The following is a 132,035-nucleotide window of genomic DNA, read 5'->3' as shown; positions in this document are numbered from 1 at the left end:
AATCATTAAGCACTAGTCAGCCTTTTCCCCCCACAGTGAGCACAAAACCTCATTGACATTCCCTGATGATACCTTTGATTTGTGGTGGTGGCAAAGCTGCTTGTCACAGTAACCTACAATTACTACATTTAAGTGATAAAACTCACACAAATCAACATCTCCACCAACAATGCAGCTTCACAATTTTAATGTTGCAGAACTACTTGCATTTTACTTTTGGCACAGGTTCTGATTTAATTCCCAGTTAAGTCAATGGGAGCTTCAAGAATCCTTCTCTTTGCTTCAGTGATAGGAAATAAGCCCTGCAGTCAAGGTTTATTCTCCAAATATTAGCAGAAATGCTCTGCTTATCAGGCAATTGATACTGTTAGCTCAAAGGCAATAAAATCTTTGCATCCAAACATAAGTTTTTGTTAGATCTTAGCTGGCAGAGGGATTTATAAGTTGATAATACAATCTTCAATTTCTTCTTAAACTTTGTCGAATTGAAGCATTTGTGAAGTATGAATCTTTCCAAAATGGCTCTTTGAGGAACAATACTGAAATTGTGATGCTGGTGAACTTTGACTTTCCAATCATTGTAAAGTGTCATTAAAAGACTATTATAAAACTGGAATCTAGTTTTATTTTTGTTTGGATAAAACAACTGATGACATGGACAAGGGCAGAGCTAACCAGATATGAAGTAGATCTCTACTAAACCTGCAAACTTAACTTTCTGCTCCCTCTAAGCTTTTTCCCCAGTAAAGACAACTTAGCAGTGGGCTCTATAAAAGATTCCATGGACTTTTATGTGCTGAGGGCAGATCCTCAAGCACTGTGAAATTCCTGGAAAGACTCTCATAGACTACAATGGACTTGTAATCAAGCTCTGAATGTGAGCATGAAGAAATTCCCCAATTTCAGTTTCTAGATATGCTAACAGTGGTGGAAGTGCCCAACTTTGTGAAATGTGTTATTTCATAGGACGCTGTTGTATATGGCTCAATAGTGGTCCCAAAGTGGCAGCTTGGGAACACTTCTAGAATAGTACAGGTTAATTCCTGATGAACAGTTTTTAGAAGTAGATTTTCTTTTAATGGATTAATGAGCAGCAGCTATTGGGGGAAATGCATTTCTCTTTATTTTAACAGTGCTTCATATGTAGAACAAACACACATGGTTTGTGTTAGTACAAGAATGATACGCTTCTAAATATATGGACAAAAGACATAGCCAAGATTGTTCTTTAGGCATTACAAAGCACTGCCAGGTAAACAGTAGCATAATCTTTAGTTTAAACAATTCAGTACACCTGGAAATAAATTTAAAGCCATAACATAAATGGGTTCTGAAACCCTACAGCGGCACATGGACAAACAGAAACGGCTTCTGCAAAGTTTATGTATTGCCCTCTACTTGCCAGAAATGTAGTCTAAGTCAGGAAAAGGTGTGAACCAAATTGTTCAAAGTGCAACTAATTGATTATTTACTATAGCTGCTAGCAGACAAGGAATGTAAAATGTCATTCCCGGTCTGTGTGCTCAGCATGTGATAGACCTATGATCTGGCAGAAACTGCCCAGGAGTCTTTTGGCTCAGGCTCCAGATGAACACAGATCTTGCCTGTGCAGACAAAATCCCGTGGGCGATGAAGGGCTTACACAAATGACTATTTCAAGGCTATGCCAATATGTTGCTGCTTTTCCAACCTGTATTGCTCCGAGAAGATGCTAGGAGCATTTTTTTCTATTGGCTGTAGAAAACTGGGGATTTGATTTCTATATTCTCCTGAGAGTTACATCCAAGAACTTCAGGGATGATGACTCCTGTAAGACTTAAAGAAGGTAATTTGCACAGCTTGTTCCATCCCATACTACATTTGCCAAGCCAATAATTGCACCTTTCCTGAAGCGCTGTCTTAGCTGAACAGTTTGGTGGACTGGAGAAACTTCCACATTCGTGTAGCAATACTGGGCAGTTGGATCTTGACACTACTTACTGTGCAGCTCTTCAACCACATGAAACGGCAATCTGCTCTTTCACCTTTCCCCATGGAGTTTTCTGACCCTCCTCTCATGTGTTCACTGATGTATCCACCAGGCCTGGAGACTTGAGGGACTGCAGCTGCCAAAAATTGTATATCCCACATATCATCACACACTGCCTATTTCATGCTCCTATAAATGGAGCATGAAAGTCACATATGGCTTTTATGGGCGAGGTGTTCTGGAGGCTATTTTTGAATGGCACTGAGTCCTGGTAACATTCAGCCCATTTGTTAAATGTTTACAAAGCACTCATGCTATAAGTAAAAAAAAAATAAAATTAAAAAAAAAAAATTCTGCAGTGACCTGAGCCATTAGACTCTGTGTCATCCTGTCATGGAGGACTGGGGATGAGAGGATGCTCCTACCTAGAGCTCCAAATCAGCAAAACTGAATTAAGGTATTTTAAGGTCCAGAAAAGGGCAATGAAGCTGGTGAAGGGTCTGCATCAAAAGTCCTATGAGGGATGGCTGAGGGAGGTGGGGTTGTTTAGCCTGGAGAAGATGAGGCTCAGAGGAAGCCTGTGATTCCCTGAAAGGAGGTTGTAGCTAGATGAGGGTTGGTCTCTTCTCCCAGACACTAGTGACAGTACAAGAGGACATAGTCTTAAACTGTGCCAGAGGAGGTTTAGGATGAACATTAGGAGGAATTTCTTCACAGAAGGGGTGATTAGACACTGGAATAGGCTGCCCAGGGAGGTTGGTAGAGTCACCATCCCTGGAGGTGTTTCAAGGAAAGACTGGATGTGGCACAGAGTGCCATGGGCTAGTTGACAAGGTGGCATTCGGTCATAGGCTGTGCTCAATGACCTCAGAGGTCTTTTCCAGCTTAGTTACTTCTGTGAAGGTAGCCTGTACACCTAGAGATGGATGCAGCCTGGCCACTCCCTACCCGTTCCTTTTGCTGGTGTCAGGGGTAGCCAGGTGCCATGGCACACTTTCACAGTTAGACCAACACCAAAGGCAGCCGTGCCTGGTGTCACTGCTCCCTCGCACCCAGCTCCCATCACACTCACACCTGAGCCCAGCTGTCCCTGCCAGCCTTTCAGCGCTGCGCTGCCCGACACACGGACATGCGACTGCCGACCTTCTCCCGCTCTGCAGGTCCGGCTAGGGATGCACGGCCTGAAGTGCGCCCCTGGCGCCCTGCCAATCCCACCCTCGGCCGCTGCTCCCGTCCCCAGCAGCAGCGGACGGGAGCTCCCCCAGCCGCGCCATCCCGAGCGGCAGAGGGGCTCGGCCAGGGACGGGCGGTGTGTTCCCCGCTCCAGCGGGGCAGGAGGCGGCAGGGAACCCCTCGGTGCTGCTCGGAGCAGCCCCCAGCCCGCTCCCGGTGCCCGGGCATGCGCGCAGAGCCCCGGGGCGCCGCCCGTGCCCCCCCGTTGGCGGGAGCGGCGGGAGCGGCGGGACTTTGCCCCGGGCGCGGCGGTGCCGTCACGCGGCGGCACCCAATGGCCCCGCGCGCCCGAAATAGCGCGCTATAAATGGCGCCGCCCGCCCGGCCCAGGTATGGCGCTGCCCGAGCGCGGGGGCCGCCGCCCCGGCCCCGCCGCCACCGCCCGGCCCTCTCCTGGTCGCGGCTCACCCACGCCCCGAGCGGCTGGCTGGGCGCGGTCCCGGTCCGCGGGAGAAGCCCCGGGGCAGGGTGTGACGCCCTCGGGGCCCTTGGTGCCTGGCTTAGTCACTTTGCCCTCCCTCAAGGACTCGCTGACTCTTCCTGCAGGTCTTGGTTCGTTCCTCCCTTCAAAGCGTGCGCTTCACCTGCCTCTGCAGCAAGCGAGGGGAGCCGGTGCCACGCCATCCTGAAAACCCCAAACCCGTCCTGGCAGCCGTGACCTGTGGGTGCTTTTAAAACAGCATCTGTTTGAGACCTGAGACTGCCTGTTCCCAGTGAAGGAAGCGGGCTGATAAAGCTTATCGCCTTGGCCCGTGCTGTTCCATCTCTCCTGCATTAGTCTGAGCCCTGGTGCCACGGGAGAAGGCTGCGGAGATAGCACAGGGCCAGGCCCTTTCTGGGCAGGATGCTGCGGGGAGGACACAGGCCTGCCCTGCCCTGCCGGCAGCTCACAGCTCGGGGCTCCCCAGCCGATACAAACACGCACCATGAATACATAAACCCAAACCCACCTATGGAAAATCTAAGGAGGGATTTTCTTTTTATCCCCTTTCCAGCTGGGAAAGATGGGGATGCACCACCAGGAGGTAAGGAGAGCAGAACTGTGAAAACTGAAGTGACTCAGAATGAAAGCAAGCAGTCTTCTAGTTGAAGATGTGTGCCTTTTTAAAAAACACATGATAAGGAAAATGTTAAAATTATACCAAGTTCCTGACTACACTCAAGACTGCAAGGGCTGTAAGTTCAGCAGACCCCTTCAAAGATGTGTCCCTACTTGCTTGAGCTGTGCTGGTTTTGTGGTCATGCTCCCAACACGTGTTCTCGGTCTGCACTGTGCAATTGCACCTGTTCTCACCCTACTGCTTGGACATAGTCCTTTGCTACTCTCAGATAAGGTATCTGCTGTAGGATCACCGGGTTCAGATTTGGGGTTGGGCTTTTTTTTTTTTTTCTATTGTGTGTTTGTTTGGTTTTGTGGTTTTTTGCTTGTTTGTTTTTGGGTAGTTTTTTGTGGCTTTTTTGCCTTTTTTTTTTTTTTTTTTTTTTTTTTTTTTTTGTGAGACCTTGGTAAAATAAAAAGAATATGCATTTTCTGTTGGGGTAGACTATCTTACATAATTTTTATGCACATATGATTTCATACAGCTGAATTCTCTAACTAGGAGTTCTCTTTTTCTTGTTGTCACTGGATTCAAGGAGAGGTATATACTGAAATGCTTAGCGTAACAGCTGGGGAAGAAGAGTGATCATCAAATGAAATTATGAGGCGGTAGGTTCAGAAGGAGGTACCTCTTCACACAAAACATCTTGGAAGTTACTGCTACAGGAGTCAGGAAGCAGCTTAAAGAGCAATTAAGCATGATCATGGAAGGAAAATCTGCGCAGGGATGTTCAGCACAAACACCTCTGATCCAGGAACTCTCTGAGGTGCAAATCCTCATCCTGCAGAAGCACTTTGGAGAGCAGCCTCCCCTGTGCTCACGCTGTCATTAGGCAATTCCTGTTGGCTCCTCTGGAGATAGTCCTGGACTGGACTTGAAACGCTGCTGTTCTGACCCAGCACAGTCATCCCTGCATTTAACTGTTGTTTCATTCAACATGGGGTTTTTTCCCCCAGTCTTTAGTAAGTCATAGACAGCAATTCTTGCAATAAATCTTTGTGACACAAAAATGCTCTTATGTTCTGTACCTCTCTTGTTCTTTCCTGCCTGTTACTTCGATTGAGGGATGGAAGGTTGCTTTGCTATATGTTTGTATAACTCCACATTATCAAGTTTTGCGCTGCTCCGTGCCTGTATTTCCTAGTTAATTATTTGATATAAATAAATAATAATAATCTGTATTTCTGAAGGTGGCCACAAGCCAAAAGGCTTGCTGCTTGTTTAAACACTTGAAGTAAGAAACTGTGGAGCTCCTCCAGTCCTTGTGTGCTGGCAGAATGAGACAGATGGGCCATTTGAGAAAGTGATTAAAATACCAGCAATACCTGCCTAAACAGTTACAAATTCCACACTCCACATCTGCAAGGGCTTGTATTTATTACCTAGGACACGGAGCAGGCCTTGTGAGCCTGCTGACACTGAAGGGTGAGAGCAAGGATGAGGTGCCAGTGGTGTGGGGAGCTGAATGATGCCAGCCCCCCGCCTCTGCCCTGAGCTGTCCAAGCCTGGCTGAGGGCTCAGGGGGAGCTCCTCTTCCAGCCTCGCTGCTGGAAGGAGGTGAATTGCCACCTACACTTTCTGTTGAGGAGTCAGTTTGGGCATATGAATGTTTGCAGGGTTTTTTTTCCAAAAACAAGACAAATTTTAGTGCTCAGGAGTGGAAGTGCCCCAGATCACATGGAGAAAAGGAGCATGATCATCCCATGGTATTGAACAATATTCAGGCATGGGTCTCCTGAAAAAGATTCCTTTCCTGTCAAGGCTGGAGAACCTCTATAGACTCCCATGTGCTTTTGTAAACATAGTGGAAATCCAGTGTGTCTGTCATAAGGCAGGGAGGAATTATCTGAGGGAAGGCCCTTTCCCTAAGGAGAAGTGAATAGAGGTCCTGTTTCTGCTGAGGAGTATCCTTGCCACATGGATTGGATTTTATAGCAGTGTTTGGCTCTTGGGTTGGAGGCACAACTTCCCTCATGTACAAGGATCCAGCTCAGGATGGATGTGGGCAAAAGCCAAGCGGTAGAGCTGTTGTTCTTCCTGTTTGTCTCACCTGTGTTCCCATTGCCCTGCTGATTGATGGTGAATCAGCAAGGAGCTGCATATGGAATGGGAGACAGCAGCTGCTCACAGAGATTGACCATGCAAGCCCATCCTGCTGAGAAGTCATGTTTCTTTTACATGACTGCCATCTCTGTTGCTGATAACCATGCAGATTGTGGCTTTAGCAGCCCCTCAGAGACAGCTGCTTCATGAGGATGAGGAGTTCCTCAAAAGTTGCTTAAACATGAAACTACCTTGGGCTTTGTACAGTGCTTTTCTCCAGAAGTGAGTTAGCATATACTGTAAATAAAGTAAATTTATTCTTTAGTTGGAGGACACAAGCCTGGAAGGGATGGAATAAGGAGCTCAGTCCCACAGAACCAGCAACAGGGATTGGGCTTCAGCCCAAAAAAAGGGCTTCAGAACAATTATTCCACCCGCCCAACACTCAACATACATTTATACCACATTGTCTGCACTTCCATAGCAACCGTCTGTACTTCCCAGTAACTTCTTAATGGACCTCAGACTGCTAGTAGGTGTCCAAAAGTCCCAAGTCTGAAGTCACACAGGAAGAATGGAGAGGTCAGGGGCATTGGCACTGCATCCCTGTGGTTGATGGGAAGAGCTCTACTGATTCCTGTGAGTTGCAGCTCCTGACTTAGATTCCCTTTTAGTTTTCCTTCAGCTCATCCAGTCCATTCCCACAGACACTGCTGCAGCCCTGTACTGTCTGCAAGGCTGGGCAGCTCCTGCAGCCCAGGCACGGGGTGTAGGTGTGTTCCCACGGAGCAGTTCATCAGCATTTCTATAGGGACTGCAAGTCACCTGTGACTGGGATGGCAGGAGATCTTGTGTCTTAATAGCATTTGGAGGGCAGCAATATTTTCTTGGAGTGGGGCAGTAGCTGAGAGTCTTTGGAAGAGGAAATCAAATTGCCTAAAGGTACAGAGGTGGTGCCACAGAGGCAGAAGGAAAGAAAAAGAAATTTTTTTTTTTTAAATTTTCCAGGAGAAAGGCTTATCTTTATTCACTGGTATGTCTCCAGACAGTGCTGGAGACATTTACAGGCACATATATAACATTTTCATTCAGTCTGTGTTTTCCACTAACCAGAACTAGACAGTGCCTATCATTTGGGCAGTTATATACATAAAAATACATGAATTTGGATTTGTAATTTTTACATTTTAGTAAATTATATTTTTGCTTCATTTGGTGTGTCAAATCTGCTGGGGACCTCAGGCACAAGCACTGTGCTGTAAGAAGAAGAATGTTGGCAGAGGTGGCTCCCCATGGGAGCCATGGGCCCGTGGGGATCAGGTAAACCCACGCTGGAGCTTTCTCTTCTTCCTTAACCTTTGGCCATATGAGGGTTTTGGCAGGCAGCTTGCAAGGTTGGTCACCCTGGAGTAACCTCACTTCTCCAGCCTCAGGACATTCACTGCCTCTGCTGCCCAGCAGAGAGCCCAGGGCCAGCTGTCACCTGTCAGGCACAACTCCTGTACCCTTCAGTGCCCCCCAGCTCCCTGCCCGTTTGTCAGCTTGTCCCTGCTGCACGAGGCTAACGCTGCTCTGTGCAAATGTTTTGGGGCAAGTGGAAGGAAATGCAGCAGAACCTGCCCAACAACTGATCTGTCTACTAGCAAGATGCCCTCTCTGGGTCAGTGCAGTGCAATTTTATTGGCATAGGAGCCTGTCTGGCTCCTAAGTAAATTCTGTTGCCACTGCTATCTTTAAGTTAGAGCAAACTTAAATAATTCCCACTCAGCCGAAGGAATGTGACTGCCAGGCTGACTGCAGAGTGCAGTCATGTCCTTTCACCAAGAGTCACTTGCAAAAGCTGTCTTGGGAATGGCCATTATAATATTTTTCTTTTAAACTTGGGTACACCTTATCCATGTAAAGAAATATTTTTCATCAAATAAGAATTCCTGGTGCCCATGCTGCTGTTATCATTAAACAAATATTTCATTTAGGGGGTCTGGAAACAGATTTATGAGGTTTTTTTATCAAACACAACCATTACCTGTTGACAAAAGAACACAGATTGCACCATATTTTAGGGTTAAGAGAATTGGCTCTCCTATTCTAATATACTCTGCAAATTTATTGCAAGGTAATTTTTACAGTGTAGTAATATTTTCATGCCACTTTTTCTTAAATACAGATTTTGAGGTGTGGGTATTATTTACAGGCTTGGATGTATTTGTAAATTCTAATGATGTAAAAATGGCAGTCATATAAATGATGCTAGAGGAAAAATATCTACATGTAAGTTTTCACAAAACTTTCCACAAGTGCCCTCCACCCATACTACAGCAGGTAGGGGGTGAAATCCCAAGCAACATTAGCTGAAACACCTTAGGCTAACCTTGTAATCTCTTGACAATTTCCACAACATAAAAATCCAAACAAGCTCTTCACATTCTACTTTAAAAAAAGAAAGTGATATGAAGTGAGGAGCCTATCTTTCTAGATATAACCAAACTTTGCTTTCTTTTCTATACTTGTGAGTTGTTCGTATCACTTCAGGTAGGTGAGGATAGGGATTCTTTGAACACCACTTTTAATGTTATGTGAAGATTAGCAGTGATGTACAAACTTTGGAATTTCTCTTCAGGGTGTTCTTGACCTTTCATGAACCAATATTACTGAATTATTGCAATTGGTATAAATAATTATTTTTTCTTACAACAATTTAAAAATAAAATTAACGTCACAGATAATCTAAATACTACAACCCAACACCCTCTAATTAAATTTTCCAGACAATAAAACCCAAGGTAGAAATGGCAGAAATGAAAATCTTCTAGTTGACAATTGTCCCTAGGATAATTCCTAAAATAAATATTAAAAGTGGCTTGAATCTTTTTGCAAATATCCACAGCAATCCTCCTAGTGATGCTAAGTCTCTTGTAAAGGTACAAGAGGACATCCAGTAATGAATAATCCCTAAAACTGATATTTAATATCCCACTAAAGAAGCTAACATAGTTATAGTTCTCACATGCCACACCTTAATGTCCTTTTTATTTATTTTAAATCAGATAAAATAAGCCATAATAAGACTGATTTATGTGAAGTCATGATAAGAGTGTCCATTCTCATGAAAACAAAACCATTGTAAAGCCCTGGTCCCATTGACTTCAACATCTAAACCAAATTTTCACTGCCAGCCTTTGACTCCCATCTTGTGTGCCACCAGAAGAAACAGAGCAATTGTTCTCAAATACTAGCAAGCAGATGGGGTGAGCATGGAAGGTTCTAGTTTCAGAGAGGTGACATCTATTTGGATACTTTTAGGAATTAATGATAAATGAAACATAGAGCACAGTATGTTGAATTACTGTGACATAAACCCCAGAGTTTACAGAGGAACACCTGTAGAACATGCTAGCCTAATTTTGACCTCACACCATCTGACTGTAGACACTCAGTTTAACACATTCCATTCAAACCTGTTGATCCTCAAACTGACAAGTGGATTTGTTGGTGGTTACATCTCATTTGGTGGTTACTTCTGATTTTTAGCCACCCACAGAGAGGGTGACACCTTCCATGGGAGCTTTTCCATCTAAGCAAGAGCTGCCCTGATTATCACTGAGGAATGCAGGGCCTGCCTTTGAGGTCACATATCTAGGTGGTCCAGTGAGGTCCAGTGGACCCTTTTGAGGGTATGGGGTGTGGATCAAGTCCTTGAATGGTGTCATTCCTGATACTCCACTCTCAGACTGGGATCTACCCTGCTAGGTCAGCACATGTGGCAGACAACATTCTGAAGATCTTTAGGAACAGTAGCCTTTGCTCCATTGCCTGCTGAGGTGCCTGTGTGAGACTGTCAGGGCTGAAGAGGCAGATGTGATGATAGCTTTAGAGATTGTCTCTCTAAAGATCATCCTAATCCTCTGTTGCCCATTTGAAACATTTAGGTCCAAGCCCAACAGTAGAATTTTATTACCATTTCAGTTTTCAGGTTTTTGATTTTTACCTTAAACTATGGAAAACTTTTTTTTTGGTACCTTGCCAGGTTGCATCAGTAAGCCTGACACTGGTCTCCTGGTCACTGCCACAGCTGTAGATTTAGGGAACATCTCTCCCTAAGCCTTGAGAGATCTGGAGAGAAATATTATACAACCCAAAGTGTGTGATAAGCAGGATGGATACGAGAAAGAGCTTTACACTGAATAACCTCTGCATGACAAATGCTGAAGTAATGTCTGCAACATCAACCACCCACGGCCATGGTGCAGACTGTGGGCAATAAATATGTGGGAGTGCAAGCCTGCCTTTGAGGGAAGGCTCTAATCACAGGTAAAGGTGCTTTGCTTAGTGTTATCAGTGACATCTGGTGGCGACAGACAGTAAAGTAATTTCAAATCTTTTTAAAGGTTGTGTAGGAGTTTGAATGGCTCATCCCAAACGAAATATTTTTGACAAAGATGTATTTCCCAAAACGTATTTCTTTCTGACAAAACCAGATGGTGACCATGCTCCATGCCAGGAGCAAACACCAAGCAGATCTGTATATAGCATGGGATCTTTTGGTGGTGGGAAACACTGGAACCAAGGAAGCCACCAAAATATTTAGTGTGCCTGAAAAGCAGTTGATAAATCCCTGTTCTTTGTTACGGATAGCTACATAGAGCCGTGTAAGTGTTCCAGATCTCACAGCCCTTCTGAATCAATGAACATGGCAGCAATTCAGCAGCTGTGGGTGGGGGACCAGTGTCAGCTAAGGCAGGGAGAATCGTGAGTGCTGCTGGGGGTTAAGTGGTGAGTGGGCTGGCCTGAGACACCACACAGCCTCCCACAGCCCCTAAGGGGACTGCCAGGGAGAAGCTGAGCACTTGCCTAAACCATATTTCTGTGTTCCTAGTCCCTTCTTGGGCTGGACACCTTTTGTAGAGGACAGCATTTCTCAGTGATGTGGTTCTGAGCTGAAAGCAGCAGAACCAGTGCACATGGAGACACATCTTCCTTAATTTTGCACTTAACCTCATGGTGTAAATTGAAGACTTTTTTGTTTCCATACCTTCTGTGAGGGGAAGTTCCTTTCTGATTTTGGCCCAGTTTTGCATCAGAAGCTTTGTTCATACAGGAGACTTGTTTTGACAGTGGCTGGGGAGCTGCACCTCTCCTTTTCCTATTTGCATGGCCACATGTACTCCTCTTTCCTCTTGGGTGAAAAATGGAGAGGGTTGTCTCTCCAGAAAAGTACCTTCTCACTCCCTGTGTGCACCTCACTTGCTGCTCTCCTGAATTCACCTCTAAAAAGCAAAACTGCAGGACTTTACTGTGATTTTTAAACTTGACAATTCAGTAAGGTAAGCATTATCCAATAAATGAACAGTGAAATGAAACAAAACCCAAAACTCAAAACACAACTAAAATCATATATGAGACATCTGTGCATGTTGTAATGTCACATTCTCTGTAATGTGTTCTGCTCTTCTGAAAATGGTTCTTGAGAGGACATTTCACACCACAGATTTCTGAAGCCAGCCATTGAAACTTTCAAGTTTCATCTCACCTTGAAGAACAAACAGTTCTTGAAGCAGTTAACTTTGATAAGGCAAGTGCAAAAAAGGACAAAGATAGGATATCAGCTATGCTGAAAATGTGTCTATCTTTTCATAGCCTGTTGCTCCTGAGAAGCAGTGACAAAGTAAAGACCTCTAGATCTGTTAGGTTGGGAGAATGATCCTCTCTTTCAAGCCTGCCGGAAAGGTTCTTGAAATCTCAGCACACCTGTAAAAAAATGTGCTTGAATCAGATGTTTAACATTGGGATTTAGGTCTGGTTTGTGAGTGTTGTAATTTTGAACTTCTGGAAGGCATTCCTGTAGAAAAACACTTCATTAACATATTGAACTCTCAGCAACTCTCTGTGTTTCCACAGATATATTCACATATCAAATTCAATAATGTGGCCCAGCAGCCCAAGTTGGTGACATCCCCAGTCCCTTCTCATACCTGTGGAGCTGTCTGTGTGCTCTGGTGACTCCTCAGCCAAGGCACAGGCAGGGAAGGCAATGTCCCCCTCAAATATTTCCAAGCAGTTGTTTATGAGGAACTCCACCAGCACTGTCACCTGCACACAGAAAACAGCCCATTTCAGTCAAGACAGATTGAAGATTCTTTCCTCACCCTGCCTGCTATCTTTGTAGAAAGGACAGCACAGAGCAGGTGGGCTTCTGCCAAAATCCTGGCTTAAAGCCCAAGGGTGAATCCACCATGGAGGATAAGGCCTGATGCTGCAGACAAATGGATCTGCCCCAATACAGACAAAACACCATCAGCCACAGCTTTGGCCTCGCTGCCCGAGGGCCCAGGGGTGACAATGGCCACAGGTGCCCCTTGCCCTCCGCATGCAAAGTCTGCAGGAGCTGTGCTGTGACTTTTGGGGCTGCAGGGCAGCTGCTGCTTTTGCTCAGCACCCCCAAGGCCCAGGGGTGCTGTTCTGCTCAGCTGCTGCAATGGCAGTGGGATGGATCCCTGTGGATGGCTCTCAATTGCCCCAAGGGAGCGGCCGCTCAGTGAGTTCAGCGCACCTTGTCATTCATCTCCTTCTGCACTTCCAGCGGGAGCGTGCTCTCCGTGCCTGGGCTCAGCATATTTGGGCCAATGCAGATGGCCAGGTTGCTGGAGTCCATCCTGTTGGTCTCAGCATTTTGGCTGATGTGGTGGAGCAGAGAGAGCAAGAGCTTGAGCAAGACGAGGTTTGGCCTCGGCAGCTTGTCAGCCACCCTGCGTGAGCACAAACAAAATGTCACATTAGCTGATGGTGCAGTGGCCTCTGCTTCTTGATTTGAGCAAGTCTCAATTAAACTTGAGCAACACCACTTCCTCCAGAAAGGGGCATGTGTGTGCTCTCTGTATCTTTCAGAAATCCCCATCTGCAGCTGAGTGTGGGGTTAATTATGAGACCTTGAATTACAAGGTCTTGACTGAAGGGCAGCATCGCAGAAGCCCATGTCCTGGAATGGACAGAATGATGCCAAGAGATGTCACCGGAGGCTTCCCTACACCCGTGCTTGTGCTGTGGGGCTTTCAAAGCACTCCCAGTCAGCCCCCACACCTACTGTTCCTGAAGAGCAAAACATGGTGGTTGTCTCCATGTGCCCAACCTCACCCCCAGCAGATGTAGAGGCTCTGTGTCAGTGCCTGTCCCACAGCACTGTGACTGTATTAGCTGAGGCACTGTAGCCTCTGCCCTGTTCCTCTGCAATTCTTTTTTATGGCAGCCACCAGCAGGGTCTGCCCTGGACAAAATGGAGGGCGAGGGTGTTTTCCCATCCTCACCAGTTAGAGGCTCCTGAGAGTGTTACAAAGTATTCAGAGACACATAGATCAAGCAGAACACTGTGAGCCAAAAATTCATGAAGCCAGGGGACAGGAACATGAGAGGGATAGGGATATCCTCTTCAGAAAGCCCATGTGCTGCCACCACTAAGTCCAAAATCAAAAAAGTCATTCAGACCTTCAAGAGGTTTTAGAAAAAGAGACTGTGATGATGTGATCCATCACCCCAGAGCTGAGGACACACAGAAATGCAGGTAGGTGGTTGGATGTAGGTCTTGGCTTACAGAGGGACTGCTGCTCCCCAGCACATGGGTCTGGCACACAGTCCTGACTGCATATGGGACTGCATAGCCAGGCACGGGTGCTGTAGGGTGCCTGGCTGCTGTAGAAATTGTCATCTGCAGGTTCTTTTGAGCATTGAGGAAAATTGCACTCCTGAATATGTCAGCCGGAAGGAAACAGTTTGGACTTTGTGTTTGATAAGAAGTCTGCCTCCTCTGTGGATTTGATAAGAAGCCTTTCACTTTCTCACAGGGCTTCTCCTCCAGTTTGGCTCTGCACTCATCATCGCACGGGGGAGGCCACGGGGGTTTCCAGTTCCTGTTCCGTGCTCGGAGCAGCAGCATCATCCCTTGGGTGAGAGAGCGTGTGCGCGGGGGAGCTGAGAGAGGCCAGAGGGATCGGGCGCTGCAGGCACTAGAGGGCAGGACAGCCCGCGGCAATGCGGATGGAGAAACGGGTGCGAAGACATTAAGGATGTCACCTATTGCGCACTGCACACCTGCACTGGTGACAGCCGTCTGAACTTCCCTCCTTTGCTGAACCCCAATGGTGTCGACCCTTTGGAAAATCTGATCATACGTGATCATACGTGAGGAACCAAAATGTAGGATCACCCTACACTGTCCACAGTATAAGCACAGACTCAGAACAGTTAGGGTTGAAGGGACCTTTAAAGATCATCTAGTCCTATGCCTCTGACAAGTCCACATGTCCTCTACTCAATCCCACAGTTGTGGGTTTCAGGGCTTTTTAACTGCAGCTGCCGAATGTTTCCACACCACGCCTCAGCTTTCAAAAAGTTCAGCAGGGCTGTTTCAGTCTGTCCTTTGAGATTGGAGGAAAAAACACATTATCCTGCATATATTCAAGCATCTTTTTGGATGTCCCAGTAAGTATCCCTTGTCACCTTCTTGCCAGAATTTGGTGGTTTAGCCTTCTGCCACCATTATAAGGTGACTCAGCTGAAGGTGGGAGGAATTGTGTGCCATAGCTCCAGCACACTTTGTGAGAGTGAAGCAGAGGCTTCAGTACACAGATTGGCAGGGTGCTGAATTTCTGGTTTTTTGTTTGTGGTTGTCACAGAAATCTTCCTGCAATACTCATGAAGAAAAAGGATGTGGCTAAATTAAACCACTGAAAACCAGAAGTTGTTCTCGGGAGCAAATCTTTCAAAAAGTTTGTATCCCACATGGTCTGCAAAATAAAATGGGGGAAATTTTCAGAAGAGCTCAAGCTCCTGGGAGCTTTGAAAAATGTGTCCAGGAACATTGTCCATGTGGAAATCTAATCCCTGAGTCCAGTGGAAATGACAGGACACCCCCTTCTTTCTACTGCTTAACTTCTGAAATCAAACACACAGACTCAAACCCCAATTACATCTAGAGCCCACTGTATAAAATCAAATTAAACACTCAACAGCCACCTGAAAAATGCATGCTGTACCTCAAAAAGCACAGATTATCAGGGGCTTGTTACCAAACCCTGTGCAGGGATCTTCCTTGTTCTGTTGGCACACTGCATTAAACTCATTTAGTCTGCAGTCCCAGAGCTGCCACTGGTGATTCATTTCCTCCAGTATCTCTGGCTGCTTTCCCAAGAGCAGAGCTCCCAGCACAGAGCCTTGACACTGCTCCTACCCCAGTCCCCAGCTAAGTAGCTGCCTGCATTAAACACCAACATTTTCTCCTCATGGCAACCTGGAGGGAGAGCTCAGCTAGCATTATGCAATGCACTTGTAGCAGTGTTTCCAGAAGGAATGCATTCCTGCTATCTCACTGCTCAGGATTCACCAGCAACTCCTCTGGTGCTCCTTGGCCTCAAGGGACAAATTCTGCCTCATCCCATGCTGCCTGATGCCAGATTCCTCCAGACCGTGAGACTGCTTTTGCAAGCAGCTCTTGCCAGTCAGGGCTGGAAATATGAAAAGGATGCAGATGTGCCTCTTTTCCAGTGCAGATGTGCCTCTTTTTCTTCAAGATACAGCTCCTGAGCAGTGTTGCAGGACATCCTGACTATATGCAGATCCAAATCATTTGCAGTGCCTGATCTATGTGCAGCAGTCCTGGGTATGATCCATGACACACCTCCACCTAGTTAGCTGACCTGAACAGGAAAGTCCATCTGGAGATGACATGGACTTGGACATAAACACCAGAAGAGTCCTTCAAGAGCAACTGGAGAGCTGAGCAAACCAAGCCAGGCACAGAGGTTGCCTCACCCACACTACAGGGTGCCAGCCACCAGCTCTGCAGGGAACATTTCCCCAGGGGTAAAGTGTTCATGTGGCCCCATGCAAGAGTCAGGTACTCTCCATGCTAAATCTGCTAAATCTCCTTCCAGCAGAGACCTTCTGGGCTGCAGATGTACACCCCTGCCCCAGCACACACATGAAGTAAGATACTCCTTCACTGCATGGTCCCTGCTAAGGGCTCAGCAGATCACACTTCCCAGTCCTCTGATCCAATCCACAGAGCAAACAGCACACAAAGCAGAGGCTGCACCTCTCTTTTAATAGAAGCTCAGGGAAAGCAGGATTATGGTGTTTGTCTTCCCAAGCTACCATTACACGAGCTGAGGCTCTCCTTCCCAGGGTGTAGTTGGACATCTGCCTGCTGATGGGAAGCAGGGAATTAATTCCTCTTTCTGCTTTGGTTGCATGCACAGATTTTGCTTCTTTTATTAAACTGTCTTTGACCCTTGAGGTGTTTTTAACCTTATTTTCTCCCCCTGTCCAGTTGAGGAGGGGGACTGGGAAAGCATCCAGGTGGATGTCTGGGAACCAGCCAAGATCAGCCCACCAGTCCTTTTCCTTGGGCACGAGATAAAGCCAGTTTTGATCCGGTTGTACTGTAGCTGCCGTAGCTGATAATTGGCAGGCTTCTGCATGGCTCGCAGGGCTCGCTTGACTTACAGTGTAACAGAGCCTCGGGCTCAGCAGTGGCTGCTTTCAGCTCCTCTTGCTGCAGTGCTTATCTCTGTGTTTCACCATGCCTGGAAGCATTCTGATAAATGCAGCAGCCCTGCATTGGCACGGGCACTGCTCCTGTGCCAGGAGGGCTGTCCTGTGGAGAGCTGAGGGATTGCACCTCTGTCTTCCCCTCCGGGACTGATGTGCCTGCCTTCCTCTCCAGAGCTCCTCACCACATTCTTATCTAAGCTGCTTGACTAATGTCATCTTCTTGTCATTTGCATAGAAACTACTTTTGGTCTGGTGTTATGGGGAACTAGTTTGCCAGTGAGGTGACAAGCTCTGATCCCTGGGTGCCTGCATGGTGTGTGGGAGAACTTGGTGAGTGCCTGGTGGGGTTATCACATAGCCTGTGATCTTGCACCTCTACAGGCATGTTGAACTGGCACTTGATGGAAGGGTGCCTTGCCTGCTCCAGTGAAATCCAGCAGATCTTGGCACTACACTGGGGCTTTCCTTGTGCTTCTTGAGCCTCCCTTCAGCACCATCAGAAGAACGTGGTCGAGACAGGGATCTAAACCACATGTGGCAACACTTAGCAGTCAAAAAGAATCACTACATGCAGAGGTCAATGGGTCCATACCAGCAATTAGTTCAGGAGCAGGAGGAGGAAGGATCTGATCAGGCAGCTGGTCCTTCAGCAAGAGAAAAAGAGGAGGAAGTGAGAGAAATGACCAGCCCCAAAACTTGGGCAGACTTCAAAATATGTTGAAACATTACAGCCACCAGTCTGGCAAGCAGATTGCTGCCAGTAGCACTGAAGAGGGCATCCAGTATGTGAGACTACTAGCAGTGCTGGAAAGTCCCTACGGTGACCTGGATGACAACCACGTCTCCAAAGATGCAGATGGCCACTGTACATGAGCAGGTGCAGAAGCGTTGTCTGAAATTCACCAGCATTATATACCATCTGCCTGGAGACAATGGACTGACCAAGTCTGAATATTTGAGCTGTGGAGAGAGCATCCCACTAACTCTGACTTTTGCAGGAAACCTGTCTTTCTCCCTGCCCCCACAGGTCAGGGCCTTGGCCATCAGGGGCACCCAGACACACGCTGTGTGCCACTCTGGTTCCTCCTGAACGACCTCACGAGGAAGTGGGATGGTGACCCTCCTCTGAGTTAGGAGCCCATGTACGCAGATTGGCTGGGAAGAGAGATGATAAGGAGGGCCATGCGCGGCTGCTGTCAGTTCAGCTGCTGTTGAGATGGTGGAAGGCAGCCAGCAGTCTCCCTGGTATAGAAGAGGATTAAGAGTGCCTCTCTTGATTTTGGTGAAGGGACTTTTGGTCTGACACTGCAAGGGACTCCAGCCTAGAATAGAGGGTCACTGCCTTTGATCAGAAGGAGAGGGGTGACCAGCTTTACTGGGCTGTGTGAATTTTATGGCTTGGCACACTGGATCCACAGAAGTCTAAAGTATTACTAGACACTGGTACACAGCATACCCTAACTCCATTTTGGCATGTCAGAGAAGAACCCATCTGGATCTCTCGATTGACAGGGAGATCCCAAAAGCTGTACTGGGGGCTGAGGTAAGCTTTACAGAAGACAAATGGCAAAAGTACACTGTTGTGACCAGCTCAGAAGCCCTGTGTATCCTTGGCATAGACTGTCTCAGAAGAGGGTACTTCAATGACCCAAAAAGGCAGTGATGGGCTTTTGATGCAGTTACTATCGATTCAGAGAAGCTGAAACATCTGCTTGCCTTGCCCAGCCTCCTGGAGGATCCTTGTGTCATGGGATTGCTGCATGTCAAAGAACAGCAGGCGGCCATGGCTGCCACGATGGCACACCCTTGGCAATATGCATCACCCAAGGCTCCCAGGCTGCCTTCCATGATTCACCAGCTCCAGAGCCAAGAACTGATCAGGAAGACTCACAAGGTTTTCTTTTAAATCTGCTTTTGTCCCCCTGCCCTGCTCAGGAGGGAAAATGAGAAAGCATCTGGGTGGGCATCTGGCAGCCAGCAAAAGTTAACCCACCACACTCCTGTGCACATACAGACTCACAGGCTGGCACATATGCTCATGTACCTGAACGTACATATGCTCTCCTCTGAGCTGATTCCCTTAGTGACAGCAGGCAGAGGTGACTCAGCTTCAGATGGTGCAAATAAGTGTGAAAGAAACTTCAGGTTGGAGAATTTGCATAAATTCTTTGAAATAATTAATATTGTTAATAAAACCACCACCAACAACAATAACAATAAGACCACTAACAACAATAATATTGCTGCTGTATTGCATAAAGCTTCCAGGAGGGAGAAAAAGCCGTCTTGAGCAAATGTCAGTGAATTGCCATCCCAATCCTAAGGAAAACCCTGGAGCTGGCACAGGTCCTGCACTGTTCAGGTGGTCGGAGCAGTGCTGTTGGGGACACCTGAGGGGAACTGTCAGCACAAGCGATGGCAGCAGAGCCTGGGTCTCAGTACATACAAGACGTGGCAGATGGAGTGCAAAAGCAAACGGGCTGGCGAGCAGCAGGCCCTTTAGTAATGAAGCGTCACAGGAGCTCGAAGACTCCTCTCTGATTTTACTGGGCTGCGTTCCAGAATGCATCTTCACCTTTTTTTTTTCCTAAAGTATTCGCAAATGAAAACCTGCTAAGCTCTTGGATAAGTGTCTCTTTAACTTCTTGGTCTCTTTTGAATTACAAATAGCAGTTTTTTGTTATCTTAATTGGTGAGTGCCTGTTTTAATTAGGCATCCCGGTTAATCTTGATCTGCTAAAACATATGAGGCTTTGTGCAGATCAAAATGGTTTCTTTTTTTAGCATAAGCATCAAAAGAAATATGAATTGTAAGAAATAAGATGACCATGTTTGCATTTCTGATTTCTACCACTGTAGTCTTCAGCTGTCACGTTTAAATTAGCCAATATTTTACATAAGGTCCTGCCCAAGATTTTGTGTGAGCTTAGAAAGATTTTCTTCCCTTTGCAGCAATACAGAAAACATTTCTGATCAAAACAGCAAAGCAATGGTCTTTCTCATTTCTCTGGAGGTCTCTTATTTGTCCAGTTTGAGCTAAAGTAAAATAACAAACATTTGTAAATGCAGAAATCAATCACTGCTGATCATGCTGTCCGGGAACATATTGCAACTTCCTGAAAATCTGGCCTGCATTCATGTCCTGGAGGGCTTAACTGAGCCTTCACAATAGTTGCAGTGATGATGCCAAATCTCATGTAACTTCCCTGTTGATTTTTTGCAGCCTGCCAGAGAATGTCACAGAGCGGACCCAGCAGCTTGAAATGAGGTTTTGTTAATATTTGGTACGAGTGATGTTCTCAGTAATAAAGCTGAAAAAATACAAGAGGAAAAAACCCAAACAAACCCTCCAGAAATCCCTGAATCACACAGAGCCAGGAAAGGGAGGAAAATGCTGGCAGAACTTGGTGGCTGATTGGCAGCAGCTGGCTGTACACAAGCAGAGGCAGAGCTGCTGTCATTCGAAGGAACTTAGTACAGGTATCTGTATCTACCTGTCCTATCAAGGGGTCTGAGTAGTTTTGAAAGGTGCTGTTTTTTTGCTGTTTTGTTTGGGGTTTTTTTCTTTCCTAAGGAGTGCCTTGTGGGCACTCAGGGACATGATAATTCATCCCTCCGCCTCCTCAAGGACAAACTGGAGCTCTTATTAACCAGCCCAGATTTGACAGGATATTTGTCCTACTCATGGGAAAGGGCAGTTCCTATGATTTTTTTTCCTAGTGAAAATACCATAATCCAGACTGCAGGAGCAAGTGTCCCATCTGGAGACAATTCATCATTACTTGAAACAAATCCTGCAAATTTAGCTGCCAAGCAGCACAACTCAGTGAGAACAGGTCACTTGTAAAATACGATGGTTAAGTACAGGCAAATCTGCAGAAGAAATAATCCACTTTGAAGTGATAAAGCTTCCCAGCACTTGGGTCACTTAGATTTCAAGAAGAATAAGGAGAACACTGGGTAGTAGAAAGCCAATCTCAGTTTCTTAAGAGCTTTGTGCCATTCGTCACAGAATTAAAAGGGTGATTCCCCAGACCTGTGACCAGGACAATGAGAATGTCCTAAGACCTAAGTGGACACTAGTACGGATGATGAGAGCATTCCAGAGTCTTTACATCCAAGTCAGTGGTGACACAGACCCCTGTACCTTATGCCACTTGGTCCCATCCCTCATTCCTTCATTCCTGATGGACGCAAATTTCGTCCGCAAGTTGCCCAGCCCTCGTGGTGCTCGCTACGTCTGACGCTCTTGCGGTGTTACATTCATACCTGCCACGCTGCCTAAGGAATAACCCAGGCAGGGAGGGCTTGGCTGTGAAAGGTTGGCTGTGAAGAACCCGTGAAGGGTTTTCTCTTTGTAAGTCACTTTTCACTTCATTTCTCCCTGCGCCCATTGACTTTTGCCTCCCCTTTTCCGGCAAGCCCTGCCCGCGGCCCGTTCGGCATCCCGGCGGACCCCCGGGGTTTGCCGCGGGAGGGAGCGGCTCCTCCCTCGGCGGGGAGGGCCGGGGGCGGCCGGCGCCGGGGTCTCCGCTCACTCGCTCCGGCTCCGCGCCCGAGGCGGACCCGGCCCCGGAGCCGGCGCTGCTCCGGCCGCCTCCCGGCGCGATGCCGGGGCCGCGGGCAGGCGGCGGCAGCGGGGTCCCCGCGCCCGAGGCGGTGAGTGCGGGGCGCGGCGCGGGGGGCGCGGAGCGGGCAGGGCCGGGGCAGCCGCGGGTGTGAGGGGATGCGGCTGCGCTTGTCGCGGGTGACCTGGGCATAGAGATAGCTAGAAATCTGAGCCTGGTCCTGAATCTGGTGACAAGCAAACCCCAAGACTTCCCGCGCACTGGAGATGGGCTCGCAGGGCACTGGGCCGGTGCCGGACTGCTGGGCTCAGAGGGGTTCGTGGTCCCTGCCCCGCAGGGCAGAGCTCTCCTCATCCCGAGAAAGGGGTCACGGGAGCCGGCTGGAGTCAGGGTCAGATGAGCGGAGGTCAGGTCGACGTGCAATTCCTCCCTTCTTGCCAGAAATGGAATTTAAAGAGAGTGCTTGACGATATCACTGCACTGTCAAACTGCTCTGGCACCGTGCTAGGGCAGTAGATTCTTGAAGAACGGAACAAACAAAATAAACATTCACTCAGCCACGAGTAAATGGACGTCGGTTAAAATAAAGCTGGCTGGTTTCTTGGCTATATCTATGTGAGGAGAAGAGTTTAAGATTTTTTTTTTCTGTTGTTGTTGTTGTTGTTTTTCTTCTTTTTCTGGAAAGGTTTAACATCGTTGTAAGAAACATGTTTCACTTTAGTTCATGCTGTGAACGCTGTCCCATAGCACCTGGTAGTGTGGTGTAAGTCCAGGACCAAAGCCTGGTCCCCGGGGGGGTCTCAGCTGCAGCGAACGCTGCTGTCAGCAGGGAGAGAGGCCCCGGCCACCAGCCCATCGATTGCGAGGCCAGAAGGGAACGTTGCATCATTTAGTCTGACCTCAGACAGGAGCGAGGTGCTGGCTGGAAAACAAAAAAGAATTTTGCCGAGGTCTGAATCTCCGCATTGAAAAGTGCCATTTTTTCATGACATTGTCAGCTCTGACATATAGACTTTTCTGCAAAAAATGAGGGGCTCTCTGCATGGTTTCCCTTACACAGAGATGTGTGGATCTTAAGTGGTAGCTTCAGTGCTTCCAAATATAAAAGTTTGTCATTTTACATGACAACTGATCTGGTTTTCCATTGTTCCTCCTGCTCTTCAGAATAAGGGCCGCTAGCAGAAATAGGCTTTTTGTCCAATAAGAAAGAGTTTATATTAAAAAAATAAAGCAAAACAAAAATGAGTGAAGAGGAAAAAAAAAAGAAACAAATAATAGTTACATTTTCTTCAAAGTTGTCTGTAGAAACATTTTAAAAAGAAGAAAGTTTCAGATATGCGTATTTTCCTCTCTCTTCTTCCCATTTCTCTCTTTTTGACCATTCTTTATTCTTCTGTTTCTGGTGAGACAGTAGACAAGAAATAAAAAGAAAAGAGTAGGTGATTGTTTAGCAGAGAATGTTGGGATGTTGGTGGCGCCAAGATCAATTTTTACTTAACTTTATTAAAAAGTAACCTTTCAATATACATTGTAAAACATTGCTATTTTCTTTGGACATAACACAGCCCCAATAATTGCACTTACAGCATGGGCACAGATCCATTTTGCTGCACTTTGACACTTCACTTTGGGTTTTTTGGATCTATTTTGCTTAAGCCTGATGGTGTTTCAGAATAACAGTGGGCTCTGAAAATGGAATAAGACAGTAGCAAAAAAGGCTCTTCACCTTACCTCCCACTTTTTTTGATATTAACAACATCCACAAATCCCTTGCAATGGCACAGGAATGGAGCATCACAAGGAGGGCCAGGCTGTGCTGGGACATGATCCCAAGGGGCAAGGAGGGTGACTCGCTTCCCCAGCCCTGTGCATCCATCAGCCTGGTGCACCATCTGCCACAGACCTGTGGGTCCTCCTGGGAGCTTGAGAAATGTGTATCTGCTGCCGATAGTCATGGATTGCATGCTGTGGCAGGAAAAGGGACGGCAGGGTTTGCGGTTAATGAGGTCCAGTGCAAAGCTGCTTCCCGCAGTAATTTATTATCTTGGAAGGCAGGGGTGTGATGCCAGACAAATAACTGGCCCCGTGGGAGGTCAGGACACCAGGAAGGCAGGATCAGGAGGGTGGGAAGATGAGGGGGAGGAACAAGGTCCCAGAACCACAGCCGCTGTCTCCAGCAGCAGTGCCCAGCAGAACTTGTGGGGGGGATTTGTCACAGCTGGGTCTTGGAGAGCCTTCAGCAAGGCCCCTGCGGAGACTCTAAATCACACTGATTGCACAGTCAATAAAGGAAATCTCATCAGCCCCCATAACCAGGCTGTCAGCTTTTAAACCTATTTAGACAAAAATCTGTTTATTGCTGTGTTGTTAGAAGCACAGAGTAACTGCACTGATTCGAGTGATGATAGTGGCACAAAGTAGCTTTGGAAAAGAGTTTTACTGTACACCAAATCAAGGCAAATTCCAGTCTGGTTTATTCTGTGTAAGACTGGACCCGCACATGGGATGGTTAGTTTAAATTGGGTGCTGCTGCTTATTTCAGAGGGACCACTCTGCCCACACTGATACAAAAAAGACCAGAAATCCTCCTCTTGCATGTGTTTGTAAGTTCCTTCCCAGCCAGCTTGACTGAGCCAAACAAATTCCTAAGGCCACATCCACAGGGAAGCTCTCATGGGTACTGCTGCGGGCAGTGAGGTGGCAGAGCATCCAACAGATCCCAGGGGTTACACAGGTGCCCTGGTCCATGAAGGACAAAGGAGCCAGAAAATGCCACCCCTCTGTGTGCCACTGGGAAATACTCACAGAGGGCTGCTCATTTGAAATGTCAGCTAGTGGGACTGGCTGCAGAAATGGCCAGTGCATGCACCATTCAGGGTTTGTCTTCACACAGATTAAGAAGCACATGAGAGTGCTGCCTGGCACTGCAGCATAATTATCTAAAATCTGTATAAATTATAATATCACACATAAACTATTAAAGCTAGCCCTGAATCCTCTTTGGCCCATGACAAATAGCACTGACATGCTCAACCCCTGCCCTCTTCAAGGCAGCAGCATCCAGGGATGTTCCCAGTGGGAGCAGAGCCCTGCCTAAAGATGAGCAGCACTGGCTCACACAAACACATCCTGAGCCTTGAAACCAGGAGCATCTGCAGGTGGTTTGGTTTGGCAGTGCAGCAAAACCAATGTCTTGAAGAGTGTTTGGATAGCATCCCCACACCTCTTGTCACCTCCTTGCTAGTGACCTCAGGTGAGAGACAAAATTGGGAAAAGGTCACGGAAAAAACTCATTTAAAGTACTTTTTGCCCTCAGGAGCCCTTTTTCCTCCCCTTTTTGGCAGCCTGATCTGCTGGGGTGGTCACAACTGCCCCTGCCTCAGCCTCCTCTGCATGTGCATGTATATGACATGACTGGGGAGAGTCCCTGGGAATTTCATTGTGTTCCCTGTTAAAACTTGGTCAAGGAAACACAGGTTTACCTGCCACCACACCTCCTGGAAATCATCTGGGCTGTCCTTTCTTCTGCTTTTGGTGTCTTGTGGGCTTTGGTTTAGGTGATCACTTCAAGTGAACTGGTGTTCATGTTCAATCTTCCTGCTATTGATGGATTCTTTCAGGAGAAGAAGGACAGGAGTTTGCTGTTTTCACAAGGACTCTCACCTATTGTGGTAGAAGAGGGTAAAGAGCCTTTTTGTTTTTCCTTAAGGACTGTAGAAGCATGTTAGTAGATGTCAGGGCATTTCTGAAAGTCATGAAGATAGAGTAATCCAAGGTTTTAGAAATGGCTTTGGTTTTCAGCTAGCACTGGCTGTTTCTTGCTGAAGAAGCTGGCCACCCAAAAATCTTTTCAGATGGCAAAATCATGTCCCATGTGTCATAAACACACTTTGAAAGGCTTTCTGAATGAGTGAAGACAAGCAATGCATTTGTGCCTATAAACCAGTAGGATGTGGTTAGCTTATCTAAGGAAGGATGACTGAACTCTGGATTTTCAGGGTTTTTGGTGGAGTGCTTTGAGATAATAAAGGAGATTTGATTTCTGTGTCAGTTGCAAAAAGGAAATAATTTGGTGCAAGGGTTGTTGAGCACCCTCAGTAATCTATATCCCACTACAATGTGCAGAGCACTGGGATACTTTTCAGACTTTCCCTGCTGTTTTTCTGGTTATGGTTGAGTCTTCAGGCAGATCTCCTTGTGGGTGTCTGGAATGAAGCCCTTGCCTGGGGTGAAGCCCTTGCATGGTGCGTGTAGGTAATTTTCTGGAGCAAATGGCTCTCAGTGAGTACTCCTGAAATTCTGCCACCTGCAGATGACATCCTTGCATTATTTACTATGTGCCTCAGAATGAGAACAGGTCACAGCCAGGAGTAAGAAGGGCTGGAGTTAAACTTGTGGCAGAAACTGTGATATCCTCTGTTAAGCAAAACAAGATTTCTGTTAAGTGGAGGAAAACCCCTGAAGAGAGAAAGTATGATGTAATTGATAATGAATACTGACATAACTGTATTCAAATTCTCCCAGATCTTGGAACACAGGGCAAAGTTAATTTGTCCTCTCTGCACCTGCTGCAGTGTTAAGTAAAAATATTGGATTTTCCCACCAAAGTAGCAGCAAAACTGGGGAATAAAGTTGTTCTTCATGACATGACATTACCTTGTTCAATAAATCAAATAATAAGTCCCTTGTATTTGGAATGAGAGGAGGAAATTAGGTGTGATATTTACACTTGTGTCAAAGAGTGCATGTGTATACATACATTACTTGAAATACACAGTTTATTTAATCTTGTCCATATGCATTTAGTAGATGAAAATTGTGGTAACTCTAGAATAGAGTTAACATAAGAATAGCAGTAACAGAAATAATTTGCTTTACACTGATTTGGGGAGAGGACAGTACAGAGCTTGTTCCTTGCTGTCCTGTGACACATCAATCCTGCACCCTGAGCATCCTGCTGCCCCCAGCTGTAACCCCCATGCCCACTCTGGGTGGGTGCCAGCAGGGTTGCCATTCCCTGTCTGCTCTACACAGACAGTGCCTTTTGGCTGGTCCTAGGTGGGCTCAGAAGAGAGTCCTGGCCGACCTCTCGGATGTTGCACCAGATTAAGAAACTGGTGTCTGCCCTCTCAAGGGCATCTTGTTTGGAGTCTGCACTGAGCAGTCCTTGTGGATTTAAGTGGAGGCAGGATGACAGACAGCACTGATGGTGTTATAAGCTGGTGTGGTCAGAGCTCAGGATACAAGGGAATAAGCTGGGGAGAAAATGGGCCTCTGCCTGAGTCAGGATTCATCCTCGCTTCCCCTGGAGGGTGCAGCTATTTCCACTGCTCTATCACTAGGCTGGTATTTTATCCTGATACTGCAAAACCTATGATGAATAGACCATGCCTTCCATGAACATGGTATTTCAACTGGAGCTAGAGGACTTCCCCCAGCCAGAGTCCCAGCGGGCTCAAACATGAAGACAACATGCTACAACATCTTAGGATGATCTTAGAAGGATAACCTTTCTCCAAAACACATTTTACTCCATGAGCTCAGCAGTGACTGCTGTGAGAGTAACACAGGCTTTGTCATGTACTGACCTTTTGTTGAGCAGCACCTGCAGAAGAACTTCTGGTAAGGATGAGTCAATACCTAGAAAAGACTTGCTGCTTTGAAAACAGACAAAATTAGCAATTTCAAAGTTCATTTCTTTGAGTTCAGATTGCATATATTTAGGTATTTGTCAAAGGTAGGCACCAACAAGGGCCATGATAGTACAGGCATGGGAACGAGCATTGCCTTCAGAAACCAGCTCCCCTGCAGGCATGAAGCAGTGTCACCTACTCCTATCACACAAGGTCTCACATACACTGGGATAAATATACCAGTGTCAAACTGGTATAAACCAGGAGAAAATATACAAATCTCTCCTGTCTTTCACTGTTGCCAGGAGGAAGTTGTTTTCTAGTATCCCAGTGCAGTGCTGCTGCAGCTTCATGGCCATGCATGCTGGCACTTTTCCCTGCAGCCAGAGCAAGGTGACTTCTCCTGCTGCTGCTTTACTTTTTTCTGCTGATGATAACAGGGAACATCACCCATCTCCTCTGGGAAACTGCAATTGCTTGGCTTACATAGGCCATGGCACTATGGGGTGGCCTCAGTTAGCTGGGCTCCCTGTCACCCTTCTCAGGGTCTCAGACACCTTCAGGGAGCACATGGTACCTCCAGCTCTGCTCCATGTGGTGCAGGTGCCTGCCCTTTGTGCTGGGCTGGTTTGCACTGAGACTTGGTGAGACTGTTGTAGAGGAGATCTGCAGACACCACCAGCAAGGCTTGTTTGCCATTTGTATACTGCATGGGGTGGTATGCTGCTAACATACTTTCAGGAGTAAAAATTGAGAGCTAGAGGTTAAACCTGGTGAAATTCTCATGAATTTGAAACAAAGTTCAATAAAAAGCAGATGGTGTTTTTAATCATTCCTTTTCCACTCAGTTAATAAGGCCAAATGTTCAGAAAGTTCTCTGTAAATATATCACCCTGCTTTCCAAGTATCTCAAAAAAATTCTGTAACTACAACTTTAATATGACAGGCATCCTCCCAAAAGGGCAGTAACCTGCTCTTTATTGGCCTCATGTCAACACTTGGCAGCAAGGAGCCATTTCTTGCCTCTGATGTTCCTCTGTTGTGTCACTTGTTCCTAAAATAGCCTCTTTCCTTAGCACTCATACTTGTGTTCAGATGGCAGGCAGCCACACAGAACCTGCTGTCCTGAAGCACAGATTTTAGATTTTCAAGAGGCCAGGAGCTTCCCTGTGGATTTGGAGGCGGCAGCTTACCCACCTCTAATTCAAACCAGCTTGGTTGCCTCTGCATGCTGGGCTCACCAAGTGCAGCCTCCTCTCACCCTGCATTACAGAGTGTGGAGGTCTCTATCCACCCCTTTTGGTCCAAGGGCCTTTTACAGTCAGGACAGAGAAGTGGGCACTTCTGGGAAAGGACATGGCTCCTGTTCTCCCAAACCTGCTGCAGAAGTGGGGAGGGAAGAACGGTGCCCTGCAAGTGTCCATGTCTCCCCACTCCCTGTAAAAGGAGCTCAGGTTAAGCAGCCCCTGTGCCGACACTGGTGCCGAGGTTGCCCCAAGTGGGGCAGACACCTGCTGGGGTGCCTCAGCTGGTGGCCCCAGGGCTTTGTCCCCAGTGCTGTGGCTGTGCACCAGCCTTGGCCAGTACCCCAGAGCTGAGCTGGCCCTGTGTGACAGCAGCTGTGGGGCTGGACCCTTCACACTCGAGGGGAAATTTGGCAACATCCAGGAGTTAAGAGCACAAACACATATTCTCCTCCCATACACACTTTGCAGCAATGACTCCTATAAATGCTCAAATCCCTCACCTTTGTGGGAGCTGTGCTGTAGGATGGACATTGATAACAAACTTATTTTTGTTTTCAGCCCCTCAAGACTGTCCCTTCCCGCCGGTGTTCAGCACCATCGCTCTTATTCAGCAAAGGTTTGAGCAAGCCATGGCTACCTTCAGCCAGGTACGTACAATGAGTGGCTGCACAGGTGTTTGATGCCCAGGAGCAAGGTGATACACCTTGGCTTGCCCATGCATGTGTCATGGGGCTCTGCTGTCAGTGTCCTGCACTAGAGGGCCCCCGGCGAGTGGCAGGTGTGGGAGCGTACCTGTGGTGCCTGGGTGGCTGAGCTGGCAGAGTTGTGGCTCCAGCAGTGAGGGCTGCTGGTGTAGATGGGATGGATGGGAGAGGTGCTGGGAACTGCACTTGCTGGCATTGCATCCAGCTGCTCTTCTTGACCTCCCACCAGGCCTGTGCAAGCCCAGCAGGAGATAAGCCTCTTCCCTCCATCTCTCCCACCCCATGCCAAGGGTTGCCAATGCTGGCTCCTTGTTCATATTGCTATCACTAGTTTCTGCTAGTGCTGTTGAGAAGTCCCCATTGGCAGTTTCTCATTGGTGCACACTGATTCTTTGTTTTCCTCGTTTTTCTTTCTTTTGGATAGCAAAGCCTTCAAAACAGGCAGAAGAGTTGGTTGTGATGGCATTTATTGCCTCATTTCACTACAGGTCACAACTTACCTCCACAAATCAATGAGTGATGGTAGTGGCAGTGCCTTCTTCCTTGGTTAAACTATTTCCAATGAGCAGAACACTGTTATTTGAACTGCAGCTATTTCACTTCAGTGCCCTGGTTTCCCCTCGAATAAACCCAGTGCAGTCAGTCAAACAACTCTGCTAACTGGGCATGGTGATGTTGCAAGTGGGCTCATTATGTGTTACAAAAAAATCTTCCAGGGGAAAGGCAGAAAGGGTGCCAATATCTTGGGGTTTCATTTTTCAAAAATTCAAGGCCTTGAGCATTCCTTGCATGGGGAAGGGACAAGGTGTGCTGTGTGAGCTCTTATTAATTATTTAGCAGTTATGTCACTCTTCAGAGAGAGCACATTTTTTTGCATTCATTTCTTGACATGAACATCAGGACCTGTCAGACTGTGAGAATGGCTGAGTTTAACACATTTTTCTTTTGCTGGAAACATTCCTGATTGAAGTCTGTGAAGTGGCTCTGTGTGACACCTCCTGGCTTGCCATATGGCTCCATCTCAGAGCCCATCCTACAGCCCAGGAGGACCGGAGGAACTCAAATACTGAACGAGTGCCTAGGACTCACTGCTCTGTTTTCGTTGATACCATAATTTGGTAGGAGTTATGAGAGAAAAATACTATCACACACCCCACCCTACCCTCCTCCCCACAACAGCTACAAACTCCAGACACCTGCAGGAAAAAGGGGCTGTTAAAGTCGCTGTAGGAAGGAGACAGCAGCATCCCTGTGTTAGCTGGGGATTGGGGTGATCAGCTGAAGGGGTAATTGTGCCTCTTGTCCAGCCCTGAGTTCCTCCATCCTTCAGCCTCTGGCTTTGGTTTTTGGACATCTGTCTATGAAAACAGAGTGTGCTGGGCAGGAAAGTTGTCCCAGTGCCTCATCCCCACTTCATGCTTAGTATGGGCCCTCCCTCTCATTTCTGCAGGAGGCAGCATTTACCAAGAGCTCCTGCAGAGCATTCTCAGTGGTCTAATCCACATTGTTGCTGGAGCCATCAGCTAATTTACAGCTCGTGCCAGCCCTTAATTTTGCTCCTCCAAGCGGTGGTTCAGCAGTAGCTGCCACCTCCCTCTGTCCTGAGCCTTGCTCTCCAGGCAGCGTGGGCAGGAGAGCTGTGATGGTTTTCACACTCTTTCCTCCTGTGGGTGGCTGCCTGCTTAGCCTATCCCTGTAGCTGTGCTAATCCTAGTAGCCTGGACAGAGCCCCAGTTTATTCATCAGCACCTGCCTCACAGCACTAATGGCTGTCAAGGCCTTGAATCAGCTCATCTTATAAAATGAAGTATCATTTCTACTGAATACAGAGTCAATGAACACACAAAACCTCTGAGGTGCAGAAGAAAGTTGTGAAAGTCAGGTCAGACCAAGCTTCCTTTGTGCTGCACACACAGTCCCTTCCTGAGACCTCACAGCCTCGTGACCAAGCCACTGGTGGCTTCACTGTGACGTGAAGCAATGGAAAAGGCTCACAAAGCCCTGTGGAAAGTGATGTTTTGAGTGTCTTTGATCAGCACAATCTAATCAGTCTTGGAACAAAAAATGTCAATTGTGTCTCAAAAAATGCTGCTATCTTGGACAACACTCCAGACTTGCTGTCTGCAGACATGGTCTAAAGCCCCAGTACCTATAGAAGCATAAAGAGAAAAGCCTCTATTACACTTCACAGCAGGAAGGTGGAATTGTTACAAGTAACCCACCTTCATGAAGCTGTCACCTTTCAGGATGGAGAGCAGTCACAGATGAAATATTCCTTGATTTTTTTTTCTGTAGGCAGGCAGTAAGCTATGCATATGCCATGGAGCACTTACTGGAACACTGTCCTGCACAGCCACTATAGAGTGAGGATGAATTTCACATGGCAGCAATAGCCTTTGTGAATTGGTTGCCAAACTGTGAACTGTCCAGTCCTGACTGTTCTCAGTCTAAATGTGATTTTTTTTCTTTCCCTTTCAGAATTTCACAACTAGACTGGGCTAATGCAGGTGATTGTTAGGACTGAACCATTAGTAATTTCCAGAAAATTGATACATTTATTAATCCTGGAGGTTCAATGGTTTGGAAGCTGGTATCATCCAGCCCTCAAACCAATTCCTTATTGCAATAGCATGCAGGTTATATTCTAATCAACCAGTGCAGACCCAGGCATTGCATGAAGAGTTGGCTCATGAGATAAAAGTCACTTAAGTGTCTGATTTCTGAACCTATTGAGAAATTATCAGTAGCATTATGAAAAGGTAACATAAGCATAATCCTGTGCTTACTTTCTGGTTATTAACCAACAGGCCTTTCATAAATCCTTTGGATTTATGTTGGAAAATTACCAATGACTAACTTCAGGCAGTAAGGCAAACCTTTTGCTTTAAAGGAAACAGCCTCCTTAACAAACTGAGACCCTAAAGAAACTTATTCTTTGTGATGTCTAGTGGATATTTTCTGAGAATTGATGTTTATTTTGTGTCAGACATCTTGTGTACTTCTGAGGCTGAGTTTGCCTATTGCTCATTTGCTGCTAACTTCATTGCCCACTCCTGACAGGGAAGACATTAATTAATGTGCATCCTCTTCAAATATTCATGGGGACAGGAATCCTACCCTACAGGGTTTTCACTGAGATTTCCACTGATGTCATGTTGGAGGTGTCAGTGGACCCAGACTAAACCTTGCCATGACTGCAGATGCAGTTGCAGGAGCTGAGAGGAGCAGTGTACTGAAGACAACACTCAACTGTCTTTCAGGAGACTGAAGCAAGTCTTATCTGCAGCCCTTAGTGTGACATTTGGGAAAGTAATTTAACTAATGACTCTCTTGATTTCCAGCCTGATAATTAAGCTAGCACTGCATTTCCTTGTGGAGAAAAATATCATTTTGGGGGGTTCTTCACACTGAAAGAAGTGGGGGAACTTGTGCTCTGTGTAGTCTTTTCTGTGTTACCCTTGCTCCTTTTCCTGCCCAGGCAGCCAGATCTAAAGCAGGAAGGCACAGCATGTGCTGAACTCCCCTACAGAGATTCTGGATTCCGTCCCAAAACTGAAGATCTGATATCTGTCATCATGCAACCCCATTTATTTGCCTTTTTATTTTTGCCATGACAAGCTGAGAAAGCTCAGGCAAATGGCTGCAGAGATGCAGAGGGGGTGAGTCATGCCGAGTCTGGGGGCTGACAGCAGAGACCCCAGTGTGGAAGGCTGTGGTTAAGGGAGGTAGGAAGGTTTCTGGCCGGCCACAGAACTGAAGTGGGCAGGTGTCAATGTGTCAAGTGAAGGTTCCTGCCAAACACAGTCTCTGAAGGTGAAATCAGTGAGGTTGCTGGTAACCCCACGGAGTTTTATTGGTCAGCTTGAAGCTTCAATTTCCTTTCCATACCCTCCCACGACTCCTTGGCAGCTATACTGCTCCTGCCCTTCACTTTTCCTCTTCATTCAGTTTTAGTAACTTTATTTTTCACCCTTTGTGCACTTATAGTAGCTAAATGTTTTAGCTCCCTTTTGTAACCAGCTGATAACATACTGTGAGTTTCCTTTCATAGACTGACCAATGGGAAATTAATGAACAAAAATGTAATACTATCACAGGACCAGCTGAATGGAAGCATAGCAATCAGGGTGCTGCTTTTAGGGGAAGAGTGGGCATCCACCCCCTGCTCTGGCTCAGACAACCTTCAGCATGACATTTCACCTCTGCACCACAAGTCCCCATCTATAACACAGGGTTAATAATGCCGCCTTGCCTCATAAGGATAACAATATTGTGAGGAATGGAGAGGTTAAGAACTCAACAGAGAGATGGGGATGATTAATTTGGAGGTAGGTATAAGACATTCAAGGACTTCAGAAACCTGGAGCAAACTCAAAAGATGAGGCTTTTTCAGGGTAAGATTTGTCTTATTATTAACCCTTAGCATAACAGGGCTCTGATCCATGCAGGATCCCACTCTTTTTATAATACAAGCAATATGTGAAAGTACTTCATATTTATTAAGAGCAATTTCCTTGAGAATGAGTTTTGTGAAAGCAGACCTATTAATAAACACAGAATAATGTGTCCAGCTTCTTGTGTGGGTTGGTTCAAAACAATTCATAGAAATTGTACTGCTGAGAAACTTGGAGGCTGGCTAACATTATTATAGAGCATGTCTGCTTTCTTTGGAAAAGTTACATTTGTGTTGAAAAAAAGTAATACTGAAAATATCATCCAGACTAAAAAGTTTCTCATTGGGAAAAATATGTCATTGTTGTTGGTAGAGATCTTTAAACTTTTATTCTATCTATGACCTAACTTAAATGTGAGCTTTAGAAACTTGGCTTGTGATTCTTCATTGTGCTTTTGATAAATTACAATTTCACGAAAGCTGCAACCCAAATGTATTCAATAAACTCCAAAAACATGGGAAGCAAATATGTTTTTAAACGACATTGCCCCAACAGTGGCTGATGTTGCCACAAACATAGTGACTCCAGGAGCAGTGCCAGTGGGTTCTGATCAGAAGAGTTCAGTGGGGTGAACTGGGAGCATGTCCCACCAGGGATCAGCCGGCAGCAGGATGGCCTGCAGAGCCCACATTGCCATGTGACCAGAGGTGTACCACTTGCAGTGGACCATAAAACCATCCATGCAGCTTTAAAAAGACTGGAGGTTCTTCAGGTGTTACTGCCCTGTTCCCACTTAACACCATTCCGTGTCTGGGGGTTATAAACAGCAGCAAAGGCTGCTGGGTGCTCTGGTACCAGTCCTGCTATTTCTGTATTACAGTGCTGCATGATGGGGCTTGAAATAAGCTGGAGACCTCCCACTGGAGATGAACTTGGGAGCACTTGCTCTGTTCCACTTGCAGACTGGGGGGAGCAGAGTGCTCATGAGGTGGCCAGTGACAAGCCACACCCAGCTTCTGGGCAGATGCTGACCTGAACAGCTGCTCCATGCAGGGCAGAATCTGTACTTCCACCAATACATCTTTTTAAAACAGTAAAACTTTCATTATGTGTCCAAGCCTCAGTCATAACCAGCTTATCTCTAAACAGCTAATAATTTCATTTTACTTCTAAATGAAACTCTGAGGTTTTCATGACCTTTCTGCACACACAGAGCTATTCCTATCTACATACCACAAGGAATGTGCAGCAGCATGTGCAATGTTGCCTAGGACTTAGCTGAGTCCATCAGCACTGCAGACCTCTGGAAAAACTCCATAAATGGCCAGTGGTACTCATGGGATGCTGGTAGAATACAGGGTTCTTCATCACTATTTTAAAAAATTGCACCTAGAGAAGACCTCAGAGGGATTGGGGCTTCAGTGCTGTGGACCCTCTTAAAACTGGGTATGAGAAGAGAGCCTCAAACCGAAAGACACACTGATGGAAATCGGGAGCATCGCGTTGCAGGCTAATTAACACCCATGACAGCTAACATCCTGTCTGCTGCTGGAAAGGAAACATGCTGTGGGCGTCCCCAGGCTGACACTCACACCTGCCATCTCCCCTATGCTGCTGCTGCAAGCTGGCCAGCACAGCCAGCAGTGTGCCGGACATGCAGACCACTGGCACCGTGGGCACTCCAGAGCCTCCCCTCCAGGACCCTCCCATCCTCTGCCGCATGAGGCAGCTCCAGAGGTCTCCTGGGGCTCACTGGGGCACCTGCTCTGCTAGCAAACACGTTGTTGTCAAGGCCTTTCCCCATCATTTAAACAGGATTGTCCTTCTCAGAAATTGCTCAGGGGTTGCCAGCACAGCTTCACCCAGGCCAGCCAGCCCTTGCCAGCAGCATCTTGACACCATCTGGAAACTGGCACAAGCTGGACCGCCCCAGCAGGCAGATTGGATAAGGTCTCCTTTGCTTGGCAGGGTGATAGCCTTGGATAGCAAAAATGTGGACTGCCCCATGCCAGGTCACCACAGAACCAGGCTCGTGCCAGTATTGCCATGGTCAGTGTTTAGCATCTCCCCGGTCATCAGGTGAGGACACTGTGAAGAAACACCCTCTGCCCTGAGCCCAGGGTGTGGGCAGGGCCCAGCTGTGCCAGCAGTGCAGCCCTGGTCTCTTTAGCTCCCTTCTCCACTTCCAGCAATGAAAGGACATTGCCAATCTGCATAGATTCACTCCAGTGCCCTGAGCTGACCTAGGTGGGATCCCAAGCTAAAACCAAAGCAAAGCCAGACTAAATGTTTCAGGCTTAGGAAAACTTGGAATTTTCCTTTTCCACATTACTTCCAGTCCCACATGATTTCCTGCATGCCCAGAGACAATTCACTTTGTTGTCCTCCTCAGCATCCTCCCAGGGCGGAATACTGAGAATAATGGGTGAATGAAAAGCAGATGAGAGCTGAATCCTGTTGTTACCCCACTGCAAAGGCACTTGGCACGTCCCTGTGCAGCCCACTTATGACAGTGGCAATGGGTACCTACCTTTGAGATCAGGAAAGACAATGGGCTGCAGGGCCATCTCACTGCTGTGAGAAGCCCCAGGGCTGAGTTGAGCCACATGACATTGATCCTTCCCTTGCTCAGGTGTGCCTGAAGCAGTGCCTGTTCCCTTTGGGAGTCTTTGGTGTTTGTTGAAGCTGGGAGGGCCAGGCAAGTCTCATCTCATCAGGGTGAGGTGTCTCCAAGTTTGTTTGGAGATCAACTTCGAATTGTGCCACGATGTCACCAGCAAGAGTGGAACCAGAGGGTTTCCTCCCACTCTCTGCCTGTGGTCTCACATTTGGCAGGGTTTTTAAGTTCAGTCACACAGTTATGCAATGCCTCTACTGCCAGGCAGTCTCCTGTTAACCAGCCCCAGGAATACTTAGCTCCCAGGTTTAGCCACACATGGGTGCCTGTAGCCTCACCTGGCTGAGGGACCCAGAAGGGCTCTGTCTGTAAGACAGCCAAGGTCAAAATGTGTAAACATGCTCAGACAGCTCTTACTGGATGACACTTGCTACTCCCACTCTTTCTCCTTTCTACACATCACCTCCCACAAACAGCATCTTTCCCTTCAGTCTCCACAAAATTGGTTAATAGTTAAATGTCAACCATAGCAGCAAAACCTTTGCAGTTCTTGGCAGTCCTGAGCTCCCTGCTAGCACTCAGCTGGCACAGCAAGCAAGGGCTGGGGAGGAAGCAGTGTGTATGTGGGTGTGCTCTTGTTGCACGAGAGAAGGGGATTAGTGGAGCATCATCTGTGTTTTTCATTCCACACGTCACCATGTCACCTGCCCTGCAGAGGAAGAGGGAGCTAGGCAGGCAACAGGCAGATGAAACAGCAGCTGGCTGCTGAAGGAGAACCTTCTTATGCCTTGGAGCTGTGCTTCACACAGTGTCTCACTCTGATTCTGCTCTCTTTGAGGTCCCTGAAGATTTGAGTGTTACCTGATATGGGAACCAGATGTCAATGAGAGAGAAAATACATTTGCCCTTCTTAACCCTGCATGAGAGAGGGCAGACTGAAAGGCAAAAGATCCTGAGTTGGTCTCAGCCCAGTTCACTTGAGGATTTGCAGCCATGGAGGGACCCTCAGCTTGCAGGGGTGAATGTCCTTTCGTCCATTCAGGGCAAGCACGGGTGTCTGTAGGGCACCCAAGCCAATGGAGGGCTCTAGTGTACTGTAGACAGGACCAGGTGTTTGGGTTTTATGTGGCAACACTCTGTTAGAGTCTCAAACCCCATCCTCTTCTCTTTCATCCCAGGCAGCAGTCACTTCCTACTGTCCCCTACTGGAAAACTAAGTGGCAGGCCCCCAGCCTACAATTAGACCTTTTGAAACCTAGGCACTGAAGGAACCAGGGCTGGGGTGCAGTCACAGGAGTTCCACTGCTCCACATATATTGGTGGATTCATAACAGAAGGGACATGGGCATGGAAATTAATTCATTCCATAAAAGTGTGGCCTGAGGAAATGCTGCTGGTTTTGGCACATGAAAAAAATAGCAGTTGCTTAGATTTCAAGCATCCAGTGAAAAGCCAAGGACTTGAGGAGCTCCCGGGGGAGGATAAAGTATGACTTGGTGCTTCCCGTGCAACACTTATGGGTGGATGGACTATTTAATTTTAAATCTGTCACAGCCATAAAAGCAACATTCCACTTACTAGAATGGCAAAATAGAGTCTTCCTGAGTTGCCCACCTCTGGCTAGGAGGAGGGATTTTTTGCCAAACCCATTGCATCTATTTCCTAGCAAACAATATAAACAGAATATATATATATATATATATATATATAGTCAACTATTGTATTTTTAAGTCTCTTGTACTGTCTGATTCCACAGAACTCATCCAGGAGAATGCCTTAATCCTGTCCTCACTGTGCACCCATTGTGTGCAAGCCCTTAAAAATGCTCTTAGTCAAAAGGACTTGTCTACTCTGTGAGTGAATCTCTACACTCTGTAGGTGTATACAGGAGTTTTATCAACATTATTCTGCTAGGGTGTGAATTTGGGTTTCCTTGAGACTGCAGGTGTAAAGTTTTTAGGGGTCCTGGCATTCCCAGAGTCATGGGAAAGCTGTCCCCACCTCTCCTGCAGCCAAAGGTCCACAGCATCCCTGGACAGACCTGTCCACCAGTGTCTGCATGGCCCATGGCACCTGGCCTCAGCTTTCCTAAGGAACAGCATAGCTCTTTTATTCCCTGGGTGTCCATGGTCCATATATTGCTTTAATTAAGGTGGGTGATGGAAACTGGAACAGGTAACTTGTTTTAAAGCATCTTTCAGGTATTTATTACTCAGACAACCACTTGTAAGGAAGCTTTTATTTACTCAAAGCTTGATGTGACCTTTGGGTATATACAAAGCAATTAGCAGACGTAAGAAGATTAATTTTAAATTAGAAAAGTGTTTGTAACAGTGGGGCTGAAGGATGTCTGACACATTGGTGTCTGAGTTTTTTAATGGATTTGAAAACTTGATGAAACTGTAGAAAGATCCCTTAAAAACTGTGGAAGAGTTTGAGAAAGCCCTGCAGAACAAATCTGAAGGATATCAGCCTGGGTAACATAGTAAAAGGAAGATCAGAAAATGACTTGGGTTATGTGTGGGTGTGTTATTGTAGGGGAAACAACTGCAAGATGGGGCTCTTGGAAGTAGGTGAAATTGGTATTAGGAGAAGAGGTAGCTGTGCAAACTGGGAAAAATAAAATGTGAAAATAATCATGCTGTCAATAAGCCATTGTGAAAGTTTGAATCACAGTAAATCACACATTGATGGCTGGGTAGGCTCCAAGACTAACCAGATGAAATTCAAGTGTGGACATGCAGCCAGACTAGATGGTTTAATGAACTATTTCCTGGCCTTGTGGATGAACCTATGTGTTCCTGTTACCTGTTTTCCTAAGGAAAAAAGAAGAATGTGTTTCTTCTGATAGATATTTCCTCATCCTACAGTCCTCATCTAAGCATAGTTTTCACCAACCTCTTCAAAGTGTTGTTCACACAGTTCTGTAAGACCTAGGCCAGATCTCACCCTTGGCCCTTCTTCCAGCTCAGAACATGACTCTGATGTGTCACTTCCAGAGCTTCATTGCAAAAATCAAGGCCTGGTTGCAGGATGGCAAAAGAATAAGCATCTAAAGGGACAAAACCCAAGATGCATCTAGAGAGAATTCCTCACTTTCTCGGGCAAGCAGGAATATTTAACTACAGCCAGTCAGCCAACCAGGTTTTCCACAATTGTAAGTTTTGACCCATGGTGACCTTGGATCACAGCTCCCCAGAAACCCAACAATGAGACACCATCTCCTCTTTGCTAATAGCAGTAACCCTACTGATTATGTCTCACAAATATCAAGTAAAATAGATTTTCTTACATCTTTTATATTTTCTTCTTTTCATATATCTAAAAATAATCCCTGAAACCCCCCGTTTAAAGTGTTTCTTGGGAAATAACAAAAAACCCCAAGATACCTTGTAGTCAGTTATAAACAGACAATGGGAAAATCCTAGACTTGACTAATTGTAGCACTGTGGCTGGGCTTTGTGTTTGGGGATTTCTCAAAGTTTACCTTCTGCACGAGTGAGCTCAAAGCCAAACTGAAAGTGAAAGTCAGCCTCTGCTTGGAGCCATGCTGAGCCAACCACCCGTGAGCTGGGTAAATCTGCAACTCCGCTTCTGACCCGCGCCAAGCCAATCAAACAAGTATTTTTGGAGCTGGCTTGAAGAAGAAACTTGAAAGGAGATTGATTTCTTAAGAACAGCTGCTCAAAATCTTATTTTTGGCAGGCTGCTGGGAACTTTGGTCCTGAAATTGGAAGAAGTGGAAGAAGTTGTCTCACATTTTGAATAGCTGCTGTTCAGCTGAAGAAATGCTATTTTTTTCAGTGAAAGAATTTTATGTTCAGTTAAACTTTTCATGATGCAGAAATCATTTTTAAAACAGTTTCAATCTTCCCTTCATTTTGTGAAGAGACAAACCTCACTTATTTTTCCTCAGCAAATGTACCACTTTGGCCCTGCTGGAGACTCACATATGGATAGGTGGCTGGGGGTAGCAGCACAGTCAAGTGGTTGCAGCTTTGTCCTCAGCACCTGGCTCATCAACCTGGACCTGCCAATGGGCATGTCACTGCCCCCAGGGGATCTGCCCACATCCTAACTTCAGAGAGCTTGCTTAGGACACAACTCTCCAGGCTGTTATGCTTAGGTTATAAAAACATTTCCCGGGGAACCAGTAGCAGGTTCTTCATTTGAAAAGCTGGGAACCTTCTCCTTGCACAGACCTTGGGTACCTGTTGTGCCAGGCAGAAACCTGGTCCCTGTGTCACCTGAGGTGCTCTGATTTGGCTGAGGCCAGGCCCTGTGCTATAATAAGCAAGGTCAATAATAATCATGCTGATGGTGAGATCAACAACAGCACAGTCAGTCAAGCGTGCCCACCCTCGGACCATGAACCCAGCCTTTCCATATATTCATAACATAGTGACACAGTAACTCTTCCTTATCAAAACAGTCAATTGACTCTTTGTAGAATCACAGAATCATTGAGGTTGGAAAATACCTCTAGATCATTGAGTCCAAGCCTTAACCTGATGCTGCCAAGCCCACCACAAAACCATGTTCCCAAGTCCCTCATCTACACATCTTTTAATTACCTCCAGGGATGGGGACTGCACCGCCTCGCTGGGCAGCCTGTTCGAGTGCTTGACAACTTTTCAGTGAACCTAGCACTTAAGCATTCATCAATGAGTTTCAAATCAGCCATCTGATGTTTCTACATGAAGGGCACAAGCTTTCACTTCAGAAGAGCAACTTGCATAAATTCTGTGCTCACCTTGAGGAAATCATTGATATCCACTGCTCTTCCCCACTGGAGTTCAGCCATGGGCAGCTTTCCTTTTTCTCTAGCTCTACTTTTCTGATTGGATTTCTCCACTTAGACCCTGGTAATACAGTCTCTGGTTCAGATGCTATCTGATGAGCAGATCCTTTGAAACAAATGGAAATGAGAGAGCCAGAATCTCTCTTTAATTTGAAGACATTTTGAAATATAATCATTCAGGAAGACACTGAAGGCAGAAAGGGAATTTCCCTGAACAGTCTTAGTGTGAGTGGGAAGCATAACTCCAGGGAAGTCCACAGCACAAAAAAGAATAAGTTCAACTTTAAATGCATTTCATCTGCTTCACATATCATAAATGTTTCTCTAGGTAAACATTTGCTGGGTAAAGTGCTAATTTCAGGGTCCCAGCTCTTCGTTTTTTGTAAGCTTCACAGGAAAGATGAAAATGGAGGAGGCCAGACACCTTGAGGGGAACAACGGATTTAAAGCATCCAGCTGGCACTGTAAACAGGTGCCAGCTGGATGCATTGCAATCTAGTGTGTAAATCAATCAGACTAGTGACTCTTAGCAAAGCTTTTGCCCAGTGGACCAGGACAGCTCCTTTGTAGTAACAGAAGGAAAAGTTTTCTGTACCCTTGCAGGCACAGAATAGGTTATGAAGTATGATATTCCTGGCACCTGCTGTTTGTTTTTTGGTCGGGTTTTGGGGCTATTTTGTTTTTCCTCTAACTGTTCTGCATGCATGCTTCTAAACTCTGTGTAGGTCATGCATGTAGTAAAAATGATGGCATCTTCCTACCCAGTTAATTGTGCTGCATATTTAGAAAAGCACCACTAAAAATCAGACTAATTTTCCTTTTCCTGTCAGTATTGGAGAAAGGGACCTTGATCATTCTCCAGCGCCCAAAGAATTTGGTTGGTTCTTAGAAAGATGCTTTCCTTGGCTAAAATTGTCAGCCTAAGCTCTAAATTCTTGGGGAAGAAAGTATACCAGCTTTTCTGAAAGACTTGCTGCCACAGTCTTAAACTGCAAAGACCCCTGAACACCCTTTCTCTTCTCACAGGCAGAACATCCAGCCCGTGCACAGGACAGTCAGGCCACTGCACTTCACTGACTTTTTACTTTCCTCCTACATTCTAACAAGTTGGTACTTCTTTGTAAAGCCCACACTTCTTAAATTAGTCAGAGGATGAATTAATTTATCAGTCTGAAGTGGTGGGAAATAGCAAAGGCTGCACCTACTGATTCAATCTCAATTGCAGTATTTGTCATACTAATGGACAAAGAGCATCTTCTGCTTCCCATCAGTGCTATTCATGTCTGCTGAGAAGTGACTTATCAGAGAGAGATGACTGAAAAAGAATAGAAAGACATAAATTCATTCTTATTAATTTATTCTTAAAGCCAGTTCAGATGTAGTTTTTCATTTCCATTGTTTAGAGTAATTAAAAAAGTTTCAGTTATTGTTCAGTTATTGTATTACTGTATCAGATGCACTTCCCATGAGAAATTTCCCTAGAAGGCACCCAAAGGCAGAATTCCTAAAATCAATTTGCAATGCCACTTTTGTGATACCATGGTATAGGTCTGTGGTTTGTTTTTTTTTTTTTTTTTTTTGGTTTGTTTTTTTTTTGTTTGGTTTTGGTTTTTTTTCTGAGAAGCATAAGAAAGAGCAGCAATCTTTCCTAGTTCTTTGGAGTTTGTTTGGTGGTGGGGTTTTTTTCCCATTTTTTTTTTTCCTGATAGGGCTACTGGAAATTGAAAATTGGAAATCTTGTCTTTATTTTTATTGGCTGCTTCTCATGTGGCTGAGGAAAGTGAATGGCAACCCAGCTGACACTCAAAGAAGAAAGGCTGTGCCTTTAATGGAAATGTTTTCATCTACCTTTGTTAGCAGACAGCACAAAAAAGTATTATTTAAAGGTGCCTTTGGGGGAGAAATAGAGTAATTAAACAAAGAATTTTGAGTGTAGGCTCATTCAAGCATTTTTCGTTTGCCTTTGTTGCATGAAAAGACTAATGCAATAAAAGAACACATTAATTCACTTAGTGAATGTCCCCATTCTTTAACATGACTGTGTGCTGCTTTACAGAGAACCGCCAAGGTAAGGATCTTTTTGGGTATGGCAGAGAGAACAGAGTGATGTGAAAAGTAGAGGCTCTGGCACAAAAAGGCTCTTCCCCTTCAAGGGCAGCAAGCTCACAGTTCAACTGCCAAGACATAATGCAAAAGGGCAGCATATGTGAGACAGATTGCATGGATTAGGCAAAAGTTTGTAAAGTGATTCTTCTTTGGAGGGTAGAAGGTGCCCAAAAGAATGCTCTGACTCCTTACCAGCAATCTTTCTTTTGAACTCTCTGCTCTTCTGCTCATAGGGACAGAAAGTGATGTACTGGTAAAACTGGAATTGTTACCAATGTACTATTATTCCAACTTTTTATAGGAAAACAGTCTTTAATAAACTAGTGACTTGGAAGAAAAACCTTCTTATAAAGGTATGAGATCTGCAACTGTTTCTGAAACAAGTAGCATCATTTGCCATTAGAGATAGAAATCTGAATTAGGTGGTTCAGGAGAATGATCTAACCTGCTAATTTCCTACATTCTCATGTTTTTATGTACACTAGTTTTCTCCAACAGAATGGCCCAAGCTGAAAACTCAACTGTGTTCAAGGCTTCTATGAGCTGCTGAGTACTTGGGTGTGGAGGTTTGCTGTGGTCATCAGTAGGGGCTTACCACCACCACACATCTTCACAGGTCTTGGTTTCAATCACAACTACAAGCAGAAGTTCCAAAATAGCCCAAGAAAGGAAGTTCCCCAAGTTGTTTTTAAAATCAGGAAGTAGAAGGATGCTACTAAAGTCTCCAGAGCTAATACAAATGCTAGTCTCATTCACAGGGTATGCCATTCTTACTGAATGCTTCTGTAACTCAGACTTTTTGGGCTTCCCCATCCTTCAGTATATTTTAAAGACAATGTAAGGAGACTGTGTTTAGCTGTTCAGAAAACCACAGCAAAGAGGATCAGACTGCAATGAAGAAACTTCAGATTAGGCATTGCCTGGGGATTTGCTCTGCAGACACCTCAACACAGTCAGCACAGAGAAAGGGCAGGGTAGTCCCCTTAAATGGACACTGTATGGCTCAGAACTATTATTGATAGTGAATTATAAACATAGTCTGCAAATCTGCCCAGGATTTCCCTATTTTTTCCCCCTAGTAGAAATGATAGAATCATGTAAGCACACTAACGCTGCCTACCTGTGTGTATGGATGTCTGCATTTGTTGGGATTGATCCTGTTAGTTTTTTCCTTACACAGTGCACTTTTATCAGGAAATAAAGGTAATAATACTCAGAGAGACTCTGGCCAGCCTCCTCAAAATGCAGGTTTTCTTGGTCATTTTGGGATAATTTAGAGTAGCATCAGCTCAGAGCAGTGGCCAGGATGTTGTCTGTTACAGTTGCTGTGCATCCAGTGTTGTCTGATAGCCATGGAAAACCTTCCTAAGGCTGGGAGCACTGTCTGTAGTTCCCAGCACAGAGTACACAGGCTGATGACAGCTGGTATCTTGAGAACCAGTTAGAGCTCCCTGACCTTCCTCCTTGCCCTGGGGTTGGGGGTCTGGCTTCACCATCTTCCAGGTTAGAAAATATTTGCAAAAGGTTAAGTTTTTGACTCTGAAAAGATTTGTTTGTTTTATCACTTTTGCTCTGCCTCTGAATATGCCTCATACTGCAAAGAAAAGAAGACTCATGGAGAGGTCTGTTAACTGGCTGGCAGGGGTCCTGGGGACGAGCCAGGATCTGGGGAGATCTGGAGAAGAATGAAGGTACCTCGGGTCATGTTTTTCTCACCTTGCCTTGCAAAACCCATATTCTCCATCTGTCTTTTGTCCTGGAAGTGGGGAGGATGGCAGAGGTGCTGCTGCTCTAACATTGCAATCAAATGGGGCTCTCATCTGATGGGACACTCAGGAACATGGCTAGACACAGAATGTGCCCCAGTGACTTGGACAGATAAATGACATTCAGCATCTTTAAAGTACAACCTAGATAACTGTCAGTGCTGTGTCACAGAAGAGTTGTTTGTATTTATGCTGATGGATACAGGTGTTTTTGTGTGTGTGTGTGTGTGTGTGTGTGTGTGTGTGTGTGTGTGTTTGTGTATGAGTTTCTGAGGGTCTACAAAGGAAGTCATCTGTGAGAGGTTGAAATCCCCCAAGAGAAAAAAAAAATAAATCTTGAAGTCACCCACAGGTGGTATTGACAAATAACTGTTTCCCAGGGGTCCAAGTGAATTTTTGCCTTGTTTTGGGCTGACTGAAGGCTAGTTAGTGAGGCATGATTGTGACAATCATTCTTCTCTGTGTTACCAAATAATCTGAAACCTTTCTGTGACTTTTTCAAGTGTATTGTGGTTTGTAATCACAAACCTAAGTCAGCCAGCTGCTGTGAGGCTGATAAAAGCAATGATCATCTCAGAACTGGGGGAAGACCCAGTGAGGCAATAATGACCAGCATGTCCCGGAAAACAGAGAATTCTGGTCATGAGAATGATCAGCAAATTTCTCAAACAACAAAATGCACACAGTTGCTTTCAAGAGAAGAACACAAATCAGGCTATGTCACTTAACTGGCAACAAAGTCAACAGCTCATTAAAAAGAAGCTGAGTGTATCTGAGTTGTAGAAAACTTTCATACTTGCACAACAAGCCACTAGGTGATGAGGCAAGAGACGGACCAGCTGTCACAGATCTTATGATGCTGTCCATCATGTGAACCAGGTTTGCAGAGAAAATCCCTCTGATGTGCCTTTGAGACAGTTACTCAGCAGATCAGCTGCCATGGCCCTGGTGGAAGGCTTTCTCTGGCCCTCACTTTGTACCATTCCGAATGCTTAAACCTTTGCTCTCAGGAGTCCCTAGCAGCCTTAATGAGACAAATGGGCAAAACCCCCAGTCTCAGCAAGGCGAACCTGGGCAAACTCTTACCTTTCTGTACTCTCTTGTAGATTCTTGCAAGCCTCAAAATTATTATAACTGGTCAGATTAAAGGGACTCTTTTGTTCCTGCTTCCTTTTTAGTTCATTGCATGGAAGCAGACCCCACTTGTGGTTTTATCAGCCTCCCACACACAAACCTCTCAGAACCTGCCAGTTCCTCTCTGAGGAGGAGGATGATGTGAAGAAATGTCACCAGTGATTACTTTTTGAGGGCACAGTGGGCTGGAACATCCTCTCACTGGCACCTGCTATTATGTAGTCTTCACAGGAGGCCCTTGCTGACATGTGCAGTCCCATCTGCTGATCTGCCTCTGCTCTCACTCCTTTTTTGCCTGCTTTCTGCTTGGTCTGGAGGCATAAACCCAGCTCCTGTCCTGGGAGTGTTTTGCACCCTGTGCCCTGGGCAAAGCTGAGGATCTGGACCCAGCTTAGGGCATCTCCAATGGCATGGCAGGCTAAAGCAACTATTACAAAACCATCAGGAGAAAGGAGACATGGGAATCCCAGGCTTCTTTTGTCATAAGAGAGGCATGAGAGTGGTATGGATTCATGCTGCTGAAGGGAACCTAGGCAGGTAAATGAGATGCACTTCAGGGCATAAAAGAGTGAGTGAGAGCTTCTGCTGGGAAGAGGAGTTTAAGAGCATACTGTGAGCAGTATGGGTGGAAGGAAAATGGTGGCATTATTTCCTAATTGTCTTTGAAAATAATGCAAGGGTATTTGTATCATGGTCTTCAGGCTCCTTCTACAGAGAGCTGCAGACAGCAGGTACCTCAAAGTTTTGTTACTAGCTGCTCTTCAATTGAAGTGTAACCATTCCTGGAGATGTTGAGAGAAGTGTGAGCATACATGGACTCTCCCATAGGATAGCTGGTTAGCAAGATTCAGGTTAGCCAGCATTAATGGGGTGAGGCTCAGTGACAGCTGGGGAGTCTGTAGTACAAATCAGCCATGATGTGTGCACGTGCCACTACACATAATCAGACTATGCACTAGGATGGGTTCTTGGTTTTCTCTACCCTTCTGTTATTGTTGTGTATTACATGGGAAGATCCCAACACCTCCTGAATTCCTGCAAGATCTTAATGGGGTTTGTACTTTACACTTTGCAGTTTAACACTGTTCATGAAAGAAAATTATACCTTCCTCATTTTCCTGGGGTCATGTGAATCCTTTTTTTAATGCAAGGTTTGTGGAGAAGGAATGGTTCCTGCCTGTGCACAAGATTATTAGCATGGCAAAATCCTGTTAAAGGCTTATACTCATGGTACCATGGGGAGAATGTGCCAAAGGATATCAGTGATTCAGTGCCCACTTACAGTAAAGGATATTGCACTAAAGGAACCTCTCACTGTGGCCCCATAAGTTAGTCCAAGGCAGAGTTCATTCAGAATAGCTCCTCTAGGGACACAATGAAATCTCTTCATTCATAAGATTTTGGCTGGAACTAGATCTTTGAATCATACTCATTTTTTTGAAGACAAGTCATTGACTGAAAGCATTATTTAGAGCAATTCATCTCTGAATCCCAGCTTTGCGATGTTTTTGTGCCATATTTCTGTGACAACTCAAATCAAAACCTAGATGCTGAGCCACATCCCTTTTCTCTCTGTGTCCCCAGACCTAGAATTCCAGGCAAGCACCCTGATATTAAATCCACCCTCTGTATTATCTGATGCAGTCTAGGTCATGGTTATGTGTTTTTACCATCTATTTTCTATACAGGTGATTTGGGGGCTGCATCAGATAGACTCCCTGTACCTTTCACTGGTACTGAAAATAAAAAGGATCAAATGTGAAGCACTGCCTAAATGCAGGTCAGTTTTATCTCAGCCATGCTTAGTGCATAGTAGTCATGAAGAAGAGTAAACTGCAAGGAGTAATTCCTCATACTGCTGAAGCCTGCCTGACCTCCCCCTCATTCAAAATTTGCCAAGGCAGTTGGATTCTCAGCTCCCGTTTTAATTCAGGGTGAGTGGGTGATTAAAAAGGTAATAGGTCCCTAAGTGTCTTTGAGGATCTGGTCTTTGGCTCCACTTCCTCACCAGAACCCCCAGTGGTAACTTCCCAGCACAAGGATTCCCACAGCCACCAAGGCCAGCCCCAGCCTGCTCCCACTGACATGGTGCAGAAGCTGTTGCAAAGGAGATAAAATCCCACCAGGGGGCATGTGCTGTTTCGATACCCCCTTCTCTTCCAAGGAACAGGGACTAGGATGATACCCATACCATACAAAGCAGAGCACTCAGACATGTGTATCATTGTGAAACCCCCATTCCGTGGTTCCTAATGGAAATTCCCCATTTTGAGAACAGAAGTTTTAGGAAAAATAATAGACTATTTCATGACAGCAGGCTTTTATAAGTGCTCTCTGATACAGTCACAATCCAAAAACAGAGGCCTGGAATTTTTCCCCATTTTCTTTGGAAACTTATCCCTGTTTAATTTTGAACATCACCTACACATAATGGTGGTATTTTATACCTGGGATGCCTGGAGAGCCAGGCTGTAGGATTGGGGCCCTATTTCGTTATTCCTACATGAGAAACAGCCATACAAACCACTGTGACAGAAGGCAATTTTGGCGGGAAAATTCATTCTGCAAGACTGGTGGCATCTTGTACATTGAGAAAAAGAGAACAAACAAAAACTGAATTTTGAGGAACTAAAACTTGGATCTGCTAAACAATTGTAAAGAATAAAAAAGAGAAGGAAGAGAGGAGAACAACCAGTGTCTGACTGTAATTTCCTTTTAATGAATTATCTCTGTATAAGAAATTAGGCAACTACTTTCAAGCTGGTGAAACTTTTTGATTTTTTTTTTCAGTAAGTACAATATCATCCAGCATTTAGAAACTAAACTGGAAAATACAGGCATGGGGTTTTTTTTCTTACTTTCATTAAAATCACCTTATCTACCCAGAACACTGGTCAAACCACATCCAAATTTCTATAAGGTAAGCTAAGAAAAAGGCACTGGTTGACCAAAGAGATGATATTGTTCCTATTTGTTATTGGATTCTTCCCCTGCTCTTAAAAATCAGCAATTTGTTGGGTATAAAATGGGCCTTGTCTCTCGACCAGGTACTGCAGTGTACTGAAAATGAAAGAGCAGAATTTCAAGCTCTGAAGCGATGTATTAGCCCAAATGCAATGATTTTCATTGGTTCATGATATGAGTTGAGGAAAGGGACAAACCGACTAATTATAAGACTAAAGCAGTGATTTCTGCCTTGGTACCAATAAGTATTTGATTCTTCCTCCAGCCCAGCATGTTCAGCTAAGCACTTGTCTGTGCACTTTTCAGCAAAGTGATGAACTGAATCAAATCCTCTGGCATACTGAATGTCTCAACATTCACACAGGTGGTGTCACAGTGGTGGAAAAGAGTGTTCACTGGCTTGTCATTGGGATACAGAGCAAGTAGTCAATCTCCATACATATATCCATCCAGTCACCATCCCAGTGACTTTTTGAAGATTAAATATGAAGTTTATGGAATTTGCAGCTTACCTTCAGCACTTCTTCTATCCTGAATATATAAGGCAAGGACCTTCTTAGGAGGTTGAAGATACAAAGTAGTTGCAATTACTTCAGTGCCATGCAGCTCTTCCCAAGCTCATACTGAAGGAAGCAATTCCTCATAGGGCAGGTAGACATCAGGTGACACCATTTCCACTATCAGCCTGATGATGAAAGCATAGCCTCTGCTATGATCATGCTGGAGTCCCCATGTCAGATACCTTGCCAGAGGCCAGGCACAGGGAGGGGAGTTCATGCTCAGAAATGTTTCTAATTACACAAACTAGATTAAATGGCCAGTTCAGTAGTCACCATATTAAATGTTTATTTCATTGGCACACGTTGTCACATTTTCATATATTATCCCGACGATGAGCTTCATGCTTAAAATAAATGTGTATGTGACATGGCCAGAAGGTGACTGCTGCATTCTGATGTGGCAAGCAGAACTGAAAAGACCTTGGAGGGACAAGCTCTTGTCCCAACAAATAATGCCCAGAAAAAAAAGTATTTTTCTCACGGGTGAGGCACTTCAAAACATGCTTTCATTTGTCAAAGGTTTGCCAGGAGGGCTAAAATTAAAGTCTTCTCTTTGCTGTGTAGCGCACAGGAGGCAGGAGAGGCAATAGCTGCTGAACTATTTACAGGGTTCTCCTGTATGTACCAGTTTTCACCAAAAGATAGCAAAGAACCTTGTGCAGTGCAGTGACCTTTTATTTTCAGCACATTATTAATAAGAAACTGAGGCAGCAAGAAGGCAGGCTACCTTTCAGATGTTGCCTGGAAAATCAAAGGGCAAACTGAAGCATCTCCCAGAGTTCACCCATAAAATCTCAACACGAAGATTCAATTACAGTCTTTGGTTAGTCTGAAAATTCCCTAATAGGGGGATTACTGTGTTGTAGCTTGTTTACATTTACGGGTTGATTACTGAGCGCTGAGTAAGCATGTTCCATTGTTAAAGGAATGACTTTTTCCATGCTTGTGACGTTCATTAGAACTGTTCCTTTAAGGCCAGAATGAAAATATTATCTGCATTGTTTATTCATGTCAGTCTCACAGTTATGACAGGTTTATGTTGCAGCACACACTCAACCAAAGAAAACTATGGGAATATTTGGTTCTGGAAGCAAATAGAACCAGGGAGGAGGGAGGAGGAACAACCACTGGGACATAAGAAAGGCCTTGCAAACTCCTCTTCCAGCAATCCAGCTCTCCTAAACCAGCCCAGACAGGTGTCAATTACTATGCAATGTTGTAACTTCAAACATTGTTTTGCTGGGCAAAGCACTGGAGGTGGTAATGTAATGATTCCAAGAGGTTAAATTTGAAAGATAAACTCTGGAGATTTTTGTATAATGCAATGATTGCCACTTTGCCCTGCCACATACTAAATGGAAGAACTCCCTGACACACGTACCATCCTCTTCAGTTTAGCATAACTTACAGGATAATGAGTGTTCATGTTTATTGCTTGAATACCACATTTAATTAAGTTACACAAGGAAAATATCAGTTCACAGTGTTGCACAAGCAGAACTAAGATTCTGTAGCAAATATGGTCTCTGGCTTACACAAATGTTACAACAGTTGCTGAACTGTACATCTTTTGGCTTAGCATTTTGAGATCTTATGTTGCCTAAAGGAAAGAGGATTCAATCTCTCTCTGAAGGATCCTTCTTGAGGTAATTCTGGGGTATCTGATCTTTTCTTAACAAGTAACTGATCAATGGATCTGGTAAAATTCAGAGCATTTCTTCTCAACTTGTCCTGAGAGTGAAGACAGACATTTCTTTTCAGACCTGAGGAATGGTTTTGTAGCTGTATCATTTGGCCTGGTTAAAGATCTATCCTCCTCTCACAGAATTTCTTGCCATTTCTCAGTAAAGCATTTTGTGACTGTAAGAACACACACAGGTATTGCTTTCAGAGAAAAAAAATCCCAAAGAAACATCCTCTGCTAAGTGGGAGAAAAAGTAAAGCTCAAACAAAGCACAAACCTTTAAAAGGAAATGGAAATGGAGAACAAAGTCTTCCTTTCAAGCCTCCATCATCACTGAACAGGGAAACGGACATTGTGGCATGCAGGGTACCTTCTCTACATAGTCCTTACTGTCATCCCTGTGCAGAGACTGCAGGACTGAAAGCAAATGCAGGGTCCAGAGCATGCACACACAGGCAGAATGAGTAAAGGCAGTGTAACAGCACCTGGTTTGCATGTCAGCAGCATAAATTAATGGCTGACTTTGTAGGAACGCAGGCCTGAAGGGAACAGCCTGACCTTCAAGCTGGGCCCTCTCCAGCAATGGGTCAAATAGCTGAACTCAGAAGTCTTTTGTCTTCCTCTGACCCACTCTCCCAAGGGGGAGATCACAGCTCCTTCTTGCCCTGCAGTGTGGGAATTTCTCCCTTTTTCCTGTCCTGGAAATGTCACTGTGCTTTTGCAAATGTGAAGGTGAGGACCTGGCTGCCCTGGCTCTGGGTGTGGCAGCCCTCAGTGCCCTCCAGTTGTGCTGGTGGAGCTGGTGCCAGAGGCCAGCCTGGCCTGCCCTGTGAGCACCTCCACTCCCTGCACGTCCCTTCCTCCCAGAGACCTCGTGATGCTCTGCAGCAGGAGGCAGAACCCGTGCCATGAGAAGCATTTGCTCTCAGAAATCCTCATAAGGTAGTCATGCTTAAAAATGGGATAGCAGTACAGAAGTGGAGTGTTTATTTAAAACACTAACGGGGCAGCTGTTGCTAGTAGCAACAATATGGCAATCACCAGCTAATATGGAGATGTTTGTTTCAAATTTATCATCTTGATTTTGATGGGTGGCCAAAACTTCACAGAACATTTTATTTTGCAGTGTGTGGATGTGCAAGGACACGGACAGCACATGACAACAAATAATCCTTTCGAAGCATGGGTCAAATGTGCTCAGGGGAGTTCAGCTGTAGTTAGCAGAGTTGTCCCTGGAAAGATTTGCTTTGCCTAACACTGCTTTTGCCTGGAGTATGGAAACTAGATGTGCGCTCATAAAAGTTCTTATTCTTGGTGAATTTAGTGGTGTTGAGGACCTGGTTACCGGCAGTTGTACTTATTACTTAGGAAGCAGGTGACAACACAGGAATGACAAACTCACAAGGGCAAAAAAATGATGAAGACTTTGGGGATGTTCCCATCAAACCCCTGGGGCTCAGAGCAAGCCAGCTGGAGAGAAATGATGGGCAAAATCCAACTACTTCTGGTTGTTTCTCCTGGGCACCTATGGTGACAGCTCTGTTCGTGGCACTTGCAATGCCTGGAGCCAGGGCAGTGGTAAGGTCTTGCATTGCTGAGCCTGCCTTTCTTTTCTAGTTTTTGTATCAATGGGACACATGTACAATGAAACCCCAAATTACACTTCAGCCAGGTTTTCTTGGTCTTATTCCAGACTGATTCCCAGGCCAGTGCCAGTCTACAGATTGTATTTAATGTGAAAGTGAGATGACTTATGCCTGAAAAATCACATGCAAGTTAGAATTCAATGTCAAATCCAGGTTCTTTTTTGTTTCCCTTAATTCACATTTTGAGATCTGAGATAATTTTGATGCTGAAATTCAATGCAAAAAAAAGAAGGTGCAGGAACAAGAGATATACAAGCCTGCATTAAAAAAAAAAAAATCTAAAAGAAAACATTCGTGTTAACCCTGAAAAGCAAAATCAAGATTCCACTGTATTCAGTAGGAAGCATAATCAGTCCCTGACAGCAAATGAGCTTGGCAAAAATTCCTATCTCATTTTCTGATTTGAAAATGAAGAACATAAAGAAGCAAATTAAGTGAAAAACCTGGTGGAGTAACAAAAAGAAGTAAGCATATCACTTTTCAGTATTGTTTGAGTACCTTCAACCAGAAATTTTGAAAAGAACAGATTTCAGACTGAATTACACATGTTCTCTACTATTTTTGTGTTAGTAAGCAAAAGTTTAGATCTGCATCTTCTCAGTCAGAAACAACAGGCAACTACAATTCTCTGATTCCTTTGGGCTAGTCACCTCAGGGAACCAAAGAAATGAGTAATTCCCAAGGGCCACAGAGATACAATAGCAAGCTGAATGCAGACACAGCCAAACAGCAGCACAGACCCTTTGGAAAAATGGCCCATACGCACCTGCCCTCCACAACTGAAAAAGCATCCACTGGACCCAGTCACCTGAGGATGAGTAAAAATCTTTAGATCTGCCAACTTAGTCTGGGGGGAAGCACCCATGAAAGAATAAACAAACCATACTGAAAAGCAAATGCAACCGAAATGGTGTCATGGGAAGGACATAGAATACACCCTGTGCTGTATTTATAGAGTTATTTTTGATTTGTAACTTTTTCCCATGCAATAGTAGCACAGTGTGTAGAAGGGTGGTGCAATCTAACCCACACTGCAATCTAACCTTGATATCTAATTTAGGATAGAAATCAGCTGAACAGAGCTGGGAAAAACTGACAGTGTGTTTCACTTTCCAAAGGCAGGTTTAGCATGAGTCCAGACTCTACCTAACAAAACCTGTAGGAGTTCAGGACCGGCTGGGTTGATGGTTCTTGTTCTGAATTGTTACAGGTAGGAAGCAGAGACTGATCTGATCAAAGGTCTGTCTGACCTCTTTTCTGTGATCAAACCCTGAACTATGTCTATGCATCCCACAACAGACTCTGGAGAGTGGTAGGAAATCAGAGCTGCCTTCAGAAGGCATCTATAAATGTGGCCTGTTTCCAAGAACCCACTTGCCACCTTGTTCTTTGAGTTCATGGACAACTTGTACAGAGCTTTCCCTTCCAAAAAACAACCAACCCAACAGCATTCTGAGTTTGGCACAACTGCCTTCCTTATTTTGGTAAATGTTCTATTGTTCCCTGGGGAGACTGCAGCTGTGGCAGTGAAGACAAAACTGGAATGCAATCCCTTTTCCACATGGAGAGGCACTGATAAAGGCTCTTTCTGCTCTATATGGGCTTGAAAGGATCCCTGCTCCAGGCTCATTCCACCGTACCCTTCTCACAGCTATGCTCCTGTTGCCTCCTGGCTGGTATGATAACAGGGCAAAGGCAGGTTTCAGGATTCGTTCACACACTCTCTCCTTCCTAAAAGCCACGCTGTCAAACATTTGCAAAAGTAAGAGAAATAAACAAAAGTGAGCTGTGGCTGGGGTTTTCCCATTTGTGGTTTGATAAGGAGAGAAGGAAACAGTCTCCAGTCACAGCAGATTTATTCTTTCTTTTTTTCACTGTAAACTCCTGACTTCTTTCTCATGCCAATCGATGTTGCTCTTTCATTGCTATGGTCTAAAGTCCCTCACATAGCCACAGTGTAAGTGTAAGAGAAGAAAAGAGGAGAAAATGCCTAGCTTGACTGGAGCTCACACAGAAAGGAAAATCACCAAAAATCACCATCGGTCCATGTTTGCAGCAAGTGCTATATAAGCCCTCCCTCCAAACACTGGTTGGGTAGAGGGCTTAAGAGTGGACCACAAAAGCAGTCATGGTGTGTGGGGAGAAAGGGGCTGGCTGGAATCAGGGGAAGCAGAGGCATCAAACTGATGTCCTGGCTTCTATAAGGAAAATGCTTCACATCTCAAGGGGCAAATACAGTCCTTAAGAAAGCAGGATCCACCCAGGCTTGTCTGCTCTGCAGGACCTCCCTGCTCCTGCTTTATTTCCAGTAAATGTAAAACACTTCAGCAGAATTGAGGGAAGCACCCTGGTGCACAGCAGGGGAAGAGCTTCTACACTGACTAGTCCTACAAAACCCTTGCAAATCCACTGCCTCTCCCAAGCCCTGATCTTTGTGTAAACATCCAGTGGTTTTGAAGGACAGTGCACACACTTAGTCAGGGATTGATTGGGAAAAACACATTGACTGCAAACAACTCCAGGTGTACCCCAGCCACCTGCCATCTGTTCTCCTTGCCCCAGGGCAGTGGCTCTGGTACAACAAACATATTGCTCTGATGCACCTTGGTGTAAGATGTGTACCAAACTGAGGGAGGAGTGGACCACAGCAAAAGTTTCAAGTCTGCAAAGCAGAACTGGGAGGTAGAGATGGAATCAGCCTCCTCAGGCTGATTCCATCTCTAGAGAAGTTGTTCATATAAGGGAACTTAACTTGTAAACATCTCATATGACAGGCCTTTTCTGTTAATATTCAGCCAGGAGACTGGCTTTGGGGCCTACACCTGTGTTACATTTTCCATGCTGATGGGGAAGCTGTGAAGCTGCTCTGGCAAGTAGGTGTGAGAGCAACTCTTCTGACCCTGGAAGTCTGCACACAGCTCCGCGGGGTTTGGCAGGAATCAGCATGTGCTTGCTTACTGCTTTTCACAAAAACAGCCAAATGTGTTGCCATACAATTACTCTGCCAAACCATAGCATTTTAGGATCCCTTCTTATTTGTAATAAAATAGGCTGCTTTAAAGTAATTTTGGCATTTAAGTGTTTGTGATGCACACCATAAGAGCTGTTAAATAAAGAATGATATCAGGAGGGTAAAAAAATCAAATTGTTTTTCATATGGGCAGGCAGACCTATACACACACCTTCCACATACAACAGCCATTATATCCCCACAACTGTTAATGGATAAGAACTAATTGGATAGAGATTCAGCAGTGTGTGCCAGTGGACAGTCTGGTGATGTGCTATCAATGCATCATCCATTACCATATCATCCCCTGGGAAACTCAAAGCCCCGTGCTCTGTGTACAGCCAGTGCCAGAACTGTAATCTGAGCTTCTGGCCTGGCTAAGCACCACCCATTAAACTCACATTTTCTTCACAAGTCATACATTTTCCATATCAACCCCATGTCTTAGTCATGAAACAAACTGAGCTCAGAAATACACCTGTGCAGAGTGCTGAAAATGAGGGGAAGGCAGAATTGAACTGCATAGGTCCCCTCTGAGATGTTTAACAGACAGGTATGTTTGGATATACATTTAACAGATGTAATGAAAGATAGATCTTTCTTGTTGAGGAACCCCACTGAAACTATCAGCAGTGGTGCTGCAGCTGCCAAGGATCCTCAAAAGAAATTCTCAGGAGACAGTGATGTAAAATGACAATATTTCTGCAAGCATGTGCAGCAGCCCATGGAATTTAGTTGGGAAATTACAAATGTAATGGGACTGATAACTACCAAAAAATCAGCTAGAGCAGTGAGTAAAAAATCAGTGCTAAATGCACAGGGCTGCAGACTAATTGATTGAGATTGCTGTAAGTTTCAGCCTGAAACAAGTCACCAGGCCAGTGCCACTACAATAGAATGGAAATGATGGGCCTCAGGAGGACTTAAAAGGTGACCTACAGCAACTCCTCCCACAAAAACAGAGCAAGTCTCCATTTGCTCTTCTGGACACCTCTATTGAACCAAAAGTGAATTTTGTGCTTTGGATTTCTGTGAGAGGCACGGAGATCACCTTTCTGTTCCTTTTCCTTGCTGCATGAAACAGGGTCAGTACTACACTGGCCGGGTCTGACGTGGTTACACAAAGAACGCCTTTGAGGGTGAATTCAGCAGCAGATGTAGCCATTACATGCATCTGCAAAGAGCTGTGCTAAGACAGCCCCATCCTGTGCACATGTGAAACAGAGCATCCACAGGGGAAGCAGCAGAAAGGCCACCGTTTCACAAGTGTGCTATCCACCTAAGAATAGGTGGATAGCACACTGAAGAATTCCCAACCCTGACTCTCAGCCTTAACTCCTCCTTTTCACAAGATCAGTAGACTGGCACCCAGAACAGGGTTGTAATTTGCCCCAGTCAATAAATCAATAGAAATAATATAATATATTTAACATCAAATCTTAATGAATTTTCATAATGGCCTGGTAGAGTGAGTGCTGTATTCCTGATATGCCCAAGTTGGGGTGCAGTCAGCAACAGAATGATACAGGTCAAGCAGAGGTAGATTTTTCCTAGATTTTTTTTATCTCTTCAATTGAATCAAGTTTTAATATGTGCACACAAACATATCTTATTGAGATTTATTTTTAACAAGACTTTTTAATTACATATTGTCATACATTACTAAATTACTTCATAACACCACTTTGTCTATAGATGTCCAGTACGTAGATTCTCAAGAACTACTTAGTACTGACAAAATGTGTGTCTACATCTGCTTGTAGACAGTAAACTGTTGCAATTAGCTTTTAAAAAATTATAAAGAAACATTTCTCTGAATCTTGTCTATTGCACTGCCCTGCTGTTTTCACTGTTCTTAGTGTAGCTTGATCTGGCAGTGCGTTTCTAAACTGCCAAATCTAATGTCTCTGAGCAAAGGACAGACTGTACCCACTGCCCTTTAATGGTAAAGAGAAGCTGCCCACACTGCAGCCCCCTCTGCACATCTCACCTCATACTGGTGATGATAGCTGGAACCTTTACCTGGCAAGTGTCTCATCTTTTCCATCCATAACAGCTACCAGAGTTTATTTTTTTTTCTTTAAGAGGGGGAAAACCCAGAAAAGCATCTCCTCTAAAAGGAAAGAGGAAGCCAGAAATTTGGTAGTGTCTCGGTCCTGCCCCATGATGCTTCTTCCTGCCTGTGAATTTCCACCTGCCCCTTCTGCATATATAAGGCAGCACACGTGGTATGCACTGTTTAGTCGCCTGCCTCTGTCCAAAGGATTAGTAGCAGTGGGGAGTGATGCTGTTTCTCCTTTCCTCTGCAGTTCACGGGAGGTGAAGGAGCTCTGGCTGGATTCACTTCTTGGGTAAGTACTGCCTTTGAAAAAATCTGTGGCATCATGGTTGAAATCAGTGGAGAGCTTCAGATGCAGCTGCACAAAGATGTACAAAAAAGTACATGGGGGAGAGGTGTACCCACTAAGCATAGCTCATGGGCAGAGCTGACGGAGTTGCTCAGCCTCGGGTGCGCAGATTAATGACCATACATAGCTGTCACCACTTGCTCACTTTTTACATGGATTAAAAATGGAAAGATGTTTTTATTTTGTTTGAATCAGGAGGCAGATAGGGCAGCAGGGCTGCATGCCCTTCTGGAGAAGGGCTTTATAGTTTCCTTGTGTGGGAGATCTTGATGGTTCAGGATCATACATGCTAGATTGGCTTGCAGAGGAGAAAGCCAAGAAGGGTGCAGTTTTACAAGACTCTTTGTCCATTCCCTGTTCAACAAACAGGCAAACAAAAGGACTGAAGGAAACCAGATTGTCCAGAGCTCCTCCAATCAAACTCCTAATGAAAGTGTTAAGCAGCTGTAATACTGTGAGTATCTAAATTATTTCAGCTCTGTCAACATAGTGACTTTGAAAAGCTCTGATTTCCAAACAGTAGGATTCAGTTACTCACACGGTGTCTTTTTTTTCTTGCCTAGTCAAAGACATTAAATGCTGGGAACATGGAGAGTCTGATTGAGTGCCAGACAGAGGTAAGCAGCCCTTACATTTTCCTGGATCCTTCTTGTGTACTGGTGTGAGATATATTAGGAAAGTGGGGTGACTCCTCCAGTAGCTGCTGGCTGCCTACCCTCACCCAGGAGTGGGCAGAGCTCTTCAAAGGCAGCTCTGTGCCACACTGAGTAGAGGGAGCAGGGCATTTCTGTGGGCAGTCTGTGCATTCTCCTGGCTCACCAGGAGCTTTGCTCAGGGATCCTGCAGGCTTCAAAGCCATCAAGGCTCACCAGAGGAGTTTGGGAGGAAATTTCCAGTGCCGGGGAGGACACAAAAAAGGAGGCTGTGTCCAGCTATGGCTTCTCTGGATCAAAAGTGCAGCTTGAAAGAGCTCAGGGTTGTGACCTGCCGGCAAGACTGAGGTGTCTGGCTGCAGTTTAACCCAAACCCCACTACCAGGCAGTGAGGCAGTGTCAGTCCTGGGCTGAGGCACCTCTTTAGCCGGTGTTGGGCTTGTCTGGTTATTCCCCAGATCCTCCCCAGATTTCTGAGGAGCTGCACCAACTTGCTGGTGGCTCTCACTACTGTGGCAGCTCTGTAACCTAGCATACTTTTTGCAGGCTGATGCCAAGAAATGTCCTCTGTCAGTCCCAGCAGATACTGAAGACAGACTCTGCCTTTCCAACGGTGAGTTTCAAAAACAAATTGAGGAGCTGCCTTCTTATATAATGCTTGCAAGCTGGCACTTGTGCAAAACCACCCGAAACTGCCTGCTCCCCCTCCTGGAGAGCAAGCCACAGTTCCCATCCAGGAGAGGGCTTAAGCCCTGGAGCGTCACTCATTTGCAAATTACTTCTTTCCTATATGCTCAGTGGCAGAGTGCTGAGTGCCAGAGGTCTTGTATTCCCATTCCCTGGTCCTCAGAGCCAGGATTCATTGTGTTCCCTGGTAGCAATGGGAAGTAAATGTGTTTCTTTCTCACTTAAGCATCGCCTTTGAGGTGTGGCACTGCAAGTGAGTACTGAGTAGTGTACCAGATGTTGCACACCAGAGCAAATAAACCTCTTGGCAGCAGCACCAGCACTTGTTTTTTCTCACCATGCAAAACCTCAGCAGCTGTAAACAACCCAGAGCAGACCATTAACAGGGCAGGGTCAGATTTGGAGCAGACAATCATATCAGACCAGTTTTCAGGAGTATCAGAAGCTAATATTTTAAATTACACTACAATGTTAGGTGACTTTCTCAAATTTTTTTAACCCCTACCTACCAAGAGCTTCTGCTAAATTACAAAGAGAGGTCGTGAGAATTTCTCATCTGGGTAAGACAACTTCATTTTGGAGTAGAAGGCATGACATTTATTGCAAATTTGCATAAGGCAAATCCTTTAGAAATCTTTTTCACAAAAGGTTCCTTCTCTCACTGTTCATGAAAGGGGAAAAAAGGCACACCCCGCCCCAATACAACTATCCTCTTAAAATTCCTGGCCCTCCTCTTTATGAAGCAGATGCAAAACCCATGCTAAGAGATTTCTAATCGTGAAGCCAGTGAGCACTTACTCTGATGCTCCCATCCTCTGGAGCAAGTATCATGTTCCACTGGCTGGGGGGCAACCACTAGCTCTAGGAGCATTGTCATTAGAGCTGGCTGCAGAGCTGGCAGAGCTGGAGCCACATGTTTTCCTTTCAGGCTGTGAAAGAGGTCAAAAACTAGGAACCCCTACTTCTACTTTTGCCCTAAGGCAGGGGCACAACCAGACCATGTAGTGAAAATTGTTGTCATTGCCAGCTGCTGAAGCGGTATATCTGCCTCAGAGTTATCAGAGAAACTACTGCAATATCAAAAATCTCTATAAATGTTCTGTGCCTTGTATGTTCTCACTCTCTAAGAAGAAACAGTGACTAGAATGTAAAAAACACCCAACCCAAAACAGGAAAGGTGGTGGCCTTAGGGGTATGGCCACAGTTTTACAGTTTAGGCCGTTGTTTCCCTAGTAACCACTTAGTTGTCTTTCAGTTTCCCCCAGTTTGGTTTGTTTCAACATACATCTCCGCACTGCACACAGATGAAAGACCACATAGTGCTCTGTTTTTTGGTTTTTTAATTTTAAATTGACCTTTTTTTTTTCCTTTTACTTACAGCAGATGGAACAAAGAAAAGAAAGAAGGTAATATCGCAGTCATTTACTCTGAGACAAAGCCTTACCAAAAGAAATTCCTCAGGACAGCTAGACTTGGGTGCCAAAATCACTCTGTTTGGCCATCCTCTGGCACTTATCTGTGGGGAAGATGACGCACTGCCCCAGCCAGTCCAGGTAAGGAGGTACCATTATAGTGGAACTGTTTACAAAGGCCTGAAGTGTCAGGACAAGGGGGAAATGGCTTCAAACTGACAGAGAGCAGGGTTAGATTGGACATTGGGAAGAAATTCTTGGCTGTGAGGGTAATGAGGTCACCCAGAGAAGCTGTGGCTGCCCCATTCCTAGAAGTGTTCCAGGCAAGGTTGGATGGGACTTGGAGCAAGTGGGTCTCGTGAAAGGTGTCCCTGCCTATGGCAGGGGGTTGGAAGGAGATGGTCTTTAAGGTCCCTTTCAGCCCAAACCATTCTATGATTCTGTGATAGCTCTGACTTAAGTGTGAGGCAAGATACCCAGTACTTCTCCTGCATCATCCAGGAGATGATTCTGGTGTTTCCCAACACACACCCCCTGATAAGCTTAGGACCCATCCCAGATGTAGAAAGAATCAGGTCTGATGGTTTTGTCCAACTCACCCAGCTTTCACTGGAAGTAACTTGGAGTGTAGAGAGCCCAGGACTAGGAATAAAAGATCTGCTTCTTAATATAATAATCTGTGATTTTAAATAAGTAATTTAAATAAATCTTTCAGCAGCATAAACTTCCAAGGATTTCAGTATTTCCATGAAAAACAAGTGCTCAGCTATGGACTGTCACAAAAAAATACCTAAACAATAACTTCTGAATAAAAATGGTCTTGTAATAGTTCTTCCACTGAATTGGCTTTCCCAATAGACATGTATTTGTCTCTACTAAGTAATCTTTGCCTGGCTTGTGAGAGAGGGGATGTGAACTAAGATTTAAGCCATCCCTTGCTTCCTTCTAAAAAAGTAAGCAAGGATGACTCCACTGAAGTCAGTAGAATTTGTCAGATCAAAACAAAGGTGGATTAAAGGAAAATCAAGACCACTTCCCATGTAATGTACTTGGAGCAAGAACTAGATACTGACTAATCAGAGTACAGTGTACCTCCAGACAATTTTTCTTCCATTTCTAAAGAAATGTTCACCTGCTAACTTCCTTCATCCACGTAACCGTTCTTCCATTCCTGTCTGATTTTTCCCTGCAGGATCTCCTAACCATATTGTATATGAAAGGACCTTCTACTGAAGGGATATTCAGAAAAACTGCCAATGAGAAAGCACGAAAGGAGTTGAAGGAGGACCTAAACAAAGGCGGGAATGTTGATCTGAAAAGCAAATCTGTGCACCTGCTGGCAGTGGTTTTGAAGGTGAGTAATTCTGAGCTAAACTGGAGGGAGTACATTGCTAATATGCACAGGCCCAATCCAGTGCTCCAAGCTGATCTAGGTGGGACTCTTGGCTAAAGCCAGAACTAAGCCAGACTGAATTCTTCAAGTTTAGGACAGTCACTTTTCTATCTGATTGTCAGTCCTACTTGTTGGGCTGCTGATTTCCTGAGGAAACTCACTTTGTCCTCTTGCTCATCATCCTCCCAGGGAGCAATAGTGAGAATTGTGAGTGAAGGAAAAGCAACTGAAAGCTGGATCCTGTTACTACACAAGTGCAAGTGCACTTGTGCATTGTACTGCTCTTTCAGTGCTGATGGTCAGGTAGCTCAAGTCATCCTGCTAGAGCCCAGGTGACAGTAATACTCTCTCTGTGCTCAGGGATAGTGTCAAAACTTCATCTAAATCTCTTGGCCTTGCAGGACTTTCTCCGAAATATTCCCTCCAAACTTCTATCAGCTGATCTCTATGAGAAATGGATGCAAGCTCTAGAGAAGCCAAGCAAGCAAGAAAAAATTGAAGAATTGAAAGAGTAAGTTTTTCAACTAGGAAATTTTGCAACCATTGCCAATGTAATGGAGCAGCTGGTAGAGGCCAATAGTGTCTTTTGAAATCGAAAGTCACACTTAAAAGCCTGTCATTTGTATCAGCTTGCTATTGCTCCATGGGGCTTGGTTTAGAAGGCTCCAGCAGCAGCAGCACTTCCTGAAGTTACTTCAGATTGCTCTATGAAACCACCAATGCAGGAACAGGGCAGAGGCTGCAGTGCCTCAGATAATACAGTCACAGTGCTGTGGGACAGGCACTGACACAGAGCCTCTACATCTGCTGGGGGTGAGGTTGGGCACATGGAGACAACCACCATGTTTTGCTCTTCAGGAACAGTAGGTGTGGGGGCTGACTGGGAGTGCTTTGAAAGCCCCACAGCACAAGCACGGGTGTAGGGAAGCCTCCGGTGACATCTCTTGGCATCATTCTGTCCATTCCAGGACATGGGCTTCTGCGATGCTGCCCTTCAGTCAAGACCTTGTAATTCAAGGTCTCATAATTAACCCCACACTCAGCTGCAGATGGGGATTTCTGAAAGATACAGAGAGCACACACATGCCCCTTTCTGGAGGAACTGGTGTTGCTCAAGTTTAATTGAGACTTGCTCAAATCAAGAAGCAGAGGCCACTGCACCATCAGCTAACGTGACATTTTGTTTGTGCTCACGCAGGGTGGCTGACAAGCTGCCGAGGCCAAACCTCGTCTTGCTCAAGCTCTTGCTCTCTCTGCTCCACCACATCAGCCAAAATGCTGAGACCAACAGGATGGACTCCAGCAACCTGGCCATCTGCATTGGCCCAAATATGCTGAGCCCAGGCACGGAGAGCACGCTCCCGCTGGAAGTGCAGAAGGAGATGAATGACAAGGTGCGCTGAACTCACTGAGCGGCTGCTCCCTTGGGGCAGTTGAGAGCCATCCACAGGGATCCATCCCACTGCCATTGCAGCAGCTGAGCAGAACAGCACCCCTGGGCCTTAGTGGTGGTGAGCAAAAGCAGCAGCTGCCCTGCAGCCCCAAAAGTCACAGCACAGCTCCTGCAGACTTTGCATGCGGAGGGCAAGGGGCACCTGTGGCCATTGTCACCCCTGGGCCCTCGGGCAGCGAGGCCAAAGCTGTGGCTGATGGTGTTTTGTCTGTATTGGGGCAGATCCATTTGTCTGCAGCATCAGGCCTTATCCTCCATGGTGGATTCACCCTTGGGCTTTAAGCCAGGATTTTGGCAGAAGCCCACCTGCTCTGTGCTGTCCTTCCTACAAAGATAGCAGGCAGGGTGAGGAAAGAATCTTCAATCTGTCTTGACTGAAATGGGCTGTTTTCTGTGTGCAGGTGACAGTGCTGGTGGAGTTCCTCATAAACAACTGCTTGGAAATATTTGAGGGGGACATTGCCTTCCCTGCCTGTGCCTTGGCTGAGGAGTCACCAGAGCACACAGACAGCTCCACAGGTATGAGAAGGGACTGGGGATGTCACCAACTTGGGCTGCTGGGCCACATTATTGAATTTGATATGTGAATATATCTGTGGAAACACAGAGAGTTCAAGATTGTTGAAGCTCTCTTCTGAACTCTCTCTGTGTTGTTTTCTTTCATCCTCAGCTGGTCAGTGAAAACTAATGTCTTCTTTCTCCCACAGAACAACTTTGTGCAGCTCATCAGAATGACTCTGCCTATGACAGCCCAGATCCTGAAGCAGAAGGCAGCCCCTGTACCCCTGAAATGGAGCAGGCCAAAGGGAGGAGTGCTGCTGTGAGCAGAAAATGTCCAACAAACATCTCTGTCCCTTCCCTGACTAATTTCAAAAATGACATCAGCACAATGGACAGGAGGTACTCAGAGTCAGACCTGTCCTTCCAGAACTGCCTTGATGACACAATAAGGAAACAAAGGCTAAACAAAAGTGAGGACAATTTTCCAGTTCAGCAGAAACTGCTATGGATGGAGGCACTGGAGGAACGTCTTGCAGGCTTACCTTCACAATTATCAACCGATTCTCTCCCCAAAACATCCTCCAGTTGCTCCCTGGAGAGCTCTGATGGCTCAGTTTTCACCAGCTCCCCTGTAGTTTCCCCCTCTAGTCCCAAAAAAACCTTTTTAAATAGGCCTCAGTCCTTTTCCACCAAGGCCACCGAAGACGGCAGTACACCTAGCAGAGAGATCAAAAAACATTCCATGTCATTCTCTTTTGCAAACCGCAGGAAAACATTAATAAAAACCCAGAGCTGGGGGCCTGGAAAACCCATGTTTTTTCAGAGGGACAGTTTCACAAAGAAAGAAGATCAGTTCTCCTGTAGAATTGTCCAGGAGGGCAGCTGTAATGATGACAAACAATTGCCTGTGGAGTATCAGCAAAGGCCCCGTCTCAGGTCTGTTGATGAAGTGTTCAGAGAGGTAGACCAGAAAAACCCTAGAAGACCACCCTCTTATGAAGAGGCTGTTAAAAACTGCCTGGCCGCTAAAGCTCCCTCCCAAAATCTCACGGTTCAGACTCTGAGATTAGCGGCATCAAACCAGGATGTTTTGCTGCCTTATCCATGCAGCCACAGTGCACAGGACACGGCATATATGGATCTGAGGGATCCACGCCGTGCCAGAGTTTCTGCAACAAAGGATTCTGACATGGAAACTGAAACCTTCAGCATTACTGTAGGAGTAAACTCCCGTGTGAATTTACCCGTGACCCCAGGAGTCTACCGGATGAGAGCCATGTCTGAGTCCTGTCAAAAGAACAAACTCGAATATGTGGCTCGGAGGTGCAGCCAGCCGGTTTTTGAGGTGGAGCAGATCCAGTATGCTAAGGAGTCCTATGTTTAAAAAGCCTGTCCTTCCTCTTTGCACTGTATAAAGTAAATATTGTAAAAATAGATATCTTGCTAATCATTTGTAGGATTTCACTTTTAAGGGACAAAGAATAAGCTAGCTCTGTATGAACTTTTTTTTCAGAAGTGTCAGTCAGCTTGACATGTCACATCCTTTCACCAAAAGAGTTGTTGCTGGTGAAGACCTGTGTATCATTATGTAAATATGTAAGATAGTATGCTGTACATAACATGTTGTGTGGGAAGAGTAGTTAGCAGATGATAAACAGTGTTATATTTGTTTTCCTCAAATGACAATTACAAGGTTGGCAGGTCCAAAACCTGTCTCACCTTCTACTTGTTTTCTGTATGGTCACAGACCCTGTACCAGTTTTCCTGTGTGTATGTGTGCCAGGCTAATGCAGTGCTTTGCTGATTTTTTGCATTAAATGTGAGCTGGCAGTCACCTTGATGGGGGAAGAAGTATTTTGTAATCTAGGTCACTTCAGCACTCTTCCATTAACCCCCTGTACCTGCTGCCATTCCATCTTCCTGCTTGCTGGTGATAACAATGATCTGACCACTATGCAGCATAGTGTTGTACACTGAGCCTGGGGTTAGAGCCATATGAGGTCATTATGGGAAAGTATGAAGCAACCCTCATGTGTCCTGAGGTGCTTTTAGACTAAATAAACTGGACAGGCAAAGAAAGGAAAAGAAAGGAAAAGAAAGGAAAAGAAAGAAAGCAAGAAAGAAAAAAGAAAAAAACAAACAAAAACTCCTACAAGGAAATATTCTGGATTCCAGCTTTAAATAGTTATAGTTAATTGGAAAAAAAAAGGATAAAAAAGAAAATAGTAGGTGGTGTCCTTATAAACTTGTAAAAATGACTGGAAGTGCAATGTGCTTTTATGGGTCAGCATAGCCTTAAACCAGAAGCAGGGAGATATTTTTCTCCTGTGTAACTTCACTACAATAAAACATTTTTCTGGGTGAATGTTTAAGTGTCCATTGTTTGATTTTAAAATATCCAGGCCCTACTTGTACTGTACCTACTTTTCTACAGGTACTGCAGGTCTGCTTGAATGATGCAGCATAGCTTAGTAGCAGGAAACAAAGTAAATGACCAGCAGTATCACTGCTATTGTTGTAAGAGGCTGCAGGCTACAAATCCCTCTCTGACAGGAAAACAACTTATACTACCATGTAACAGCAGCTAAGCTGTAAAGAGGTGATACTGCTCCAAAAGTGAAACACATTAAAAATAGCACACCATCTTCTCAGGAATTATGTTTTCCAGGTGTAGGTGCTCCCAGGACACAGAGAAGAGGGGAGGTGGCTGCCTGACCTGATAAAAGAAATGATGAGAAGGACCATATTGGTAGGCTGCAACTAGAGAAAACATCACTTCTCTCAGCCACCTGAACAGTGGCACTCTGCTTCCAAGCAAGCTGAATGAGAGGGCTCTGATGCTAAAGGTGTTTACCTTTTTCTAGAATCTGCATCTCCTGGGTCACAGAATCAGTGAGGCTTGAGATCCTCCTGTCCAATCCTACTGCCCAAGCAGGGTCAGATAAAACAGGTTGCACAGGATTGTGTCTTGACAACTTTTGAATATTTCCACAGATGGAGGCTCTGCAATATCTCTGGGCAATCTATTCCTGTGTTTGACCAGACTCAGAGAGAAAAAGTGTCTCCTTGAATTCAGATGGAATTTGATTGTATTTCAATTTTTGCCTATTGCCTCTTCTTCTGTGTAAAGTGGAATTATGTTTTTCTTGTGTAAAAAACACAGGTATCTTACCCATGTGGCACAACAATTATGAAGAGATAGTCCATGTGCAGTGAAAAGGCTCAGAAGCCACAGAAACACAAACCTTGAAATGTAATCAAAGCCCAATACAGATCCTTCTTTCTTAAGTGACTCATTCTTTTTTCACTGTGAGAAGACTAAGTCTCCCAAGAAGATTCCTGCTCTGTAACCATACCAGAAAACCCAGGGTGAATAAGCACAGTCACTTCACCAGAGATGAGGAAAGTCTCTCTTTAGGTCTAAGATGTCCTAAGGCATTTATGACAATCCCACTCAGAAAGTTTACCTGGGCTTAAATATTCAGTATAGAAAAGTCTAAATCTTCCATCTCCTGGATAAGAAGGACCGTTTGGAAAAGATCACCTTCAATTGGTGGAAGAAAAAGAAGAGAGAGAAGCTCTACAAATTGTAAACAAAAAAGGGCTAAGGTGAAGGAGTTGTATAGAGTGGCCCAGTCCTCCTCATCCTGCTCTTGCAGTCCAGGGAACACCATGATTAAAGAAAATCTGAATGCAAACAGACCCCAAAAGATACTTCCCTCCTCACTGACAGATAACTTTTGACTTCCTTCATCCCTTCAGATTTGACTGTTTAGTCAGCATTATTTTCATGTCATGTCTCTCCACAGAAGTGATTTTTCTTCTCTACAGGCAGATAATAGACCTCAAAAGACAAGAATGACACAGGAAGTAGAGAACTTTGCTTTAGCACTTACTTATCTGCCTTTGATGCAGAAAACCATTTCATCATGTTACCAGTCCACCCTACCACATCCTAGGATCCAGGCCGACTATCTGGGACTCAAAGAGTAAGGTCTATATCCAACAAGTGGATTATCTGTTTTACAAGTGCTGTGCCAAAGCTGCCTTTGACTCCTCAGCCAGAAGGATCAAACACCCATTTACAACTGGGTCAACTGGAGATGGATTTTGGTAGAAGAGCTGAATGATGACAACCAGCCTCCCACTCTTCACAAGTTTCTCCATCATCAGTATTGTGTGGAGAGCTAGTTACACAACAAAGGCCATGTAGACATGCTCTGGATAGCTGAGAATTGGAAAAGTACCGGACCCAGCTAATCTGAGTCCCTGCACCTGCGAGGACGCTGTGGCCTTGAGTATAGCTGTAGTATGATAACAAGATGCTGTAGCTGAGAGACAGGCATGAGAAAAAGGAGATGTAAGTTATAAGGCATGAAGAAGTAAGAATAACCAATAGACTGCTTAGCTTACAGAATATGCATGAGCTTATTACTTGTTGTGCTTAAATGTCTGATGCTCTAATCAATAAATGAAGCTTGCTGAACTCTCACATTGAGCGTCCCAACTTCCCTCACTGCAACAGTATTGCACCACTTGCTTCACACACAGAATTTTCTAATTAAATTTCATGAAGACACTCCAAATGTGAATTTGGAGGTAGGACTGGAAGAGGGAAAAAAACAATATTAAAGCAGGAAATCCAAACCATTGCCTTGTAAGGCAATGCTGGAATTAAGCCTGGTTATGCAGCTTGAATTCAGTCCCTTATGTTCGCATCCTGCTGTTGTCTTCAAACACATGGTGCACTCTGTTCTTCCCCATAGGAACCTGCACTGGGTAAGGAAAAAAGGTTGTCCAGCAAAGGAGAAAATTTTATTTTGACATTCCCCAGAACAGTTTGCCTAGCAGACATCCAGGTTTTGGACATATAGCTATGTCTCACTTGTTAGGATTTGAAATAACAAACAGAAGACCAAAGCAGTTCCTCATGGAGTACCTCTTTCCATGTTGTGCACCAGGAATTTGCAAATTCGTTCCCTGCCACTTGAATTAGGATGGCAACTTAACAGAAAAGGGATGATAGTATTAACTCCATGTCCAAACACTAGTGAAGATTGAGAGAAACATCATGCCTGCAGGTTTCACAAACATTCAGACTGCAGGAATTCAAATACTCAGGTGCAGATTGCAAATGTAGACACATACATTTATTTATCTGTTTGCAAGGCTTATATTTATATAAGCTTGTGATTTATCTTCTGCACAGTCTGCAGAAAATGAGGCATAGGCTCTCTGTGTCCCATTTCTTTGGATTCTTGGAACTGAATTGAGTGCAGATAGAACAGAGTTGTCTGAAATAAGGTGTCCCTTCAAGTCATTGGATATCTTAGGACCATAGGAATTTCCTAAGGCATCAAAAGTGGTTACAATTCCTGATACTTAGGTTGTAAAATGCTTTCCTAAAGTCTTCTCTGTCTGTGATGTAAGCTTAGACTCTGACCTCACACATACATTATACATTTAGATACCTTGAATGTAGTTCTCTATAATCTAGGGCTGACATTTTTACTGCCACCAGAGATATAGTAACATTTGGGATTTTAGGCACCATTCTAAGCCTTCAAAAGAAGTCTTCTTGAACTTAGGCTCTCATACTTACCCCCCTCCCCAGAGTTTGGTGCTTTCGGCTCCATGCCATCATTGAAAACTCTGACTCAGACCTTTATCTTTTCCATCCCTACCCCTTATCTCTGCCTCTTTTTCATTCTCTCTCCATTCCCAGCCTCCATTCCTGACTTCATCCAGCTATTTCTCTTTTAATTGAACAAACCCCAACCTTTGACTTGCTCTCAAAGTCCCTGTTTCATTTCCTCTCCATCCCTCGACCCACTCTACTCAGTCAGCCAGTTTCTGTTTATCCCTTCCAATACTCCCACATTTTCCTGTCTTACGTGCACTGGTTGTTATTGCAATAAGTCCCATCAAAACTCATCTAGACTTAGTCCCACCCACATGCTCCGCCTTGTTTTAGTCTCTGTAAATACAGAGAATCAGAATGAGAGAAGGAAATTCCCAGGAAGCTACAAGAAAAAAAGTACAAAATTCACGAAGTCTGGTGATGACCTCAGTCCACAGCTGTAACCATGGAAAGCCTCAGGATGAATGTTCCATGGCCAGAGGTCCTTGAATTTTTGGGATTTCAGCAAGCAGTCTGCACATCTCTTGTTGAATGGAAATACGGGCTGTCAGCTATGGTGGAAGGACATCTGGAACTAGGTTAAGATGAAATAATGAGTCAAAAGAAGCCATTGCCCCTGTGCTTCATGGAAGCAATGCACCAACTATAATGTAAGGGATATTTTCAGTAATTTGTTCATATTCTCTGAGAAGAGGCATTGTCAGTAATTTTTTTTCTGCCTCTGCAAGCAAGGTCTTGGGGGAGAAGCCTTCTCAGCTGTCTGACCTCTTCTCAGAGCTATTATCTGAAGGGCACTTATTTCTGGGAACTGTGAAAACTAAAGAGATAATGAATTCGCACCTGAGGAAGAACAACTTCTAGCTACTTAGCAATGTTGCACAAGATAATTGTTACTGCCATGGTCATTTTCTGTGATAGCTGCCTAAACATAACCAAAGAACCAGTGGTTCTGCTCTGGACACAGTCACAGAACACAACCACTGCTCTACGTAAGATCTTTCTTCTGTCTCTTCCTCCCATGATTACCACCTGTGTACTCCAGGCACAAAATGCCACACTGATGTAATGTTTGCTGGTAAAAACCCATGGCAAAAATATTAGTGGATGGAATTACACCAACCTTGTTGCCCTTGTTTGTATTTCATATTTACTTCTTTACAACATGGACAGCTGGCTTTTCCTTTTGGGTGTGCGCATTTGGCTCTTCAGAATTTCTTCTACTGTATCCAGTTGGAAGAAATGGGATTTGAAATATTCTTCTTTGGGCATCATGTAACGGATGGACAAAACTGTATACCCTGCATTGACAGGTAGCATTAGGGAATGTAGAGCATCCTGTTGATCACCTAGAACTCTGTTGCTTTTGAAACTGAACCACTCCGTAGGATGTGACTGTGGTCCACAATTCTGACACTTATAATAAAGCCAAGAACTTTGAGATCTGGTTTTTTCTTTTTTTGTAATGGGATTGTATCTCTTCAGTCTTTTGCTTAGAACTAGATCTCTAATTTCTTCTAACACTAAAGCCAAAATGGATAGTTTAGGGATTCTGCTTGGGGTATACTTTAATGTTGAAAAGCTAATACTGATGTTAAAAGCTAATAATAAAATTACTGCTTCATAGCTCAGTTCCATATTGTAGGGAGTTCCACACAGTTTTTATGTATGGTTCCTCTTGTAATATTACTATGAAATGTCTCCAATTACAGCTTGAAGAAGTATCACAGCTGATAAAACCCCCATCTGTGTTGTTTTTTATCTGGGAATAGGAGTTCTTATTTCTGTACTGACTATTCAGGCTTTGGTGCTGATCCATCACAGGAGACCAGGTGGTTTGCTGCTGCACCCCTCCAGGTTATTCCATAAACTGCAAGTGACAATTTCAGCTTCCCATTGTACCCAGGCAGGTCTCTTAACCTGAGAAGAGAATATTACTTTTTATTACAGTGAGGCCACTTGGCTGTCACAGGGGTGAACTCTGAACAAACAAGAACATGATGCTACTCTGGTAGCAATGTGGCAGACCACAGTTAGTGTGGCTATCGTGTATTTCCAGGAGGACAATTTCTGACTACAGGAAGAGGAAACCCACCTTTGGTAGGCTTTCTGGTTACATTTTTCTCTGAATTTTGTTAGCAGTCAGTCCTTATCACATGTGTCATCAGAACAGAGTGAAAACTTCAGAGGATCTTCTGAAAGCTAAAAATTCAGAAGAGGGAACAATTTTTAAATAAAAAAATCTGACAATGATAGAGAAAAAGATCTATGGGAAAAGGGCAACCACTGTTGGAGAAGTGATGGAATCCTCATATGGACAGCTGAGATGCTAGGTAAAAAATTGCTTTCTCTGCCTCTCTGTTATTCAGAAATGCTAATTATCTTATAATATTTTTTCTATAAATACATTGCTTTTATTGTTTTAATCAGTCTTTACCATTCACTGTGATAATAGATCAATTTAAATCTCACTTCTGAGTGAAACCCATTCCAAGTTCTACATATTCTTCTACAAAGGGACAGAAAAACAGATTATTTTCTGTTTCTAACCTGAGGTGGCAGCACAAAAGTCTGAACAAATGGCTCACAAATTCTAAACATGGCAGACTGTTAAACTCTGCTTCCTCTGCTAGGTAATAATATGAAAAGGTTTCTATGAAGGGTTTCACACTTTCTAAACAAAACATGCTCTTCAGCCAGCAAGTCTATTTACAGAACTGATCCAACGGCTGCTCAATACTCTTCCTTCCTACAACCCACAAACCTCCCACCAACTTCCTTAACAAATGCAACAGTTCATGCTCAAGCCCTGCACCTTCCGTATCCCACAGGTTATGCTATAAACTATAAAACTGTATTTAAAAAAAAAAAATTAGAGCCAAATCCAAGCAGTTTCCAAGTCAGGTGATCAAAGAAGATACTTTTACAACACAGATTAGGGATTTTTCATGCTTGCTGCACGGTCTTGGGCCATGCAAGTCTCTCCACCATGAAGATTTAGCAAGTGTACCTGTGCAGCTGTGCCTGTGATTCCCCTACCATATTTCTTAAGCACAACTGGTGACCAGGTGAGAAAGCAACCACAGTATCATTCAACAACTTTGCAGGGCTGCATTCTGAGGCATACACAATGTTACATGATACAATACAGAGATGCAGATGCACACCCATCTTGTGAGCTACAGAAACCATGGCATATGAGAAGTCCTTGGGTGTGAGAAAGAGCAGAGCAGCCACTATTTCTCCACAGGTCATCAGGAGGATGATTTTGAGATAAAGACCAGAGACTTGTAGTCAGGAAGTTCAACATCTGGATCTGCTTTTTCCAAAAGGCCTCCTACCCAATGCAATTTTCAGACTGTGCAGTTCATCTCAAATTAAGCATGGGCAGATACTGATCAGCCTCCCAAAGATGTTATAAAGGGCAACTTATATCAAGATGAAAAAACACCAAGACTACAGTGAAGGAGCAACAGAAGCAGATCTGTCTTGTTTCTTACTCTGCACGTTTAGTGCAGTTGCATTGCTCTCAATACAGGAAGATGCAAAATAAGGAGGCAGAGCTTCCTGAGGTGAAAACATGGAGCGAGAGAGCACTGTTCAAGGCAGGAAGAAGTAAGAAGGAACTGGAGCAGGATAGCAGCACACAGTCTATTTGAGCTTAAATAGGAAGGTCACCAACAATTGATTTTCCATTTGATAATCTAATGAATGATAGTTTAAAATTCAGTGTACTCCTCTCTCTAAGGTACTTTATGGCCCTTTCATAATTTTTTCTAGTCACTCTCTCTGAAAGCACATGGTGGCAAAAGGCAAGAATGCAGCCCCAAGAACAGGCACACTGAAAAACAAATCTTGTGTGGAACATGGAGGAAAGGCAACCTAGGGAAAATGGTGCTGAGAGTCAGAGGGTGAAGTAAATTTTAGCTGGAAACCATGATTAATAAGTTCTGGTTTTTCACTAGTGTTGGAGAAATTAGGGTCTTGAGAACCGAAACTTTCCAGTCCTGCCCAACCCCACAAACTCAGAACTGGAGTCAAGAGGAAGCTGTTGCTACACAGAAAAGGAAGCTTAATAATTTGGGTTGAAGATATGAGTGACAGGATCTCCTTTCTTTTCTATTAATGTTTATGTATCATTATTAACTACCCTTATTAAAAAAATATTGATGTCACCATCAGAACTCAAGTTTAGCTCCTGTATTTATTTTTCCTTCTGTGTCTCTCATCTGTCAAACTCCCAGGTTGGCACATTATAATTTTTTAAAGCTGAGTATTTCCCTGTTGGGACCAGGCCTATTTATTTCTGGTGCACTGAGCCCAGCACCCTTGAAGAGCAGCAGAGACACCATCAGCAGGATGGCAGACAAAGTGATACAATACTGACACAGTATTTGCTAATTCTCTCTGATCACATCACTGCAGCAAGTTGAAACAGGTCTCAGGGAACTTCTATTAATTGTTCTCTCGCAGCATCAGGACAAATAGTACATATACACTTGGGCTCTGTGATTTTTTCATCTTTTCAGTCACACTGATGGGTCTCCATGTCTGTGCTCTGTGTATTTCCAGCAGATATCTCAGGACATTAATTAGCAGTGGCATGATGATTTCTGGGATTTTCAAGGCTATTTCAAGCATCTCCATCCCTGGAGATTTTCAAAAGCTGGCAGGAGAAGGCCCTGACCAATCTAATCTATCTTTGAATTTGTCCTGGCTTAGGCAAGAGGGTTACACTAGAGACCTCCAGAGTCCTTTTCAGTCTAGATTGCTCTGTGATTTTTGATGTCTACTTGAAAGCAATGGCATTTTGGCCTCAATTAGAGTTGCTTCCAAGACTGGGAGATCCACGCCTCTAACTGCAGGCTCAAGGGGGTAAGACTCACAGATTAAAGTTCCACTTCAGGACCATGGAGAACCAAATCTAACCCTAATTTCATATAATTACATAGTTTTACACCAGGGAAGCATTCCTGTGATTTTATAAGCAGCCATGGTCCTCCTCCAGACAGAAGACAATGCTCTAGCAAGGCATTATGCCCCTCCCTGTCCTTTTTGACAATTAAGCATTATGCCTATATCCATAAACTTCCTTCCTTTCTTAATTATAAAATGCTGCAGAAAGTTAAGGTGGTGGAAACTGGACTCAGCTAGTCTGCTCAACATTGTATTGTGTAAAGAATTGTGGAAGAAGGTCTCCCAGTCTAGCAACATCCAAGCAAGGGTTCCAAGAAGAGCCAGGCTCAGCACTGCAGATCCCTCATATTGTATTTCAAGGTGTCATTCACTAGTTGCAGATGCATCCCAAGCGCTGCAGGAAATAGTGGGTGTATATCTTCTGTTACTACACACTGACACCTTCACATTTGCTTTGCTGTGAATAAACTTGTTTCACATCCAAAAAAAGAAAGCCAAGGGCATGCCATAAGGCATGGTAGAATGCCAGGAAATTCTTATGAAAACAAACAAAAAACCAAGTATGTTCAAGGCCTTTTAACAGACCCACAGCAAACCTGGAAGGAGACAAAGCCCTCGTTCTGCAGCTTTCAAGTCAGGTGAAGGCACTTCAAAAGACCTTTCTTAGCTGCCATATGGGAGATGGGCTGATTCATTCCTTGCTAGCTAGGCCCATTTCCCAGGCAGTACCTCTGGCACTGTGATTGTGCAGGTCCAAGAAAATCCTCCAAAGAATATGTGAAAAAGCCATTGCTACTGTAAGATCCAAAAAGCAACAAATGGCAGGAATCTGCTTACAATCAATGTGCTTTTGGATCCTGCTCCACTCAGTCTTGTGATGACACAAAGTGTTCTCGAACTCACCAGGTATTTTTAGGAAAAAAAAATAAAAACAACCCAAAAACCCAACCAAAACAAAACAAAACCCCAAAACCCTCCAAAAGCCACACCAAAAAACCAAACCAAACAAAACAAAAACCCCCAAACAAACCCCCCAAAAAAAAACAAAACAAAAAAAAAAAAAAAACAACCCACCAAGCCAAAAAAAAACCCAAAACCAAAAAACCAGCATAAAAGAGGGCAAGGGAGAAAAGGTGCCTTTTTTTATTCTGGGATGGCTTTGTCACTTATAAGCCTGCAGAGACGTTTGCACTCAACTGGTAAGGTAGCAGTGTTTCACAGACATAGAGTTGCTGCCATTCAACCAGTGAACATATCAAGTGAATGAGAAATTCTCCCAAAAAGTGAGACACCAGCTGGGACCAGCTTAACAAAATGAACTTGTGATACAACACCTTAATCTTCACAAGATTTGTGGTCAATAAGGAGCAGGCAACTCCTCAGGAATCCTTGCTCCAGTGGTTACAGGCTGTTTTCTTGTTGTCTTCCTAGCCAGTTCATTCCAGCCAAATTTCTAGGCTTATTCAGCAAGCACGCTCTGGACAGCTTTAGACTGACATTTTTCAGGCTATACTGCAGCTGTTTTTCACATGAAGAGAAACACCAGATCTGTAACAATCTTGGAAAGGTCTACCAAGATTTCAAGTCCCCAGTCTAAAAGCAGTATAGCCAACTCTATAGCCAAACTTAAATTTTCAGAAAATACGAGTCAGGTCTCCAAAATCAAAGGATTATATTGGCTCAGGTCAAATTTAAGAACCATAGTGCTCCGACTTGGCTGGACTGAGAACCCATTCATTAACTTTGCTTGCCCAGACACAAGCAAATCTTGAAGGACTGCCTCAATAGGGTTTTGTTTGTTTGTTGTTCTTGAGGGGTTTTGTTTTGTTTGTTTGTTAGTTCAGGGTGGGTTTCTCAAATTTGTTTTTTCAAATAGTTTCTCCTGCTCCACAGCTTTCTCCATGCCTTTGAGGCCTCCTGTGAAGTACTCGGGGACGGAGTGGAGCACAGATTTCTGCAGCAGTAACATAATTGAGCTGAAATAAATAGAATTTAAAACAAGAATTACATTTAAACCAAAGGTTTCAGAAACACAGGGCATGGGCTATTTTATATGCTAAGTCTTGCTAAAAGAATCAAGGCATATCCCTACCCACACAGGTTTAAAAAAAAGGCTATCACTCTATCAGTAACCCTTCAATGCTTTTATGTTTCTCTTAATGGGAATTTTTCACAGAAGCTGAAAACAAGTGCTCATGATTTGCCCTGGCAGGGAGCACAGCACACCACGGGTGGGACAGCATACTGAAGACTCACCTCATCTCTCTGTCATCATAGCACACCTTTACAGTATCCAAATACGTGGAAAACACAAATTTGGGGTGCAGCTGTTGGAGCCGGTACTTCCAGGACACCGGTACCGAAGCCACCAGCACGCCTCCCAACAGGGTTTCGCGGCCCCCAGCCAACCTCTGCACGCCAGGGCCAGCGCACCTCGCGTGTCCCTGGGAAGCGGAGAGTCCCTGGGAGTTACTCGGAGGCGGCGGGAGGACGGTGACACCTGGCGGTCCGAGGCCCTCATTGCCTCGGCCGGGCAATGGGCCCGCTGTGGGTTACGGCGGTGCTTTCCCAGCGCCCGGCGGGCGGCACGGCCCGAGGCCTGGGCTCCGTGAGGGCGAGTGCCGCGCACAGCAAAGGGAAGGCCCCAGGGTGACCCGTCCGCCGCATTCCAGCACCGGAGAGCCAACAAGAGGGCTGCAGGGGGGCTTATTACAAGGGCATGTAGTGACAGGACAATGGAGAGTGCATTCAAACTAGAAGAGGGTAGATTTGGATTAGATATTAGGAAGGCACTGTTTGCTGGGACGGTGGTGAGGCACTGTAGCAGGTTGCCCAGAGAGGCTGTGAATTCCCCGCCCTGAAAGCGTTCGAGGTCGAGCTGGATGGGGCTTTAAGCACCCTGGTCTGGTCGGACGTGTGTCCCTACCCAGGGACGATCCTTAAGGATCCTCCCAGCCCGAGCCAGTCCGTGACGCCCCGCGCCGCCCGCGGCCGCCGAACCGCGCACGCGCCGCGCGTTGCCCGGGAGACGGACGCCGTTAGCGCTCCCTCGGGCGCGCCCGCCCCGCGCGGAGCCGGAGCCGCAGCATGGAGCCCACCATGGGGCCCGCCCAAGCGGCCGCCGACGGGCCCTACAGCTTCTCCATCCAGCCCCGCTCCCTGCCCCCCCGCCCCAAGTACCGAGAGCAATCCAATGCCGCCGAGACGTGAGTGCCGGTGTCCGGCGGGCCGTGCCGCCCGCCCCGGGCCGCTGCCCTGCTGCCTTCCGCGCCTTTCCCCTGAGCCCGGCTCCCTTCCCGAGGAGCGCAGCCCGCGCCGCCTCGCCTTTCTCCCGCCGGCCGGGGGGAAGCCGCAAGTGGCGCTGTCTGTGCTGTGCCGCAGGGAGAAGGTGCGCTACGGCAACATCATGATCGACCCGAGAGTGGTGCGCGGAAACGTTCTGTCCGTCCGTCCTCCCCCACCGCAGGTATTGGGGTTCGCTAAAGTGCATCGCGCTACAGTTTTGTTGGAAAGCCATAGGTAGGGCAGCAAAGCTGTTCCTCATCTATAATGAAGCTGTAATTTAACTTTCAATATTTCACGTAGTCACAGGCTCTCCAGTTAAACCAGCCTGCGACTGTTTCTAGATCTTCTCTAAAGCTCTTCAGTTTCATACGAACTTCTGCAGTTCTGATTTTTTTACCCCCCATTAAATACTTGATGCCTTTATTTTCTTTCTCTGTTTCTTTAGGGTAATGGTCCTGAGCACAAGTCATGACTCGATAATCTGTTATTTTATGCAAGGTGTCATCAGGGGGAATTGCAGCTCTTGGGAAGTTGAGTTGTGGGATAGACTTTGGTTTATCCTACCACAGAAGCAGAGCTAAATGATCCAGCTGTATGCAAAAGCTGCTTGTGAGGATGCCAAGTGTTTTTTTATTACTGCTATATCCTGATGTAATAGTAAATCATAGAATCTTAGAATGGTTTGGGTTGAAAGGGACCCTAAAGATCATCTAGTTTCAACCCCCTTCCACTGGTCCAGGCTGCTCGGTGTCCCACCCAAATGCGATACTTTGTTTTCAGAGAATATTTCTACATAGATAATTTGATCATATATGAATTTAAAGCAGTATTTTTAAAAGCTACTGTTTGAAAATAGCTTTGTGTTGTTCAATGGCCATTTCTTAGAGTGAATTTTACATATTTTGTTTCAGAAGTTCAGTGATGTTTATCTGATGTTTATCTCAATCTATTAGTAAAATACTGAATTTAATAATTATTATGAGTTTCTTTTGTTTCATCAGCAATAATTGGTCTGTAATTTTTATTTAGCAAACAATTCTGTTAATAGGATGATAACTGGACTTAAGTCCATTTGACCTCTCAAAATTTGAAAACATACCATTTTTATATACTTTATCTAACAAAGTTCTGTATACAATATTCACTTTCAAATAAGAAAATAATTAATTATTACTCTTAGCATGAGATGCCATTATTATGTACCTGTAGGCAGCTAGCATAACTTATTAATTTCATGTCATACAGTCTTTTAAGTCTGTGAAAATTTAGGGCCAGGAATCAGGAAAGTAAATCCAAAATACTAGATAGCTAACATTAAAATCAAAGAGCAACCTTCTTTTTTTTTTGGAGGCAATTGAATATAATTTTCAAGTATAAAGTGTATTCTGTTTTGTGGGTATCTTTCTTCTTTACCCCTGCTCAGAGTACCGAGTCCCTTACCCTTGAGGCTAAAAAGCAGAGGAGAGCACAGAAACACTCATTGACCAGAAGGCTTACACAAGAGCAAATTCAGCCAGGAACGCCGGAGCCGGTGGAGGGCAGAGTACATGTTCACGTGCAGACAGGTAAAAGGCTGCATTTTTTATATATATTTGAAAACAGAAGCTTGTTGATCTATATTCACTTGCTAAATTGGTGATGAAGTTGGTAGAATCACACAGTTTAAAATCACAGAATGCTGGAATCAGAAGTTCTAAACTTGTCTGATTAGTGACATTTTCCCAGAAGGTCTGTTTTTCAGTTTTTCTGTTTTTTATTATTGAATAAAAAGTCAAGACTGCTTCATTTATTGTTTCCATTTTCAGACTAATTAGAGAAATTTCATATATGCTTAAAATGGAAGGTTTTAAAACTTTTGCTTAAGGTGAACTACTGTTTTTGGAATCACTTCCATGAAGTGCACCTGACATTACAGAGAACACAGCATCAGATGGCCTTTGCTGCAAATTGACCTATGTTTTGAGAGGCCTTTTTTCTAACTTTATAGAAAGCATTTTGTTGCAGTCTTTGGATGTAATTCAGGATATAGTCATCAAAAACAGTTGAAAGCTAAAATGAAAGGAATCCCATGTTGAGTATTCATTGTGCTTTTGTTTCTAGAACTGTATTTGGAAGAGATTAGTGATCGGATAATAGAGGTTGATGTAGAGTGTCAAACAGATGAATTTTTGGACAGACCTCCCACTCCACTCTTCATACCAGCCAAATCAGGACAAGATGTGGCCACTCAAATAGAAAAAGGAGAGGTATGAAGTCAGGTCCACAAATACTATCAAAATATCTCTCCCATCAAAAACACATTTCTGATGCAAAATTGAAGTAGAAACAGAAGGAACTAATCCTCACAGAATATGCCAAAAAAAAACTAACCCACCCAAACCCAACTCACCAAGGTTTGCTTTGAGGTTAAGTGCAAAATTAAGGAAGATGTGTTGCCATGTGCACTGGTTCTGCTGCTTTCAGCTAAGCAATACAGTGTTGAGATATGCTCTCTTCTGTAAAACATGTCCAGCCCAAGAAGGGACTGGGAACACAAAAAAATGGTCTAGGCAAGTGCTTGGCTTCTCCCTGGCAGGGGCTGTGGGAGGCCTGGTGGTGTCTCAGGCCAGCCCACTCCCACTTACCCCCAGCAACACTCATGATTCTCCCTGCCTTAGCTGACACTGGTCCCCCACCTGCACTTCTCCAGCCTGACTTTGGTACAAGGGCTTTGTTCATCCTTTTCTCCTTGCCAATCCTTGTTAAGAGTAATTGTGACCAAGGGACATTTCTCTCTGTTTCTCTGACTCCCATCCTCAGTTGTTTGACTTTGATATTGAAGTGAAGCCGATCCTGGAGGTGTTGGTTGGAAAAACAGTTGAGCAGGCTTTGCTGGAAGTCATGGAAGAAGAGGAGCTGTCCCAGCTGTGGGCACATCAGCGTGCCTTCGCAGAACTGCGTAATGCAGAGTTTGCTGAATTACAGCGCTTGGAAGAGCAGGACAGGCGAATCAGAGAGGAGAAGGTAGGACTTCCTAAGGGATTTCCTGTCAGAAGGGAAAAAAACATTCCCAGTACTGAACAACAGCCTGTGATATAAACTGGGTATGCTCAAAAGGGAACTGTCAGCTTTGACATACCTTAAAGCATTTTGATGAGATACAGCTGCATTCTGCCACTTGCTCTCATACAACAGCACCACACTGTTGTGTTTATTTGGAGCAGTCATGTTTAAATGACTTGGTGTAGTTGACCTGGTCAAAAGATCAAAACCAACAGCATTTCCTTCTGTACCTGGTACAGCTGTTTCTTAAGCCTTTTCATTATAATAAGTGCTGAACCATCAGAGTGCTTGGAAGTAAGAGAGACACCTGGTCTTTCACACACCATGCGTGCTCTACTCTGTGTGCACATGTACATCTCAAGATTGCAAAGTATTATGCCATATTAGTAATATTTAGTAAATAGAAGTAAACAGAGAAGGTGTTAATTACTTGCTATTTATCAGACTTGTATAATTGTATTTACTAATGGTTTCCTGAACCAATTTGAGTTTTAATCTTTTTGTATGTGCAATAGGATATAATATTGGAAGATAAAAAGTTTGGGAAATACTTAGCCAAATTTCATCATATTCCAAGGCAAATAACCAGCTTGATTTGCAATAATAAAGCAAAAAATAATGAGATTAATGTATACTAAGGCATCAAAGAAGGGTTTCATTTGGCCAGCTGTGATGCCCTTATTTTAAAGACTTGTCAAATTCAGAAAAGGAATACTACAGAAATGTGTTTCCTTGTAATTTGGGGGATTTTAATACTCCATAGATTAGGTACAAACTTGCTTTCAAGCACTCTTTCATGTGAGGAAGTTCAGTGGAAGTTAGAGACTGCAAAACCAGGTAGAGATCATACTATCTTTGGTATTTTTGGGACATGCACAGTGATAATTCTTCAAAATCTAGATCAAAGGAGTCACAGCTAAAGGCCTCTAAGTTTTACATGCATAATTACCTTGACAGGAACGTCGCAGGCTGGAGCACCTGGAAAAGCTGCGGAAACAGAAAGAGACTGCAGAGAAAATTGCAGCTCGGGCATTTGCTCAGCGTTACCTGGCTGATCTCATTCCCTCAGTTTTCAACAATCTTCATGACAGTGGATTTTTTTATGACCCTATAGAAAGAGGTCTGTTTTGTTTTTTCTTTTTAAATATGGGAGCAAAGTTATATAAAGCTCAAAACAACCATGAAACATAGCATCTTATCCTATTATTTAGAATAACGTAATAAGACTATTCATTTATGTTTGTGGCTGAACACAAAAAACATTATTGCTCATCTGTACAAATAGTGAAGAATAAGCAAGAGCTGACAGTGTGGCAATGAGAAGAGCTACTTTGGAGCTGGACAGAAACAAATGGGTGGTTAGGATTGGGAGGCAGATCCAAACTGAAGTACGTGTATTTTTATAGATCAGACAAAGAAATCAGTGTGTCATTCTGAATATTTTTTAAAGATTATCAGAACAAGTGACAAATTAGTCAATTAGAATTAGGCCCTGAAAATAATTTTGGAATTGTATATCAGTGACTTCCAAGCCCTTAGAACCAGCAGCATTTCTCATGAGCTATCTTGCTGCCCCCCGCTTCACCAGTCTCCACACTGGCACAGACCACAGCTTGGGAATGGTTACACTCTCCAGGTCAATGCAGAAACTGTGTGTGTTTTGGAACCAGGGCAGGCTTTGGGATCACAGTGTACAAAAAGTATCATTTGAGAAATACATAAGAAACAAGAACTCCTTAGACAGAACAAATGCCTTCAGCAGACCAGAAGCCAAATGTCTTTGGAAAGCAAGGCAGGAAATGTTATTCTTCTGACTTGTTCAGGATAGTTATTTAGATCTCAGTGGAACATGACTGTGTATCTCATCTGTGCTAAGCCCTTCAAGGGTGCCAGACCTCTTTGAAAATAACTGCAGTTGAGAGGACTCTGCTCTGAATCTATAAATGATCATGAACCTCAGTAAGAGAGGTTGGAGATTAGAAACCAAACAACATCTGAGAGATTTCATGTGACTCTTACAGAACAAGGTCTTTTGGCAGGGGAGGGATTAAGGGATCCCTTTGGCAGGGGATTGTCATCCCTTAATTGTCGTAGCAAATATAAAACAGCCACCATGTTCTGTTGGTCATCCTTTATAAAGTGACAATTTCCCTTTGTTTCTTCCTGATAAATTCTGACAGATATTGAGACAGAATTCCTTCCATGGCTGATGTCAGAAGTGGAAGAAGAACTACAGAAGAAGGTTCTGGGAAGGACGATGCTTGACTGTAAGTTACCAAATCCTGGAATGTAATCTGGGCTGCCTGATGTTCTTGATTGTCTTTTTGCTGGTCAGAACAAATGTCGCATTTATATGGTCACTGTGGGTTAAGGTAGGAAGTGTCATTTTAGGAAAAACTCCATGTTTCTTTGTGTTGGGTGTTTTGTTTGTTAGCATTTGTTTGTTGATTTGGTTTGGTTTTTTTACTATATTAACATGTTTTAATGTTGGAAAACTACTACTACATACAACTAGGTAAGTGATTTTCAGCTGAAATAATGGAAGTGTCAGTCATGCACTATCCCCTCTCTTCCAACTATACTGTTTGAGGTTTGTTAATGCTGGGAGATACAACACCTATGTCAGGAACAGAATGGTTAAAGAACACAATTCTTTTTTTTGGCTATAAAGCTTATACTTCCTCTGTTTTACACTGCTGTAGTGTTCTCTGTAGTGCACCTGACTGAGCCAGTGGGAACAGAAAAGTCCATCTTGTATATTGCCACATGTATACCATGAAAGTGTCTTAATTTGTTGTGTAAGCTCATGGAGCTATGGATTATTTTCCTACATTAAAAGGAGGATGATGGCAGGCCATGGTTGACTGAGAAGTGAGGTGACCAATATCTTTCATCAAAACAAGGGCTTACCTCCTTATCAGTCAATAACCATGTCCTTGCTTTTGAAATAGATTGAAATATCAGTCTTTGGCTAGTTCAGGCTAAATATCTGGGCTCTTTTATTAGTTTAGAGGGTGTAGTTGAAACACCTGAAAAACCTGGATTCTGTCTTGTGTAGAAGCACAAAAGTATGGTGCACGTGTGCTCAGCAGTGCACTCCTAGATCAAACCACTTTTTTACACTTGCATAACATCTTCATTCCTATAGTTTTCCTCTTGCTGGGATTTTGGGTTGGTATTACAAGTATGTTTGCTTCCTTTGGTTTATTTTTAGTTTAATTAGGACCCTGAATTTTACTTGTTAAGATGTAATATGATTTGGACAATTAAAGCTGGTGTGTTAGGTATTTTATGCTGATACATGTACACTCAAGGATCACTTCTTCATGCATCTCTTCAGAAGGAAGGGAAATGTCTCTTCTTTAAGAAAAAAATATTGTATGTGACTACTGCGTCAACATCCTAAGGAGAATGTTGCTGCAGGCTATAATAGTGATGAGAATATCTATCGTATTCTTGTTAAATCTGTTTAAGTTTTTAACTAGATACCATTGTCTTGCTCCAGTCCTTAGATATTTCTTCATTTTCAGAGTTATTTCAGGGTTATTTCCCTCTTTAGGGATTTCTAGGTCAGTAATATATACAAAAATATTCTTAAATTATAGGGTTTTTTTCTCTGGGGTTGTAAATGGTGGCTATCTCTGTTTCAGCTTTGATTCGTATGGTGGTTGAAAAGCGCTTAGATGAATTTAGCCATCCACCTCCACCTGCTCAAACAAGGGCACATGCTGAAGAGCCCGGGACAACAGATGCAGATCCCAAGATGTCTGGTGAGGAGGATGCTGCTGACCAACCAGTTGCTGAGAAAGAAGAGACTGACCAACCTGTTGCTGAGGAAGAGCCTTGAGATTCCACCTCTTCTCTGTTAGAAGAATAAGGTCAAGAAGGAACAGCAGATTTGGAAACTGAGTAACAAACAGGCAAGTCATCAAGTAAATGGAGACCACTGGCTTAGAAATAAGGAATTAATTCCTATCTATTTACAGGTATTGTGCCCTAGCCATGCTGAAGCATGAACCTAAGCAACAGTAGAGCATTAAAACATGTTTTCTGTATGCTAGAGTTGCTGGTTTCAGGCTGCTAGAATCAAGAGAGAAGTTACTAGTGCAATGAATGGCATGGAAATTCTGTCTCCTTTTACACTATCCAATCCATCGAAACCTGGGAGATTTACCGTTGAAAAGTAATGCTGTCCCACACCCTGTGCTAGAAGGTCATGAGAAGGATGTTGAGAGCATCATAATAATCTTTGCAAGTGCTTTGATAATGTTCTTGGAAAAATATTTCCTTACTTTCCTTATTTTGAAAGGTAGTTAATACAGCAATTAAAGAAATTACTTTTGACTCATGTTAGTCTTTCCTTTTCTCACAAACTTGAATGGACATCTCAGCAGGTAATGGAGCCAAAGCAGCTGTTACTCAGGCTTGCCAAGTTCAAAGAGTTACCTGCCCCTGGGAATTTCTGACTGTGCAAAATCCTCCTCAGCATCCTCTCTTAGAGCCCCTCCTGGAGGTGAGGGGCTGGATCTACATGCTAAGTGCAGTCTCGGTTTTCTTTGTAATCGTCCTTTCCTGCCGGTTCACTGGAAACAGTACCAGACAGGACTGACAAAATGTGCCTTCACTGCCATGTGTAGTTAGTTAGTTGTCCGTTCACAGGCCAGTTCCTCAGGTGGGGCAGTCCCCCGCACAGAAGTACATCTGTGCTACATTGCAGCAACACCGTGTCGTTGCTGGGTCAGTGTTCCCAGCAGCAGCTGTCCCCGGCAGGCACGTAGGGCCGCAGGGTGGACAGCTCTGCACCCACAGGGGCACGGGGGTTGCACGGGGCTCTGCAGCCTCTGGGTGCGTGAGTGAGGAGGGAGCGGAGCAGGGCCAGATGGAGCGGGCGCTGCAGGCACTAGAGGGCAGGACAGCCCACGGCAATCCGGATGGAGAAACGCCGGGAAGGACACTGCTGGTGTCACCTTTTGTCATTGCACACCCTGCACTACTGACGGGTGTCTGAACTTCCCTCCTCTGCTGAACCCCAATGGTGTCGAACTTTTGCAAAATTTACTCATTTATAGCATGAGGATCCAATACTTGAATTACCCAGTGCAGTCCACACTGGCTCATAGAACGACCAGAGTAGTTTGAGTTGGAAGGGGCCTTATAGATCATCTGGTGCAATCCCACGCCTGCCCTGAGCAGGGACATCTTTAAGTAGGTCAGGTTGCTCAAAGTCCCATCCAGCTTGGTGGTAACGGAGGAGGTGGAATCATCTCCTCAGGGCTGACCCCCGACAGTACAAGAAAAGACACTGGTTGCTTCAGGGGAAGTGCGCAAACTGCCTTCCCCTTCGGCCTGCTGGGGTGCGAGTCTGACACTGGACCCCAAGTAAAGGAAGCAAAACCGGGACGTGTGTGCAGGACATTCTAAATGCTGTGAGTTGCCTTCCTGGGAAGTAGTTAACCACCAGCAGTGCAGGTCAGGACGTTCTGTGGATCCTCACAAGCACGGGCAACTCCGCGGCCCCGGCAGAGGCAGTATCGACCGCCGCGGCACCCGCACTCCCCTGAGAACAAGCTTCCCGCTGGCGCCACCGCACAGCGAGCGCCCGGGCACCGGCGGCGGCGGAGCCGCATCCCCGGGCCGTCCCCGCGCTCCGCCCGGGGCTCACCCCTCCGCCCCGTCCAGGCGCTCCGCAGGGGCGGAGCGGGGAGAGGAGAAGGCGCGGCCGCCCCTCGTCCCGGCCCTCCCCCGGCCCGCCCGCCGCCGCCCCGCCGCCAGGCGTCTCCCCGGGGCCGGGCACCGCCGCGGGGACGGGAGGAGCCGCCACTGCTGCCGCTGCGCTCCCCGGCCCGGCGCTGGGGGAGCGGGCGGCGCCCGCGGAGCTGGGCCATGAGGTGAGCGGGACCGGCGTGCGGGGCCGGGCCGGGGGCGCTCCGCCGTCCCGCAGCGTTGCCGGGGCGCTCGGGGGAGCGGGGGGCCCGCTCCGGGCCGGGCGCTGGGGGGCGGGCGCCAAGCACCGGGGCTGTCGGACCGGGCCCGCCGCCGCAGGAAAACTGTGCCACAATGTGTCCGCCTTCAGGAGGAGAGTTTCGTCTTTACTTATTTGTTTTCCCCTTGTCCCCCTCGACTTTCCTCACGCCCCGGCTGCCGTGCAGGCTCTCCCGCTTGTCCGCCCGCAGCGTCGCGCACCGGAGCCCCTGGATGGGCGTCCGCCCCGGCCCCTCTTGCCTCCGGGCGCAGAAAGGCCGCAGGACCGCGAATTTGGAGGAGGAGGGGACATCTCCTCATCTCCCCTTCGTGCCTCTCTCCAGCCCCGCAGCCCTCACGGGGCTTTCAGGGTAGAGCCTGGGGCAGCGGGCAGTGCACCCCCGTGACGAGAGACACGGGTCGTGGTCCGGGAGGTTTGTTCCCGAGTGGAAAAACAACTGCTGCTCCAAAAGGTGCGACCGCCACTCGCACACGGGTCTCGACGCCTGCATCAAGCCCCGCGCTGACAGAAGCCCCCGCAGCACGGTTTACACAGTTTTCCATCTCTCTTCAGGTGGCTGACAGCTTGCCGAGGTCAAGCCTTGAGCTGTCATTGACACCTACGGGACACACAACTTTTAAAAAAATTTTTTTAATTTTTTTTCCTGTGTGGAAGAGGGATTTACTACACTTACTACCTCCTAATACATAGGATTTGTATTTTTCTTAAAGTACTTAACTTGGTTAAACTTTAACTTTCAGTTGTTTTTTATTTCTCTATTAGAAGTTTGTGTCCTTTAGTCAAATGACAGTTCATTTTTGAGAAAGGTGACTATTGGACAGCCAAACTTTTCTCTGAGGGCTGTTGCTTCCTGTCTGACTTTACCACAACAAGTATGTTCCACCTGGCAATGCATGGCCAGTAAAGCAAACTGCTTTTGTAGAAGGTGTTTAAAGTAGTTGATGAAGAGCAAAAGTAGTAGCTGCCTTTAAAATGTGAGTTAAAACACAATCTTCCCACCTCAGCTGATATTTTTAATTTATAAAGGATTATATAGGACAGAATCCAAGTAATGTTTTTCCGTACATGATATATCTACATGCATGTTTGTGGCCACTTTGTCTAACATGATGAGGATCTTCATGAATAAATAGAAATGACACATATGTCTTCTTTCCAGGAATCAGTAGGAGAGGATGTGCCTGGCATTATTGCCAGGAGATTAGCAGTCCAGCTCTGACACAATGGGGAAGAGGTTTCCAATCTGAACACTCAGATTGGATTGCATTGCAGTCGAAAAATTAATGTCAGCAGGTACAACCTGATTCTTGGTTGTCCCAAAGCTTAGCAGAAAATCTGGCTGTTTAAATCTGAGATATCTAATTACATGCAGCAGCACAAGGTGTCAAGCAGTCCTGTCCCTTCTTGGCACTTTGCAAGAGAGTCCCTTTTTTATTATTAGGTCTTCAGTATGCCATTGACCCTGCAACATCTCTGCTGTGCTCTGACCCTTCACGGGGGAGAAATAAAGATGCTGTCATTGGGAATTTCCCTTCACTGGTCCTTCCTGTCCCTGTTGTTGGTTTGGAGAAGCAGCTCAAGGAGCACTGCTCTGCCTCTGTGCGTGGGGAGCAGTCACACGGCACAGCACAGAATGGGGCTGTGCGGGGCAGGTGGCTCTGGGTGGCACACAGGGACTTGTGCTAAACAGAAGTACAGGTACAGTCACAGGATCGGTGACAAACTGTGTTTTTATTCCTTGATATTGTGTGTGTTTGATGCCACTGTATCTGCAGTATGGTTTCCACCATTAGTGTGTTACTTGCCCTGAATTGTAAGTCAAAGCAGTCAAAATCTCATTTTCAAACCTAATGGGAGCTGAAAGAGATCCTGGAGTACTATAACTGTGTAGTGGGCTGAATTGCTCAGTGCTCTGACATATAAATAGGACCTGGTTGTTCTGATCATGCAGATGCTGAAAATTGATAACAGGATTATTTGTGTAAGAAGCAGAAGATGGGAAGAGCGGGAATAAAAGAGAGAAATAAGATTAGGAGGACTGTACCAGTTGCTCTGGACCTGTATATCAAAGAGAGAATGATAGTGGGAGGTTTGGAGAGTTTGGTACAAAAAAAATCACATAAATGCAAGAAAGTAATGGTTTATTTTTTAAAGGGAGCCATTAAATCATGTAGTTTATTCTCTAAGTTTAACCAGGGCAGGTCACAAATTCATGGTCTCTAACTAAAGGCAATAACTTCTATTCCCTCTAATTTCTATAATTTTTTCTGCATCAAGAACCTCCTGTTGTGAAGTTCTGTGAGCACTTGCATGTCTTCTCTCAGTGCCTGCCCTTCTGCAGAGATTCAGTGGAAAGGAAGCATCATAAGATTATTCCCCTCCCCTTGACTATTGAGACACATTTAATCTACAGTATATTGCCAGGGCTGGGACCTGATCTGCTGTCCCTCCCTCAAATTCCTAATTTCTTGAGTGATGATTAATCCCGAAAAACATTGACCCCCACCCTGCCCATAAGTGAAGACACAGACTATACTTGAGGCAGTCATGGTAAGTTTGATGTGTTTGAGCACTTGACCTTACACCTAACTTTATGAATCTAAATCGTCCTCTTTAGTAAGAGCAACCTGGCTCACAAGATGTTTTCAAAACTAGAGTATTGCCAGCTGGTTCCCTACTGGCCCCTCTGAGCTTTTATTTTAAGATGTTCCTTTCCTGCTTTCAAAGATAAGCATGAGTCCAACAAGACTGCTCCAAACACCAAGGGAATAGCAGTCACACACTTCTACTTCAGCCTGTGCCACCGTGCAGGCGGCTGCATCATTTAATTGTCACTAAACCAAGAAGAATCTCTTTGTTCTTTTCTTGCGTTGTGTGGAAAGAAGTAGGAAATCTCTTTGAATGATGCCAAGGATACTGCTATTTTGTGATAACTAGCAGGAAATAACAAGAGTTAGGACAGAAAGAAGGTCAGTCGACTTGAATTCTGTGTGGGAAAATCTTGAAAGTTGATCATAAAATTTAATTGCACACATATCCTGGGGATAGTCAAATAAATATTTTGCTTCTAATTTTGCTTTTTTTTACTGACTTATCTCCATATTCCAATGCATTCTTCTGTATATCGGCTATTTGCAATTTGCTGTGAAAGAGTGTTTTGGGTTCCAGATGTCTCTGACGTGACAATCCAGAAGCAAGAGCTATTTCCAAAAGACTTTACTGTCTCTATGTTTCTCACATTTCCTCTATTTTCTTGCCTTTTTTGCTTGTACTGATTGATCTTTTGTAAAATGGCATGAGTTTCAGTGCTAAATAAAGATCAAGGATGCCTTTGTAAACTAGTTCTCTCTTGGAGGACCGAGTAGATCAGCTTTTATCTTTCTGTGTCTTGCACCTAGAGCACTATTTTAGAAGCTGTTTCACAAACAACTTGGGATAGAAAAATATAAGCTTAGAAAAGCACTTAGGAAAATACTAGAGTAGCAGTATTTAACCTGTGCTAACAGGCACAACACCAAGGAAATTTAGTGCATTGAGCAATATTAAACTTTGCTCTTCCATTCACTCTCTTGTTTCCAGTTTTCTGTTGTATTAATGGAGTTGAGGGACTCTTGAGGAGAATTAAGAATGTGTTCTGCATGAGTGACACATGTCTTTCAGAGAGAACTACAACAGCAAGAGTCCCATGTGATTTTTTTTGGTCATAAACTGTCATTGCAATTTTGTTGGTGTACTTTAGCTGGAATGTTATTTCAATCACTGCAGCTATGAAATGTGATGGACAGCTTTGGTTTGTCCTGTCCTGCAGAAATAGTAACTTTAGATTCAGTATGGCTTTTTTAAAGATTACAATAAAAGCGCTGTAAAATTGATCAACAAACAAGTTATTTATATAGCATTAGAATTCTATTTTAGCAGTGCCTTGACAGGTTGATGCCCAAAGAAGACACCAAGTGTCTAATCATTATATTGTTCTGCAGTAATAAGAGGTGGAAGGACTGGAGAAGCACATATTAAAGACATAACTAAAGTAGTTCAATGCTTATTTTGTCCCTGAAGAGGTAGATATTACTTCTTTTCCAGGTGGAGTTATCTGTAGAGTCATTGTCACAGGTATGGCATGCAGAGAACCAAGAGGAGTTTGAAAGGAAGGGAAGTAGAGATGCTGAACAAAGATCTGCAAAGAGGGAGTAAGCAAAAGGCAGAGGGAAGGTAGTAAAATGCTGGAAAGTATTAGCTAAGAAAAAGAAGTTACTAAAAACATAACTGACGTTTGATTGGCATAACAAAAGAGAAGCTGGTAGATAAAAGTACAAAACCCCCAGAGGTATGTTTTGTAATCACAAGTTCTATTTCAATTCAATTTTCATTTAGTCTTAGCAACCAGCTTAACTTTCTGGTTTCAGAGAGACAACCTTTGTAATGCTCCAGAAACATTCCATACAGTTCTAGGATGCTTTGTGACTTCTGTTTTTTTATTTTTTATGTGCTGAGAGACACAAAAAGACATTAAACCCTTTGAAGTGATTAAGACAAACCAAGATGATGTAACAGAATCTTTTTCTGCTTCAGCTGCACTTAGGTATCTCAGCAATCACCTGTATTAATTAGGCAAGTGACTTAATATCTCTCACAGTAAGAGAGCAGCAAATAAGATATCTCTCACAGAAAGAGCAGCAGATAATTTACCTGCTGTAGCACTACTTTTTTGTATACTCAGGGCTCACCCAAGAAAAGACCAGAGCTGCTGGCCAGAGTGAGTCCAAATGCACCACGACAAAACCACTCCTCCCTCTTTCAGTAGAAGAGAAATTTGAAAAGTAGCTCGTGAGGTATCCTGAGTAGATGCATCATTTGCTTCCTGTAAACCTGGCAGCCAGATAGCCCTTCCTCATCCCAGTGGTGCCAGGCACTGGAAAGAGATCACTCAGTGTTGGTCCTCAGTGGTGGATGCCAATGAAAGTAAGAAAAAATGTGTCAGGTGAGGATTTCCACAGTTAGGCTGTTAGACCCCAAGTGAAGGTGAATTAAATTTCTCTTGTCCAGAGAAAGTCAACAAAGCTGGTGAAGGCTCTGGAGCACAAGTCTTATGAGGAGCAGCTGAGGAAGCTGGGGTTATTTAGACTGGAGAAAAGGAGGCTCAAGGGAGACTCTCTACAGCTGCCTGAGAGACTGTAGCCTGGTGGGGGTCGGTCTCTTCTCCCAGGCAACCAGCAACAAAGAGGACATTGTCTCAAGCTGGCCCACAAGAGTTTTAGGTTGGACATTTGGAGGGAATTCTTCACAGAAGAGGTGATTAGACATTGCACGTGTGCATGGGCTGCCAAGGGAGGTGGTAGAGTCACTGTGCCTGGAGGTGTTTAATGAAAAGCTGGATGTGGCACTTAGTGCCATGGTCTAGTGGACATGGTGGTGTTTGGTCATGCTACGCTCAATGATCAGAGCTCTTTTCTCACCTAGTTGATTCTGTGATTCTGTAACTAACAATTTCAGCAAAATGTAGCACAGCCTGGAGCACGGATTCATCATGAGCCAGCGAAACTGATACAAGTCTGCAAAATGTTTTGGTTTCAGTTAACTCAGGGTATTCAGGCAAAAATAAGTTCACTGGAAATATTTTGACTTGTTCATGACTCACTTGTTTTTACAAATCTAACACTCCTTTCCTCACAAAGCAAGTAAATATGCAAGCAAAGCAAACACATTTACTATCAAATCTGTGATACCAAAATTCTGTAGTTCTGAAAGGTATTCTCAGCTTGCCCTTATTTGAAACCGTTTGAGGGGGTCAGAGAGGTGTTCACGTGGTGACACTCACTATGTTCTGGCTTGGAAACATGTTGCTTTGGATTTCTAGTTTTGCTTGGAACAAAGGATTGGCGAGGCATTTTGCGTCTCCTGGAGGCTGCAGATGGATCGTAATGATATTCTTGTCACTGGTTGTGCCCGGCAAGGCTTCTGGACCTTGTTACTTCTCACATAGCAGCTGCCAGGGACAAGAATAATTTTCACATTTGGAAATCATCTTTACTTGACTTGTGCACATTCACATGCTGTTCTTCTCTCTGAAATACTCTTAGTGTAATTGATAGAAGGAATTGTTTCCGTTTTTAATCACTGAATTTGCTATACCAGTTTTTCACTGAGTCTGTGGAGGGCTCTGGCTAAAAAAAAATGCATCCTAATTTTTAAGCATTTGTTAAATGAAAAGAAGGCTGCTCTGGCCAAAACAGAGAGACTGACAAGATAAAAAACAAAACAGCGATAAATGGGAGAATAAATTGCTTTCCACCCTTTGTCTTACTCTAATAGAAAAGATAAGGCTTGAAGTTATTTTTTTTCCTTTAAGTGGTTCTTATGTTTTCAACGATTTGTCAGTGTTCATGCCTCAATCTCAGAACACTTCAAGCCTTTGCAGGCTTCAGGACCTATGCAGCTAAATATTTACAGATTTGTAGACCTCTAACAAAAATAAAATATTGAGTTACAGAGTGTATACTACGATGTTAGAGGTCATAGTGACCTGATTGAGAAGGGGTTGTAGTCTCAGTCCTTTCAAAAATAAAATTACCAGATTTTTGCTAAATTTTTCATACCACTTTTATCAACATCAAAAATCTCAGCATTATAAAATAATGTTAAAATAAGACATTACAAAAATGAGTATGGACTTCTTAAACTAAAAGAAAACAGAAAATATAAATAAGATTGTTTCAGATATTTTTTACCCAAATCAAAAAAAGCAGTTCATTAAATAGTTGAGACAATGTAGAATGAGTGTCGTTTTTGATCTGTAAAAATGTCCACAAGATATATTACTTCGAAAATTTTTACTTGTCAAATTCACTAATTTTTTTTCAACTGTGTAAGTCTCTGAATTATCTTTGTGGTCAGTGATTTGCACTAATAACTTCATAAATTATTTAAGCATTCATCTAATTTAGGAAAACCCATTGTCAGGTTATAATTTTTATATCAAATTCTAGCCTGACAGCAAAAATGGTCACACATCTGAGGTGTTATAGTTGCCATCATACTTTTAATAATATATTTGTGTCCAGAATCTGAAATTGTAGCAAATTTTCATTTGAATATCATGTGTTTTGACAAGGATATTCTTCAAAGTTGAATCCACCAAGTTTACCAAACAGCTTAAGATAGCATAATTGTGGAGAGTGTGACCTGTGCCTGTTTGTCCCAGCAGAGCACTGACTCTTGCATCATGTGGATTCTCCCAATGTGAATATGGTTAACAAGTCATTAGCAACCATTTATTAGAAATCTGTTAGTTTGTTATTAAGATTGTAGTAGATGTTGGAGATAAGAATGTCATGGTGCAACAAGGAAAGTGCACTTTGGTAGCTGTTGACAGAAAACATCCAAGTTTTTGATAGTGGGCATTTTTGGATAACCCTAAGTTCTTCCACTTGCAGACCTCACATGCTGTATAAATGTCTGACAGAATATGTGCATGCAGGTTTTTGTAAATTACTAACCCATTACTAAGCCTTCTGGTATCTTGGGGTGCAAATGCCAAACATCAGAGCTGTTTCAGGTTCCTTTTCATTAACTCACAGGACCATGCTAAATGGATGTTTCAAAAGTCAGAGTTGGAGGTGAAGGAATGAAGACATGTGACCTCTTGGTGAATTTTAATAAAAGGTTGGAGATCACTTAACTTGTTTTTTCTAAATTATTGTAACTTTTCTATGTCAAGATCACTTTTAAACGAAGAGATGGTGTTCTTTGCCTCTCTTGCTAGAGCACATTGAGAAGTTATTCAGGTTCCAAGGCTGTCTCTGAAAAATTGGCATACAGACAAGTGACTGCAATAAAAATGCCAAACTGCTGAAATACAAGGTGTATTTTATATCAGTCTGCACTTGGCATTCATTAGTCTGTGGTGCACCATATTCCAACCTCTTTATTTGGTACTGACAGGGGATTTAACAGTGACTTGTTTTTAAGTTGTTTTCATCATTCTGTGGAGGTAGTGGCTCTTCCTTTACCTTCAGTCTCCACATCATTGACCTTGTTATCCTGTTTTCATAATTCCTTTCACATTCTCTTTCACTGAAAAAAAGAACCTTGTGTAGAGAAGAGACAGTCTCCTTTAATTTATTCGAGTTTCAGTTTTCCTGGACAAAACAGTAGAACAACATTGCCCCGCAGGATGAAATTTTAAACGAGCATGAACACTGTGCTTGCAATGCCACATTTTTTTTGGCTTCTTGTTTGAGTAATGTGCAAGAAGTGGCACAGAATCCCAAAGAGGTTTGTATACCATGCAATTCCAGTCCAGATCTCAGAAGGGCAGGAGTCGAGTTATAACTCTGTGTGAGCAGTTGTCAGTATGGGAGAACAAAAGGTTTAATTAGACTTTAGTTGACAGTGGGGAGCAACATTTTATCTCTTTTTTTTATCTGAGAAAGAGGTTACTGGGCTGAATATGAATCATCTGCATCTATATCTGCTCTTATTCAACAATAATCTCGGAGCCACAATTTGCAGATTTTTGGAGTGATTAAATGGCTTGATAACCAAAGAAAAAATTAAGGGAACAGCTGAGTAATGTTGAGGAACATGTGTAGCTTTCATTATTAAAGCATATATGCACCATTTGGAGGATTTGGTTATTATTAGAGTTGTGCACCACAGGCATTCTAGGCACTACTATGAAAATATAACCCCTAAACCAAACATACCTTTTAAGAAAAGGCAATAAGAAATCACTCCTCAAGTTACAGTTTAGTTCCAATAGAATCAGTCCCTGACAATTGATGTGATGGCTATTTTCACTAATTAGTTCTAATAATTATCCCCTGCCTCTGTACCATATGAAGTGGTAGCTTGCATTTCCCATGCAGTATCCTGCTCCAGCCAGTCCACGTGTGAGAGCAGGAGGGAAAGGATGTGGGTGGTATTGCTGCCGAGTTTGCCACTGACAGGTCCAGCTGCTGTCCAAGGGAAATCTGAGCTTGCAGGTTGAAGCAAACAAATGGAGCAATGTGACGGGCAGCTGTTACCCAGTGTGAGTCTTGTAGCATTAATTGAAACAAATCAGCTCCTGCTGTCTCTGCCTCGAGAATTAAGTTCTTACTGAGAACTTCGCCTATGCTTCAGAGTTATAAGGATGTACTCATGTTATCATTGCCTACTTCTGGCAGCTTGAGCAAATCTCTGAAGTGTGGGGCCTTTGGGAGTGGAGAGGAAAAAGAAAGCATTTCTACTAGCCAAGAAGCTGTTAACAAACAGCAAGGCATATTGTGGAAGAGCATTAATTATGCTTTGCTACATATTTTAGGTATAGAGACATCCGGCTTTTATGAAGCAGCTAAAGAAACTAAGCTGCCAAACCCCTCAGAATCACTGTGAAGATCACTTTGCATCTAAAATAACCAAAAAATACCAATATCCTTGACCCAAAATCCTTCTTCAGGTAAAACTTCCTCACTTTTACAAGTTTCTGAATGAAGAAGTCATTTCACAGCACTGAAATTTAAAACTGCTGAAAGTGTATGAGAGTGAGAAAAACTGAGAAGTGAAATTTGACCAAATAATTTGAATGTGAGTGTTTTTATAATATAGCAGCGACATTACACATTGCATCACCTTGTTGCAATAGTGCCTAGGTTGCATATGTTGTAGATAATGTGCAAGATTGTGAGCATTTTGAGGGTGGGAGGTTTTAGATTACCATAATCTAAGCAAGATGTGTGAGGTAAGGTGTTGGCTTCTAGATGACAAATCTGTTTTTTTGATTTCCAGAAATTTTCTGACATTGCCAAAGTACTGACTAAAAGCGTATCCCCTGCTCTGGTCACGGGACTGACTGTTGCATCATGTGGGAACTTGTCTGTTTGTCTGTCTCTGCTGTGGGTTTTGCTCACCACATTTGGAAAGTTTTCAGCTGCTAGTGTGTGTTATTTGTATCAAAATTATGAAAGAAGTGAGTGTTAAACCCCAGGTTTTTGTCAAACCTTTTTTGAAGCCACAGACTTGTTGTCTCTTTGGGGACAGCTGCTTGAGGATGATTGCAGGAAAGGGACAGGAAATCTCCCTGCTGACCAGTCTGTCCAGCAGAGGAGTGGCAGCGCCCTTGCTGAAATAAGTGTTGGGATTAAGGCTTGAAGTGACGAAAAAGAGTTTAGCCAAGGTATTGAGGGAGAGCAGGAAAAAGTGCTTTTTCACGTGACCTTGTACAAGTGGGTTTGGTGTTTATTTTTTGCTGGGGTTCAGTCCTGAGTTTCAGCCAGTAGACCAGAGTCCTCTCCAAAGGGCTCATTGAAATGGAAATGGTTTTGCCCTGCTGCTGTGGAATGCAAATTATTTTAGGAATGTTCCTGGGTCTTGAGGCTTTCTAAAGCTCACACTTACAAGATTTATTTTTTTTTAGCTCATTTTATCCAATTCTCATAGGAAAGTAAGGATCCAGAAAGATGACTGGTGCCTTGATCCTGACCCAGCAAAATATGAAGTGTAGGTTTGTCTTCATGTGTACAAATAGTTCCCTTCAAGTCAATGGTGGGAAAACATGGGAAATGCAGAATTACTTTGCTGGATCACAGTCAAAATTCTGAGTGCTTTGCAAAGCCAAAAAACAAGAGCAGCCCTCAGTAAGGCAGGCTGGTATGAGATGCCATTTGGTATCTTTTCCTAGGGGTTTGTATCCCTTTTGTTACTATCTGTTTTTAATATATATATATAATAGCTTTTCTTGTTATCAGGGCACTGGAGATGGGGAAAGACTTGTGTTTCCTGCCTTGTTTGCCAGAGATCTTCTGCTGACCAAAATAGACCAGTGTCAAGTGATATGGGCTTGGAAAATATGGTGAGAGACAGTGCCATATTTCAGAGCAGGAAGAATTTGCTTTGAAACAAATGGAGTGGAGTGGGATTTGTTCATCTTTGTGTTTCTGGTATCAGGGCACAGGATATAAGATGTATTTACTTTTAATGAAAATTGGGGGGTTTTTTTGCTTTAAACTGAAAACAGACTTGGGTAGATTAGGTGCCTGTGTGTGGACCATATTTGCTGATGCTGCATGTTGAAATGATCATAAGCAGGTTAGAGTATTGATTGGTTGGTGGAGGGAATGGTAGGGCAGGACTTTTTTATGTATCCACATTTAATGCTCTAGTATAGCTTTGCAGAAATATTAGCCAAGGATTTTCCTTATTTTTTACAATCACAAATAAGACTTACTTAGGGACCTTCTGCAATATTAGTGAGCCAAATTTCTGGATTGTGGACACAAGCTTTCATGTGTTGTAATTCACAAGCTTTTTTGCTTAGTCAAGGGAAAAGATGCAGAATCCTGTCCATAAAGAAAAAGATGATGGCAAATCAGTTTTTCTCTTTTGTAATTATGAAATAATACCATGACTTGAAAAAAACCCCAAGTAATTGTAAAAGTACAAATTATACTATTTTATTATTATAAATAAAGTGATTTATAATTTCATCTATTTTGCTAGCAAGGGACTCTCCATATGATAGACTAAAAATGCACAGAATGTCACTGTTGATCAGTTAGATCAAACAGATCAAATGTTTGAGGGGTTGTACTTGGCATGCACTAAATCCTGATATGGAAGTACATGTGGGACTAACACAAACTTTGGAAAATCTCTGTGGGTTTCTTTAGATGAAGATTTTGGCTATTCATATTAATTTTTCCTTGTTAATACTCTTAATCAATTTCTTCACCATTATTATTGTCTTTCTTGTTCATGAATTTGGGAGAAGAGAAACTATGTCAGCAGTTAGCCCAGCACAAGCACTAGCAGTAGCCAAAAGAACACAAGCAGGGACATCAGTGGAATGCCAACGCTGTGTGATAGATTCCTTGTCTCCTGAAGGTGTTTTCTTCTGAGGGATTGCAACCTGAGTCATCAGGTGTGCTGAAAGTTAAACCCCAGCAACTGATTTCTGTGGTGGTGTAAAGAGAGTCCTTCCTGATTTAATCTCAGTGTAAGTAGGTTAAGTGTGGTTTTCCTGTCACATCTTTGCTTGTGCATTTTAGACATCTGCAACTCTATTACTTCCCACAGATGTCTTGAAAAAATGGATTTATTTGTGTTTTACCTTTACTTAGTTAAAATATGATAAAAGGTACTTGGATAACAATGTCATTTACATGAGGCTGTTGTGAATCTATAAATGAGTTGTGCTGGGTATTCTTCTGAGTGTCCAAGGGATAGCAGTGTCCCTTTTCAGCTGCATGAGTAAGGTGGACAGATGACTTCACCTAGTGAGATTAGTCTTTTGATGACTGGTTAACTAATGTGCCTCTTTGGTGGGCAGCGTGAAACTGAGGTGCATTTGGGGGCTGTATAAGGTCAGATCACTACAAAGAGTGTGCCTGTGTTGACAGTTGTCTTTGTTTTTGGAGATTGTTTTTATGTGGAAAGCAATGTAAGGAATTCTGTAATAACCTCTGAGGACTTGGTGGGGGGCAGAAGCTGACTGGTTCAGAACAGCCATTTTTCAGCTCACAGTGGGTTCATAGTTCAGAAGCTCTGATCCAGGTCTTTGTCTCTGCACAGCACACGTCTCTTTTGCAGGCAGCATGTTCTCTTGTTATCTGCAGATGGCATCGTGTTGCAAGCGCCAGGGTATCACCTGCGGTGTGAAAGCTTTTCCTGTTGCTGCCACTTACGTCTCTTCCCATATCTGGGCCTGCTTTTCCCTTGGCTTTCTGTGGTATGATGCCAGGGAAGATTGATGTACATCTTCTGAAAGAGGAAGAGTTCTGTCACATGAGCCCACGTGAGAATCCTTGGGTGTTAGATGCAGGGCAGCTGTCTCGAACAACAAGTTGTAGTCTTGTGCTGCAGACATTGCAAAGGTCCCTCACACAGCAAGTTTCCTGGCTTCCCTTGCCATGGAGTTTGTTGTTTCTGGCAAAGATGAGCTTCAAGGCCAGGGAAACAAGTGCTTTTTTAGTGAAACCTTGTCATCCTCCTAGAACTCTGCAGTGACCTGCAGCACCTGTAGAAGGTGGAGTCTTTGCTGCCCTTCTTGCTGCCTCCCAGTGTGGACCACTGGTAGGCAAAGTCATGAAGGCCATTGCTGGCAGCCTTCATGGATGTCTTGTGCATCATGAATAGCCCCATAGGTCCTGTGCAGGCTGGTTTTCCTTGCTGTGCTTTTCCTTGTAGACTTCACCTTTCCTCTGGTGTAGCAGTGACTTTGATCCTCATTGTAGGTCCTCCTCATGAACCACACCTGGAAACTGCTGCCTGTTTTTGTTACTTCAATGTCTTCTGCACCAGAACAGAGCAGGTAGCAGTCATTGCCTTTCCCATTGTGGATTCTGGACATCTCAGGGCAGTCCCACCACCATCATATATATCAGTTCTGAGTCATACATGCCCACAGTGTGCCCACTACAATCACTTATAAAACAGAAAATGCACAGTCTCTGAATTTTTGGCAATGGTGGAGCAACTGAAAATAACCCAATCCCTAAAATCCTGGCTCCTACACAAAATACACTGTGACATGTCCTTCTAGGCAGTGCAGAACCCATCCCCACTTCCTCTAATGGGTGCAAACCACTTTCCACCACCACAAAGCATTGAACTTTTCATCATTCAAAGTGCCTGTAATCACTGCTTTGCTATCTTTTGACTGTTAACCATCTATTATACTTAACCCATCAAGTCTTCCTCAACCTAAATGAATAAATTATTTTCCTGATACCTGAAAGCTTGTAAAAACCTCATTAGGCTTTGCCTCACATTTTCTAGGCTGCAATTTGCATGTATGGGAAACATCCCCCAGTCAGCTTCACTTCCTCTTCTGCCCATTCATTGATGAGAAAGGAGGCTACTTAAGATCAACTGCAAACAACTTCTTTTGCACAGCAAATTTGGCCAATATACCTACAACCCTTTGTCTAAAGGTCAGTGTGGTTCAGGGCCAGGCACCTGAGTTTACATGGACAAGTGAGTAATGTGGTCAGAAACCTCCAGGCACTGTGTCTGCTTGGCACAATATCTGCTTCAGCTCTGCGTGGGTTGGAACCCCCTTGGTCAGAGGGCAGTACACTGCACAAGGGGTGCCCATACCCTCGGAGAAGGAGAGGGATTTACAGTATGGTTTTGTGCAGCTAGGATAATGGGCAGTCTGGGTTCCTGTTGAGGATAACTGCAGGTAAGTGCTGGCATAGCTTATGAAAGAGCTTGTAGTTCTGCTTAAACTCCCCTGCCCCTGCAAATGCAGGTCAGGCTTTGTTGTACTTGTGCTCACCCTGTCAGAGAGAAAGTCTGCACCAGCTGTTGGGAGAGGAGCAGTTCCTTGTGGTGGTGTGCCTGCTGTTCTTCTGTCCTGTGAGTAGGCTGTGTTGCAGTGACTGGGATGCCCTCACACAGGTGCTCCCTCTTGGTCTGTAGTTTCTGTGACCTTCCCAAAGGCTGGACTTGGGCACTTGGGGTTACTGTTATTAACACTGTTTCATCATAGAATTGTACAGGGGGAAAAACTTCTCAGGCATCTGTGGCCTGTGGAGAAAAACACTTTGGTGATTTACCTCCAAAATGACATCATAGAACAGCTCAACCAAAATGTAGTTGGATGTTTATGGACCACAGTGTCACTGTAACAGGGCTGGATGGAGGATATGTGGGGGCCAGAGAGGGCAGAGGCTGAGGCTGCACTTCCTCATGACAGGACAGTGCTGCACACAAGATGTGTGACAGTGAAGGCATACTAATGACTCAAACCATATGGGAGGGAAGAGCCTGTGTTTTGGTGGTCAATCCTGCAGATTGAATGCCAACACAATTAAATAATTTTATCACTAATCTAGTTATTCAGTGAGGGAAATGAAACCTCTATTAGCTGATGGTACTGCTTTGACAGTGATAACACGCAGCATGCTGTTTCTGGGGATGACAAAGGCTGATGTGTGTACAGTCACATATGGATGCCATTAAAGTCCACTGTTCCCTCTGCCAGGGCTATATTTCTAGAAATTAACACCACAGACAAGAGTCTTGCTCTCAGTCAGAATGGCATCAAGCTGCAGACTAGATTTTTTTCAGAAATAAAGTGTTTTCTGGGTGATGGAAATCAGACTAGGACACTTGCTGCTTAGGAAGCCTGCTGTCAGCATGCCTGTTTATCTGGAAGAGGACTCACTGATGTCCCTCTAGCATGTGGGCCCTTTTACTTCTCATTTCTCTCAGTACAACCCAGTTCTTGCAACCAGCCCAAATTAATTTGGAAGTATCTTACTAACTATCATTGTATTTTTAAAAATGAAGATTTTTTTTTTGACCCATTTCAGTCAGCAACAAAATGCAGTTGTCTTCATCAGAGTCACGTTTTCACAGAATCATAGAATAATCTAGGTTGGAAAAGACCCTTCAGATCATCAGTCCAACAATTAACCCAGCACTGCCATGTCTCTAAGCACCAAATCTACATGTTTTTAAAACATCCACAGGAATGGGGACACTTCCCATGGCAGCCTGTTCCAGTGCTTGACAACTCTTTTGATGAAGACTGTCCTCATAATATCCAGCCTAAACCTCTCCAGGCACATCTTGAGGCCATTTCCTCTCGTCCCATCCCTTGTTACTTGGAAGAAGAGCCTTATCCCAGCTGGCTACAACCTCCTTTCAGGTGTTGTCATAAGGTCCCCCATAGCTTCCTTTTCTCCAGGCTAAACAAAGTCAGTTCCCTCAGCTGCTCCACACAAGCTTGTGCTCCAGACTCTTCACCAGTTCTGTTGCCCTAAACTCACTCCAGCCTCTCAATGTCTTTCCTGCCCAGAACTGAGCACGGCACTCGTGGTGCAGCCTCACCAGTGCTGAGAGCAGGGGGACAATCCCTGCCCTGCTCCAGCTGGCCACACCATTGCTGATCCAGGCCAGGATGCCATCGGCCTTCTTGGCCACCTGGGCACAGCTGGGTCAGCTCCTGACCAGCTCCTGACCAGCACCCCCAGGTCCTTTTCTGCCAGGCCACTTTCCAGCCACTGATCCCCAAGCCTGTAGCACTGCCTGGGGTTGTTGTGACCCAAGGGAAGGACCTGGCACTTGGCCTTACTGAACTTCTTTAATTCACCCTGATTCATGCACACACACCCCTTTAAACACTGCCTTAAACACTGCCTGATTTATACAGGGCATAAAGTGGCATACACTGATGTGATTTGTATTGCTATTTGTGTGTCCCCTTACTAATACAAGCATTATTATTTCTGCAGCTCCAAGTAACTTTATTCAGTCATTGGGATACCCACGTCCTGGGGATTGCTCAGACAGCTACACAAAACTCAGATTCTATTCCTATGTGCTTATAGTGAAATACAGATCAAAAACTGGCAGATGAATGGGAAGGGAACAAGATGAATGAGTTCAGCAGAAAACCAGAAGTCTCCAGAAGTCCTTGAAGAGAGCAAGTAGCATGTCTTGCCCTATATTTGGTTAATATTCTTTTTGACTCCGCAAGGGTTGGGACTGTTAGAAATATCAGGCTTAAACACAGAATAGCCTGCAATGGGGTAAAATACATGATGCTTGAAAATTCTATTGTAATCAATGCCTGGAAAATACATAATAATAAAAGTTAATGAAGATGCAGAATACAGTGAACTGCTCTTAATTAAAATGCATTACATTAATATTGTCAGTTTACATTATCTGTGAAAGGAAGTGGAATCAATTTTTCTTTTCCTCTAAAAACTGAAGTTTTTCCATTTTAGATTTCTATAGATATGTTCTCCTTATTTCCTAAAGAACTAAAAGACTATGCATATGATTTTTTAGCATGAGATAGAAACATGAATAGCCCTAGTTCAGAAAACTGATAATTCTTTTTTCATTTATTTTGTGTAGGTTTCCTTTGCCTGATCTGTAAACATGTCCACAGACCTGCTCTGTAAGTACATTTCCATCATCCCACAGTGATTTTTTTGTACCATATGTTTTTTATCGGATTCTCAGATGTACTCATGATTGATGTCTTTTATCTGAAGTATAAAGTCTGCTTTTACATTTGCGTTTCTTCTGGGACATCTGTGAAACAATATTACCATTATAATCAATGGGATTGTTCTTGGAGTAAAGCATGACTTAATGTGAGTAAAATTGTAAAAATCTGGCCCAAGTATAAGAACAGACTGGTTCATTGAGATTTAAAATTGCAATTCTGTCTAAAATGTTTTATCTATCTTTGGCACAAATACCATCCCAGATTACTACAGAGTGATGTGCTTGAGGTTTTTTAATCATTTTGTGAATTTAACTCCTGTGCTTCCAAGGCATCATTATCCCAGTCACATCCAGATCTCCTGCCTTATCATTATTATTTGTCCTTCTTTTTAACAGACAAGTGCTATATCCTTATGCTTTGCTGTTGTAACTACCACGGGAGGTTGTTGCTCACGTTTCCCAGATACTTGCACTCTCTCACTCCGGCTTAAGTTATCTGAAACATTAAGCACATTTTTTTCTGCTTGTTGATCTGATCTACATGCTTTCTTTTGGAGTCCCTCCAGTGCCTCAGCTGCCTTTTTTTATCATTGCCTCCAATGGCTGCCCGGCTGCACACTGTGCCAAATAAGAGAGGGAACATACATTTTATCATTCTTCCGTACTTCCTTAGAGGAACAAGGAAAATAGGATTGGGGTTTTTTTCATTAACTGCAATCAGTTAATAAATATGAAACCATCAGTGGCTTAATGGAAGATACAGTTATAAGTGGAGATCAAGTTATTTGTTAAAATGCATTTTTTAAATTTCTTCTGCGAAATGGCAATTTCGGGGCATGCTTAAGTACCATTTAGATACAGAGAGAACTCTAAACCAAGGAATGCAATATGCCTGACTGTATTGTATGCAACAGGCAAAACTATTATCAGGAGTGAAATATTAAGGAAAGCAGAGGGCAGTGTGACTGCACAGGAGTCGTGGTCAAGACTCCTCAGCTGTACTCGGATGTTTGTCTCTTTTAGCAGTTTTATCTGCTGGCAGTTTAATTTCTCTGTTTTTCAGCTCAGCAACAGTGCCTTTCTTGTGCTCCCCCTAATGATCAGGGAACTAGAGAAGCTATCACCTGAGTAGATACTGAAGGAGTGTGTTCTGCTTGAAGAAGAGGAGGCTCAAGGGGATCAAGTCATGGTCTTTCAGTACAAAAATGGTGGTTATGGAAAAGCAGCTGGAAGCAGCCTTTCCCCAGGCATGCACTGTGACAGCATGAGAGGAGATGGCCACAAGTTGCTTCAGGGGAGGTGCTTGTGGATGCAAGGGGCATTTTCAGTGGGGAATCGATCAAACATTGGAACAGGCTGCCCAGGGAAGTGGTGGAGTTACCCACACTGGAAATATTCAAGATACAGCTTGACAAGGCCCTGGGTAATGCTATTAAAGGGCCTGCATTCAGCAAGAGTCTCAGCTAGTTGATCATTACAGGTCTCCTGCAACTTCAGTAATTTTGCAGTTTGGTATTTCCTTGTGTTCTCAGCTGTCTTCTGTGCAGTGAGCCGTCATCCCTACCAGCTGTCCCTGGTCTTCTCAGTATTGTACTGCTTGTGCTATGCCAGATCCTGTGATACTTGCTCATGTTAGTGGGATGGACATTTGTCTTATCGCTTGGAGACGTGTCAATGGCCCAGAGGCAGTGCTGAGGGAATTCTCCAGGCTCCAGCTGGTGGGTGTTTGTGACAGCTGGGTAGTGCCTTGGTGAAACGTCAGTGCACAGGAGAATGCTAAAGAATGACATGGCAAATCTGTACAGGTGTGAATTGACTTCAGAGTTTTATGTCTGTCTGCATATAAATAAATATTTCAGGGCCAGTCTATGAGCTCAGTACTAGCATATACTAACAAGCAGCAAACACTAGGGTGTGTGTGAGGGATAATATCTACCAGAATGTGTTCCAGTTAAGGAATTTGGATATAACCATCTGTGGAGGAAAAGAGAAGGAGATGAGGAGCATTTAGACTTGTGGAGCTGGTGCCAGGTGGTCTCAGCACCAGGTCTCTGGCTCTTACTGTTTAGCAGTAGATGTGTAGCCTAACCACCGGTCCTTAAGCTTGACCATGACATTGTCTTTTGCTAATGCTTGGTTCAATACAAGGCCAAATTTTAGCATTAATAATCTTGTTCCAGGTTACAGTAATGAAGACAAGATGTATAATGAAAAAAAAAAGTAAAATTCTAACCAAACTTGAACAAACACCCTTAAATTCCTTAGGGAAAAGCCCACTGCAATCTAGGGCAAATTGCACAAAGAAAATATCATGGTTGCACAATACAAGGGCTGCTGCAGCTAGACCTCAAACTCCAGCAGCTAAGTCTTCAAGCTTGTGGAAATAAATCAGAAAAGCCAACATTCCAGAGAAGTTTCAGCACAATGAATTTGAGGTAGCAAACATTTCTCCGATTTAGATGGAGAAGCTGAGGAAAAAAAAGACGTTTATGAAAAGTCTGTCAGCTACTGAGGTTCGGCTGGTCGGGGAAGCAACAGACTTCCCTTGGAGCTTGTTTTCCTTATTATCCTTGGATGAACTGGTGTGCAGTATATTATGCTGCCTGAATGTAGGGGTTTGTCACGGTTAGTGCCGGGGGCTGTCCCAGGAATGCAGGAAGGCGATGGGCATGAATGGAGCGTGCAGTGGTCGGTGGGGATGGAGCCCGCTCTTCGGGAAACCTGTTGCTGCTCCTCTCAGCCCAGCCGGCCAAAGCCAGGCAGGAAAGGAGGTGGGTCTTTGATCTCTTTGTTGTAGCTGTTCCCTGGGAATTCGCTGAAATCAATGCCCTGTTTTCCTGAAGAAATGAATGGCTATGCCTAACTAGCTTTGTGAAGCGCTGGGGAATTCACTGCTTCTGTTTATTGACAGCTGAAAAGGAGCACATGGTCCTGAATGGGTCCTCCTGGGGAAACAAAACAGAGCAGAGTTAGACTTAGTTGAATACAGGGGCATTTGGAAAAGTCTGCTGAAGGAGGATGACATGGTTCCTTACACCCTGTACTAGCATAGCCTGACTTTTTACTAAAATTGCCATTTAAAATAAGGTAAGGTTTGTTTTGATTTCCCATATGTAGTGCGATTATGAAATGTTTGCAGTTCTGTGCTTGAGTGCAAAACCAATGTTTGAATTGTATTCTGTCATGGGAAATACCTAAGTGACTCTTGTGCTGTTTCCAGCCTCTGTGTGAATTCATTTGTTCTTTATCTAGTGGTGACTAATGAATATGAAAAGTAATAGAAAATCAGTATTCAGGTCTTCCAGTCAGGTCCTGAGCATCAATCATTCATGTAAGCTATGATATGTAATTTTTTATACCTTTGAAAATCAGCTGGCTTGCATCAGATGATTTCTTAACAGGTACAGACTGCTGTGTCAATACTTACACACAAGACAGTGACTAACAAGAGGGCCTGTCTGGCAGAAAATCTGGGAATTTCAAAATCCTTTGAAATGTGAGGATATATTTCCAAACCTCTGTTTCCATGTGTGGACTCCAGGCAAGAGGCAGACTGACCACTACGTGAGCTGCTGGCTTTAGGTGTAGGTGTTTTTTTTGTAAAGACAGAAAAGAATAGCGAGAGAAGGATGATAATGAAGAAGCAGTATTTTCATTGTGCAAGTCCAGAACAGTTTATTAGACCAAGGGCATTTGGTGTGTAATTCATATGTAAATTTTCTACTGAAAACAGGAGAACAAGTTGCCAGAGTTTCTATATTAGTTTCTGTGGTGACTGAAGGAAAAGATTTCTGGGCTCATGCAGCTACAACTTCCAGGTGTGGCCCACTTACGATAGCAGGAAAAACCTTAAGCAATGTCATTTCTTCCTTTGTTATTTTAAGTGTAAGGGCGAGCTCAGAACAGAGTAATTGCCAGCATGCAGACTCACTCATTCTTACATGGCAGTAGGAATTGCTGGGGTTTTGTTGTAAAAGTGTCTGTGCAGTAGTTTGGGGTGCAGTAGTTTGAAAACTCTCAATTAGTCCCCTCATTTTGAGAGAAATGCTTGGGAAGTTTCATGTTTTGTTGGAATAGTTTGTGTTCCTCAGTCTGGCATTTTTTTCTTCAAGTGATTTTGAGCTAGTAATCTTAACTAGTTTTGTTGCATTTTGTGCTTTTCCTAGCAGATAGCTTATCTGTTTTTCTTGGAAGAATTTGGGCTCCATATGCAAACATACTTTCTTTAGATTACTTTGTGATCCTTAAAATGAAAATACATTGCTTAACTGTAGAGCATCAACATGTTTGCTTGTAGCTTCTGCTGTTAAGTTGTCAAGATTTTCAGAGAGAAAAAGCAAAAAAAAGCAAATGCATTTGTAATTTTGACTCCGATGTGGAAACACTGAACTCAAGCAGGCACATATCAAAGTTTGTAGGCTCTGTTGTCATTATTGTTATCCGAATGTGTCAAGACTGTTTTTGACCCCACTTAAGTGTATTTATGCATGATAGGCATTGGAAGCCATTAAAATGTAAAGCTAAAGCTAATATAAAGTTAACATTTAAGTTGGACAGGAGATACATTTGTGGGTCCTTTTAGTGCTGTAATCTTGATGTGTTATGAAAACGTTGACCAGTGCGGGTTCCTGGGTACTTGTAGTGGTGCAAACAGAAAAGGATCGCAGCTGCGGAAAGCTCAGTTGGTCGGGGCTTTGTTAGTTGGTGTAATGGGGAAGCAAGTGGATGATTCATGTGTGACACGGAAGGTGGCACTTGTTCCCCGTTCCTCGGGTGATAAGACAAGGCAGAGTGCGTTATGTTTAACTTACTGGACTGGAAGGTGCTTAGGCAGATGTGAGTGGGGAGGTGAGTAGGGATGCTCTGGCGGGACAGTTGTCTCTTTGCCTCTTCTAACAACTTTATAAAATATGAAATTGTTTGGGCCTGTTGGCAGTGTTGAAGTGGACAAGTATAAAATATTTGATTTCTTACCAAATACAAGGTAAGATATGTAATCATACACAGCCTTAAGTAAATACGTATGTTAAATAACCAGAGTTATGCAAATACGTATCTGAGGAAGGGTGCATTTCTCCCAAGGTGATGCCTTTAACATCTGTTCATCTTGTTTTTCGAGCTAGGAAAGTATGAAAACAGGAACAAATTCTTTGCAACTTTGCATTGCAAGATTGCTTCTTAGATTCATGTAAGAATTTGTTTGTGTGTGTGTGTGTGGCTTTTGCAAATAATTTTTTTAAAACTATAGAATAATCAGAAATCTATAAAAAGTGTTTGAATTTTATTTGGTCTCAAACTGAGATGACTGTCAGCAGAATAAATAGAGCTGTATGGAGATACTTTATAATCTGAGTTAAGAGCTTAATCTATAAAAAATCTGCAATTTTTTTAAACCCACAAATTTTTGCAACTCTCATGCAATTCTCTTACAATAATCTATAATCATCTACTTTGTATTTCCGTGTCTTACAGGGCTGTCCTTATGCCTCAGGAGAATAGTTATTGTAAGGAAAATGTACTACACTGCTGTCTAATTTGTTGCTGCCAATCTTATCAGCTTTTTTTGCTCGGTCTGTTAAAGAAGTGCAGGGAGAGATAATTTCTTTATTACAATATCAGTCAAGACAGTAGCTAATTATCATATGGTTCCCAAAAAAAATGCTTTTTGTAGGAAAAAAATTAATGTTGGATCTTAGGAAAAAGAAAATGAGTGAATGGAAACACAGACATGATGCTTGCACATGTGAGTATTTTTTCCCAGAAATAAATTTTTGTGTCTGTTCAGCAGCAGAGCTTCTCAATGCCTATGTGGGTTTTTTTTTTAAAGAAATCACTCCATGCCTTAAAAGAGGAGAATAATTTAACAGGGTCATAAAGGCTAAGGATGAGAGTCTCCTACCCATTTTGTTCCCAGAGAGGCTGGGAATCAAGCATGCTTTTCCTGTTGGAAATGAAGCAAGGAATAACAGAAGTTTTCTGTTATGAAGGGGATGCATAGTAAGAGCAAAAGCTGTTCTGCTAAGCTGTTAACTACCCTTCATTTGCTAAAGCCAATGCTTTTAAAAGATATCTCCTTCATTTTGGTATTTAAGATAGATACTTTAGGGTTCATTGATCAGAAAAAAAAAAGTTTTTTGTTTTTCTCTTGGGTGAGTGGGAATATCAGCAGGAAGTTTGGATGGCTCACTGAGGAAGTTAACTCATTTTCCAGTTTTATTAATAGCTTCTGCTGAATGTAATATGGACTAGAGTGTTCTTTCAGGACTCCAAGGTCTCAACCCTGACCAGTCCTAAGTGTCTATGTATTCACTTCTCCACGTGGACTTCTTTCTTTCATCATGTGGCTGCTTGCACATCAGTGCAGCCACGTGCACAGACTAATACCTGCAGAAGGGGGTCCTAGGGTGCAAACACTGCACTTTGATTCCCAGTAGCTGGTTTTGCTTCATATTGTTATATGTGCCTCTAAAAATACCAGCTTCTGCAGCCACAGGATAAATATGGTATCTCTTCACTCTGCATGCCATGCTTCCTCTTTGCATTCTACAGCAAACTCATGTTACCTTCTCCAAGGTGTGTCTACCTGCCTGATTCATTCTTCCAGTAAGCAGCTGGAAATATATCCCAGCTGCTAATGTCTTTGCTGGTTTCCTTAGGAGAGGTAGCTTTTTTCACCATGTTTTCCACCAGTCTCTTCAACACAACATCTGAATTTGCTGGCCACTAACAACCAAGTTCAATGAAGGAGCAAGAGACCCAATCTAGGGTTCCCTTTTAAGGGAATGTTGCAAGGCTTGGAAATATTTCAAGTAATCGATACTAAGCTTTAGTCGTTATAATTGCTGCACTTCCTTTATCAGAATTGAAAACGTGCAGTTGACCTGCCATCAATAAAACTGCTGACAGTATTAATGCACTTAATGTGGTAGGTGTGTGGGGCAATGTGCATGTGTATTTATACATGTGTGCATTTAGGAAGATGTATTGTATGGGGTTTTTTCTGCTATTACAAAGATGGAAGATTCTGGTGTCGGTGTTGAACTGCGGCAGTTGCATTCACATTTTCCACTAAAACATCTCACACTAAAATAAATCAACTGTCCTGCCTAAAATCTCTCCAAAAGGAAAGTGTTTGAGATACATAGAATGCTTCTGCTGTGGTAGGTAGAATTTGTTGTGTGGTGATGCAGTTTAGGGGGTCCAGCATGCAGTCCAGGAGCCACAGGGTGCCTATGAGCAGTTTGAATATGACTCTCCTGGTGGCTGTCTCTGTTTCTGTGACAGGGGCTTTTAGTCTTGCCATCTACAGTATAGAAACAGCACAGTTTATGATTGGACAGTCTAGTGAAGACCTAAAGCAAGCAGAAGGTGTCATAGACAAGGAGCCACAGCCTTGCACCTAGTTGGACTGCTGCTGGCTGCTGGGGAAGATGGGCAGAGTGCAACAGAAGAGCTTTCCTCTCAGAGAGCTTTTTGCTGGGCATTTCATAGGACCACACTATGCTGCCTCAGGTTCTTTCTCATAAAAAGTAGTAGTTGCTTCTGTGAATTTGCTGTTAACCTCCTTCCATGTTTCTTGGTCTTAGTTTTATATGACTTCATGCCAAGACAGTGGAGAGAGAGGAAAAGAAGGAAAAAAAAACCCTGGAAAATCCAACTGCATTTTTCAATGTGATTGTTTGAAATGTGCTCAGCTTTCAGCAGAAAGAGAAGTCTCTTTGTTTGTGCTGATTAGAAGCTATTACAGGTAAACTACGGGAGGTGACTTCACTTGAGCTGTGCTCATTTGTGTATATGCATTCTGATAACAACCAAACCCCATGTGGTGTACTGGAAATGTGACACGTAAGTTTTATCCCAAGAATAACCAGAAAATGATTCTTTTTTAAAATTAGCTTTCAATCAATCAATAAATTTTTTGACCTCAGGTCATTTTTAGATGAATGAACATACCAAGAGCTGTGATAAATGAGTTGATCAGACTGCAGTGAAGTTTGCACCTGCATACTTTCCCTCCTGTTTGGTTTGTTGGGGCTTTTTTCTCCTTTAGTTTTGCAGGAAAGATGTGTAAGTTACTGCCTTTTCCAGTGTTCAGACAGTGAAGGTAACTTTTTTCTGTGGAGTTTGTAGGATGCAGCAGAGCACAGGTGTGCTTTTGCTGCACAGCCTTCATGGGAACATGCTGGAACTGCTGAATTCCATAGCCCAGCTGTGCTCCTTGAGGTTTCTCTGACTGTTTTGCTCCTCAGATTTGCTAGACAGAACAAGCACGGTAGAAAGCCTCACTGGGATTGGTGTGAGACTGACTTTTTATGGAAAGCTGTTTCAATTCCTCTGGGCTATGCCTGTTGTAGTACTTCATAGCCACCAGGTGAAAGACTTGCTGTTCCCTGATGAGCTTGATTATTGTCATGATTACTCCCTATTAGGAAGGAGTAATGAATCATAGTGTTTGTTATCTTGTATGTGTTTGTATAACAAATAGTTCCGCAGCTTGGAAGAATTTACATTTTGGAACTTGTGCCAGGAAAATGGACATATGCTTTCTGTGAAGTTTCTTTACAGTCAGATAAGTGCTGAGCAATCCTTCTAGAGGCATTCTTCCATAAGAACAGCTGGTCAGGATCATACTGCTGTAAGGAAGGAGCAGGTGCCTTGACAGGTGATCTGCCACTGCTGAAAACAACTCTTCTTCCAGATCTTCATTCTTTTTGGGAGCAGAGGCAAGCACAGGGAGGATGGAGGTGAGGTGAGGGAAGGTATCAGCAAATCAGTGGCTGGGTCAGGGTGCTTGGGGGCCAGGTTCACCTGCAATGCTGGGTTTTAGGAAATCAGCTTGACCTGCCGGTCTGACTGAATGTATGGGGTGGGGTGGCAGTAAGGCATGTTTGCTGTTCTCTTTCTCTGTTTCTGCCTCCAAATATAGTAACTCAGTTTTAAAGTTTTACATTTTAGTAGAGTGAGGTCATGTTCCCATGAATATGTTTAATGTTCAGAATGATTTCTGGGATGTTTGCAAACCACCTACTGTTCTCCTTCCCAGGGAGGGGGCCCCAAGAGCAGTAGGCATTTACGTGCAGGGTGCCACTAATGCCTGAGCAGGACCAGGACTCCTCCTCACCCTTCACCTGTGTCTCAGGAGCTCCCATACTCTCACTAGAAAGCCCTGGCATGGCAGCACAAGGCCTTGGTAAGGGGCCAATATTGCCCCAGCAGTGTGTCCAGTTTCTGTGCTGGTGCCGCCAGGTAGGGGCTGCAAGGCTTCAGGGTTTCTGTGTGTCAAAGACAGGGGAACTCTGCTTGAAATCTAAAGTTTACCTCTCAAGCACACAGGAGTAAATCTGCCTTCTTTTTTTTTTTTTTTTTTTCCCCGTTCCTTGTCAGGGTGGTGTTATTTTGGGTGCCAGATTATGGAAAACACTGCACCCGCTTCCCAAATAATACAGTGTCATGCACAGAAGTGCAAGTTTTCAGTCTTTATTCAGGTGCATGATTATGATTGCAAAGCCAGCCTGTAGTGGGCTTTCTTGATTTATGTATTTTTTCTTTTTTTCCATGCAGAGCCGGGCAGTTGCTCGTCTCTGCTAATGCAAGGTTTTGGTGTATGACATAGAAAAGACATGAAAAGGAGACACTGAGGAAATGTTCACCTATTTTGATGCTGGACTAGGGAACAGCTTTTCCAGTTAACAAGTAAAGATCATTCTGTAGACAATTTAGCATAATAACATCTAAGAAGTTAATGGGGTTTGAATAAAATTATTCTGAATTCTGGTAATTATGACAAGTTCTGTTTTACTTCAATATAAATAGAATCAATTATTAATTGGTTAAGAGCTTTGTTTTGCACATCAAACTTAGGCTATAAGGCCTCTTTCATAAATGTTTTTTTCAGAGAAAATGTGTGTCAGTGGCCCACAATAATGGGAAAATAACTTGTGATTAACTGTTTGCTTATTGAGTACTTTGAATTTTTTGCCAAATAAATTGTAGAACAAGGATTCCAAACTTTTCCAGCACAGTGCTGCAGAACAAACCACAGGCTGGAAACCCTCATGCACCTTTGGCTAAGAGAACCAAGACTGGCATGTGCAATGTACTTCAGAAAATATCCAGGAGGTGTTTTTGCAGTGTTTCTCTCTGTGAAGGCTGAAGAAGGCTAATGGAGTGCCACAGTTTTACTCTGGAATAAATTACTGTTGTTTGCTATGCAAATCTTATGATTGTAATTAGGCTAGGATTTCAACTGCTGTGTACACTGATCTTTGTTCCCTCTGCGCATGGGAGCTAATTCTAATGCTGCAAAACAGCGCACCAAATGCCAAGGTCTGCTCAGCCTCTGATCATTTCCCACAGGGTGCATTTGCTCCAAGTGGACAATTGAAAAGAAATGATTTACCTCTGCCTTCACAGGGGATGTAATTGCACCGCAGGCGTCTTGTGGGCCACTGAAAGGATCAGGTACTGTAAAGTCTCACTTGGAGGCAGGGGTGGGAGAAAAGGCAGGGAGGAGGTCCTGATAGGCATCTAGTTTTCAGCATTCTGGGTTTAAGAAGCGATGTTCTGCTGCTGACTGGGTAAGGATCCAGTGGCATGTGTGAGCTATCGGGACAGTGATTGCAGTCCTTGGCATGGCTATGTATAGCTCCCGTTATCTGTGCAGCAGGGCTCTGTGGAACCGCAGCCCGTGGCTCCTCGCCCGCACTAATGAGCTCTCCCCGAGGCCGGGCTTGTGCCTCTGGGGGTGGCACGGTGCTCCAGCCGTGCTGCTGTTTTGGAAACCAGTTTGTTGACTGTGCTCAAGTCCAGCTTGCCCAAGCTGCCGTGCCAGCTTGGCTACCGTTGGCTGCGGGAGCTTGTCCCAGTGCAGCGTGGTGGCCCCAGAGCTGTCTGGAGGACGAGGCAGGCTGGCAGCTGAGGCTGTCAGGCTGTTTAGGCTGCAGCAAAGGAGAAGTATCACCTAGACCTGGACTGGGGCGAAGCACCAGCGTGGTGAGGACAGTACAGGTGAGCCACACTCGCAGCCCATTCTCCTCCCTGGGAGCACAGCCACCAGTGTCCAGTGAGCTCATGTGGTGGGGGTGCATCCTGTGGGCAGTGGGTCTCAGTTTTGTGATGACCCAAAGAGCAGGGGAAAGCCAGGGGTTGGCTGCTGCCAACCATGCCTCCCAGTATGTAGGAGAAGTGGGAGCAGAGGCATTCAGGTGCAGGGGTACTAGCTGGGGGGTGTCGGGGAGATGCACCCACCCCTCTCTTAGCCCCTCCAGGGGTGGCTGGCAGGGGTGAGCGCCTTGTCCTTGCGATTGAGGTGGTGGCTGCACACCCGCAACCTGGTCAGAGCCTGCAACTGCTCCAGGGCTGGGCGCTTCGTATACCTGCCTCCCCTCTGCTGCAGGGAGGTCCAGCAAAATAAAAATCTTAACAGCTGCAAGATCTATTAGCTTGTGCAGTTTTATATACAGATAGAGAAAAAGGCATTATTTGGAATTTTTTCAGAATCATTGTGAGGACAGAGGAAGAATGAAGAAGTACTCTCTAGGGGACAATATAGCATTGTTTTTGTAAGGATGTAGTAAATGACACAGTCTGGTTTTTAACAGCTTGTAACTCCTGTAAATCTTGTTTATTTATTTTTGTTGCCTGCTCATCTAAATCACAACAAAGCAGAGGAATAGTGGCAGTTTTACTTTTTCTTGCATGTTTGGACATGACCTGGAATCCATTAATTTTGTTTGTGTAAATGCAACTTAAGGAAGCAAGGAAACTGAAAAAGTGTCGAGGTATTAAGATGCCTAGCAAAAAGCAGAAAAAATCTTCTTTGCAGAAAGTGATTTTTCTGACCAAGTGTTTTTCATTTCTTGTGCTAGTACAACAAAGTGTATGTTGTTTCTGTACCTGTATGCCCCCTATTTCAGAACAGGTTAGTGTGTGTTCTGAAGCTGTTGTTGAAAAAATATATTTTGCTTAATTAGCCAAGTTAAAAAGTGGTATAAAGTGTGTGTGAGCTTTACAAACTCTGTGCTGTGGCTCTATGTACATTCCTTTGCTAACAGCATCTGTAATTTTGCATTGAAACACAAAGGATCATTAATTGTCTCTGAGAAAGGATATGAACTTAACAGTTTTGCACTGTTAGTTTTGGGGAGAGAAATTACAAAGATCTCAGTTTCCTTCAGTAGCTCCTAAAGTTATTCTATTTGCAGTGTTCCAGTCCTGTTTTTCTGGTACACCTGGCAATTTTTAGAATGCAATAAATTTGCAGTCAGGGTACTAACACGTTGGTGTGGGGTCCGAAATACTGCGTAGTGAATGTAATTCCAGTATGCCTGTTATTAAATAACTTTAGTCATTCTAGTTATCTTCATGACCCAAATACATAGAAAACTTCAGAACAAGTGTTGGACAGCTCTGGGCATTTCACAGAATTGCTGAATATTCTGAGTTGGAAGGGACCCACAAGTGTGATCAAGTCAAACTCTTAAGTGTACAGGGGCTGAACCCACAGCCTTGGTGTTAGCACCAAGGTGCTGGGCAGCTGTGCCAGGTCAGGCTCCCAGGTGCTTAATAGCACTTCCAGCCCTGCAGGTAGTTTTGTGCAGGGCTAGCTGATGTCTCTGTGGTGCTGCTGCTGAGGTGTGCTGCCTTGGCAGCTGTCTGTGGGGCTGCTCAGCTTGGAGACCCTTGCTCAACACCCAGGTAGATGCAAAGGGGTTCCTGATTTTAGAGGAGAGCCTCTCTACTCCCAATGTGTGAATCATTGCAGACCTTATGTCCTGTATCTGGAGGACCAAGGAGGGGTAGTTAATGGAGCACTACTGCAGAACTTGGAAGCTGATTCAAGGGATACCCTTTGCCCCCTGCTTTCCCTTTCCAGCCTTCCTGGGAGCTGCCCACCCTGGAGCCTTGGAGGTGGGCACTGCCTCGGGGCAGCTGGAAGGTTTGCTCAGGAGCTTGCTAGTGATGAATCACAGAGGTATGGCATGGATTGATAAGGTCGTGTACTTATGATTAGACACATCCTTCCTCTAACAGCGGTTCTTTGTCTCCATTTTGCTTTTGGTAATGTGTTTCGGCCGTTTGCATACAATGACTCTCCAAGCAGGAGCTGTTTGACTTGAGACAAAGTCACTATTATTCCAAGCAAGCTCAGGAAGCCCTCTTAATTTAGTTGCCTCGGAAGGGTGAATTTATTTAAAAGCCAATTAAGTTAAATCACCAAGGAAATATTTTTATTTTCCTGCAGCCTTGCAGCTATAAAGGACTTTTGGGTACATAAACAAATGTAGAACAAGAAATATATAACTGGCAGCTGTATTGTTGGGCTTTTTGTGCATTTTAAGTGATGGCTGTAGGGGGCATGTTCTTTATCTGTAGCACTAGCAAAAATAAGTAATGTTTTTCAGCTATTCACAGTGCAGGTATGTAGCCTGGAAGCCGTGGAAGAACAAAACTTCCATGGTCCACAAATTATTGAAAAATACTGACTATTGTAGTGCCTGCAGCCTGACCAACACACAAGTCTATCTCCTCAGCTGGAGTTGATGGAGAGCCCAGAGAGCTAGGTAGGAATACTTTAGGCTTATCTGGGGAGATTTTGGACTAGACTCTCAAGGTGCATAATTCAGTCGCGTGCCTGTTTGTGTTTACAAACAGAAGCCTTTTTGGGGTACCCTGAATATGACATTTCTGATGCTACCATCCTTTTCCAAAGACTAGCTCTGATGTCTGCCCAGGCAGTGTCTCCTGAGCCCTTTTATGCCCCTTGGTTATGAGCCCCTGTCAGAGATGACGCCTCACCTCTCCTGCCCCAGTCTCTGCTACAGTGCTCCCCTGGGCTCTCCTGGCTGCTCTGGCTCTCCTCCTCTGCTCTGTATTGTCACTTACTGAATAGACTTGCTCAGCAGAGTTTTCAGAAGGAAAACAAAACGAGGTAGTCATGGATGACCAATACCAGCTTTTCTTTTTAACTCGGTCGTAAAGCATTGTTGGCTCACTGGTTTGGTTTCTACTGTCTATAAAAAGGTTTTGTGCAAGAAGTCCCCTTTTTCCCATCGCCCTGTGTGACACCAGTGCTGAGATGACCTTCTGCTGGAAAGTCTCATTGCTCAGTTTTGTCACTGCTCTGTATGAGTTTCCCTGGCAACCAGTTTGAGCTGCACTGAACCAAAAATATCTCACTGTGCCGGGGGAAAGTCAGTTTGCAGGCATGTATTTCTCTTTAATGAGTTTTCTGGATGGTCCTTGTGTTCAGCCTGCAGATGTCATTATTGGAAACCAACAACTGGGAGATGTACTGTGCCCCTTTTCCTTAATTCCACGGGCAGAGCAGCCCATGAGGAGGCTGCCCCTGCATGATTGTCAACAGAGATGTGGCTGGAGGACCCATCATACTCATTTCTCATGGTACCCTGAGGGTCTCATCTTCAACTGAGTATGGTCTGTGCAGCAGACACAAAGTCTTTCTTGGATTTCTTGGATCTCGGCAAATTTCAGAATTTCTTAGTCACAGAATGGGTAAGGTTGGAAGGGACCAACCTTACCTAGGTTATTGCTAACAACTTTGTCCACATTTCTGTATAAATATATGCATCTTTACAGCCGGGCATGCAGTGAAGTCCAGTTTTGTTGCCATCCTTGTCTCTAAAGGTATCATTTGTGACGCCTCTGAATGAGAAAATGTACAGATCTTTGGAGGTCAAGACGCACCAGTTTGCTCAGGAGAGAATGCTCAAACTGGAGGTGTTATTTTAAACCATCCTTGTTTAGTTTTGACTTGCAGATAATCTTTTCACTACCTCATGTAGAAGACTGATGTGAAGAAAAGCATTCGTAATTCCAGATGTGTTCTCAAGACGACAAAATTAGAAGAGACAGAACTGGAAAGCAGTTGGTCATTTTTAGTAACAGGTTCCCTTTTCTGGATTTGTAGGGTGTGAGGATTGCGGTAAAAGCCTTATAGGAGAATGCAAACTCCACGGACCGCTCATCAGGGCTAAGGACAGGGTTATTCCCAGCCGAGCCCGCCTCACCCTACCTCACTACCTCACTTTGCGAGTGTTGGAGCTGAGAGCTGGAAACCAGCAGAGTAAGTATTCTAGTTCTTTTTCCCACATTTGAAAAAAAGGAGACAAAGACCCTGGCCTGTTTTCATGAGTAACTCAAAGCACAATCATTGGGCATTTGCGTTATGAAGACTGTTTTCAGCTGAGCACAGCGAAAGCTCACAGTCAGCCACTGTTTTTTATGACTGGTTTTTGGTAACAGACACATCAACTGATGGCAGGACAGTAGCCAGAGCTGGTGTGACATTTAGCTGTGAACAACCAGTTAGCTCTGCTCAGTCAATCCAAGTTTAATGAATGTTGGATTTGTATCTAATAATAACAGCCATGCACTACTGGTTTTTTTTTTTCACTTTTCCCCAAGCATGCAAAACAGGAAAGAGTATTCAATGAAAGGTCAGAAACAAAATGGTAAATGACATCCCTTATCCACCCCCTGCAAACTCCAGAGGTCACAGTGGGGTAATTTACCTTTTGCAGCATTTTCAGTTCATAGTATAAAAAGACTGATGTTTCCTTGTGAAAATAAAGTAATTTAAATGCCCAAACATGAACAAAGGAATTATGTTCTTCGCGTGCAAATTTTCCATAGCTACCTGAGTAAAATTAGTCCTGCCTAGATTGTTTTTCAGACAGAGAATGACAAGATGCCTACACTGTCACTCCCTTGATCAAGCAGTGGAATAACTGGAATGATTAAGAAGGCTAATACTGTGTTTTTATAGATTCTTTCCACTCTTATTGGGAGAGAAAAACCTCCCAAATTATGCCAAAAGGCAGAGGACTATGATAACATGAGTTTGTAGATTGAGGAGTATCAACACTCTTGTCTTGCATACTCAGTTTAACATCCCGTCGTGGATTTTTTGGTACTTCTTTATTCAATGTAGTTCCCATTAAAAATAATAAAATCAGTACCTATTTACGCCCTTTCTAGATTCTTCACCTTAGAATTATTTAGTGGGTTTATTTGTGTAGAAAAAGAATCCATGTTCTGCACTATTTTGTTTATCTCCATTTTCACAACTGTAAGCATACAAGAAATAGTTTGTGATGTCTGTAGTAATATTAGACTCTTTGTTTTCTTCACAGTCCTTGGTGTATTTGCAAAGAAAGTAATACAGAAGAGAACACAATTTGGCCCTTATGTTGGTCAACTGTCTACAAAACTGACCTGCTATGACGAGAGCAGACTAGTCCTGCAGGTAAAAACCCACTGCCTTTCTATGGAGTGCATATGTGTCTTTAGCAGCTCATACTTATTTAGGTATTTTAATCAGTCAATTTGCCGTCTGATGTAGTTCAATTTTTGTACTTTAGATGTGTAAATATGAGTGTAAATCAAATTATTAGGCAGGACAGCATAACCTCAAGTACCCAAATGTTCCTGTATACTGTGTTTTTTAGAAGTTTGGTTTCCTGCTCTCTAGTTTTACCATTTCTAGGGTGTTAAACCTATCAGTCTGATAGCTCTTGATAAGCTCTTCAGGGAGCATGGCTACTGAACTTTCTTCCCAGGTAACACAGAAGTATTTGTGCTTTGCACCATACTACTGGGAGGTTTGAGTTTGTGCACCGAGTTAGTGAGAGTGACATAAATATGCACTAAGGCACTGGCTTAGTAGGGAGAAACAGATAGGGAAGCACTTCTTAATTATTTTTAAATATTATTGTTATTAATTAATAATAATTATTAATTTATATATAGACTTTGACACACAGTGCACTACCTCAGTTTATTTAATCAGATTGTTATTTAGGGCTGGTACCTTCTGTTGCTGCTCACATAGGTTCTGACTGTTGCACCTGGACCATGACACTATAATTTGTACTTTATCCAGCAAAAATCGTGGCCTCTCAGGACTAGCCCAGCTTAGACAAATCTTCATCGACATCCTTTCCCATGGGAATTCCTTGGGAGCTGCAGTTGATTGCAATCCTCTGGGCCCCAGCCTTTGCACTTTGCTGTCAGGGTCGTGGCTGAGCACAGCTCTGTGCCATACAGTGAGTCCATGGTCAAGCCACAGACTCTGTCAGGACTTCCCAAAAGGTCATGGTTCTTCCAGAGTTTGCATTTCCTATCAGACCCTCTCACCCCCAGATAAAGAGACACCAGCAGCAGCTGTCCTGTGATACACTCTGTGTCTTCATTTGAGCTTTCTCCAGAAGCCTGGGACTAGAAAATGCTGTGTTGTGAGGAAATACTTCTGAACTTTAGTGTGAGAGCTTCAAAGTAGTAATAGCTTCAGTAGTTGCTGTAAGCTTGATTTGCACATGGAAATAATGGGAATCATCTGACAGGAAAATAACACTGTCCATCTATGAGATTTTCATAGCATGTGAACACCAGAAAAGGTTTGTTCTTCTCTATTACTAAGTATCTTCAGTCTTTTGATTAGACACTATTAAAAATGCAGAAAATGTACTTCTCTAACAATGGATAGATGAGCTAAGCACCCAGTTCCTTCCTCTTCACCAAGCCATTGTAAACCACACCCTATCCTCTATCAGTCAGCACCATTTGCTTAAAAGTATACAGTGATAAGCACAGCTCTGGCTGATGAATGGACTGTTTCTTCAGAAGAGGAGATTAGAGTCCCAGATTTCCTACATGACAGCAGTAGCTGCCTTGACTTCTCCCTAGCATGAGTATGTGACCAAACTTGTCCAGCAGGCAGGTGCTTTCATCAGAAACATGATGAAGTTAGATAAAATAGTTACCAGAAGCAATGAAAATGCAACTTTTTTTTTTTTTTTTTTTGCAGTTACTTGCTCATTTATGTGGTTAGTAGAGCAAATACACACTGTGCTGACATTAGTCGTGCAGCTTTATCTGTCCATGTTTGAGACACTGTTGCAGAAAAGCAACTGTCTTGTTTGAGGTCAGAGGTTTTTGCCTCATAGGGGCATTCTCTTGGAGGGGAATCTAGGAAGAATGAAGTAAAGAAAAAAGAAAAAGATCTGTCTGGCACAATTGTTCATTTGTATTTACTTTTGCATTGTTAAGAGGAAAAAGAGAAGACTGTTAAAATGCCATTATGTTGTATGTTACCTCTCTGGACTTGTGTCCAGCCAAGCCATACAATTGTTCCATGCAAAATGTTGCAGCACTGAAGCTTGAGATTATCGAGTGCTCAGGAAGTAGATTAAGGCATAAAGCTTATCTTTCTACCTGCCTGCACTTAGTTCTTAATATTATCTTTACATAACATAAAAAATGATGAACTATAAATGGAAAATGCATACAAAGGCCAACAGTTATTTTAGTAGTGGAGTGCTCAGCAGATATTCATTCTTCACTTTCTTTTGCACTCAGTGTTCATTTAGAGTGATCTGTTTCAAAACAACCATGATTTCAAGGGACATAGGACCAAGACAAGATAGACAACTGATGGCTGTGATTGCAAATTAAACTAATGTACCTCTGTACAGGACTTGGTTTTATCATATTTGTCCTGTTCTCCCCGCTTTGTTTCAGGTATTGAAAGATGGAGGGAAATACTTTCTGGACACTCCCAATGAGGACTGTGGAAACTGGATGATGTTTGTCCGGCTAGCCCGGAACCAAGAAGAGCAGACCCTTGTGGCTTATCAGCACTGTGGAGAAGTCTACTTCACAACAGTTAAGGTAGTTAAACCTACATTGCTCCACCTGTCATCCAAAAGGAAATTTATAGACAAAGGCTCTGAAAGACTTAACTCTCTTACAATGACAGATTGATTATATTCTGCTCACTGGATCATTACTTACATACCACCTTTAATGTCATTTAATCTGCACTAAAGCAAGCAGTGGATGGGGTTTGTCAGGAAAAGGTGTTGTGTACTTGCTGTTGTGTGTAGTGAAGAAACTGAGACAAAGAAAGATAAAAAGCATTCATGCTGATAGTGTTTAAACTGAATGCTCTTTAATGCCAGGTAGGTGTATATGGTGGGATTATTTGGCATTATTACATTCAACAGTACTTCATTCTGGAAATAACAAACAAAATAGTTTATTTTATTACATTTCTGGACACATATTGTTTTTTGAGCACATTGCCCTGTGCTCAGGAACAAGGTGCTGAGTGAATCTTCATGTACAATTTTCCTTGCTCATTAAATCTGAAGACATAACTGCAAAACTTAGAATACTGCAATGTTGCCATGAAATGATCAATTTATGTTAGAGATTCTGAACTGCATCTTTGTCTGAAGAGAGAGTACAAGGTACTCTGTGTTTATAAATGAAACTAGGACATACAGTCTTGGTTTTTATTGTTTTGGCCATTTTCTTAGGCAGAGTTGGTTTTAATCAGAAATAACTCTTTTGCACACTTGGGAAACAGAAAACTATCTGATGAACATAATGCTTGTATATCATTGTAAGCAACATTAAAATTAAAAAAAAAAGAATATTAGTGAAAAGTAGTTACTATGAATTAAAATCCAGTATTTCAATTTCATATCCAAGATAGGCACATATTTCTGTGGCATAGTAGTATTTACATTTTTTCTTCCATTTTTGTCTCTCCACCTGCACCATAAAAAAAAAAAAATATTTACTATGCAGTGGTGATGAGAGAATAGCACTTCATACCCTTAAAGTCTTTTACAACAGTATGGAGTATAGTTGATTTGGGGATTAATATCTACATAATTATTGGAAAAAAAAAAGAAAAATGTGAAATAGTATATGCTACTCTGAGACATACTTAGGCTGTGTTTGAGATTCTCATGCAGTCCATATAATTTGAGTTTTCAACTTGATTTGAAATGCATGACATTCTTGTAAAATTGACAGGATTAATAATACTGTATTTGGGAAGCATGAACTTTTCCAAGAAGTAGTTGTTATAAACTGTAACTTAAAATTTCCAGTATAATTTAAATTCTATTGAAACAGCTCTCTGCTGACTTCAGCAGAACTCTGCACATTGGCATTAACAGAGAGCTGCATCCTATACACTGACACAAAGAGTGTCCTAGGATGATGCATGTGTCTTGGAACCTTTGCTCTGCTGTGGGTCATAGGGCATTACTTGGGTTTTATTTCTCCCAAGTCCCAGTATCATTCAGGGTGCTGAGGCATCCTGCAGATTTTGTCCTGGTCAGTGAAGGCGATGGCATTGTGCTGCACTTAGGCACACCCTGCTGGTCATGCTGCCAGGCTGGCCTAGGGATGATTCTGAAGATTCGCTCTTGAGACATTTTTAGTGAAGTGTATTAAGATAAGAGTAGGATTGGCTCCTTTTCCCACTATTTTTACACAGAAATGGGATTTCAGTGACATGAAACTACCTCTACTAAAGCAGATGTGTAAGTGGCATTCTGACACCACCATTAGCTTGCTTTCTGACTTAATCGCTGCAATCCTTAGATAGAAGTGCTTTAAAAGGTAGAGAACTGTGAGGAAATAAAAATCATCCATGGTTGCTGTTGGTCTGATCCCAGGAGCGTTTCATGTGTGCACTGCACTTCTCTTCTTGTCACTGGTGGCCCGGAGTAGAAGACTACTTTGTAGTGGATTTGGATACTGATATTTAATGTCAGTTTTACTGAGATTAGAGTTTGAATTACACTGATGCACTTGCTCTCCCTTCAAAGTCACATTGACCAGCTCTCAGCTTCCCACAAAGGAGATGGCTGCTGGTCTTGGAATGCTGGGCAGAAAGTAGTGACAGTGTCGTGCTGTGCAGTTTTTTGTGGGTATCAGCCTCAGCTGTCATAGGCCAAGCTCCCAGACATCTTTAAACATTTGTATCACAATGCGTGATGGGCCTCCTACTTAATGGCTCTGCCTCATGGCCTTAATTGAGTGGAGAATTCTGGACTGACCATTTCTGTTTAGGCCAGGTGTTATCAAAATGTACACCCAACCCACAGGGGCTGTAGTTAGCAGGCAGGCTTGTGTCTGGGAGTACAAAATTCAGTTTTCAACATTAAACCCACAATTAACCCCTCACCTGTCTGCATTCACAGTTTTCAATGTCTTTTCCCTACCATGCTTATCCCACACCAATATTACAGAATAAGTGGATTTTATGATGTCACGTTTTCTGGAATAAGACTCAGCTGCTCTCTTTCTGGGCTAGTTTGCTTTTTTTTTTTTTTTTTTTTTTTTTGGTGGCACGAGTTTATCTTAGTTAAAATAAAACTACAAGTACAGTGTAGTTTGGCTCTACCCCTGTTGCAGCAATGTTGGTTTTTATTATAGATGAAGAAAATTGTGTACAGGGTCAGGGAGTAATATAAATCATGACCCCAAAGTTTAGTTTTCTCCTTTGCATTTAAAGAACTAATAGATCTTTAGCCAGTGAGTTTAATCAGGCCATCCTTTTCTCTTTGCTATATTATTGACTGAAAGTATTTGTCAGAAGAGGTCATAGTCCAGTCCAAGGAGAGATTTGGGCAAGCATGACTGAGTGGGAGACTGCAGGTTATGGGCTCCCTTAATCCTGTGGGGGAAGGCTTCAGTGCAAGGAGGGCAGAGTTACAAAGCATGCTCATAGCAAGCCTGACACCTTAGAGCCAGCCTGGGGAAGGCACCAATTTGCCTTGCAGTCCACATATTGATCAGCTCTGCACCCATGCTCAGTGTGACATATCCAGGAGGCATCCAAGATCTTGTGCATTCACAAGGCATTTTTCCTTTGCCTGTGCCCTGTAATTAAGTGCTGTGTCCAGAGGGCTTCCAGACATCAAGGAATGAGCATGAGATATTGCTTGGAAAGACTGATGGATGTCCGGACATCACAGACAAATATGTCTCACTGAGAAAAGGTTATGAGCATTGAGGCATCCCTCCTGCTACAGGGCCCCCCTGCCCCAAATCTCAGTGCATACACAATTCCACTTTTAGAAACAGAAAGTTTCAATCAAGAAAGCAGGCAGCAATGCTCAAAAAGTGCTTGAATCTTGAAACTAAGTTACCAATAATTTAAACAGAGTCAAAAAATGCAGTTTGGGTAAGAACGAAACACTGCACACCCCTGGCCCTCCTATTTTTCTTATTGTTTGGATTAGGAAAATTGTCACAAGTAAACATGTGCTGTTTTTTTCCATTCACAGCCAATTGAACCCCACACAGAATTGAAAGTATGGTATGCTGCCGATTATGCCAAATTTATGGAAGCTTCTGCAGTCTTCATTAAAGAAGAATCAGATGTCTCTCCTTTGCCTCCAGTAGCAGTAAGTACCCCTATTCTGCATTGAAGCCATCACTAGACATAGTAAATTATGGTCTATTTATGTGTTTTCTCTGCTTATATAACTCTAGCAATATAAGTGTAGGCCACAGAGTACTTTTAGCAGTTTTAGCCAAGCAGCTACCTGTCCTGTGTTTGTAATGCAGTGGAGCCATCAGATACAGTCAGGAGTAGGTGGCACCACTTGATGTATTGGAAAGACTTAAGTTGGGCACTAATTTTTGGATAACCATGCTGTCAAGCCTCAGACTTTTTTCACCATTTTCCCTTCTTTTGCTCTGACTGATTGGCCAGAGTACCCACTAATTATTTCAGTCTTTCCTGTTCAGTAACCCTTCTCTACTTATTCAAATACCTTCCCCTCTGTATCATAGCAGAAATCCTTAAACTGATAGGAGACGTTTTTTAAGTGTTGAAAACATGGCTGTGAAAATCAATACTTAATCTAGAAAGAATGTGAAACAAATGAACCAGGAATACAAATGAACCAGGAATACATGTTCCAAGAAGGCTTGTGAGGTGAGGCCTTCAGAATATTCCCCAGAAGGAAGGTGAGGGAGAGTCACAGCATCAGGCACGAGTCTTAGCAGAGAGGAGAGCTCAGTTTGGAAATTAAGATGGATTGGATACAGCCTCACCATGCTCTCCAGAGCAAGGGAAAAGAAGGACAGTTTATGAAAAACTTACATAAAAGGTAGATGAAGTTGAGGAGGTACATGATCATGCATTAATTGGAAGTATATTTCATCAGTGATGGGAGTTTTTTGGTAATTGTTTTTCATCTGAATTTTTATAGTATCAGTATTTAAAGTGAATTTAACTGAATCTAGTAGAGCTCTGATTTCCATGGAAGTAATACTTCCAAATAATACACTGCCAAAAAAAAAAAAAGGCTTTAAGTCAGGATAGGCTTGAGATCCCTAAACCTAGGGTGTTTCTTATCCAGTTAATGGAAGTCTAATGTCAAATGTCAAGCTAAGTGAGGAAGTCTCTCCTGGAGTCATTAATCATTGCTGTTTGGTAAAGCATGGAGTCAGCCCAAGACACGAGGAAATCTGTGTGGCTAAAATACATTTTTGTACAGAAACCCATCCCATTTTTGCATGGCTGGAATAGCAGATAAGCTATGTCAGTCCAAGGATAAAAGTACAATTTACAACTGTTTATGAGTAATTTCATAAATGTGACAAATGTAGAGATTTTGAAATTCAGTAAGCACAGATAAACAAAGGTGAAGAGCTCAGGACTGTTACAGTAAATGCTAAACAAAAACATATAAACCAGTATTTAGCCAACCTTACCTTACCTTCGAGTTTTTACTCCTAGACACAATCTATTGCCAATTGAACAACTAGGTGGTAGCACATGGAGGTAAATATCACCAGAGACAATGATGGGTCTTAGAAAAGCACAGGAGAAGATGAGTGAAAAGAATATGGCCCTTCCTTAGAATGTTTAGTAAGAAAGACCTGTCTCTGTTCTCATTGCAGAAAGAGCCTGTAGACTCTTGGATATGCTCCAGCTGTGGAAGCACTTTTGCAACTTTTGCTCTGCTGGAATCTCACCAGTGCATCCATAAAGACCGAGTCCTTCCTACGAGGTTCAGACCACCAAATAAATTGGGACCTGTAAAAGCAAAAAACAAACTCAAAGGGAAACTGAGAGGAGCATCATTAGGCAAAAGCATTACTCAATGCTTTGGGACCATTTCCTGTTCCTCTGCTGCAAAGTTCAGCTGTGCCAGCTCAGGAAGCACTTGTGGTGCTCTCGTAAGGTTTATTCCTAAATGGAGAAATGGTCGGTCTTCACTGCTGAAGGGAAAAGAAGTGAAGCAGCCAGATAGTTATCCCTGCCGACTCTGCGGGAAGACATTCGATTCCATTGACAAGCTCACGGTCCACGCGTATGCGCACAAAGGGGAGCGTCCCTACAAGTGTTCGCAGCACGGATGCACAAAAGCCTTCATTTCCAAATATAAACTGCTCAGGTACAGCTCTGAAGGCATTCCTTTTCTGCTGGGGGTGTGTGTGTGGGGGGAAAATATATCTTTTTCCTTTGGGGTGTTCTAGTGACAGTTTTTATCATTGCTGTTATTGATAGAATTGGATAAAACTAGTCCCCCTTAATTACGGTGGCTACTGAAAAGGATGATGTTGAGCAGTTTTAAGCTACTCTATGCTTTATGATTAACACCTCCCTCCCCCCCCAAAAATATGGGCTTTTACTAATAACCTGAGAAGTGGTGAGGATGCCTTCCTTTGAGAATTCCAGTGTTTTCAAGTTTTGAAGCTGCTAGAGTAAATGTACTAGAATAAATGTGAACACAAATAACTTTTTTTGTGTGTGTGTTTTGTTTTTTTTTCTCTTAGGCATTCAGCCACTCATTCTCCTCAGAAATCTCACCAGTGTGGCTACTGTGAAAAGACCTTTCACAGGAAAGACCATCTAAAGAATCACCTTCAGACTCATGACCCCAACAAGATGGCCTTCAAGTGTGAAGAGTGTGGCAAGAAGTACAACACCAAGCTAGGCTATAAGAGACACTTGGCTCTTCATGCTGCCACCAGCGGGGACCTCACCTGTAGGGTGTGTGCCCAGGAGTTTGGTGGTACTGAGGTTCTGTTGGAGCACCTCAAAAGCCATGCAGGGAAGCCGACTGGCAACATGAAGGAAAAGAAACATAAGTGCGACCACTGCGAGCGTCACTTCTATACCCGCAAAGATGTGCGACGTCACATGGTGGTTCACACAGGCTGCAAGGACTTCCTGTGCCAGTTCTGTGCCCAGAGGTTTGGGCGGAAGGACCACTTGACACGCCATACTAGGAAGACTCATCCACAAGAACTGCTGAAGAGCAGGTTGCAGAATGGCGACTCAGTGGGTCTCCTTGACCAGCTCTTTTCATACAGACTGAAGGAAGATGCCAGCATGCTGTCCCCTCTTCCTGAAAGGGTCCCTGGGCCGAATGGGATCGTGAATAGTTCAGAAACAGAGGAATACAACTGTTCACATCTTCATTCCCAGTCAAGTGTACAAACTGCTCTTCCTCTTGAGTCTTCTCCTCACCTGCAAAGGATGGGCTGTGCAGACAGCCTCCCGGCTGTCCCTCCCACACCATGTTCAGCAGCTGTCCCTGTCAACCTGAACCTTCATCAGCCTAACAAATATGACCTTAGTTCTACCTCATTTGCTGCAGGATCCCTCAAGAATCTACCGATAAAAGTGGATGTCAAAGGTTACAATGTGCATCTTCTCGAGGACCTGCCATTACCAGAACCTCAGTCTCTCCACAAAATCAGTATGGAAGAAGCTTCCTCAGGGCCTCTAGGGGATACTAACAAGTACCCAGTGCACAAAGAGACAGAGACAGCAGCTGAAATTGCAAGCCTGCCTTTCATGGATCTCACTCATGTGATGGGCTTCTGGCAGCTCCCATCAGGTGACAACCAGAACACTCTTGGGGACATCACAATGGCGTTTGGCTCAGAGGAACCATCACACAGGCTGAATGGCCTTGGCCAACAGCAAGGTCTTCAGCTAGCAGCTGGTGGGATGGCCATAAACCAGCTGCACCATCTTCCTCGCTCCTTTCCATCCACTACAAATTCTGTAACGTTGCCTCACTTTCACCATGCCTTCAAGTAACCATCATCCTGTGTGGGTTTTTTCCCTTTTATTTGGTTTTTTTTTAAGACTGTGCTTCTTACTTAAATCTGTTAGGACCGGGGTGGTTTTGTTTTGTTTTGAAGAAAAACTGCCCCAGATGTTTTCAAAGCACGTTATGAACATGGTAGTTAAATTCAGGATGTTAATAAACAAGAAGCTCTATTTTTCATACTGTTAGTTTTTTAGCATATGACAACAGTAGAACTAACATATTTTTGTTTCTTTTCATGCAGACAACTGAATAACTATCTTCAGTGACAGCAAAGTATCATAACAGGCACAATAAAACTATGGCTGCTGCAATAGGAGAAATATGGTTAGGGTGAATAGGAAGAGGGGGGAAATCACAAAGAAATCAATTTAATGAGCCATAAATCATAGCAAATTTGTACATGTGGCAAATGTAACAAACGATTTATCAACATCAGATAGATTTCTGTTAAGCACTTAATTAATGAACTTTATCAATCCTTAATTTAAATCAGAATCATTCCAAGAGTAAATCTTACCTCCTTGTTTCACTTTCTTCAATGAAGTTCATCACTATTATGATTATGTTAAACTAGATTTTGTTTTCTGGTGGGCAGTTCAGCTGTGTGCCTTTTTCCTAGGGCTGGAAATAACTACCACTTCCGAATGACTGTGTAAGAACTGCAGTCCTGGATACATGCAGTTCTCAGAATGGGAAGTGAATTGTCTCGAGTCAGAACAAAACATTAATTTTCTTTTAGTGCTGGATCTGTCAAGACATCAGACACTTCTCTCTCTCTCTTCCTCTCTTTCTAGTAAAACATTTGAGCATTTGCTTAAATTTGAGCTTATGGTATCTCATTGGGTCAACAGCTTGATTTTTTCAACACTTAATAAAAAATAATGCATCCTACCTAAGGGGCCTTTATTCACCTTTTGTTGATAAAAATGGCCATTGTTTAGTCTGGGAAATGATAAATAATTGCAACCATCTGAAAACATGGGCTTTCACAGAAGTCCAGCCCTGGCCAGGGAAGCCTGCACCTAAGTGGGACCCCTGTGGAGCCAGGGGCAGGTCCATGCACAGAGGGGCTGTGGTGCTGAGCTGGCGCTGGGCCCTGTTTAAAACCAGGTTCTGAACCTGCCTTACGAGTGTCAGCTGAAATTGGCTGCTGTGATAATGGCTGAAGCCATTTTACTCATGGGGGTTCTGCTCGGAAACACCGAGACTGCTGCAGTTGGACTCCAGCCTTTGTTTCTTGCAGATTGGAACCATGTGGACTTCTGGTTGTTTCCTGGGGTAAATTGTCCATGAACAGTTCCTGTGGACTGTGGGTTGGTGGGACAGTCCTATCACCTGATGCGTGAACAGGCAGAAATTGTAAAGATCACATTTTTCACTAGATGACATTATTAAACAAAGAAACAAACTCTTCACAATTTAGTTTGTTGCCTAACTCATAGTTACCAAAAAAAAAAAATCATGGTTTTAGTGGATGGCTAAATGTTACTAATGTTTAGTAGCATTACTAATTACCGTTACTAATGGATTCTGTTTCATCTGAAACAGACAGGGAATTTCTGAATCTGAATAAATTCTCAAACCCCAAGAACTCTTCCATTAAATCCAAAGAGAGTTCGTAGTACCCCATGGCCATTACTAATATAACATGGAGCAAGCATGTTCTCCTCTCCCTCATTAATCACAGGAATATTTCCAGAGAGCTTCAAATAAAAAATAATTCTTAAATGATTGCTGTTTTGCTGTTTCTGGGCTACAGGTCTTTGTAGTTGTACAATGTCATTGAATATTCTTACAAGTTGATCAGTACTTGGATTAAGGATTGTCTTATTGCAGCTCATGAAAGAATATGTTCTGCAGATGCAGTGCTGAGGGGTATTTTTTGTTATGAAAATTTTTGGTATAAGACAAACCAAAAAGAATTTTAAGGTCGTTCCTGTAATGACAACAGCAGGAAGCAAACAGGTACCGCACAGTCATGTCCAGTGAGTAGTTATTTAAATTATGAATTCCAGAATAGGGAAAAGATTGCAGTGTTACATGCACCTTCTACAGGCAGGCTTGTATTTTCACCTGGACTTGGAAAGG

At 43.8% G+C, this 132,035-nt stretch overlaps 4 protein-coding genes across 5 annotated transcripts; 3 read left to right on the top strand and 1 right to left on the bottom strand.

Moving 5' to 3' along the window:
* Positions 1-12,249: 12,249 nt before the first annotated feature.
* LOC127059342 (T-cell activation Rho GTPase-activating protein-like) lies at positions 12,250-13,085 on the bottom strand. Its single transcript, XM_050971882.1, has 2 exons — positions 12,896-13,085; positions 12,250-12,435 (listed from the first exon to the last, which is right to left on the bottom strand). The coding sequence occupies exons 1-2, from the start codon at positions 12,995-12,997 to the stop codon at positions 12,250-12,252; spliced, it is 288 nt and encodes a 95-aa protein (XP_050827839.1). The 5' UTR covers positions 12,998-13,085.
* A 44,849-nt stretch (positions 13,086-57,934) lies between these two features.
* On the top strand, positions 57,935-66,593 carry TAGAP (T cell activation RhoGTPase activating protein). 2 transcript variants are annotated; one of them, XM_030236432.2, is made up of 10 exons: positions 57,935-58,072; positions 58,499-58,583; positions 58,693-58,746; positions 59,329-59,395; positions 60,853-61,022; positions 62,074-62,235; positions 62,676-62,785; positions 63,473-63,668; positions 64,129-64,246; positions 64,435-66,593. In XM_030236432.2, the coding sequence occupies exons 2-10, from the start codon at positions 58,557-58,559 to the stop codon at positions 65,610-65,612; spliced, it is 2,082 nt and encodes a 693-aa protein (XP_030092292.2). In that variant the 5' UTR covers positions 57,935-58,072; positions 58,499-58,556; the 3' UTR covers positions 65,613-66,593. The 2 variants fall into 2 exon arrangements, with proteins under 2 accessions (XP_030092292.2, XP_030092291.2); XM_030236431.2 differs by having other exon boundaries at positions 60,850-61,022.
* An 11,165-nt stretch (positions 66,594-77,758) lies between these two features.
* Positions 77,759-85,026, top strand: RSPH3 (radial spoke head 3; the record flags this gene model as incomplete). The annotated part of the gene is given in 8 exon segments (XM_030235746.2): positions 77,759-77,834; positions 77,837-78,249; positions 79,492-79,633; positions 80,169-80,314; positions 80,868-81,071; positions 82,068-82,230; positions 83,291-83,377; positions 84,761-85,026. Coding segments are annotated over 8 exon segments (1,428 nt in total), but the record flags the coding sequence as incomplete, so codon positions are not given.
* Positions 85,027-86,917: 1,891 nt separating this feature from the next.
* PLAGL1 (PLAG1 like zinc finger 1) lies at positions 86,918-131,678 on the top strand. The gene is made up of 8 exons (XM_030236377.2): positions 86,918-86,998; positions 103,945-103,987; positions 118,970-119,125; positions 120,195-120,307; positions 122,581-122,730; positions 126,153-126,272; positions 127,780-128,276; positions 128,659-131,678. The coding sequence occupies exons 2-8, from the start codon at positions 103,969-103,971 to the stop codon at positions 129,932-129,934; spliced, it is 2,331 nt and encodes a 776-aa protein (XP_030092237.2). The 5' UTR covers positions 86,918-86,998; positions 103,945-103,968; the 3' UTR covers positions 129,935-131,678.
* Positions 131,679-132,035: the final 357 nt, after the last annotated feature.

This window comes from Serinus canaria, chromosome 3 (genome assembly GCF_022539315.1).
Source record: "Serinus canaria isolate serCan28SL12 chromosome 3, serCan2020, whole genome shotgun sequence".
Taxonomy (NCBI): Eukaryota; Metazoa; Chordata; class Aves; order Passeriformes; family Fringillidae; genus Serinus; species Serinus canaria.
The sequence above is the reverse complement of the archived record's forward strand: the minus strand, read 5'-3'. Positions and strand labels throughout refer to the sequence as shown.

Coding starts and splice junctions, on each gene's coding strand:
- LOC127059342 (XM_050971882.1), bottom strand. CDS start 12,997: ATGGACTCCAGCAACCTGGCCATCTGCATTGGCCCAAATATGCTGAGC. Junction 12,436..12,895: donor AGAAGGAGATGAATGACAAG/GTGCGCTGAACT, acceptor TTCTGTGTGCAG/GTGACAGTGCTGGTGGAGTT.
- PLAGL1 (XM_030236377.2), top strand. Junction 120,308..122,580: donor AGAGCAGACTAGTCCTGCAG/GTAAAAACCCAC, acceptor GCTTTGTTTCAG/GTATTGAAAGATGGAGGGAA. Junction 126,273..127,779: donor CTCCTTTGCCTCCAGTAGCA/GTAAGTACCCCT, acceptor TTCTCATTGCAG/AAAGAGCCTGTAGACTCTTG.
- TAGAP (XM_030236431.2), top strand. CDS start 58,557: ATGAAAGTGTTAAGCAGCTGTAATACT. Junction 59,396..60,849: donor CAGACTCTGCCTTTCCAACG/GTGAGTTTCAAA, acceptor TTTTACTTACAG/CAGATGGAACAAAGAAAAGA. Junction 62,236..62,675: donor TGCTGGCAGTGGTTTTGAAG/GTGAGTAATTCT, acceptor TTGGCCTTGCAG/GACTTTCTCCGAAATATTCC.